This window comes from Schistocerca gregaria, chromosome 7 (assembly GCF_023897955.1).
Source record: "Schistocerca gregaria isolate iqSchGreg1 chromosome 7, iqSchGreg1.2, whole genome shotgun sequence".
In the NCBI taxonomy this organism is placed as follows: Eukaryota; Metazoa; Arthropoda; class Insecta; order Orthoptera; family Acrididae; genus Schistocerca; species Schistocerca gregaria.
Genome location: NC_064926.1, coordinates 503474410 through 503618588, shown reverse-complemented (window position 1 = coordinate 503618588; position 144179 = coordinate 503474410). Strand labels below are relative to the sequence as shown.

Sequence of the window (144179 nt, the reverse complement as noted above, 5' to 3'; positions counted from 1 at the left end):
GAAGTGAAACATGGACGGTAAATAGTTTGGACAAGAAAAGAATAGAACCTTTCGAAATGCTGAAGATTAGATGGGTAGATCACATAATTAATGAGGAGGTATTGAATAGAATTGGGGAGAAGAGGAGTTTGTGGCACAACTTGACAAGAAGAAGGGACCGGTTGGTAGGACATGTTCTTAGGCATCAAGGGATCACAAATTTAGCATTGGAGGGCAGCGTGGAGGGTAAAAATAGTAGAGGGAGACAGAGAGATATATACACTAAGCAGATTGAGAAGGATGTAGGTTGCAGTAAGTACTGGGAGATGAAGAATCTTCCACAGGATAGAGTAGCATGGTGAGCTGCATCAAAACAGTCTCAAGACTGAAGACAACAACAACAAAGTTCTAGGGGACTGATGACCTCAGATGTTAAGTCCCATAGTGCTCAGAGCCATTTGAACCATTTTTTGGAAAGTTTGTGCCAGTTACTTCTTGAGCCGAAAAAATTTAAACCTTGCTTCTGCGACGTGCACTTGACTATAATAATATTCGGTAGTAACTACTACTCTCAGGATGAGAAATGGATTACAATTTAAAACAGACAGTATACGTCGGCTCCGACCGTCGAAACAAAAAATTGTTTGCGCACCATATTAGTAAGGTTGTACGCAGCGAAGTGGGTCTCCGAAGCGGCTGATTTTGCGATCATTCCCCTTCAGTACTACTGAACGGGCGAATTTGAGTGCAGCAACTGGTAGCTGTGCAGCTTGTTATGAGAGGAATTCTGTCATTTGTTGAACACTGAGCAGTAGGCTTTCAGTCTGCTGAAATTGAACAACTTCAGTTAGAGACATACCCTATGGCGGCTTAGAAATGGTTAAACAGGAAAAATAGAATAAGAGATGAGGCAAACCCCAGGCGGCGAAGGCAAGGAAAGAGGTTCGTTCGAGCAGTTACCGGCGGGCTGACGCGCGTGCACAGATCTGGAGTGGCGTATGAGCAGCGCTTTGTCCCGCTTGTGGTATGAGCAGCGCTTTGTCCCGCTTGTGGTATGAGCAGCGCTTTGTCCCGCTTGTGGTATGAGCAGCGCCTTGTCCCGCTTGTGGTATGAGCAGCGCTTTGTCCCGCTTGTTGCTGCGAGCTGCCAGGCGCTACCGTCAACAGTTTTTCTGGCGCAGCCAAGCAGCCAAATTCGCCCGAATACAGAGCTGTGAGAGTTGGAGCCGGGGCAGACTTCACTTGCGTGTTCACTGTTCATTCTCTTGGAAGTTGTTGTGACAGTCAGTTTTCTCTCTTGCTGTTACGCTTCATCATTGTAACGTGTGAGGTAAGCATTTTTTTTAAATTCTCATATAAAGTCACCTTTACTAGGAGGAGTGCAAAGGTTCGATGAGATTTCGGGATTGCAACCGGATCACGTTGACTTCTTGCCACGATATTTCGGCTGGCAATCGTCCAGCCATCTTCAGGTGAGTGTTCATCATTGGAGACTGCAAGTTCCCGGAGTCAACTTTACAGCAAAAAATTGGTGCGAAAACGCATGCGCGTTGGCTTCCGTCACAGGAGTGTTCTGTATCTAAATCCGCGCCCTCTGGAGCTATTGTGCTACCTGTGGAGCGCAGGCGCATGCGTAAAGGTAAAAACTACATGTTCCCTCTCTGTCGGAATGCGCGCCCGCGTTGCCAAGAACAGACGTCCGATGTCGCCAGACATGTCATTATGAATAAATTGTCTTCTCTCAGAGGAAATTAGAGACATCACCGGGTCCCAAGCCATGTCCAGTTGAAAACCGCCATCACAATTTATAAAATTTTGCGCTAGGCATATCTCCACAGATTCTTTGATCACGGAATCCCAAAAAAATTACGCTGGGGCCAAGATTTTCGTGGCAGAAAAATCCATAGCGTGTCCTTTGGTGATAAACTGCTCATCTGTGGCCGACTTACTGGGCTGCGAAAGGCGAGTGTGACGTTCGTATTCAACGCACCTTTCATGTCCTGTGTGTGTCGTATGACCGATGTAGGGTTTGCCACACTGGCAAGGAATTTTATAGATCGCGGCCTTCCGCAGACCCAGATCGTCCTTTACTGAACCGAGAGGGGCACTAATCTTCGCCGGTGGCCGGAAGATTATTTTAACTTGATGTTTCCTTAGGATCCTGCCTATTTTAGATGAAAGGTCGCTGGCGTATGGAAGGAACGCCCTGGACTTGAATACCTCCTTATCTTATTGATGTTGTGGGTGGCGGTTTTCAACTGGACAAGGCTTGGGACCCAGTGATCTCTCTAATTTCCTCTGTCAGAAGACAGTTTATTCATAATGACACGTCTGGCGACATCTGACGTCTGTTTTCAGCAACGCGGGCGCGCATGTAGTTTTCACCTTCACGCATGCGCCTGCGCTCCACAGATCGAACAATAGCTCCAGACGACGCGGATTTCGATAGAGGACGCTCCTGTGACGGAGGCTAATGCGCAAGCGTTTTCGAGCCAATTTTTTGCTATAAAGTTGACTACGGTAACTTGCAGTCTCCACTGATGGACACTCACCTGAAGATGGTTGGACGATTGCCAGCCGAAATATCGTGGCAAGAAGTCAACGTGATCCGGCTGCAAGCCAGAAATCTCATCGAACATTCAGTACACCGGTAAAACTTCAAGAATCACAACAGGAGTGCAAAGGAATTGTTAGTGGCTGAAACGTGAAATTTATTAATACTCTTTATTCCACATGTCAGCGAATCGGAATCAGTTTTTCTGTGGAGCGACGAGGAGCTGGAAAATGTTCCAACCTCAAAAGAGACCGAAAACTACATGGAGGATGTGGTGCCACATTACAGTGACAGTGAATTTCGGGGACATTTTCGTGTGCGGCGTCACGTGCCAGATGATTTTATAGTACCTGGAATGGTTGACAGTTTTGGCTGGGAAGTTTTTGACCACCCACGCTAGAGTCCTGATCTTGCGCCGAGCGGTTACCATCTGTTCGTCCACCTCAAACAACACCTCAGAGGCAAACGTTACAATGATGACGATGACGTGAAAACGGCAGTGAGCTCTTTGTTATCGGAGCAGGCGGCAAGTTTTTAAGAAGAGGGTATCTTAAAATTGGTTGAGAGGTATGATACGCGTTTCAACAAACTTGACAACTATGTCGAAAAATAGAGTGAAGTACGTACTTCCTGAAAATAAATTTACGGTTTTGAAATAACCTTTCGTTGTGTACTTATGTTCAAACAGACCTTATTTAAAAAAAACACGCCTCGTATAATAGAATTTCCATAGTCTCAGCCACAAATAATATACACAGAACACTTTTTACATTTAATTAAATAAATCTTACTTTACATCACCTCTTTCCCACAATAGTCATTGCTGTTGCTGCTGCACATGGTCAGCCCTCAAGTGTCACAACTGAAGATCAGCTTTCTCACGCCTGACTCCAACCAGAAATGGGCTGAGAAGTGTGTGAGCAGCGAAAATAGCAAGCATGGAAGTTCTACGTCATCGTAGCCGCCCATGCCCAGTAGCGCCCATTTCTCGCGCTGGAAAACTACTGTCTGGCAACTGCCTGAAGTGTACACATTAACTCTTTGTAAGCAGCAAGGCAAGCCTATGACACTAAAATTTCCAGTTCCAATGGAATGGAAGGAACTGCTAAACAGAGCAGCCTTAGATTTCTCGACATTATTTTTCAGAACGAAATTCAGTGGCCAGTTGATCAAAATAGGCCTCATTGGCGGAATAAACATGTCTGATGAAGCATCATTCTTTTGTGAAGCGTGTGATTCCTGACAAGAAAATCGAAGCGAGAAAGTCAGAAATCGGCGGTTTTATACACAGCGATACATGCAGACCAATGCAGGTCCGATCACTCGAAGGCGCAACGTTCATAGAAAATGCATCCGGTCTTCGTCACGTCTGTTTCTTAAGAAAGGAATCTGATGTTTTTGATCGTCTGAAGGATCTCGAGAAGATGATGTCGAACAGGCTGTCCAAAACTGTGAAGAGTCTCAGGATCATCGAACGTGAGATAATACTCGAGAGAAAGGTACCATACACTCCTGAAAGGGAAGGCAGGTTGCAGAAACATGACCATCATCGAGTGTGCGAAGTTCATGCCAGTTGGGGTGAATAGTCAGAATATTCTGTGGGAGGGGCCAGTCAGCACCGCTGATTTTATACTGTATCGGACTTAAACAGGGAAGAAACGTGACACCATAGGAATTATGGTCGGACAGAAACCCCAAATATGAAACATAAGGGCTTTCGGAGCAAAGGCATTCGTCCATGTTCCAAATTGTTCTGCAAGAAGTTGGAGCCGAAGGCCAAGGAAATGATGATGATCAGATATCAAGGTAAATCTTTCAATTACAGACTTTTTGATTCAGAAAACAAGAAAAATCGTCTGATCCCAAGACGTGAATTTCAATGAGGGAATGCCGACTACTCAGAAACCCGTTTCGAGCAAGATTGCGTCGATTCACGTCATTTATTTCGTATGATGGACTCCAGCATCCAAGGAACTGAAGGCACAATATATACTGAGATTCGTTCCAGAAGCACAGACGTCAAGACATTACCTGTACATCGATTGGTGTCAGACTGTAGCAGCAATCGTAATATTTAATTGTAGTTACACTGTTAAATATGTCCCTGGCTTCCACTATCCTTGTGAGTCTGGTATGTATTTGATGATCTATAGACAAATTTACAGGTTTAACTGTCAATGCACTTTAGCGATCCTTGTAAAATAATTTTACCGCTGAAAGTCCCGTCTGCAGAAACAAAGAAACGGTGGATGGTGTTTCGATACCGACATCAACAGTAATTCGGTGGGTAAATTCCAAAAGAGCCAATCATAATGCTCGATTCATTCACATCCTTCGTGCTGGGATATAGGAGTTTGGATTGGATTGGTTGGGGGAAGAGACCAAACAGCGAGGTCATCGGTCTCATCGGACTAGTGAAGGAAGTCGGCCGTGCCCTTTCAAAGGAACCATCCCGGCATTTGCCTGGAGCGATTTAGAAAAATCACGGAAAACCTAAATTAGGATGGCCGGACGCGGGATTGAACCGTCGTCCTCCCGAATGCGAGTCCAGTGTGCTAACCACTGCGCCACCTTTTATTTTTTTTTTTTTTTTTTGTAATCTCATTTTGTTCGTTATTGTTCGTTTTAATTTTCGTGGCGGACGTCACCTGAGGCCCATTGAAGTTCGTTACTGATCCATTCACTCAGTTTTTTTTTTTTTTATTACAGAGGGCAGCTAACCCTCTGACCGAACACGCTGAGCTACCGTGCCGGCTTCCACCTCGCTCGGTGAGGAATATAGGAGTCTCCACATAGCGGTGAGAACATTTTCATATGTTGAGAGCACGAATGCTATGACGTTAGGAGCGCTGGGAAGACTGCATTCGACGTTATTCTGCGTTATTTTCGTAAACAGGTTCTGTTTAGGGCACGAATTTTCGTGCATACAAGCTGAGACCTCAAGAAAGCGAGCGATAACTATTTCTGGGACAGTATACAATTTCCCAGAGGTCGAGTCACTTCTTGTTTTTTACATAGTCACGTGACATGAGTGTAAGATTGGGAATATTGTTAGATGCGTTTGTGAAGGTTTGTAGCTAATTTGTCATCAACGGTAAAGACAAGTGCTGTCCGGAGATGTCTCGCATATGGGGGCTGCGCCTTGGAGTTCTGTGATTTAAGTATAACAGTGGCTGTATACCTGAAAATAGATGCAACTTTCACCTGCATCCGGCGGCGGCTCGCGACTGTGACAGTGTGTGCATACCTGGCTGGTCGCGCCAGCATCGGTGCATAGGTGAACACGTATTTGGAAAGGAATTTCTCTGGTGTCAAGTATGAACAGGATGTCGCTGCCTCATGCCTGAGGGCATCTGTGTGTAGTTTGACAGCTGACAGCCTTGTCACTTCGCGGGGGTTGCCACTAACTTCCTGTGCACTCTACTGGACAGGGGGTGGCGGACGGTGTCTGCACACGTTGATTGAGTGTCTGTTGCATTAGTTTGCGAGCAGATCTATAACCTGCGCTGTGCATTATTTGGACAGTTTACGATTACTGAGTGTGTCTACACATCACTGTGCTGCATTATTTAGGAGCAGTCTACATGTCTGTACTGAAATTATTTCGGTAAATTAGGAGTTGTTTGCGTGTCTGGAGTAGTTTACAGATTTGTGGGCAGTGTGATGTGACCCCAGGCATGTCAGAGCATGTGTTTTGTATCAGTGTGATAAATATACTCCATCCTTAAATAAAATGTTCGAAAATCAATAGAGTACACTCCTTCCTTACTCTCCCCAGCAGCCCAGCCCAGGCTGAGTCATTTTCGCGCCATTCTCCCCATCCAGACCACTATCTGGGATTAGGTCACAGGAGGGATGACAGCACCCTCTGGTGCCAGTAATGTGTACTAGGTCAGTTGGAATCTAGATCTCGTGGTGGAGACATTGCTTGCAAAATAAAAACTTATGTCCATCATAGGCGGAGTCGTTTTTCTGCCATTTCCCCACACCCATCTTGGATGACATCATGTGCTGTGCATGTTAGTACGCATTAGTACACATTAGAGCATGTTAGTACACGTTAGTGCACGTTAGTACACTTTAGTACACGTTAGTAGCCTGACAACATGGGTTGGTAAGGGGACGTGATGGTAGGTTGAGGATCGTGGAGGAGACTTTAACTATTTCCTTCCAATTCCAGGTGGGCATGACATTCGCGAAAATTCATTCCAAGTCCATGGTAGCGCTCTCTGGTGTGTCAATATGTACTAGCCCTCATGGTGAACACAATGTATGCCGCCATCTTGAATAACGGTAGTCATGTCATCAGATGACGTCATGGACGACAGTGCTCTCGGCTGGTGGTAGTGTGTACTAAGTCAGTTGGAGTCCAGACCTCCTGGAGAACACACTGGATGATGGTGCTGTCTCTAATTGTTTAAATAAAGATTGGTGCATGATTTCGAAAGAGTCTTTTAGGTGGATTATTATTTTGACAACTTACGAGGTGTTTGGCTCTCTAGATGTAAATGTATTGCATTATTTACGAGTGGTTTGCATGTCCGTAGGCTGTGCAGTGCGTTATTTTGACAGTTTACAATTAGCAGTCGTGTGTGTAGAGAATTATACATGAATTATTTAGGAGTAGTTTGCAGGTCTATATGCTGTGTGGCATGTCAGAGCATGTGTTCTGTATCGCTGCGATGAATATACTCCATTCCCTAAATAAATTGTTCCCAAATAAATGAAGTACACTCCTTCCTCTCTCGAGCAGCCCAGTGCAGACTGATTCCATTTCCCACGAATCCCTAGGAAGAGGTGGCGGTCGGGTGACTGAGGTTAGTCTAAGTGTCCTTTATTTTACTGCCAAAATTCAAACTTTGCGCCAGTTCCTCGGAAGAGGTGGCGGTCGGGTGACTTAGGTTAGTGGAGATAGGCCAGGTAACCTATCTTCCCACGATTTTCTTAGGTTGGTGCCGAAATCCCAAGTGACCTTTCTTTACTGCCAAAATTCAAACTTGTTGCCAGTTCCTAGGAAGAGGTGGCGGTTGGGTGACTTGGGTTAGTGGAGGTAGCCCAATTGTCCTATCTTCCTGCGGTTTTCTTAGGTAAGTATAGATAACTGTGGTGTGATGCATTATCCTGTTGGAATTTGAACTTCCCGCCTTTTTCTGGGGGAGGGTAGGAGGGTGTGGCACTTTCCTGTCAAAATTCACACTTCCCACCAAAAACAGTCATCTCGGACGACGTCATGGCCACATATAGGATGATGTCATGCACTGTTGCCAAGTCTATATGCCGCTATCTTGGATGAGGTCATCGCCGCCTTCTTTGATACACCTGGCAACAATGCAGAGTGGGCTCATGCCACCGCCCTTGTCCCAGTACTAATTATGTATAATTAAAATTATTTAGGATAATGTACAAAAAAGTACACAAAATTTTAACTGTGTAATTAAAATAATGTATTTCCGAAAGCAGTGGCTGAAATGCGATTATTGTAGTTAAGTAGACTCAGAACATACACTTTAATGTCCTGTAAACGTTTCCTGTTAATGGCTGCAATGGTTCCTAAAATACAGTGAAGCCAAGTCACTAAATGTAATATTGTTGGCATAGGGCGTTCCAACTCCCCTTAACTCAAAGCGCATCGAATGTATGGAACTTGCTCATCACGCCAAAAGAGACCCAAAGGACAATAGATTCAAAGTGGGTTTTCAAAATCCAAGCATCTAAAACCGAAAATAGTCCCTAACATAAAGCTCATCTTGCTGTTTGAGGCTTTATTCAACTCTATGGACTGTACCACAATGAAACTTTCTCGCCGCAAGTGATACGACTCACTATGCACTATGATCGCGATTTCGACGGAAGAAAATTTTGAAATGTTGCAATTCTATGTAAAAACCACGTTTGGAATCAAATGTATTGTAAATTCTTGAAGAAGTTCGATTTCAAAGAGAACATGCACATAAATATATTTCAGCTGGAAAAGTTGAAATTATCAGGTCTCATTGGCATTGTTTGTAGACAGTGGGATGTTGATGGGAAAAAGAAGAGAATCCCTTAAAGTCACTGTAGAAGAAGTGCTATAAACTTCTGTAATAACTGTTTACGATGTAAAAGTCTTATGAAGAATGCAAATTGAGTGAAGGAGAGAAGAAAAAATGCTGTTTGTGCACAAAACAGCGTATGCGACGCGAATGTTGAAACTATTTGACTTGGAAAATTCGAATACTGTGTCTGTACTGGCGGATCCCAATGTAAGATGGTACGGTACTCAGTGAATGAAAATGCATCAGTCATAGCGACATTTCTATTCAGGGAAGCAATTGGTTCTCTTTTATTTCTCGCGACTATTTGTTGACCAGATCTCCATTTCGCAATAAACTCAGCGAGCAAATACTTACAAAATTATGATGAGAATCACTGTTAAGTCATCATACGCATTTTCCAGTTTGTGCAAGGCATGAGAGTGTTTGCTGTATTGTACAGTTCAAGCAAAAAAGCTCTGTATGGATAATCAGAGAGCAATAAGACACATCAAAAATTCTGATTTCGTAAAAGATCGAAACACATTGATATAACTTTTCGTAAGAGAAAATTATTAAGAGAAAGCCATCATTATTGAGAGTGTTCCAAGCGAAAAACTCTATGTGGACATTTTTACCAAACCACTGAGCAAAGACAGGTTTGTGATGTTCACAAGTCTGAACACTGACAGAAATTGATTTTAAGATGTTCAGACAGTGTCTGTATTGAAACTGAAATGTTATTTCCGCTTTTAAGATCTATCCACCTAAGATATTAATGGCGCCACACTCACATTTTTTCATGTTCCTTGGGCCTAGCTTCTTTTTGTTTGTGTGTGCGCGCTATTCAGTACACCTTGCATTGTAATAAACGTTGTTTCTTTGTATTCCTGTGTCTGAATTTGATTTCCATAAACTTCAATAAGCATCTATTACAATAAGTTCTGCTCATCCAAAACTTATATGTATATTTTACTGGCTGAATGAGATAAAGCCCATTTTACATGTGTGACTTTCTGGACAAAATCGACTGCTCGAAGTACAGAGTGCGCCCTCCTTTCATGCATGTGGGTAAATCAGCAAGCAATCATGACACAAATGTGTCTATCATGTCAATGATCATAAGATTGTGCAGAGTGTAGACTTTTAAATTGCCGACTATGCTGCATGCTTCACATTCCCAGAAACAGGGTATAAGGTGGCGTCTGACATGAGAAGTTCGCCTTAGTAGGGGGACAACCTTCGAGCAGCCCCAAAGTACCATTATCCAAGATGGCGGCCCTGACGTCACCTGATGGCGTCATCCAAGATGGTGGCCGTGGCCGTGACGTCAACTGATGAGGCTAGTACATTACGTCACGTGACGACGGCTGATGATGCGAGTACCGTCACCCAAGACGGCGGGAAAGTGCCAGGCCCCTCTGGCGGGAAATTTGAATTTTGGAGTGAAAATAAGTCAATTAGTCTACATCCACAAACCTAAGAAAATGACGGGAAAGAAAGGGCAGTTGGGCTATCCCCACTAACCTAACACACCCTCCCCTCCCCTCCCTCAGAAAATGATGGGAAGTTCAAATTCCATCAGGACAATGCAACACACCCTGGCCACCTCTACTAACCTAAGAAAACGGCGGGAAGATAGGTCACTTGGGCTACCTCCACTAACCTAAGTCATCTGACCGCCACCTCTTCCTAGGAACTGGAGGGGAAAAAGGACTTGGCTTGGGCTGGACATAAGCCTTTATTTTGCATTCAGTCTTATTACCAAAATAATGCACTACACTTCACACAGTCATGCAAACTACAATGAAGTACACTGATGTGCAGACACGAAATCAACTTGTAAAGTGTCAAAATAATGCAGTACACAGCACACACACCTGGAAACTACTCGTAAATCACCGAAATACTGCGGTTCACTGTTGTGCAGATCTGCAAACTACTCATAAATCACTGAAATAATGCCTATATAACGCTCTGCCAACATGCTCACAGTGCTTAAACAGCTGGAAATAATGTAGTCCAGAAACACTCATTGGATGTAAAAACGCTTTCGAACTATCGTCAACGTATCAGATGCTCCAAAGGCGCATGCGCGTCGAAGGCTCCGCGAGCCACCAACAGACACAAGCCGCCGCCGACGGCATGTGAGTGTCATGTCTACAGTTAAAGTTCTTCGAGTGTTATTCTAACATCACATGTCTATCTAAATAAGCGCCAAGTCATAATCTGGGCGGCGTTCCTTCCTGACGCCCTACCTGTGGATACTGACATCACAGCTCGCACTATAGATACCTGTTCCAGAACAGCATAGACTGCTTTCTCCGTAGCGATCCTAACGGGACATGTGAGCTCCGTCTAGCAGTGCATGCATACTCAGTATCGTTGACGCATTACCACGAAAATGTCCGCGTGGTAACTCACCGTCTAGAAGGTTCTCAATGTTGTACTGACGTTACATGGCTATGTAAAATAAGAGCCAAGTCGACCTCTAGGAAATTGTATAGTGTCCCACAAACAGATAACGGTCGCTTTTGTAGGAGTTTTTGTGATGTCTCAGCTTGTCTGCATGGAAATTCTTGTCCTAACAGAACCTGTTTACGAAAATAGCGCAGAATAACAACCTTTGCATTCCTCCTGATGGTCCTAACGTGGCACCCCGCCCATCACTTGTTACCCTTTCTGCTTTCAACATATGCAAACGTTCTCACTGCTATGTAGAGGCTCCTATATCCCAGCACAAAGGATGTCTTCTGATTGAATTGAGCATTACAATTGGTTCATATTGAATTTACCCACCGAATTACTGATGCCACCGGTGTGGAAGCACCGTCCGCCTTTCGTTTTTTTATTTCTGCAGACGAGACTTTCAGCAGCAAAAAACCATTTTGCACAGATCACCATATTGCACCGACAATTAAACCTTGCAAAGTGGCCTACAGATCGTAAAATATGGAAAGACTCTTACTCAGTTAGACTGCTCAGCCATTGAGGACAGGAGATTGAATGTTAGAGCGTGAAACCGATCCCCACTCTCAGGTATGGCGTCAGCAAAGGTAAACACACACGCGCGCTGCCCAGAAGATGACTTCGTGCTTATTTAGACAGATATCAGATGTCAGTATAACACTCGAAGAACTTGAACTGTAGACATGACTTCCACGTGCCGTCGTCAGCGTCAGGATAATGTCGTTAACTGTTTCATGTTTGTTACAAATGTCGTTTCAAATGTTCAAATGTGTGTGAAATCTTATGGCACTTAACTGCTAAGGTCACCAGTCCCTAAGTTTACACACTACTTAACCTAAATTATACTATGAAGAAACATACTCGAACACCCATGCCCAAGGGAGGACTCGAACCTCCGCCGGGACCGCCGGCCGCGGTGGTCTCGCGGTTAAGGCGCTCAGTCCGGAACCGCGCGACTGCTACGGTCGCAGGTTCGAATCCTGCCTCGGGCATGGATGTGTGTGATGTCCTTAGGTTCGTTAGGTTCAAGTAGTTCTAAGTTCTAGGGGACTGATGACCACAGATGTTAAGTCCCATAGTGCTCAGAGCCATTTCCACCGGGACCAACCACATAGTCCATGACTGCAGCGCGTTAGACCGCTCAGCTAATCCCACGCGGCACAAATGTTGTTTGAGTGTCCTCCTAGGAACTGATAAATCTTGTTCTTTGGATCTGGATACATCAATAAAAAGTTAACCTTTTATTGAATATTCAGAAAAATTTTGTTTCCTTTTTCGATTCAAGCATCTCATGAATATTATTCAAAGTCCTTTCAAATTGTGTGTTAATAAACGTGTTAAGTAACAGTGCTTCCTGTTCTTAATTCTTGAGAGACTTTTCACTCGCGACGAGGTAGAAGACTGTGATACACAAATCTTGTTCCAGGCTGGCTGTGAGCACTATGAGACTTAACATCTATGGTCATCAGTCCCCTAGAACTTAGAACCACTTAAACCTAACTAACCTAAGGACAACACACAACACGCAGCCATCACGAGGCAGAGAAAATCCCTGACCCCACCGGGAATCGAACCCGGGAACCTGGGCGCGTGAAGCGAGAACGCTACCGCACGACCACGAGATGCGGGCTCTTGTTACAGGAAGCATTGGTTTGGTGCTCTGTTTTCCAGGGAAAATGCAACAGAAAAAGTGGACTTCACGCACCCAGTTCTTGTCCTGCTCCAGCAGATGCAGCAAACTGAGAGTTTGGTAGCACAGCTGGAGGCCTACACTCGGTCCACCCCTCTCATCTTGGGCCAACTCATGCAGATCACCTCATTGTTGTGCGATATCCAACAGCCACCCCAGCCCTTCCTGCCATCCCTCCAGAACGTGCAGCCTCGAGAATGTTACTTCGCACTGCTCGAATAATATCTCTTCGTCGAGGAGGCGACAGGAGACACAAAGCGCCACACCTTTCTATTAGCTAGTGCTGGCACATTGGTGTTTAATCTCATCGAGTGGCTTTATCCCGAAACACGAGTCCTGGGCTCTCTCTTACACCCCTTAGAAGCTAGCCTTTCTGAATACTTTTACTCCCAGATCCACTTAGCTAGCCTCAGAAACCTACTACAAATGGATTGGTTATCTTGAAACCCTCTCCCGAGCTTAAGTTTTCTTGTTCCAATGATCAGTGCCGTCAGCCATATGCCTCTTCAAGGGTAATGGAGACAGTGCTGGTCCAAGTGCCCAACAAGGCCCTCGCCAATGACCTTCTGAAACTCAAGGATTTTTTGCCGGATGCATGCCTCCCAGTCATCATGGCCTAAGAACAATCTCTCTGCTCCTCAGTGGCTATGCAGGACCCAGCTTTAGGTTTGCCTCACAGCGCCCACCAACTGGCCACCCACCCCAGTGTCAGTTTTACAAACATAATAAGAAGCCCTCCAACAGGCCATCATTAGCAACACCTTCCCTCCAGCACACGGAGCTTCATTCACCATTCCCACCAGCAGAGTTACTTCCATCAGATGAAGTGTGCAGTGTGCGGCAGAACTTGACATAAGGCTGAAGAATGTTGCCCTTCCTGTCGACTATGCCCATGTCGATCAGCTTGAACAGGACACGTGCTGGGCCACTCTCGGAGACGCATATGTTGCGTCCACCCGTCTTCGTCCACCCGTCTTCCACCAACTAGATGGGGCTGGACGTGCAGCTCAGTGTGGCTTTGGTCACCTTGCAGACTGACATAATTTTGGCAGTCCCCATTGTCGACTGGGACACATTCAAGCAAGAAGGGGTGCCTCACTCCATCATTTCTCCATACCTATCAAGAGTTTTTGCAGTAATGTGATTTCCATCACTGGGTTGTTCCACGAACACATATTGTATTGGGCTACCTCAATCATGGCTCACATACAAGTGGTTGCTGCCCTAGGCATATAGGATTTATTTCACACTATAGAACTTGGAATTCATTACACAACACTGGCGATGAGTCAGCTGCCTCATTCCAGCAGTCTCCTCAAGAAATTCCTCCCCCTCCTCCTCATCTTCTCAGCTGGCTTTATGGCGGGGAGTGGGGGTAAAACAGCACTGAAGACATCATTATGTTATTCCATGGCTCACATACAAGTGGTTGCTGCCATAGGCATATAGGATTTATTTCACACTATGGAACTTGGAATTCATTACACAACACTGGCGATGAGTCAGCTGCCTCATTCCAGCAGTCTCCTCAAGAAATTCCCCCCCCCCCTCCTCCTCATCTTCTCAGCTGGCTTTATGGCGGGGAGTGGGGGTAAAACAGCACTGAAGACATCATTATGTTGTCCCACGCGCAGGAAAGCCCGGATTGTGCCTTTTGCCGTCCAGGACAGGCTACATGAGGAACTCCAGCGCCTGCAAGAGGATGGTGTTCTTTCACCCGTTCCAAACAGTAGATGCGCAACACCTACTGTCCTGGTCGAAAAAACAAATGGAGTGCTCCATATATGTGGCAGTTTTAAGGTTACCATTAATTCCCAGGTGGTTGTGGACTCGTACCCCACACCCAAGATGAAAGGTATTATGGCACACCTCACAGGGGGCAAGGTGTTTGCAAAGGTCGTCCTCCAAGTCCCTGAGCGATGATGCATATATGGAACTTCAGCCTTTTCCGTTACAAATGCTTACCATTTAGCATTGCAACTGCACTGGTTATTTTTCAGCGTTATCTGGAACAACTCCTTCTGCTGATCCCTGGGATGCCTAATTACCTCAACAACATATTGGTCAGAGGAAAAACTGACACAGATTCGAGGGCCACTTCAGAGGCCTTGTTTTCCATATTCCAGAAGATAAAATTGCACAACAACATTGATAATTGTGAGGTTTGTCCATCAGAGTGAATACTTAATCTATGTCTTTAAGGCCTCAGGCATCCACCCCACATCCACCTATGTCAAAGCAGTCAAGAAGTTGCTAACTCCTATGGAAGTCAAACAACTGAAGTCTGTTTTGGGGCAGATCATTTACTATCTCCACTTTATCCACCATAAAAAGACAGTGGCAGAGGCCTTGCTCTGACTTCTCAGAAAGTTGTCAGATCAGTGCAACCTCAAAGCAGGCCATCCTGAAGCCAATGCTTACAATCCTTGGTCCTAACAGTGGACACATCCAATTGTGGGGTGGGGACAGTGCTGTCTCATCTCATTGATGGCATAGAATGTCCTATTGCCTTCATGTCAAGATGCTCAACCACACCCAGAAGAACTATAGCCAGATTGAGAAAGACTCCCTGGCGATAATTTTTGGCATCAAGAGGTTTCACGACTACATCTATCGCCTCCAGTTTACTCTACTTATCAATCACAAACTACTACTCGGTCTTTTTTGGGTTTCAGCACCGGTACCTACAATGACAGATCACTACCTAGAGTGATGAACCCTCTTCTTATCTAGCTATTCCGATGATATACAATTCACATAGTTGGGTCAACACGCTAATGCCGATTTGTTTTCCTTCTCTGTCCATGGATGCAGACCTTGCATTCAACACTGTCCCTGATGTCCGTTTTCACATGGATGCAGTGACAGAAGAGGCTGTCACTACTTTTCCATTGGAATCCATCCTCATAAAGTGGCAGATGTCTCACATTCCAGTTCTCTGCAAAGTCTTGAATTGTATTCTTTACACATGGCTGGCGAATCACAAGCAACTGCCGGCTTCTGACCTCCAAGCCTTCTGGAACAGACACTGAGGTATCCTGCTGCTCCAAGGGAAAAATGGTCACATCTGAATGGTCATACTCACCTCTCTCCAGCTGAGGGCACTTAATTTCCCACACCATGGCCATCAGGAAATCGTCCTTACCAAACAGATGGACTGACATCACACGTATTGGGGAGGGATGGATACAGCCATCTGTACCACGGCCTCAGCATGCATGACTTGCCAAACCCAGCGGGCTGCTTGGTGCACAGATATTATCCTGGACCTACTCTCCCCACCCTGTGGTCCAAGATAGACCTCTATTTTACCAGGCTCTTCATGGGGTCCTTCTGTAGGTAGAGATAGATGCCAGCTCTGGCTTTCCTTCCATTTCCCACATGTCATCTACCACCACCACCTCCACTACCGGAGCACTGGCGCGAATTTTTTCGTTGGAAGGACACCCCAAAACCACTGTGACTTACAACTACCCACAATTCATGTCTGTAGCATTTGGGAGTTTTGCATCGCTATTAGAAGCACCTTGATACACATGGCTTCTTTCCGGCTAGCATCTAATGGCCTCATTGAACATTTCATGCAGACTTTTAAAACCCAAATGACCAAATTCTGCCAATATCATTCCATTACATGCACTTTGTTCTTATTCTTATCTTCCCACCCGGGCAACCCCCTAAGGAGGTCTGCAGCTCATGGTCTTGTGGTTAGTGTTGCTATTCCTGGATCGAGGGGTCCTGGGTCCGATTCCTGGCTGGATCATGGATTTTCTCTGACCCAGGACCGGATATTTGCGTTGTCCTCATCATTTCATCGTCATTGAGGAAAATGACGAGACTGAAAAGCGAAAAGATTGGGAATTTGTACAGACGCTGATATCCACGCCATTGAGAGCCCCACAAACCAAAAATCATCACCATCTATAAGGAGTTCTCCCCAATGGACTGCCTACGTTGTCGCCCTGTTTGGTCCCAATTGTCAATTATACAATCACACTTCTGACAACTCACTGATCCCACCCTCAGCGCCACATTTATGCTACCCAGGATCCTATCTAGGTCACTGCATACACCAGGAGTAGGCCAAGTGGATCCAATCGACAATTCAGCACTTATGAGGCAGTGCCGTGGTGGAGATTGAGTATGCCAATGGATCCAGGCACCAGTGGCACATTAACCAGCTTCGTCAGAAAAGAGGTACTGCACCATCAAGTAATGATCTACTTCTAGTATGTGCTCTAGAGCAATGCATCCCAGAGCACCAACAAACAACGCCGATGGACATCAGTCCATAGCTGGGACATTCCCCCATTTGTTCGAAGGATAGGAATGTTGTTGACACCTCTGTTGGGGGGGGGGGGGGGGATGGAGAACAGTCATCCATTCTCCTGTTCCCCTGAACAGCAGCATTTACACATCTGCGACGTTGCAGTTATAGACCATAACAAGAACTCAGCTAGTGGACCGGCAGAGGGCTATACTAGTGGCCATGGCAAGCCAACAATTGATGTGTGCACCTGCCAGTGGTGCACATCCATCAAACTACTTTATGCATCCGCCAACAAGGGAACTAGCAAATAAGAAAAGTCTAGTCATCTGCGTGGCCAGGATTTAAGTCTGTGCTCTGGCTGCAGCTGTCAGTTGATCCACCAGCTGAAAACTGATGTTAATCTCCATAGACGCCGCCGCTGCTGTCACCCTGTGTGCCTGTCCCTGCCGCCATCGTCTGCCTCTGACGTTGCTCTTCTGGGGACAGGTCCTGTTCAGCATGACACTTTCGGATTTGAAGAGCTTTGCAGTGGTGACTGTTGAACTTAGACAAATTTTCCAATTCCGTGCTGCACACGGACTTTAACTCAGAACCAAGGCAGCACAATCTACGTTCCAGGGTAGTGATGTTACCTGTTTCGTTTTTGTTCCAAGTGTTATTTGAGTTTCCAGCTATGAACTGACAAATTTTGTCTTTTGGATCTGGAGACTTCAAGAAGAAGATAGCCTTTTATTGAAAATTCAGAAGAATTTTGTTTCCTTTTTCGGTTCAGCATCAGATGACTTTTGTTCCACATCCTTTCGAATTGTGTGTTTACAGTAGTTAAGTAACAGTTTTTTCTGTTCTCATTTTTAGGAGAGTTTTGAGAAAATGTCAGGGGCACTGCAATAGACTCGCTCCTATCGAGTAATCAGCTGAGGCAAGCAACTGTAAAAGGGTCTTAAGTCATAATGTACCTGAACTGTGAGTCAAACTTTCTGTATTTATCCACACAGCACACAGTTTATTCCGTTTCTCTCAAATTCAAACACAAATTTAACCATACGCTACATGCAATTTACATAAAAGCAGACGTTTCCTGAGACGTTTCTGTATCAATGTTACGTGTGCGTGACGACAAATGAGTTGCAGCTGCCTGCTGCCAGGGGCGCTACGTTTTGTATATGTTCTACGATTTCTTCATGTTGTATATTCCTTGATGTGTGGCTTTTGATATGCTTTTGTTTGTTCAGTGTTAAGTTGTCCTGTACTTACTATCATTCCTGGTTACAGTCCGTAACAAGTATCCTTCTTTATACGAAATATTCTTACACTCAGGAACGTAAGAATATTTCGTGTAAGTAGGATATGATCTGTTTTATGAGACAGAAAACAGACACAGTTATTCCATAGAATTTTTGTCCATCTCAATTTCTAGTCTCAGATAGAAAACGTTATTTCGAAGGTTGGTCAGCCCAAATAACACTGATCCCTGTATGTGGTGGACCTGTCGTGATCTGAGCTGAGGAATCTGACCTGAAGTAGGCTACAGTACTTCTGAATCTGCCACTTGGTGAGATGACCAGCGAACCAACAGTGTCCAGACTAGCGGTACATCTGCCTCCCATTACTACTCCACAGCAGGAAAACTCATATGAGATGCTTAAATCGGAATAATCCTGGAGAATTGGAGCAATACAAGATGACTGAATATGGCAGGCACTGACACAAGACGTCATCAGTAATAGCAAGCTGTCACTATATTTACGCTACTTGTAGAGCAAGATAGACATGGTAACTGTTCTGGACAAGCTGCTATGCACCATATGGAGCAGTCGACTTCCACCACAGGTCAAAACAATCCAGTATCATTGGATGATGCAGCAGAGGTCACAGTTCGCATCCAAGAGTCCATCACACCTGCTTAGGTTGGAAATGGGAACATGTTGCTGTAGTTCCGCCAACGTAGTGGAAACGACAGTATGAGCAGTAACGGCGGTGTTTTTTGTCGGGAAAATTGGGAAGACTTCACATCATACTGGAACTGAAAGAAAGACGAGGATTTTGCTAGTGCATTGCGGTACATTTGCAAACTCCATATTGGTACTGCAGTTCGAAGGAGATACGCATCTTTCAGGGTGCATTCATGACTGTCACCCAAACATTTCTCGCCTCATAATTTTATACCATCAATAGAGAAACTATGAAGTTTATGCAACAAAACTTCCAAGCTCCATACCATGCATTGTAATAGCACTTCGCGTATGTCTCCTGACAAAGAACTTGAAGAGATTTTACAGTGACTGTCTCTTCCAATATTTCGAAAACAAATACAGTCTGCATGTGGGCATCGAGCACATGTTGTGAATCCATCAAACATACACATTTTGCTTCTTTGGAGCAGATAGCAAATTACCGATAGCTCTTACAGACCTGTGTACTGGACGGAAACCATGTCCGACAGACTATCATTCGCAAAAATGGCTTTCTGGGCTGTTGTTGTTGTGGTCATCAGTCCTGAGACTGGTTTGATACAGCTCTCCATGCTACTCTATCCTGTGCAAGCCTCTTCATCTCCCAGTCCCTACTGCAACCTACATCCTTCTGAATCTGCGTAGGGTAGTCATCTCTTGGTCTCCCTCTACGATTTTTACCCTCCACTCTGCCCTCCAATACTAAATTGGTGATCCCTTGATGCCTCAGAACATTTCCTACCAACCGATCCCTTCTTCTGGTCAAGTTGTGCCACAAACTTCTCTTCTCCCCAATCCTATTCGATACTTCCTCATTAATTATGTGATCTACCCATCTAATCTTCAGCATTCTTCTGTAGCACCACATTTCGAAAGCTTCCATTCTCTTTTTATCCAAACTATTTATCGTCCATGTTTCACTTCCATACATGGCTACACTCCATACAAATACTTTCAGAAACGACTTCCTGGCACTTAAATCAATACTTGCTATTAACAAATTTCTCTTCTTCAGAAACGCTTTCCTTGCCATTGCCAGTCTACATTTTATATCCTCTCTACTTCGACCATCATCAGTTATTTTGTTCCCCAAATAGCAAAACTCCTTTACTACTTTAAGTGTCTCATTTCCTAATCTAATTCCCCTCAGCATCACCCGACTTAATTCGCCTACATTCCATTATCCTCGTTTTGCTTTTGTTAATGTTCATCTTATATCATCCTTTCAAGACACTGTCCATTCCGTTCAACTGCTCTTCCAAGTCCTTTGCTGTCTCTGACAGAATTACAATGTCATCGGCGAACCTCAAAGTTTTTATTTCTTCTCTATGGATTTTAATACCTACTCCGAACTTTTCTTTTGTTTCCTTCACTGCTTGCTCAATATACAGATTGAATAACATCGGGGAGAGGCTACAAACCTGTCTGACTACCTTCCCAACCCCTGCTTCCCTCTCATGTCCCTCGACTCTTATAACTGCCATCTGGTTTCTGTACAAATTGTAAATAGCCTTTCGCTCCCTGTATTTTACCCCTGCCACCTCCAGAATTTGAAAGAGAGTATTCCAGTCAACATTGTCAAAAGCTTTCTCTAAGTCTACAAATGCTAGAAACGTAGGTTTGCCCTTCCTTAATCTAGCTTCTAAGATAAGCCGTAGGGTCAGTATTGCCTCACGTGTTCGAACATTTCTACGGAATCCAAACTGATCTTCCCCGAGGTCGGATTCTACTAGTTTTTCCATTGGTCTGTAAAGAATTCGCGTTAGTATTTTGCAGCTGTGAGTTATTAAACTGATAGTTTGGTAATTTTCACATCTTGTAAGTAGGCTGTTTAGGTTTTCTTATTGGTAACGCCACATAGCGCTCCGTATAAAAATCACTGGCTGTGCCGTGTGCAGTCTGTGGCTGGTTTGCATTGTTGTCTGCCATTGTAGTGTCGGGCAGCGGCAGCTGGATGCTAACAGCGCGTAGCGTTGCGCAGTTGGAGGTGAGCCGCCAGCAGTGGTGGACGTGGGGAGAGAGATGGCGGAGTTTTGAAATTTGTAAGAATTGGTGTCATGAACTGCTATATATATTATGACTAGTCAGGTAAATACATTGTTTGTTCTCTATTAAAATCTTTCATTTGCTAACTATGCCTATCAGTAGTTAGTGCCTTCAGTAGTTTGAATCTTTTATTTAGCTGGCAGTAGTGGCGCTCGCTGTATTGCAGTAGCTTGAGTAACGAAGATTTTTGTGAGGTAAGTGATTTGTGAAACATATAGGTTAATGCTAGTCAGGGCCATTCTTTCGTAGGGATTTTTGGAAGTCAGATTGCGTTGCGCTAAAAAATATTGTGTTTCAGTTTAAGCACAGTCTTGTAATAATTTTTCTAAGGGGACGTTTCATATGTCGACCCTTAGCCGAGGATACCTCACTGGAATCTTCTGATTTTTTCTTGTAGTTTGTGTAATTAATGTAGATTTTTTTATTGCTAGCGCGTAATCATAGAGGGAATTTCCTTTGTAGTTGTAGTCTTTCATTGTTGTACAGTACAACAGTTGTGGCATGCATGTAGAGTTGCACCAAGTATTTCGCAGCTGCACTTGCAATTAACTAGATATTATTTTCAGTGCTATGTTAATGTGTTCTCTTATTTTTGCTCTTCAAATTGTGCTTTTCTGTGTTATCGTGTGAAATATTGTGACAATAATGGCGTGTGAAAAACGTAATACTAGGCTACAAAGTAAACTGAGAAATGACAGTGAAGACGAAAGCAATGTGTTAGCGCCACCATGTAATGAATTCACAAATGTTCAAAGTAGTAATTTGGTAATAGTGCATAGGGAAATGGAGCGGGTTGCAAATAATGGTGTAGGCAGTGAAACAATTGGTGAACAGGGAAGCCGGTGCAAATGCACTGCCGAAAAGCATAGATGATCAGATTCCAGACACTAATACATTATTATTGCAATTAATGCAACAAATGAAACAAAACCAGAGACAAACACAGCAACAGTTAGACACAATGGAACAAAATCAGAGACAAACACAACAAAAGCTTCGAAAGTTAGACACAATGGAACAAAATCAGAGACAAACACAGCAACAGTTGGACACAATGGAACATAATCTTCAAAAGTTAGACACAATGGAACAAAATCAGAGACAAACACAGCAACAGTTGGACACAATGGAACATAATCTTCGGAAGTTAGACACCACACTTGTACAAACACGTGAAGATTTAACTACTGAGCTACATAACATTGAATCAAAATGTCAAAAAATCTGTAATGACGTAAAAACACAAATTTGTGAGCATTTTCAACCTATTTTTTTGCGGCATGAAAACTCATTACAGAATCACGAAGCAGCCATAAAAGAACTGCAAACTATTGTTCGTGAAACTCACGACACCTTGCAAGCTAAAATGGACTCAGTTGCAACCACCGATTCGGTTACGCAACTTGCAAGAACTCAGGAAAACTTAAAGGACACAGTAGATTCGATTTCAACACAAATGGACACTCTGAAACTTGGTTCAGAAAAACACATTGAGGAAATGTGTTCACTATCGGAGAAAGTAGCCGAACTTTCGGATCAGTTCACTAATTTATCTACGAAGGTAGATGATAATTTGAATGACACAAAACCGGTAGTCTTTAATGACACAGAAGAGTGCGAACAAATTAGGAAATTCAAACAAAGTCTGAATCAAATTAGTATGCAACACCAAAGAGAAATCCGGGAAGTACAAGATCAGCTGACACAGGTAATACAACAATTACGTATTTCTGAGGACACTCGCGCTCCAATACGGGAAGAGGGACATAGAAATACGGAACAGCCACAAAATAATAACACAGGGCACTTCGGAAATTATGAAAGAAATTGGCAAGGTACACCGAATTCTGAGATGGAACCGCCGACACGACGTAACAATGACCCATATGCTACCCGCCGACACGATGATTTTGACTATAAGCTGTTCATTACTACACGTAAATTCAAAACATTTAAGAATTCTGGCAACGACATTCATCCACAAGCGTGGCTCCATCAATTCTCTCATTGTTTTCCTCCCAACTGGTCACTAGAGCACAGATTAGAATTTATGTGTGGCTACTTAGAGAATGAACCAGCTGTAAGAATGCGATCGGTCATTCACGATTGCCACAGTGAAGGAGAATTTTACCATGCCTTCCTCTCAGCATATTGGTCCCAAGCCACACAAGACCGAGTAAAACATGGCATCATGATGATGAAACATTTCGAACAATCTGAATTTTCCAGTCTTGTCAAATATTTTGAAGACATGTTACATAAGAATCAGTATCTTTCAAACCCATACAGCCCCTCAGAACTCATCCGCATTTGCTTAATAAAATTACCTGAACATTTACGACAGATTATTTTAGCAGGACGATGCAAAGACGACATTGAAGCTTTTCAGGGACTGTTACAAGAACTGGAAATTGACACTGACAATCGCGGAACGCGAAAACAGGAGCACAACAATTACAGGTCACGCCTGTGACAATTCCGCGATGACAGAAATAATACACGACAAGGCTATTCGTACAACGTAAATCGTGACCAAAACAGACACCACCCGTATGACAACCGTTGGTAGAGTAGTAATTATTACAGGGAAAGATCACCTCTCCGCGGTAATGACTATCTCAGAAACAATCAGAGAAACAGACAATATGGAAACCAAAATAATTATTATCAAGGGAGACGGAATAACTTAAGGCGCAACGGTCCAGCGCGCAGTTACGATTCAGGGAGAAATTCTCCACCACGTGACCGACAAGAAAGAAACTATGGAATCTACCGACATGACGACACACGATATGATCGTAACGACAGACCTGAATTGCAGCAGAACTGGCGGGATTCAAACAGAGCAGGGCCCTCTCGACAAGGTGAATTTGTAGAAGTTAGGTCTCCAAATCCCATTAACGACTCGCGCCAACAAAGACACAATAGGCAATGACTCACACCGCTGGCAGCCACAAAACGTACGCATGAAACTGACGACGCAGCTGCCGTAGCTAATAATTACGTAAAAATGGAAGACATTAGGGACATCTTACTCCAGGAACAGGACGTAAAACATACCAACATTGCATATCCTGTGATTCACATTACAGTAAATGACGTAAAATTTACGGCAGTACTTGACTCAGGCAGTCCCATTTCAGTAATTAGTGAAACAGCTTTTAGTAAATGCAGCAAATCGAAAGATTGTCCCACACTTCCGTTACGCAAGATTAAATTACAAGGTGCAGTCATTGGAAAAAGTGTAGATGTACGCCAACAAACCAACTTAGAATTCTTTTGTCAAAGCCACAGCTTCTCCATGAATTTTCTTATTGTTCCATTATTGTCGACGGAAATTATACTGGGAGTAGACTTTTTGAATGAATACAAAGCAATCTTAAACTTTCACGATGCTCAAATAAGTTTAGAGAAAGAAGGTAAGTCAACAGCTTTGAAATTTGAAGATTGGCTCTCAAACCATGACGAGGAAATTAATCGGCTTTACCTTCTGTTAGACAACAGTTCGGAATTTTCTACGGAACTAGACACTAACAGTCGCTCTGCAAGTACTGACAGGGATGATATCGACGGCACATTTGAAACTAATGAGTTAATTCAGAATAAAATTCAAACAATTGAGAATTGTAATGACACTGATAGGCAGGACCTTTTTGAGATTTTACAAGCACATTCCACAGTTTTTACTCACAAAACAGGAACAATCAAGGGATTTCAATACCAATTTCGTGTTCGTGAGCATACTAAATTTTGTGTTAGACCATACGTAATTCCAGCACATTATAGGGACCGTGTTAGAACAGAAATACAATCTATGCTTGACGACGGCATTATTGAGCCTGCAGTAAGCTCATACAACAATCCATTACATGTTGTTGAGAAGACAAATGGATCGATCAGGCTTGTCTTAGATTCGAGACAAATCAATACTATCATTATTCCTGAAACAGACAGGCCGCAAACTTTGGAAGAACTTCTTCAAAATTTTAATGGTGTAAAAGTGTTGTCTTCCATTGATCTCAGATCCAGCTTTTATCAGATTGAACTTCATCCAGAATGTAGAAAATATACAGCTTTCCTTTGTTTCGGCGTTTGTTATCAGTTTCGGAAACTTCCTTTTGGTTTGAACATTTCCTCGGCAGCATTCATTCGCGGGCTAAATTCCATATTACCTGAGCTCTTAAAACGTCACATCACCTTATATGTGGACGATATTCTGATAGCAGAAGCCTCGTGGAAACAACATAATCGCATCCTCAACAGCGTGTTACATATTTTTGCAGAATCTGGAATTACAGTTAACTTGGAAAAGTCTGAATTCGGTAGGACAAAAGTGAAGTTTTTGGGACATATTATTTCTTCTGAAGGCATCCAGCCGGATCATGAAAAGTTAGAAGCAATCAGAGCCATTCCAGTTCCATCCACAAAAAAACAAGTCCGCAGTTTTCTAGGTCTCATAAATTTTTACCGTCGTTTTCTGAATATGCAAATTCTAGTTACACCAAAACTTTGTTCTCTCACTGAAAAAAATACTATTTGGAACTGGGACGAACAAGCACAGTTGGAATTAAATTCTTTGAAAGAATCGTTATTTAACGCGCCAATACTAGCTCATCCAGATCTCTCACAAGGTTTTTGCCTCAGCACGGATTCTTCTAAAGTCGGTCTTGGTGCCCATTTGTTTCAAGAAGCCACAGAAAATGACATTACTGTTCAGAAAACCATTGCTTTTGCTAGCCGAGTGCTAACAAAATCTGAAAAAAACTTATTCCGTTACTGAATTAGAAGCTTTAGCTATCGTTTGGGCATTTAACAAATTCCGTTTCTTTCTTTATGGTAAGCACGTAAAAGTATACAGTGACCATCGTGCATTACAATTTCTTATGTCTTCAAAATTAAATCATGACAGGTTAAAACGTTGGGCATTGTTTCTGCAAGAATTCCACTTCACAATAGTCTACATTCCCGGCAAGGAGAACATTGTTGCGGACGCACTGTCACGCGCACCGGCTGGACTTGAGAAAAGTAACACAGAAAGCAACCTCGAGAGAAATTTCAGTATTCTTTACATCCAGAAAGTCGCCTTTGAAAACTTCATCACCACATCTTTAAAGGACATTGCTCATGAACAAGATAAAGATCCTATTTGGAAAGACATCAAAAGTAAATGGCATGAAAAGACACACACACAGATTCGGCATTGTTATCTGGTTAGAAACAACATACTGTTCAAACGATGCACTGTTGATGACAAGCTATGGGTACTTTGCATTCCAGACGATTTTGTTAATAAGCTCATTGGTACATTCATTTCAGCTATGCACATTTTGGTCCACGAAAATGTTATCATATTCTTCGAACGACTTGTTATTTTAACAATATGGAAAAGAGAATTCGAAGAGTCTTGTCTATTTGTAAACTTTGTCAAAAGGCGAAACCATCTACTGTCACTCATCGTGCTCCATTGTTTCCTATCATTCCTTCTAAATTAAAAGAATTTGCTGCTGTTGATCTCTTGGGACCGCTTGTCAGAACATCTAATGGATTTTCGTACGTTCTAGTCGCTGTTGAACTTACTTCAAAATTTGTTTCTTTCACTCCGTTACGTAAAGCCACTGGACGGTCTGTATCCAACGCCTTTGTTAGAAATTTCTTACGTGAAGTTGGACACGTTAGTAAAGTAATTTCAGATAACGGACCGCAATTCAGATCTGCTGTTTGGTCACGCATGCTTCGTAACCATAAAATCAAATCTGTTTTTATTTCATTGTACTCACCACATTGTAACCCGTCTGAACGGATTATGAAAGAAATCAATAAGCTTTGCAGACTTTATTGTCACAGAAAGCATCAGCATTGGGACAGATATTTACACTTATTTCAAAACGTGCTGAATGAAATGCCTCATGACTCCACTGCTTTACCACCTGTGCTTGTACTGAAGAATAAAGAACCACCAAACAGAATCAGAGAGCTTGTACCTTTTCCGAATACACGTAAACTTCGACACAAAGACATAATTGATTTGGCTATTAAAAATATAAATTCTGCTGCAGACAAAAGGAAAAAATTACACGGTAAAGCAAATGCAAAGAAATTATATATTGGTCAGAAAGTTCTCATTAAAGCTCATCCATTGTCACATAAGAAGAAACACTTGAGTCACAAATTCTTTCTAGTTTACAATGGACCTTACAGAATCCGACGTATACCACATGATAATTGCGTTGAAGTTAAAACTCTGCGTACTAGGAAGAATAAAGGTTTACACCACATTTCACATGTAAAACCGTTTATTGAAAGATAATCTGCTTTTTAACTTTGTCTTTGCCATAAAACATTTCACTTCACATTTCTAGTATGCTTTGTCACACTGAGAAACTGTTAACATGCAACAATGTTTGAAGTTTACTATCCAGTCTAGAACCTACGGAACATATTTAAACAGAAATTACGAATGCATTGTTATAGTGAACAGACGTCACAGTGTTATTGCGCATGTACATTCTTGCTTGTTAGTTGCACGATTATGTAACGACCATAAGGCTCACATACTTAGAACATTTACCAGTATTGCTAATGGGATTTTAATGCAACATTTTGGTTTACTTGAAAATACATTCTGGATTTAAAGTACTTTCTGTGAGATACCAGATGATACAGTGGTTAGTTTATGTGACAGCTACACGATTTTATCACGACACTACTAATGAGTGACAATTTACAATGTTGCTTTTGCAGTTTATCTGTTTTATATCTGCACAGTTTTTCTGAATTTTTCTGGAAAGTAAAACATGTTTTAGTAGTAACGTTTGTGGTATAGCTACAATGAGACAGCCTTTTCTGTAGCACAACAATACGTACAGTACAGTACTTACTTCATCACGGCAATAAGCGTAATAACTAAGATATCTATACGCAAAGCATTTCAATTTCGTTTATCATGAGGTAAGTACATTGACTTCTGCAGAACTTAGCTTTCGGAGGACAACAACTACGACACTTCCACAGAGATTGTCTTACAGCAAGACGCACATTTAGCGCTACAGGACACGCATTAAACTATTTATTTTTCAACATATTTGAATTACAAAGAAAGTTTTCCGTGATACATTTCATTCCATTGCTGTAATCTGTAACACCTGAGGATATAATTACATTATCCTCAGGGGGGTACACGCTTACTTTGTGTACCATGTGTTTGGCAAGCACAAGGAGCCCTAGCTAATATGGTATTTGCTTATACAATTTTACACATCGGTACCATATTTCTCTAACACACAGTTACACAGCTATCTGATTATTTGACAGAGAAACAAACATATTTTTACTACGTCAGTGACACATGTTTACGCAATTACGCAGGTGGATAACTTCACACTTATGAAATTGTATTTTGTCTGAACTTCGTGAACTGTTCATATTTTTTCGGAACCATTGTGATACTATGAGAGCTTTGAATGACATATTTGGTATGGGATCATGATTTTGAAAGTACGTTTGAGGCAGATGACACTTTTGACATAAGCAGAAAATTTTTTTTAGGTTTTGAAATTATTGAAGGAAGCTACGACGATTTTGAGAGTTGACTGAGGTGGTTTGATGTTATTATTACGATGACTATGTGTATTATGCTGTTGAGGTATGTATATAATCAATAAGCTGATGCTATATGAGGAATTTGATTATGCTATGTATTTATTATGACGAAATATTGAAGAAGTGTCTACGAATATGTATATGTGTAATAAAGCAAGGAATAATGAGTAGTGGTTAGGGGCTCTGATTTGTGAAAAAGGATGTTGGAAACCAAGAATCGTACTTTTAAGAGTTATGAAATGTATGTAAATGCGTGAATGTATTACAATGCCGATGAAAATTTTTTGGACGCTATTATATTTAAAGGATTTTGTTTCTACAGATTTGTAACGCAAATTCTTAACCTGTGAAAATATTTTTATATGTGACTGTCACTGTAGCGGAAACTGACGTCGTAAATTTTTCAGTAAGAAAGGTAAGTGACCACCTGCACGTAATGCGTCGTGGGCACCCAGCTGCGCGACAGGCGCCTGGAAAAAAAGGCCATTAGTGTGTGCCTGTCAGAGGCACAGGTGGAGAAAAAGAAAAGGGTCTCATTATCCTCGCTGTTGACATTTCTTTGTAGAAAGCGTCGCAAATACGACACGCCCAAACTTGAAAACATATGATTACACTGTGGAGCTTAATTTATGATATTTACTAAAATGCCTAATGAAACGATGAGAAACATTTTATATCTATTGTCTTTCTAGCTGAGAGATGGCTCATTTTGTTTAATATCCAGTTTCTATCTGCACTGCAGCATTGGTTAAAATAAAATTTTATAGATGTACTAATATAAATATTTTATGCCTACAGACCCACTAAAGAATAACTTCGTGATATACTTCCAAAAAAATGAGGGAGCACAAGAAGACATAGCCCTTCACAGGAACTGCATACATAATTTTCTTTTCAAGTACTTGGTAATTTATTTCATTGAATAAGTAGTGGTGCACCATTTTAATTACATAGACATTAAGATGTGAATATACATTTCCCATATCTGCGTTGTAGTCTTCAGTGTACTATTTTTTCTGCTTGTGGGTTTGTCATGTTTAGATATAAGTTATTACATTTATTGCTGCTTGCTTTGCTTACCTGCACCTTTTTTTCATTGCTGTTTGTATTAATTGTTTTGTGCTGCTGCATTGCCTCGTCCCTTAGTTAAGCATCTGAGCTCAGTAGATTTAAGTTAGCTTAAGAGGGGGTAGCCTATATAAGAGAATGAGTTGCGATGGATTTGAAGAAATGCACTGAGAGGTTATATGAGAAAAGTACAGAAAGCAGGTATAGATAGGACTTTTTGGAAATAATGAAGAACGAAGGGAGATCTCTGAGAAGTAAAGAAAGTTTTGTTTGCAAAATACTGCAGTAAAACAAACCCTGCCTATTCCTTGTGTTATCCCACTATGTGTTTATGTACCCTTGTGTATTTGTCTTTTTCCTGTCTTTATGTGTTTAGCTAATAAGATTTATGTTGTAGAATTTTTCAAATACTATGTTATTTTCTTTGTAAATATGTTCAGACATTATTTATTGTGTTTTGTTCTAATGCTCATGTGTGAAGTTGATGTTTCAAAAGTTATTCTGATCTTTTATGTATGTACTTATGTCGTAATTTTTGTAACACTGATGTATTTGCTATTTCGATTCTTTTGTAAAGCCTGTACTACTGCAAATGTTATCTGTATTGTTATGTTCTTTAAAGATGTATTTTGTACCTTTGTTATTGCATTATTATGTTATAAAATTGTAATTGACACCAGTTCATCAAATTAAGTAACTTGTAAGTTACATTTCACTGCACATGTTTCTGTTGGTCATAGTATATGGACAATATGTGAGAAGTGGGGACTGATAGTGTTTGCACGTGTGTTAATAACTCAGTAAGGGACTGGATAACAGCATTGCTGGTTCTAAGGACATTTCAAAAACAATTTTTGTGAGTGCACAAGTGGTGGTTATGGACTTGCTATATTATCCGCAAGACTCTTCAATGGTGATTGTGCGCCTGCACAGTCAAACAGATGGCTGCTGGCCATCTCTACAAGGACTACAGTGGGTCTACACCTTTGATGACCCACCAATACCATTATTTCTACAAGGACTGCAGTGGGTCTGCACCTCTGGTGGCCCACCAATAGTAATCTCTACCAGGACATCAGTGGGTCTGCTCTGTGATGACCTACTTACCGATAGTCTTCAACGTTGACTGACTCTGCTGTGGCCCATTACCTGTCTGCATGTCAAGAGTCAGCACTGTCTTTCTGTTGGAAGGACAACACTACTTCTTCAAGACTGCATGGAAATCCACTACTTCCGTGTGCATTTTCTTTTACTACTCGGACTTTGAGAAAAACACTGCAATTTTACTTTGATGAATGATCAGGACTGTCTTTATGGACTGTGAGAAAATTTTAGCTTTTGACCAACATTGTATCGATATGTGTGTGCATTTCATTTCTTTGTTATTGTAATTATCAAAAAATTTTTCAAATCATTATTGGCCACTGCCAAAAACAATTTGTAAAAATTTTTGGTGGGGAGCATGGGGGCTATGTAAGTAGGCTGTTTAGGTTTTCTTATTGGTAACGCCACATAGCGCTCCGTATAAAAATCACTGGCTGTGCCGTGTGCAGTCTGTGGCTGGTTTGCATTGTTGTCTGCCATTGTAGTGTCGGGCAGCGGCAGCTGGATGCTAACAGCGCGTAGCGTTGCGCAGTTGGAGGTGAGCCGCCAGCAGTGGTGGACGTGGGGAGAGAGATGGCGGAGTTTTGAAATTTGTAAGAATTGGTGTCATGAACTGCTATATATATTATGACTAGTCAGGTAAATACATTGTTTGTTCTCTATTAAAATCTTTCATTTGCTAACTATGCCTATCAGTAGTTAGTGCCTTCAGTAGTTTGAATCTTTTATTTAGCTGGCAGTAGTGGCGCTCGCTGTATTGCAGTAGCTTGAGTAACGAAGATTTTTGTGAGGTAAGTGATTTGTGAAACATATAGGTTAATGCTAGTCAGGGCCATTCTTTCGTAGGGATTTTTGGAAGTCAGATTGCGTTGCGCTAAAAAATATTGTGTTTCAGTTTAAGCACAGTCTTGTAATAATTTTTCTAAGGGGACGTTTCAATCTGTCAACACCTGCTTTCTTTGGGATTGGAATTATTATATTCATCTTGAAGTCTGAGGGTATTTCACCTGTCTCATACATCTTGCTCACCAGATGGTTGAGTTTTGTCAGGACTGGCTCTCCCAAGGCCGTCAGTAGTTCCAATGGAATGTTGTCTACTCCGGTGGCCTTGTTTCGACTCAGCTCTTTCATTGCTCTGTCAAACTCTTCACGCAGTATCGTATCTCCCATTTGATCTTCATCTACATCCTCTTCCATTTCCATAATATTGTCCTCAAGTACATCGCCCTTGTATAGACCCTCTATATACTCCTTTCACCTTTCTGCTTTCCCTTCTTTGCTTAGAACTGGGTTTCCATCTGAGCTCTTGATGTTTATACAAGTGGTTCTCTTATCTCCAAAGGTCTCTTTAATTTTCCTGTTGGCTGTATCTATCTTACCCCTAGTGAGATAAGCCTCTACATCCTTACATTTGTCCGCTAGCCATCCCTGCTTAGCCATTTTGCACTTCCTGTCGATCTCATTTTTGAGACATCTGTATTCCCTTTTACATGCTTCATTACCTGCGTTTTTATATTTTCTCCTTTCATCAATTAAATTCAATATTTCTTCTGTTACCCAAGGATTTCTACTAGCCCTCGTCTTTTTACCTATTTGATCCTCTGCTGCCTTCACTACTTCATCCCTCAAAGCTACCCATTCTTTTTCCCCCATTTCTGTCAATTGCTCCCTTATGCTCTCCCTGAAACTCTGTACAACCTCTGGTTCTTTCAGTTTATCCAGGTCCCATCTCCTTAAATTTCCACCTTTTTGCAGTTTCTTCAGTTTTAATCTACAGGTCATAACCAATAGATTGTGGTCAGAGTCCACATCTGCCCCTGGAAATGTCTTACAATTTAAAACCTGATTTCTAAATCTCTGTCTTACCATTATATAATCTATCTGAAACCTGTCAGTATCTCCAGAATCCTTCCATGTATACAGCCTTCTTTTATGATTCTTCAACCAAGTGTTACCTATGATTAAGTTGTGCTCTGTGCAAAATTCTACCAGGCGGCTTCCTCTTTCATTTCTTCGCCCCAGTCCATATTCAGCTACTATGTTTCCTTCTCTCCCTTTTCATACTACCGAATTCCAGTCACCCATGACTATTAAATTTTTGTCTCCCTTCACTATCTGAATAATTTCTTTTATTTCATCATACATTTATTCAATTTCTTCGTCATCTGCAGAGCTAGTTGGCATATAAACTTGTATTACTGTAGTAGGTGTGGGCTTTGTAACTATCTTGGCCACAATAGTGTGTTCACCATGCTGTTTGTAGTAGCTTACCCGTATTCCTATTTTCCTATTCATTATTAAACCTACTCCTGCATTACCCCTATTTGATTTTGTGTTTATAACCCTGTAGTCACCTGACCAGAAGTCTTGTTCCTCCTGCCACCGAACTTCACTAATTCCCACTATATCTAACTTTAACCTATCCATTTCCCTTTTTAAATTTTATTACCTACCTTCCCGATTAAGGGATTTGACATTTCATGCTCCGATCCGTAGAATGCCAGTTTTCTTTCTCCTGATAACGACATCCTCTTGAGTAGTCCCCGCCTGGAGATCCTTGTGAGGGACTATTTTACCTCCGGAATATTTTACCCTAGAGGACGCCATCATCATTTAATCATACAGTAAAGCTGCAAGCCCTCGGGAAAAATTACGGCCATAGTTTCCCCTTGCTTTCAGCCTTTCGCAGTACCAGCACAGCAAGGCCGTTTTGGTTATTGTTACGAGGCCAGATCAGTCAATCATCCAGACTGTTGCCCCTGCAACTACTGAAAAGGCTGCTGCTCCTCTTCAGGAACCACACGTTTGTCTGGCCTCTCAACAGATACCCCTCTGTTGTGGTTGAACCTACGGTACGGCTATCTGAATCGCAGAGGCACGGAAGCCTCCCCTCCAACGGCCAGGTCCATGGTTCATGGGGGGAGGGTTTCTGGGTTATAAGTCCATAAGCAGTTTTATAATCAGTTTTGTACATTATTTTTTTGCTGTAACACAGCAAAAAAGCGTGTTACAACAGCTGTGTACAGCATCATACATTTTGTTTTCTTTTCTGCTATGACTTCAAGGTCTCTGTCGGGTGCTAAACCGACATTAATACGTTTTGATCCTTTGGCTATCACAGAAAGATGGACACCGCACTGTGTAAGCTAAGCTGCTCCCACAACACAGACGGAGTCGTAGAAAAAAATATGAAGGCGAAGTTTCTTATTGACCAAATTGGAAGGCATTGCCACAAATGGAAACAAGAAGAGGTAATCAGTACATCCCAATACTGTGCTTTCGAAAGAGCATAAAACATGTTCCACACTGTCACAGCTGACTGATGTTAGTGAGAGGTACCAGCATTCTCATGTCAGTACTGTAACTACCATTCAGTGAAATTCAGTGAAGACAATTCCGCACCAGTCTTACTCATGGCATCCATCAAAATGCACATGGTCTCTCTAGATGTGTGCTTACTGAGAAGGTTAGCACTCCTTATCGCTCTATAACAAATATGAGCCTGAAATATTTGACAGTGTTGTGTTGATACAGCTGATGGTTAAGAAGAACAAGAAATGTGTAGTTTATGTGATTCAGACAAATGGAGTTTGGAACACTTTATGTAAATCACTTATCATATCAATTCTCAAGTATGGTTCTAGTGTGTGGAAAGAGAGAAATTACCTTAGAAAATAAATACACATTCCTAAGACTACAGGATTCTGCACTTAAATGCACTACAATGTTAAATCTGTGTGGTTTTCCGATATATTACTCGTGTGGGAATATATTGCCAACACCTCGTATACATCCACTCTTCAACATTTTTTACTCACTCACTATGGCAAGAAACATTAAGATAACAAAGCTACTAGCTTCTACACCAAAGAAATAACATAGATTCTTTGCTATACATGCACTATGTATCTTTCAGGAGATGTAGTGTGCCAGTAGTGGGATGAGGAGTTTCTGGTGCACTTTTGACATAAAACTGAGATGAAAATTAATTAAATTGTGACAGCTGATTGATTTATGTCCTTCACCCATTGTACTGTTCAGTGGTATATGACCCCCTGAGAGTAAATTTATAACACAGGGGAATAATTCATTCTTCTGAGAAGCACCCACCCTATCCCTCTCCTCCCCCTCGCCCCTCACCCCTTTCAGAAATCCCCAACCCCTTTCCTCTCCCCTTCGCCGATAAAAGCACAATCTTGATATTAAATTAATTGACTAAGTAATTAAATCGATAAAAAATTAACCCCTTCTGTTATGGGAAATATTCCATCCCTCATACCTCCTCACCTCCTCCATCTGGAAATCGGTGGGGAAAGGGCTCAGTCTGCGCTGGAAAAGAAGGATCTCATCGTATGAAATTTAAGTCAATGTTAAATACATAGAAAATGATATACTGTTTATTTATAAAATTCTATTTTCAGGAGTTGGACCTCACTTGGGAAAAGGTCACATGCAGAAACTACATGTCGTAAATATGTAATTACATTGCTGCAGTTTGGAGGTGTCGTCTTGTTCGAAAATATTCGTGTGTGTGCTCACATTGACATGCAGGGATCGACTGATTTAGTGCACAATGCCACCACCAGAGGACGTTCCATCCCCCACCCCTCATCCCTTCCCTCCCCTTCCCCCAAGAAAAAGTTGGCAGGAAAAAGAGTCTATCTGTGCTGGAGAAGAAGAAGTGTCAATAATATATTGATGCATATTCTTTATTTAATCAGTCTGCAGGAGACCTCCCCACTTTGGTAGAGCTCACGTCTGCACCCCACAACCCTGCTTCCCATGACGTAATAAGTGTAACCACTGAGGAATGGAATGAGGGGCGGTATACTGGCCGCTGCCTGGGTCTCCCACGTATATCTGTGTAGCTTGGGCGCCGTCATATAGGTCAAAAACCGACCAGTGTCCTAATTACACATCATGATGCTGAATACCTCCGACCACGGACCAGATGTTGGCCTCCTTAGATCTCACGGCCCCAAACAAAGCATCAAAAGGCGGCATCTTGTTTATCGGGAAATTCCAGACTAGCTTCCTGCCACTGTCCCTCTTCTCCATAATAAAAATATATTTTCAACGTTAGATAATCACACACGAAAATTTTTCAAATCAAGTAATTAAATTTCCGTCACAAATAGTGCCAAATACACATGAGGTCTTGTATGCACCATCGTTTGACAACACGAGCATCCTCCTTCACCACAACGCTCCCACTAAAGATTTGTGGTGAAAAAATCCAACTTATCACAAATACTGATGATTGTGAAGAGCGCGCTCTCCACTGCCGGGCCGCAACCGTAACAGCTTGCGGAGATACAGCTGTGCCGCGCGCGTTGACCACATCGACAGTTAAGCACCAGTCCCCAGTACTCGTACAGCTGCCATAACATATGCTCAGTGACCGGAGAGAGTATCTTGCCAGCAGATATAAAAAGCTTAACAACCAATGAAATTCAGTTTATGAGAAGCCTAAAGGATTTATTGGTGGTCAACTCCTTCTACTCCATTGATGAATTTCTCAGTAGAACTAACTGATTTGTGTGTGTGATATTATAACTTCTGCACAATTTCAGTGTAGTAATATGTTCATTGTAAATATGTGTGTGTGTGTGTGTGTGTGTGCGTGTGTAAGTACAATCTAACTTCTGCACCATTTCAGCGCAGTAATGTGTTCACTGTAAGTAAGTATTATAGTAGTTGTACTGCACGTTTATTACCTTATAAATAAATAAAAGAACTTTTTTATTTTAGATTCACTGCATTAGTATTTGTAAAATGACTCTTTCATATAGTGTTCATTAAAAAATGGCGATCATTCCACTTGGGACCTGTGGAATGGTACATTAGCTTATTGTTTTAGGTGTAAATATTTCCCATGTATTGTTTTTCTGAGATGTTCTACATCCTGGAGGACCTCCTCACTACGGATCAATTGGATCGGAAGTAAATCTAATCTAATCTATCGCCTTGGCCACCCAGCCATCAACCGATCAAATTACATGAGGGGAGGGAGGGGGATAACTGTCCAGCGCAAACACTCACCATATTGAATCTTCTCGTGCAACGTACACGTCCGCTTTTGTCGCCGCTCTACCAGCATATTGCTAATTCACTATTCAGCTTTTCAGAGGGCATTTCAATGATCTCAGTAAAATTACAAAAATTGATGGGAAATACGTATAAACTAAGGTTAAATAAGCCTAAATGAGGGGAAACTGAGGGAGAATGAGGAGTATTTACATGTACGTTTGTTGCAGGAAAATTCTTGTACATGCGAACGTGTATGTGACAGCGAGAGGAATGTGTGGAATAGTTGACATGGAAGCACTGGGAACCAGAGGAACAGTCATTTTTCGTGGGCAGCGATAAGGCGGCTGGAATAGATTGTTTAAAGTGTTTGACCACCAAATGTAAAGTAATGAATTTATATTTTGAGGATCACAAGCCCTGATGTGACCCCATGTTATCGGCAACCAACTAACAGATTTTTGTAAAGTGTTCGTTGCTAAAAAGTACTGTATTACTAGTTTGAGGCCTGCAATATACAACCACAGAAAGGATCGCACGTTTGGCCCTGTGGAAGACTGTTAACGTATTTTGGGGTAACAAACAGTATTTACAATTTGCTGCTATGCACTCTCTAACAATCACAATCAAGCGATGTCAACTAAGAAGTACCTTACAAAACAACAGTTGCATGGCTTTTAATATCGCTCTTTTGTATGTCTATTGTAGAGGACAAGGTCTAAACATTCATGGTGGTGTCTGTTTGTTCTATATCGTGTCTCCCTACCACTATCGCGCAACGACGCTCTGAGCGTGTTTCTTAGGGAATTAACTAGTTTGAACCTGGGACCTGTTGCTGGTAAGGTGACGCCAGACCACACATGACATGTAGAATTCAGAAGAGTTCAGTGAGACTAGCGATGATATAACCAAATACTAAATGATCGCAGCGTCAGCTCCACTGCACTCCCTGTAAAATAATCTTAATACTAACTAAATTTAGAGGAAAGGGTTCAAGGCTTTCCTATTTTTAGTTAGCTGGTAAAATAACGTCGAAAAAGCTGTTAAGTTTACCATTGGAAATTTTATTCTACTCACAAAACATCATTTATACATTGCACTACTGATAAAAGGAAATGTTTTAATACAGGATGGTAAAAACCAACTGCGTTCAACAAAAATGTGAACGAATATTCCCTGAATGGGTTTCCAAGTTCTACAATCGATCGAAGGATGACCTATGCCATATCACACCTATGATCTAGGTTTAATTTAAGTTTCACAAAAGAGAAAACTATCAAAATGGTCTGCAGTGACCCTCAATTATCTTTAATTACATATTTAACTTGTCGTAAATTACAGTGGCTGATGTGGCTTCTCAATAACTATACAAAAGAAAACTCATCGCGTTTCAGATCTTTTCTTCAAGTGGCAAATGTGAACACCATGAGTTTTAATTAACGATCGACACTAGTATTACGCAAAAAGGGGGTGTAACAGATGAGACTTCTGCAGTTCTGAGTGAAACCTTATGCGCTCAAAAATGCGGCATCGCGTGCGTTCATTACCTTGTCGGTGTTTAAACAGCGTCAGGGCGGCAGCGGCCGGCGCAGCAGCCATCCAGCTCGTCGTCTCGGAACCAACTCTCCTCTAACTTCTCCTTACTACAATTTACCGAAGTTGGTTTAAAAAAACTATCTGGCTATGTTTTCATCTGACCAATCAGGGTCTCAATGTCAACCTTAAGCTCCGCCTACAAAAATTCTGTCTATCCAATGAGAAACTTTATACTTTTCGTGGTGGGGCAATGTTTTTAAGGTTTGCAACGTAACAGAGACGCTAAAAAATCTCACGCTAAAACCTGCAGCTGGTGTGGTCCTTTTAGCGTTATCGTGAGATCTATACTGTTCTTCTGGAGGGCTCTATCTTTTAACATGGGCTGGAGGATTGTCCTAATGTAACAGACACGCGAAAAAGTCTCACGCTAAAACTTGCGGGTGGTAGTGGCCCTTTTTGTGTTATCGTAAGAACTATACTGCTTTTCTGGAGGGCTCTAGCTTTTAACATGGGCTGGAGGTTGTCCTTGACGTACCTGAGACGCGAAAAAGTCTCACGCTAAAACTTGCGGGTGGTAGTGGTACAGGTAGGCTGGCCCATCCGTCCCTTATTGTAGGGCCTTCTAGCTTAACACGGTTCTGCTCTCGGCTTCTGTCCTCGTTTCTCCCCTCGGAAATGCGTCTGCCTCACGGTGGGAAGGTACGACATGAATTTAGGCATTCTTGTGTTAGTCTGTGACATTCCATTTGTTCACTCGTTACTCGTATTACTTTGGTTAATTTAATGTCGCGATTTATTCGGAGCTATGTGACATACTACTGGATTTGCTTATTATGTCAGGGTTTTCATGTAAGGTGTTGGATTTGCCTGACACCTTACAAAGGGTTATTTTTAGGAAATACGGTGCGAAATTGTGATTTAATGTGTTTCAGTGCGTGATGCACCAGCCTCACAGCAAACGGCGGACGAAGGCCAGCCAGGAGCATTATATAGATGAGACAGTTTTGCAACGAGCGTCGGTATGAGTGTACGTGCGCGGCAGCCATCAGAACGCAGCATCAGCAGAATTACTCAGGCGCGGTTGCGTTAGCCAACTCATCGTGAACCTTCTAATAAACACGGTGCCGTGTAACCGGCGGATTCAGTAGCCGCCTAAACTATTTAAGGGCATCAGAGATGGGCGTCAGCATTCGGTTCGACCGACTGGGCGTTCGGTCGCTGTCACGTCGTCGTCATCAGTGACGCTGTCTCCGAGGACCGATCTGCGGGGGGCGTTGCCCGCTGCTGCATCGGCGACTCCCGACGTCGTCACGAGCCGCTGCGTCTGCGAGCTGGGCCGCACCTCATGCTGCTAACCTCCTACCACCTGCGCAGCCGCTGACCGAGCGCAGCGTCGCTTTCCCCGAACTCTGTGCATCAGCTCGTCTCCATCACGACACGAGCGGTGGGGCTGAGCTACCGGAAAATGTATTGGGAGAACCAACAATAAAGAAGAAGACTGCTTAAAACAGCCACCTTCTTCTACCCAGCCACACATTACAACCCTCACCACGTCACCTGCTCCGGTCATCCTATTACAAGTGGTGTCAGTCGGGCAACCTGCACATCACACACTCCTGTTACAATTGGTGACAGTAGTGGTCTTCTCCCTGGATTTGGAGGAAATTGTGGCTGGTAATCGACGAGGATATGTGGCTCCTGAGAAGGGCAACAATGGATCAGCAACTCCGGCAACATGACAAGTTAGTGCCAATTTTTCGTTTGGTGGTTTGTCTGAACCTGTAGCATAGTCCGTCTCCCCTTCCTGTTCTTCTTTCTGGGCTCGCTGTAGTCTTGATTCGATAGCTGGTAGTGATGTAGCAATCTGTGTCAGCCGAGGTGGCTATTCAGCAGCTACTTGAGCGAGTGTCGGAATAAGAGATAGAGCTTGCTCGGTCTAAAGAAGCAAGCAAAGAATGGCTTCCTGTTAATGCAGTAATTCTTGACACTAATGCTGCGTCTTTGGTCACCCCTTTCTCGGGAAAAGCTGGAGAGGATGTTATGATTTTTCTTTAGAACCTTAGCACGGCCGCTAAATTGGGAAACTGGGGTGCACAAACACTTTTGCATGTGGCTAAGTTGAAAGTGACTGGGGATGCCAGAGCGTACATTACATGCCATGAAGAATTAAGGGATGCTCGGACAGTTGAAGTACCCACAAAAGGGTTGCTGGAAAGATATCGAAGGAAAAATACGTCTAGATATTATCGGGAACAATTGAATAGAATGTATCAAAGAAATGGGGAATCAATAGAAGCTTTTGCAGATCTAATTAGAAAAATTAATGTTCATACCTATGAGCTAACGGATTCCGATAGGGTTAATGAAGCCATTCTGCAGGAAGCTGAGCAGAGGGCACTAGACGCATTTTTGCGGGGAATACAACCCGAAACCTCCCGCAATATTAGGATGGAATTCCCTAAGACTCTCAATGAGGCTGTTGGAATCGCTGTGGCGTTAGAGGAAGTTGAAGTAGTAACAAAGACGCGGGACAGAAAAGCAGTGTTTAATGCAGAAATAAACTGTTTCTGATGTGGTCGGGTGGGACACATTAGACGCAATTGCAAGGAAGTGCAGTGCAGGAAATGCAGATGCTGGGGTCATCGGGAGTGTAATTGCAATGGGTCCTGGCAGAACCCAACATGATAGGAAATGGCAAGGTGGGCCTCACCCCCCTCAGTTAAACGGGGCAGGGGGTGGTGTGTCCACTGTGCAACACCCCCAGTAAGGATTAATGCTAGTGCAGAATCAGTGGCAGACTTTTTTCTGACCAGCTTGGTGAGGGGCAGACCGTGCAAATTTTTATTGGATACCCGGTCTCAGATATCAGTGGCGACTAGAAATGTACTCGGTACAGTAGAATTGAAACCAACATGCGGGGCGTTAAGTGGCTTGGGTGTGGGACAGGTGACGTCACTAGGATCAGCGGTGTTACACTTCCGAGTGGAAATGAGGAACTTCCAGGTGAAGGTGGAAGTTCTTCCAGTTGTTTGCAGCAGCTATGATGTCATACTCGGATTGGACTTTCTGGTTGCGCATCACGCAAAAGTTAACCTGGAACGACATACAGTAGAACTGGACGGAATACAATTTCGCCTAGGTTCTGCAGCCGAAAAACCATTACTGTCGCAAGGAACCGCCCAGACGTCGGGTGGGCCACCTAAACTGCGTACTAGGTCCCTTAGTGTTAACTTCCGGGATACTATACCGTAGGGTACAGGGAAAATAATCTGGGCAGATGTTGGAGCTAGCGTCCCGGTAAATTCGTTGTGTGTCGTTGAACCTTTGTCTGAGAATGAGCCGCTGGATAAAATGAAGTGTTTTAGGCGCCGTAGCGCGTCCTACGTGCGGGTGATAGAAGAAAAAAAGGTTGTGTCTGTCAGTGTCGATAATTTTGGTCTTGAAGAGGTGTAGTTAGCACGGGGTACCGTAATAGCGAATCTGAAGATAATAAGGGAAGATGAACTGGATCAGCATTTCGCAGCAGATTACACAATACCAGGAGTGTCTGTCAGCTGGTCCGCGGTGAGCGGTAATGTAGCACACTTAGAAGGGCAAGACAGAGAAGTCATGGAGAACCTTTTGACGGAATATGAAGAGTTATTTAATTCTCATGGTCCACTGTCCACCACACCATTTGTTCAGCATTACATCCCCAATGGGAATGAAGCACCGATGTATAAACGTCCATATCGTGTTCCAAAAAGTTTACAGCCAGTCATGGAAGAATTTATTAATCTACAGCTTAGGAGTGGGATAATAGCAACCAGTAGTAGTCCCTGGTCCGCTCCTGTCGTAATAGTGGGTAAAAAATCACCTGATAGGGGCAAGGCATTTCGTTTCTGTTGTGATTATCGTTTCCTGAATAAAAAAACTGTATCGGATGCATACCCAATGCCTCATATCACAGAAACTCTGGATGATTTGGGTCAGTGTCGGTACTTCACGACCTTGGATCTTCGAAGCTGGTACCACCAGTTGGAGGTCGCCCTGGAAGACCGACCGAAGACAGCTTTTTCAACACCTACGGGTCATTTTCAGTATCGGCGAATGCCTTTCAGACTCAAATATGCTCCGGGAACCTTCCAACGGTTATTAGATTGCGTGTTACGAGGGCTGAAACCTAATCAGTGTATGGTATATTTGGACGACATAATTGTTTTTTCAACGGACGTGCAAAAACATGTGCGAAGTTTTCGATCGTCTGAAGAAAGCGCAGTTAACTCTTCATATGGAAAAATGTCATTTTTTGTTTGAAGAAGTCCGTTATTTAGGTCACATTATCGGACAGGTAGTTGTCCGCACGGATCCAAAACTTGTAGAGGCGGTAATGAATTTTCCGACACCTACAAAAGTAAAATAGTTGCAGTCTTATTTAGGTCTCATCAATTTTTAGAGGAGGTATATTCCAAAATTTGCGTAAATTGCAAGGCCCCTCACGCAGTTGTTGAAGAAGGGAGCAAAATTTCACTGGTCAGCAGAATGCGAAGAGGCTTTTCAAAAGTTAAAAAATTTGTTAACATGTAGTCCGGTTTTGGCTTTTCCAGATTTTAGTAAACAGTTCATATTATCTTGTGACTCTACCAATTTTGCTTTTGGTATTGTATTATCTCAGGAAATAGATGGGCAGGAACACCTGATAGTATATGCTTCCAGACAGCTAAACAATGCAGAAAAAAATTACTCAACAACCAAGAAGGAGTTATTGGCGTTAATTCTCGGAATAACCTATTTCTGGTGTTATTTGTATGGACGAAGTTTCAAGATGATTACTGACCATGCAGCACTTACGTGGTTGTTAGAGCCTAAAGACCCAACTAGTAGATAACCCAAGTGGGATTTGCGTCTTATTGAGTACGATTTTGAAGTGATTCATCGACTTGGTAAATTGCACGGAAACGCGGCTGGTCTGAGTCGTAAAGTATGCGCCATGGAATGCACAGGAATAAATGACAACGAATGGGCGGAGGCACAAACCGCCGACACAGATTGTCAACAACATACCTCGCAGTGACAGTCCGTCGTGAAAGACGGGATGTTGTACCATAAAACTAGGAACGGCCCACGCTTAGTCGTGCCAGAAAAATTGCGAAGCGAAATTTTAAGGCAAGTATATGATTCAATGTTTTCTGGTCGTTCGGGTAGAAGAGCAACGGAAAGGAGGGTAGCACAGAGTTATTGGTGGTCAACGTGTAGCCAAGATGTCGACCAGTACGTAAAGAATTGCTTTCCGTGTGCTCAAAGGGCGGAATTGAGTCATCAGAAAATTGTGTTGCAACGACTACCGGAAGCGGATAGACCTGTCCAATTACTTGGCGCAGATGTCTTAGGACCGTTTGTGCAAACACCAGCGGGTAATCGCTATGTTTTAACAATAATAGACCATTTTTCGCACTATGTGTCTATGATAGCTACTCCGGACCAGCCAGCCGAAAAAGTGGCTCACGCCATGGTACATCAATGGATATTGAAATTCAGAACAACTGAAACTATAATTACAGATCAAGGGTCAAACTTCATGTCCGATTTGATGAAACAGTTAGGCAAGTTGTTGCATGTAAAGAAATTGAGAACGAGCGCGTCACACCTGCAGGCTAATGGTCGGGCCGCGAGAGTAAGAAAGTAGTAGATAAATAAGAGAACCAAGTTAATTGTGGAAGCGACCAGACATGCTATTATGCTCGTAGGAAGAGCTAATGTGAGCTGTTTCTCTGGAGGCGTGACGTTCTGGTAAGACCAGCAGTACCAACGTCATGGGATGCGCTGAAGAGGGAAGAGGGAAGGTGTGCACTATCTCTCTGCATAGTTATTCTGTTTTGCTGTTGCAACTTAGATGAAGACTTGAAGGTACATCCTATATCGAGTGGTGTTTTGTTCTCGCGACAAGGGGACGTAATTATGTCCGGACATCAATGGACCTTAAGGGTGGACTGTAATGTTTGGACGGTTGATGATGAAATCCGTAAATTAGAGGATACATTTAATGAACTTCATTCCATGGTGGCTAATCAGTCAAGGTTTAATGACACACAGGGGGAATATTAGCTACTACAATCAGCTTTTGCATGCTTACAAGCTCAGTAGCGGCAAACTGCAGGGTTAATCCCGCACGTCCGTAGCAAAGGAGGATGGTTAGACGCAGGTGGCCGTATCCTAAAAACTGTTTTTGGGACCGTTGACGCGGAAGATATTAAAAGTATTAATGAAACGCTACAGCTGGTACAAGATAACGTGAATAGCAACCAAGGAATGCTAGATCTTCACACAACCCCATTAGAGAGTTTGGAGAAAGATGTAGTTAATAATACGCGCCGATTGCGAGCTTTGGCCGCGACCTTGATGTCCCACATTAAGGCCACAGCCAACACAACCAATCACAGCTTGGGTATAATCAAGTACCAGTTGGATAACATCGATTCACAGCTAATAATCGCAAAGCTGTTCCGTTTTCTTACTGATAGTATTACGGAAGAACGCATAGAAGCCGCGGAACTACAGCAGGCTTTGTAGCACGCAATGCGCGGGCACCTAACCTCGGTACTGTTACCTCCGGAACGACTTCGGGAAGGATTACGGAAAGTTCAATCCGAATTGCCCGCATCCCTGGAGCTACTGACGACATTAACAGACGAACACTTCTCTCTGTACTACAAAGTGGCCACTGTTACCAGTACGTGGACAGGTACCCTGCTGAGAATTCATTTCACAATAGCATTTGCATGTAAGGGTTGTAAATTTGAATGTTACGCCTTGCATACATATCCAGTGAAGTGGGAAATTTTGCAGAAATTCGTACAGTTAACCGTACGGGAAATACTTTTAGTGGCACGTAACAGACAAGCTCATGCGTTCCTCACTGCACAAGACTTGCTGTGTTGTCGAACACGTCCAGTTACCATCTGCCCCGCGAAATTGTTACACACTGTTCCCAAATCTTGTGAGTATTCTCAATTCCGCTCTCTAGAACCATTCGTGGAGTGCCCGAAGGAAATTATAGAAGGCACGGTGCAGTTCTTTCAGCAAGTGGGTCCACATTGGGTATTTTCAGTAATGGAAAAACAGTCGTTATTTGCGTTTGTTACGAGCAGGGTAAGCAAGGGAGTACGCAAAGAATAGAATTGCAGGGGCAGGGACTATTAATTAACGGCACACAGTGTGACATTTCAGAGCCAACTTTTCGTTTACCAGCCGTGATTACTGGAACTACAATCATGAACATAACACGCACATTGATCTATGTACCCGACCAACCGGTGCAATTCGTCACGAAAGAAAATCTCTCTCTTTTGAATAGCACATTAGACCCGACTTTGCTCGCTTCTTTGGACCGGCTGCTAGCAGTTCAGGATGAACGTATAACTATGGAACATCTTTTCAACGAGTGCAGGAGTACTGTAATGAGCATAAGCAACGCTTACTAGTTATTGGATCACCAACAACCGCCACCTGTATTTTTATCTTTGTCGTAGGACTAGTGTACTATCGGCTCAAGAGGAAGGTAGCCCAAATCCCGCCCCTTCGAACCTTTAACCTAAGGGTCCAGACAAAATCACTGAACAGTTGTGAGGCACTGCAGTAGAACACTGAGCAATGTTTATGGACAAAGATTAGACTGAGGAAATAAGTGAATGAACACAGTATAAATAGTGAATCAATCGGATTTTGTGGTATTTGTGAAGTGAACTGTAGTTGTTTTGACTTTTTGGTTGATTTCGGGGACGAATTCTTTTCGTATGAGGGAGGAACTGTAGAGGACAAGGGGTTATTTTTAGGAAATACGGTGCGAAATTGTGATTTAGTGTGTTTCAGTGCGCGATGCGCCAGCCTCATGGCAAACAGTGGACGAGGGCCAGCCTGCACGTTACGCAGGTGACACAGTTTTGCAACGAGCGTCGGTATGTGTGTACGTGCGCAGCAGCCATCAGAACGCAGCATCAGCAGAATTACGCAGGCGCGGGCCGCGTGTGGCGCAGTTGCGTTAGCAAACTCATCGAGAACCGTCTAATAAACGCGCCGTCTCGTAACTGGCGGATTCAGCAGTGGCCTGCACTATTTAAGTGCATCAGAGGTGGGCGTCAGCATTCGGTTCGACCGACTGTGTCACGTCGTCGTCATCAGTGACGCTGTCTCCGAGGACCGGTCGGCGGGGGGCGTTGCCCGCTGCTGCATCGGCGACTCCCGACGTCGTCACGAGCCGCTGCGTCTGCGAGCTGGGCCGCACCTCATGCTGCTAACCTCCTACCACCTGCGCAGCCGCTGACCGAGCGCAGCGTCGCTTTCCCCGAGCTGTGTGCATCAGCTCGTCTCCACCACGACACGAGTAGTGAGGCTGAGCTACCGGAAAATGTATTGGGAGAACCAACAATAAAGAAGAAGACTGCTTAAAACAGCCACCTTCTTCTACCCAGCCACACATTACAACCCCGACCACGTCACTTGCTCCGGTCATCCCATTACACTATTGAGATAATAGGTATACACACGTGTTATAACTGCTGTCTTTGATGCTCTCCTGTAAAAGAGAACCATCTGCCTCTAAATTGATGTGGACGATCGAAAGAAGATGAAGTAATCGGTTGAGAGGGGTTGTAACGATGTATGATTTAATGGTAGACTGATGATGCATTCTAGAGAGAGGGAGATGTCGCAGAAAGTCATTTATCACACATTCCACCATTTTTCTGTTGTTCTCTCGGAGTGTACAGTTGTGTGGTATAACCTAGGTTCGACTTGTATACAGCTGCATGTCCTGTGTGTGACTTAGAGCCGATCTACCTGCATTCGTTAACAGCAAACCTCTCCATACCACAGTCAGCAGAGGACTTCTAATGCATGTGTGATGAATCATGTCTACCAAACCGATGATTTTGCCACCCTCCTCTAGACAAACGATGTATGCAAAGTAACCCATCCCCTTGCTATATCTTGGATATAAGTATGAGTCTACAGTTTCATAACTGTGTTGATTCTAAGTTAGTAACAGGGATTTGTGTGGTACTGCAATTCCTGTGTATACATTTGCTTGACAGATGTTATGTGTCGAAGAGACTGTGTTCAGTTCACGGAGCAGCGTGGCAAGTAATTTCACATGCCAAACACCACTGCTGTGCACTTGTCTATTTCCTCCTAAGCTGTCATTGTTTCATGCATTTTCCGTTGCTGACGATCATTTTATAGTACTCATGTGAGCATAGCACCATTTCTGAACCATAATCAGATGTGAACGATGGGCGCTATATAATTCCGAAAAGCTATGTAGTGCATGGATCAGAAAGGATCCACGTTTTCTTTTTCCGTTGGTGTAGAGGGTAGTAATTTTATCATCTTTAAGTTTCTCACAGTTGTGAGTGGGATAGAAAACTCGCAGGATGACTGGTGTTTAACAGTCGATGCGTTCGACGGGTGTAGCACAGCTGTTTCTCTGCAATGTGGTGTCGTTGCGAGCCCAGCAGCAGATGGCACACTCTACGCAATCACGAGTGTGTGTGATCGTTTGAATTTTTTTCACCAAATATGTTTAGTGTACAGCGTGAGCATGGCCTTAGCTACTCGTAAGTGTGTGTGTTCAATGATGAGATGCATATCCAATCAGTTTCGAGGTGAAAGTGTAAGGGTGTAGAATGATTAAGTACTCACGTCAATCAGTCGTCAGTAGTCGAAGACTGATGGTGCAGATAGTCAATATCGTAGGCTTTAAAATTTTAAGTGGATGCTGTCAGTATTCTGCGAAAACAGATCTCTTTTTCTCTTTCTGCTGATGACAAGAACAGCTGAAATAAAACTCCCATACTACATAGCTTCTCTGTAGAAATACTGTGAGGTTCGTGTATTTGATAGTTGTGTATAACTTAATCACGATCCATAGATGTTTTTACTGTTGAGCATAGTATACTCTAAGATCACAGTTAGCATATAGTCCAATAATTCTGTTTGTTTTATCACACATTCAACCATTTTTCTGTTTGTTTTGGGATGCTTCAGCAGATATGCACCAGGATGCGGAATGCTGACAATAACGTCAGGACCGTCGAACAGCAGACGCCACTTTGCATTGCACCGCTGAAGGGTATACGACTTATGGTGAGTCCGCAAAAGCACTAACGTACCAGCTTTAAATTCCTGCTTCCCATTAATAGTGCACGCATAAGTTTTGTTCCTAATTTTGGCTTCCGCAGTCAGCGTCGCACAGGGTTCCCTTAACTTTCCGTCGTGTATTGTTTGTTGAAAAGAAACTTTTGGTAACGCCGTTGTCCATTCGTTGTCTTCTTTGCGATCCAACATGAGCTCATTGGGAGTGTATGTAGTTTCATTGACATTGAGGCTGTTGTGTACCTCTTCAAATAGAGACAAATATGTTACCCAATTGGTATGTTTGATAGAAATGTAGGTTCTCATAAATCTATTGAGCTCACGGAACACACGTCAGTAGGATTACACTGGGGACTATATCTTAAGATAAAAATACTCTTGATAGTATTGACTTCGAGAAATTTACGCCACTTGTACCTAGTATAGTATGCAGCATTGTCGGATAACATTGTTTTTGGTTTTACCACGTGAGGAATGTAGTCACATGAGAAACGACGAATGATGGCAGTGGCAATAGCAGATCCTATAGCATACAGTTTAAAATGCTTGGAGAATAAATCGTAAAATGCAAGAATATATTTCACACCGCCACTGCTTGTGAAATGTGGACCACTTATGTCAGAACTTACAATTTCTAGAGGTTTACTGGGTAGAATACAATGCAAATCAGTCTTCTTAGACAAGTTCAACAGTTTAGATTTTTGACAGATCTCACATATTTTGAGTATACTGTGCATTTTACGTCTCATATTCCTAAAGTAACAGTAGGTACTAAGCTTCGCTAGGCATTTCTTAGTACCATAATTACCTAAAACAAAATGTGTGTGCCAAATTAGATTGCGTTCAGAATCCTTAGGAATGCATACATACCAAGTAGTGGCTTCAGGATGACGGCGATAAAATAATACATTACATCATTATGTATCAAAAATCGGTTGGACAGAGGATGGTCAGGTTGATTTGTGAGTAAAAATCTTACCTTATTCCAGTGAGGATCAGATTTCTGCAACATTGACATATTTCTATATAAGTCAATATAATACCGGTGATATAGCTTATCCAGCATAAGAAGTATTCGGTGATCATTCACATTCTCTAGGTCAGAGTTACATCCATTCAAGCCTTGAGGCAGATGAGACAAAGCTTCAGCAATGATGTTGCCTTTACCTTTATATATACAATTTCAAAGGAATAGTTTTGTAAAGATAAAGCCCAACGTGGTGATCTCGGATGTACAAGCTTACAAGTTAACAGAAATGTGAGAGCTTGGTGGTCAGTATAAATTTTAGTGTGCTTAACATACAAATACTAACTGAATTTCTTAAAGGTCCACACTATAGAGAGTATTTGAAGTTTTGTGGTAGAGTATGTGCGTTCACATTCACTAAGTGTGCCGCTCGCAAAACTAATAATTTTCAAAAGTTCTTAATATCCATTCTTTACAGCTTGAAACAAACAACAGCCTAATCCATAGGATGAGGCATCACATGTCGTACAAAAATCTTAATTAAAATCAGGGTGATTCAAAATGTTTGTGTTAATCAAAGAATGCTTAACACTATCAAAGTCTTTCTGACACTAGCCAGACCAATCCATATCTGATTATTTTTGAGTAGATTCTATGTATGTTTGCTGTTTAAAATTTGGAGTGGTAAAAAACATCGAAAGAAAGAACAAAGTCTAAGGAATGATTTCAACTGCTTTCTAGTCCGTGCACTAGGAAAATTCCTGAATGCGTCTAACTTACTTGGGTCAGCATTAATACTATGTCCAAGATACTTAATTTTATTGCAACAAAATTTCAACTTTTTGAGATTGGCTGTCACTCCTGCTTGTGCCAATTTATGTAGAATCTTTTGCAAAGTATCAATGTGTTCAGACCAAATCTTACTAGCTATGAGCAGGTCATCAATGTAGTGAGTAACTGATTCAACCAATTCATCACCAAGCACAGTGTACAATGCGATGATTAACACGGCTGAACTGACGTTCAGACCGAAGGGAAGGACACAAAACTGATAGGACCGCCCCCCGAATATAAATGCAGCATACTTTCTAGAATTTTGATTGGGACTTGTCAGAACGAACTGGTCAGATCTATCGTAGAACAATACTTAGAATCTACAAATTTCTGGAGTTGCTCCTCTACATTCTCAAGTTCCGTGTGAACAGGTTAAATAATCTCATTAATTGCACAAGCATCCGAAACAACTCTCATATTACCGTCGGGTTTCTTTACAACTAGTAAAGGGCTGCAGTAAGGTGATGTGGAAGGTTCGATAATTTTCCACTCTAACATTTGTTCCAACTCGTGCCACACAGCAGGTCGCTGAGATAGTGGCACATTATAGGTTTTGTGGAAGAAAATGTGGTGAGGCTTAACTTCTATTTTATACACATACTTGAACGTTTGCTAAATACTTGTATATACTTGGACAAAACATCATAAAGTTCAGTGCATTCACCATGTGTGACAGCTGTGGTTTCTGACAACTTATTACTAATTAAAGTTTTCACATCCTCAGTCTCAGCATCAGGTGCGTGTGTCTGTGTATCAACATCATTAGTGTCCTGTATTAACTGAATCTTGTACAATATTTATCGTGCTTCAGAGCCCTGGTATCCAGGTCAATTGAAATTTCGTTGCCCTTATCTCTAAGTATACATTTACTGTGGGAGAATTCAATAGTGCTGTCCTCCATGCACAATATATCTAAACCTAAAACACAATTAGTGGCCAGGTTTTGGTCGACGAGGAATGGCCATTGTACGATTCCATTACCTACCCTGACTGTCACAGAAATCTGTTTCTTAACTCTACATGGGAGTTAAAACTTTAACAGTTTTGGGCGGGATACTCTGGTACTGGTTGAAACTCACACATTTTCTCTGAAAACATCGTAGAACAAGACACTAACAGCCGCTCCTGCGTACAGAATAATAGTAGTGGAAATACCACCCACAACCCCAGTAGTTGAGGCCAAAACAATTCCATTGGTCGATGACCGACATTGTGTGTTCTCTTGTAACAGTTCATCAGACAAGTATTCGTCATGATTATAACTTATGAGTAATAGTGGTTGCTGTACACAACTGTCAGGTACATGACCATTGTGCCGTTGCAAAGTGGGTGTGTCAAATAACAAATTGAAATTGAAGTCGCCCCCCAATTCTTCCACAGCCACGACCTGGGCCACAGTAGTAACTGTTTTTCGTTTGACGTCATCACATTTGTAGTGGGTGCAGGCAGAGGCGGAGGTGGAGTATCGTTAGTTACTTCGATGATATTTAAGCCTAATTTACACGACGACACTAGGTTGTAGGCAACTGCGCTACCGGTCACTGCGATGCGCGCAGTACGTTTGCGCAACTCGTCGGTGTAACTAAAAACTGTCGGCGTGTTCCAACTTCGGCGACACCTGTTACATGAGTTTAGAGGTTATGTGTGTTCGTAGAGTGTAGACAAACTGAAATATGGCGCGGGGAACGGAAAATAATGTTCGCCTTTTGGATATCTATGCTTTGCCTAGGTGTTTGTGGGATTTCAGTGTTGCTGATTATAAAAATCAGTGCGATCAGAACATAGATAATTTGACAATATCTGAGCTGCAGGGCAAAATTTATTGAACTAGGAGCACATATGCTGCTGAATTAAGAAAAATACAAGCAAATGTCATTCAAGCTGTGAAAATGCTCTCGTTTACAAGACTAAAATCCCATCGTAAGAGTCTCTCTCTCTCTCTCTCTCTCTCTCTCTCTCTCTCTCTCTCTTTTTAGGAGTATTGTTGACAAAAGGGAAGGCTACACAAATCACGAAGCTTAATTCTTTATTCAGTATTCATCTATTTAAAACGTCGCAACAGTGGTCCCCATTCACATTGAATTTTGAAAAATTGCCACTGTACAGATCTATGTCCAAGAGAGTAGTTTGCAAACCATCTCTTCTTAATGCACCCTGCTTTGAATAATTACTGCTGTTGATGTTAATAATCATTACTATTAATGTCAACGATTATTGGTGTTAATGAAAAAGCGTCATCACCAACTAAAACCGCCTCTTATAGCGTGCCGAGTGTTTTCGATTGTAATGCACGAAATGTGATGTGTAATTTCAGTTCTGGTAATAGTGCTTCATGCGTTACGTATCTTTATTCCTTATCGCATAATGAACTCTGTTTAGAAGAAGCGTGAACAGTTCTAGTGATATTCTAAGATAATTAAAAGAACTTTTTGGGTCTTCCAGTATAAATAACTTCAGCAAGAATGCCGAGCAACCGAACTGACGTCTTTTCTTCGTCCAGTCAAGAATCGAAACATGTTCCTTACGCAGCGATTCCACGCAACAAGCTTTAACTGCATCACAACTCGTGCGACGTGCAGCTGACAAAACTTTCATGTCAGACATGACTCAGGAACCCACAAAACTACGAAACTGAAATGTATACTGCTTTCGCCGTGTATACAGTCAAATGTGAAACCATCTGCATGGAACTCATTCCATGCAAAGAGTGGCCTAACCCAATGTCGTCGTGTACACTAGGCTTTACACTTGGGTATTGTTTGTTCCAGTCTTCGAACTGTGGCGGTCGTTGCGTTTTCATGTTTTGACTCAGCTGCGGGTTCGTAGATGCATTCCAGTTCCGAGTTTGCATTTGCGGCGGCGGCAATTTCCACTGGCCTGTATGATTGTTTTGCTGCGGTGGTGTCGCAGTGTTTTGACACTGGGCAGCGCCGTAGTTGTTACCCCCGGTGCGTTGCTGGTTGGGTGGGGATTGATAGTTATTTTCGTTTCTCTTAAAATTTTTGTTACCATTCTGATAATTATTATTACTGCTGTAGTTGCTGTTGCGCTGTCTCTTATTTGGATTGCCGCCAGTAGAATAAGAAGTCTTATAATTGCTGTTTGTGCTGTGTTGAGAATGTTGGTTCTGTTGTGTGTATACATTAGCGATCTAAAGCTGTTGATTCTGTTGGCTTGCGTGACCGACAGCAGCCTGAGCGCCGGAATTGGGTTGGCTATCCTGCATGGCGCTGGTGTAAACATTGTAGCAATTGTTTCGCCGTACGGAACGCTGGTCCTCGTAAAGTACAGTATATCAACAAAATCGAGCACTGTGAGAAAATACTCTGCGTCGTTGTCTGGGATGTGCAGAAGTTTTTCTTTGATATTAAACAGTAGGCTTGCCTTCAATCCGCGGAGGACGTCGCGCGTTGCAACTTGTTCGTCAAGAAAATGTCCCATATTTACATATTTCTCAAAATACCGTCGGAAATTGCCGTGTTTAGGACTGAATGGTTCAGATCCACAATCTGCCTACTAAGTCATTCCCGCACAGATTGTGACCAAAATTTAGATAAAAAGGCGCTCTCAAATTGTTCGTACGTGACGCATCTGTCGGCTTCATTATACGCCCATAGAGCTGCGTCGTCTTGGATACAACCGACAACGCAAGTTACCCTCTTTCGGTCACCCCACGCACGAGGAAATGCATTTCTGAAGGCTTTAAGAAAGATGGCAGGATGTTCGGTCTTTTTTCATGTACCGGGTGATCAAAAAGTCAGTATAAATTTGAAAACTGAATAAATCACGGAATTGTGTAGATAGAGAGGTACAAATTGACACACATGCTTGAAATGACATGGGGTTTTATTAGAACCAAAAAATACGAAAGTTCAAAAAAATGTCCGACAGATGGTGCTTCATCTGATCAGAATAGCAATAATTAGCATAACAAAATAAGACAAAGCAAAGATGATGTTCTTTACAGGAAATGCTCAATATGTCCACCATCATTCCTCAACAATAGCTGTAGTCGACGAATAATGTTGTGAACAGCACTGTAAACCATGTCCGGAGTTATGATGACGCATTGGCGTCGGATGTTGTCTTTCAGCATCCCTAGAGATGTCGGTCGATCACGATACACTTGCGACTTCAGGTAACCCCAACGCCAATAATCGCACGGACTGAGGTCTGGGGACCTGGGAGGCCAAGAATGACGAAAGTGGGGGCTGAGTCCACGATCATCACCAAATGACGCGCGCAAGAGATCTTTCACGCTTCTAGCAACATGGGGTGGAGCGCCATCCTGTATAAACATCACACGTTCCAGCAGGTGTTTATCAGCCAGGCTGGAGATGAGTGCGATTCTGTAACATATCGGCGTACCTCTCACCCGTCACGGTAGCAGTTACAAAACCAGAATCACGCATTTCCTCGAAGAAAAAAGGCCCCATAACGGTAGATGTGGTAAATCCAACCCATACCGTGACTTTCTCGTCGTGCAATGGAGTTTCCACGACAGTTCTAGGATTTTCGGTAGCCCAAATTCTGCAGTTGTGGGCGTTGGCAGACCTCGGAGTGTGAAATGAGCTTCGTCGGTCCACAACACGTTATTCAACCAATTGTCATCTTCCACCATCTTTTGAAACGCCCACACCGCAAATGCCCTCCGCTTCACTAAATCGCCAGGTAACAGTCCATCATGCAGATGGATTTTGTACGGGTAGCATCGGAGGGCACGCCCAAGTGCCAACCGAACAGTAGTGTATGGAACGCCAGTGCGACGTGCGACTGCACGAGCGCTCACTTCCCCATGCATAGACGAACCTGCTACAGTCTCCATTTCTTCCTGACCTGTCTCAGCAGCATTGCGCCTTGTGCTCGATCCGCCACTACGGGGTCTATCGTCTAAACAACCCGTGGTCTCGAACTTCGAAATCATTCTCACCACAGCTGCATTTTTCAACGGACCTTTACCCATTCGAATCCCCTTCCTATGGCGATAGGATCGTAACGCTGAACTAGCACATTCCCCATTCTGATAATACAGCTTCACTAAAAGTGCCTTTTCAGGTAACGTCAACATGCTGCGACTGCTGGCGCATCTGATTCTCTCTCTCATTACAGCTTCATTTGTACACGATTGTCATGTGCAGTCACTGACGTTTTGCTGTCCAGCGCCATCTGTCGGACATTTTGTGAACTTTGTTTTTTTCCCTTTGTTCTAATAAAACCCATGTCATTCCAAGCATGTGTGTCAATTTTTACTTTTCTATCTACATTATTCTGTGGTTTATTAAGTTTTCAAATTTATGCTGAACTTTTTGAACATTCGGTATAAATGGCTGAAGTTTTCTGTGTTTTATGGGGCTCTCCTCTTCCTTGGTATTATAGTAATGTTTAGTTTCAGAATGATTACTGTAAGGTTCAACTAGCGAATCGCAAGGAAAATGTTGATAATTATGACGACTTCAGTGCAGTGTGTCATGTAGAGTTGCGTACTGTTGTTGTGAGTACGTAGTGTGCGGTGTGTATGCGTCATAAATGTACTTGTATTCATTGCCAAACTGTGTGTTTTGGTTGCTGTTGCACACTGGTTGTACGTGATATCGAACTGTTTCGAGTGCGCAGCGGCAGACTGTGCTGCTTCACTGAATACATGTTTGTTGTTATTTATAAATTCCGCGACAGTGTCGTAGATAACAGCAGGTAATTTTTCTTTGAAGCACTCGTCAAAATATTTGTCTTTCTGCTCTATCCCACTGTGAAATTCTCTGTTGATGCACAAGAAATGATTGTCAGTGCGTAGTCTTACTTTATCATAAAGCTGTTAGTCAATTGTGTCAACCTGTTTTCGACATCGGCAGTATGTGTTTTTATATCATCATCATTTAATCTGAATAACTACAGAATCGCATGTTTTACTGAGATTGTTTACTTGTGCTTGGATATCTGTCACATCTTTATTTGTGTTTTCTTGTTAAAAGCTCTGAAAATTTAGCCTAGAGGTCGGACACTTGTCCAGTCAGTCTGTTATTTATCTCCTCAACACGGCAACACAAAGTGTCGTTTGACGTTTTAAGTGCAGCTAATCATCATCATCATTTAAGACTGATTATGCCTTTCAGCGTTCAGTCTGGAGCATAGCCCCCTTATAAAGTTCCTCCATGATCCCCTATTCAGTGCTAACATTCGTGCCTCTTCTGATGTTAAACCTATTACTTCAAAATCATTCTTAACCGAATCCAGGTACCTTCTCCTTGGTCTGCCCCGACTCCTCCTACCCTCTACTGCTGAACCCATGAGTCTCTTGGGTAACCTTGATTCTCCCATGCGTGTAACATGACCCCACCACCTAAGCCTGTTCCCCCTGACTGCTACATCTATAGAGTTCATTCCCAGTTTTTCTTTGATTTCATCATTGTGGACACCCTCCCATCATTGTTCCCATCTACTAGTACCTGCAATCATCCTAGCTACTTTCATATCCGTAACCTCAACCTTGTTGATAAGGTAACCTGAATCCACCCTGCTTTCGCTCCCATACAACAAAGTTCGTCGAAAGATTGAACGGTGCACAGATAACTTAGTCTTGGTACTCACTTCCTTCTTGCAGAAGAGAGTAGATCGTAGCTGAGCGCTCACTTCATTAGCTTTGCTACACCTCGCTTCCAGTTCTTTCACTATGTTGCCATCCTGTGAGAATATGCATCCTAAGTACTTGAAACCGTCCACCTGTTCTAACTTTGTTCCTCCTATTTGGCACTCAATCCGTTTATATTTCTTTCCCACTGACATTACTTTCGTTTTGGAGATGCTAATCTTCATTCCATAGTCCTTACATTTCTGATCTAGCTCTGAAATATTACTTTGCAAACGTTCAATCGAATCTGCCATCACAACTAAGTCATCCGCAAATGCAAGACTGCTTACTTTGTGTTCACATATCTAAATCTCACCCAGACAGTCTATTGTTTTCAACATATGATCCATAAATAATATGAGCAACAGTGTAGAGAGATTGCAGCCTTGTCTTACCCCCGAAACTACTCTGAACCATGAACTCAATTTACCGTCAACTCTAACTGCTGCTGACTATCCATGTAAAGAGCTTTAATTGCTTGCAAAAGTTTGCTTCCGATTCCATAATCTCGTAGAACAGACAATAACTTCCTCCTAGGAACCCGGTCATATGCCTTTTCTAGATCTATAAAGCATAGATACAATTCCCTGTTCCACTCATAACACTTCTCCATTATTTGCCGTAAGCTAAAGATCTGGTCCTGAAACCTCTAAGAGGCCTAACCCCACACTGATTTTCATCCAATTGGTCCTCAACTAATACTCGCACTTTCCTTTCAACAATACCTGAGAAGATTTTACCCACAACGCTGATTAAAGAGATACCTCTGTAGTTGTTACAGTCTTTTCTATTTCCATGTTTAAAGATTGGTGTGATTACTGCTTTTGTCCAGTCTGATGGAACCGACTCCGAGGCCATTTCAATTATCCTGTGTAGCCATTTAAGACCTGACATTCCACTGTATTTGATGAGTTCCGACTTAATTTCATCCACCCCAGCTGCTTTATTGCACTGTAATATATTGACCATTTTCTCCACTTCCTCAAATGTGATCCTATTTCCATCAGCATTCCTATCCCATTCTACCTCGAAATCTGAAACATTACTGATCGTATTTTCATCTACATTGAGCAACTCTTCAAAATATTCCCTCCATCTGCCCAAGGCATCCACAGGATCCACCACCAGTTTTCCTGACCTGTCCAAAATACTTGTCATTTCCTTCTTACCTCCCTTTCGAAGACTGCTAATTACACTCCAGAATGGTTTTCCAGCAGCTTGACCCATAGTCTCCAACCTGTTTCCAAAAATCTTCCCAAAAGATCGTCTTGGATGCTGCAATTATTTCTTCAACATAACTTTCTCTGTCTACCTGAGTTCTAGTATGTAGCCATTTTTGATACGTCTTCTTTTTCCTTTTACAGGCTGCCTTTACTGTGTAATTCCACCAAGCTGTTTGCTTCATCCTACTTTTACACACTACTGTTCCAAGAAATTCTTTAGCCACTTCTAGTACTGTGTCCCTGTACCTTGTCCATTCCTTTTCCAATGACTGTAATTGACTACATTCAACTAACTGGTACCTTTCTGAGATCGCTGTTATGTACTTTTGCCTGATTTCCTTATCCTGAAGTTTCTCCACTCTTATCCTCCTACATATAGACCTGACCTCCTGCACTTTAGGCCTCACAATCCCAATTTCACTGCAGATTAGATAATGATCAGTGTCATCAAAGAATCCCCTGAATACACATGTGTCCCTCACAGCCTTCCTGAATTCCTGATCTGTTATTATATAGTCAAAAATGGTTCAAATGGCTCTGAGCATTATGGGACTTAATATCTTAGGTCATCAGTCCCCTAGAACTTAGAACTACTTAAACCTAACTAACCTAAGGACATCACACACATCCATGCCCGAAGCAGGATTCGAACCTGCGACCATAGCAGCGGCACGGTTCCTGACTGAGCTTATTATATATTCAATGACAGATCTGGTTCCCCTGCCTTCCCAAGTATACCGGTGAATGTTCTTATGTTTAAAAAAGGAGTTTGTAATTACTAAGCCCATACTGGCACAGAAGTCCAAGAGTTGTTTCCCGTTCCTGTTGGCCTCCATATCCTCTCCAAATTTACCCATATCCTTTTCATACCCTTCTGTTCGATTTCCAATCCTGGCGTTAAAATCACCCATGAGCAGAACACTGTCCTTGTCCTTTACTCTAACAACTACATCAGTGAGTGCCTCATAAAAACTATCCATCTTATCTTGATCTGTCCCTTCACAATGTGAATATACTGAACAATCCTCATTTTCTTGCTAGACACTGTCAAATCTATCCACATCAGTCGTTCGTTTACATACCTTATTGCAACTACGCTGAGTTCCATTTCTTTCCTGATGTAAAGCCCTACACCCCATTGTGCTATTCCTGCTTTGACTCCTGACAGGTAGACCTTGTATTCTCCCACTTCATCCTCTTTCTCACCCCTTACCTGAATGTCACTAACAGCTAAAACGTCCAACCCCATCTTACTTCCAGCCTCTGCCAGCTCTACCTTCTTCCCAGAGTAGCCCCCATTGATATTAATAGCTCCCCATCTCATTACCATTTGTTTGCCAAGTTGTATCTTAGGAGTCCCTGGTTTGTCAGTTAGAGGTGGGACTCCATCACCTCCAAAGGTCCGAGGCATTTTGCTCTGATTGTTGCCAGCATCATATTCAAAGTATCAGGGAAGCAGGTTGCTAGCCTTACTTGCCCAGAGTCCCATTGGGTTTTACCCCTAACGGTTGAGGGACTAACCGGTGGATTTGGTAGTCTTTGCCGTATGAGCACAAAGGTGACCACGACTCAGAATATGTCCGAGATGCCCAGCCTTATTCCAAAGTAACTGGTATCCCTACCCTCGGGACCACTAAATCTGATTTAATTTCATCACGTCGTGTTTTTATCTCATCATGAGCTGCTTTCAAAGTGACGCGTATAGACGTCATCTGTTGGTCAACACATGCGTCAATGTCCTGCTTATGTTGTATCATTTGATTCGTAATAGCATCGAACATTCTGGCCATACTAGTGATTTTTATTTATTTACCCATCAAGTTCCGTAGGACCAAATTGAGGAGCAAGTCTCCAAGGTCATGGAACGTGACAGTACATGAAAATACAACAAAAAGTAATAACAGATGTACTTATGTTCCGCCCCCACCAAGTCGTTAGACATGACGTCAAACACCAAAACGGGTTCAGAAGTAGATTTAGGTATATTACTGGTAGACAGTTTATTTTCTATATTTGCGTCACCAGAATAGTCAATAATATGTCGATCGTTAGTATTCGAGTCAACCGAACGTCACATTCATTATTTAGTGGGATTTCAGAGTCGGATTGCGTCTGTGTTTGCAGTTTCTGCTTCTCCATCTTTGCTAATTGATTTCTGGGCAGTACCACAACACACGTAATGTATGACGCAATAAAAATTTAAACTCGTTTGAGTAATCAGAATAAATGTAAAAATTAATCTCGCTGTGCGACAATGTTTGAACAAGAAAGTTAATTGTCGAAAGTAACGGTGGAATTCTGAATACAAATGACTCCATTCCATATTACGTCGTACGGAACTAAAGTTGGCCATATTGTGAAATGATAAAACTGTATTTTTTGCACTGTATGAATAATGAAAATAATTTTGGAAATCACAATGTAGCTTAAAATCACTGCTACAGAAACGGAAAATTGTGATAGATGGTAAAGTAAGCTACGATAATACAAAACGCTTGGACAAGACTGCTGATGTAAAGATGCGTTGCCTTACCTCGTACCTCCTATCCGCGACTGCAGCGTAATTTCAGGTGTCGACATACAACCCAGTAATTTGTCTTAGACCTAGTTCAATGTATTCTGGTCTCGTATACCATTTGTAGTTTCCAATAAACATGTAACAAAAGGAAGACAATATAGTACATATAACAATGCGTCCCGACAGGAAGTCGCCAATTCAATTATTTTTTTTTTTTTTTGTTGGCTCATTCGTTCCTGGATCGAGGCCATACAATGAACTATAGTAATGAATATTAAATAGAGTTCAATCAAGTTTACGGATTGGTAAGATATATTTCATACGAACTCTTAGCGCTTGAGCATGGCTTTCTCTGTGTTTTCACTAAAATCGGAGTTCGTAATAAGACAGCACCAGAAGACGATGGTGAATCGAGCTGGACGACTTCTTGCTTAAAGTGTGGAACCTTCTGCCATACTAAGTCACCCAACAATCTTACAATGACTAAAGATACAAAATAAACATACATAGGTTAGTAATAACAATATATTCTTAAATAAAAACGCAATTTAAATTATAACATGATATGCAATTATGAGTGCCGTTTGTTTGCAACTCGTGAATAAAATAATCAAATAATGCAGTATTAATGGCGGTGTGCCACATAAATCCAATCTGGACAAGACCTAGAAAACAAAAGGTGACTCTTCCTCTTTCGCCAATAACATGACGATCAAAAATCTTCAAGTGTTTCCAGCGGCTGCATACAATATTTACACAGCGTGGATTATACCTATGGCTCAAATTTTTCTTTATTTCTTTACTTATAATAACGTTTTTTGCTAATAACAGCTCAGCATGCGAATGTGCCTTTAAAGGTTGAAAATGTATTTTTATCAAGAAGAAGTATCCTCATAACCTGATGAATGTTGTAAGTGATGTATTTGACTCCTGTAAATTGTTAAATAATTAATTTGATAGGGTAGTTCAAATGGACTATTTCCATCTATTTTTGATATCGAAATTGCTCCAGCTCTCCCTTTACCTCTAGCATTAGACAACTGGAATGCAATATTATGAGGAGAGATGAAAACTTCTGTTTGCATGTTTCGAGACGTTGGTTCAGGCACACAAACAGGAATTAGCCTCTTGAGAGAGACAGTGACAGGAAACGAGTCTGGAATTTCCTGATAAACATAATGCTGCCACTTGATGTTTTGTTTGGGGCCGCAACATCAAAGGACGCCAACATCTGATCTGTGGTCGGTGGTATTTAGCATCATGATCTCTAATTAGTACACTGGTCGGTTTTTGACCTCCGTGGCGGCGCCCTGACTACAAAGACACGTGTAGGAGACTCAAACGGTGGGTAGTATACCACTCTTCATTCCATTCCCCATTGGTAATTACGTCATAGGAAGCAGGGTTGGGGGGGGGGGTGCATACGTGAGTTCTACCAAAGTGGGGAGGTCCTGTCCCTTGCAGATCGATTAAATGAAGAATATGCATCAATACATTTTTAACACTGATTTGAATTTCGTCCTCCTTCTCCAGCACAGACTGAGTCTTTTTCCTGCAAATTTTTTCTTGGGGGTGGGGAGGGAGGGTGCAAGGGGGGTGATCGAACGTCCTCTGGTAGTGGCATTGGGCACTAGCTCAGTCGATCGCTGAATAACAAGGTGAGCCCACAAATAAAAATTTTCCCACAAGACAACACCTCCAATCTGCAGCAGTGCAGTTACATAATTAGGACATGTAGATGCCGGATGTGAGCTTTTCAAGTCAAATAAAGAGATAAATCCCTGAAAATAGAGTTTTATAGATAAACAGTAACTCCTTTAAGGTTTATAATTTATAAAAAAAAACAGTTAACAGCCACATGTATGGTTTAAAAAGGTTTATTTTCTTCAGACCATGACCGGTTTCGGATTTTTCTTTACAAATCCATCTTCAGATGGCAGTTACAAGCATTCTTAGTTGGACCTAGTTTTGTTTTTGTTATTCGTTTGCTGCAGTGCTGTGTAGTTCTGCCTGACGTTTACAAAATGTGGCCCAGCTCCTACAATTGTAACAACTAATTAGTAAACACACAGTAATTCTGTACTACATATAATGTTTGTAATCTTATTTGTATGTAATTTTATTTTATTCCGTTTTAGATTAATTTCATACACTAGCAAAGAGATATGTACCCATATCGACTATACAGCATCTGTAAGTTAACACCGTTATGACTGTAAGCTCTTTGTAAATATTGTTCTCGTTTGTAATATGAAGCTGGGCCACGTTTTGTAAACGTTATTCGTGTGTGCTGCGTGTGTAATTAAGATGATGAGGTTGAAAGTGACGTCCATTGACTGGAATAGCACTCACATAGTGCATATTGAAAAGTGTATTAAGCTTGCGTTCGACAAAAGCGCACGAATATTTCGTCAAGCAGAACTACACAGCACTGCAGCAAACGAATAACAAAAACAAAACTAGGTCCAACTAAGAATGTTTGTAACTGCCATCTGAAGATGGATTTGTAAAGAAAAATCCGAAACCGGTCATGGTTTGAAGAAAATAAACCTTTTTAAACCATACATGTAGCTGGTAGCTGTTTTTTTTATATATAAATTATAAACCCTATAGTACAACAGCCACGTTTCTCAACATGTCGACTTTCGACGAAATAGCGTAGTAACTCCTTTGTTTTGTAATTAACATTTAGCCTACTTCAATTTCGTATCACGAGATCTTTCCTCTCCAGCACAGACTGAGTCCTTTCCCACCAATATCCAGATGGAGGAGGTGATAGAGAGTGGGGAATGGGGAATTTCCCAGAGAGAAATGGTTTAATTAATTTATCAATTTAATTGATTAGTCAATTGATTCAATACCAAAAGTGTGCTTTTATCAGTGAGGGGGAGGAGGGAGGCGTTGGGGATTTCCCAGAGGGGTGGGAGGGAGGAGGAGCAGACGGATGGAGGCTTTCTCAGAAGTTTGGATTATCCACCCAGGGGGTCATAAACAACCCTCAGGGGGTCATGAGATGAACCACATAGTAGAAGAGTAGGTTAAGGTCATAGATCAATCGACTGTTATTTAATTTTCGTATCAATTTGGTATCAAAAGTGCACCAGAAACCCTTCATCCCTCTACTAGCGCCTACTCTTCACACCAAATCAGGGTTTGGAAATTATGCTATACTCCCATCAGTCCTTTAAAATGACTGTCATCAACGGAAAATGCACGAAACAGCTACATTTTTATGAGGAAACAGACAAATGCATAGCAGCTGTGCTTGACATGCGAAATTACGCACCACTCTACACTAACTCCATGAACAGAACACAGTCTTTTCCAAGTTCACAGGGGACAATGATTGTTCACATGCATGGCACTCCATAAGTCACACATGTACTCTGGCTGGTGCTAATGCACAGTCACTTCAAGGCAAATATCTAAAGCCAAGAAGCAGAGGCAGCCAGATAATCTCAAAGATCTCCTGGCTAAAAAGAATCTGTCACAGAACACACACGGTTCTACTCACGACCCCCCAGCTATAAACCTTGGACCGGTCATCAGGATATGTCAAATCAACACTGAAGGCATAAGTAAATCCAAATTCCAAGTCTTTCAGAAGATTTTATCAAAATATAAAATCGATGTTGTTGTTGTTGTTGTTCAGAACAATCATACTGAAAATGAAAAGTAAATGAATGAGAGAGGAAAAAATCCTGGCTTTGAATTACTAGGAGCTACATACCATCATGCTTGTGGAGTGGCAATGTACATGACGATCTTCAGTCAAAAATGCACATCTTTGCTCTGTATCTGATCTCAATGACATCCATGAAGTTACTGTAAAAATAGAAGAACTAACACTAACTTATGTATACAAACTCCCAGCTAAATCTTAGCCTCGAAAGGTCATTCAAGTACCACAACACCCCGCCATATATCTCAGAGATTTTAACAGCCATCCTACTCAGTGGAAGTATAAAGAAAGTGATAGAAATGGTGAAGCCACTGTAAATTGGGCAGAAGACAATGGCTTACATTTGGTGTTTGATGCAAAGGCTAAAGGAACGTTCGTTTCAGCAGCTTGGAGACAGCAATACAATACTGACCAATGCTTTGTAATAACTAATGAAAATAAATTATCTCTCCAAAGTTCGCAGTTTGTATTACAAGCCTTTCCACACAGTCAACACTGACCAATCTTAATTGAAATAGGGACAAATATCCCGTCCGTTTCATCCTTTCCACGACCTAGATGGAACTTTAGGAAAGCAAAGTGGTATGTATTTGCTAAAAATCTAGACAAATGTCTTGGCTGGATTCCCCTAAAAGCAAAAACCTATGAGAGGTTTACTGGAGCTATGATAAGAGCACCAAAGAATGCAGTCCCCACGGGCCACAGATTGAAAAGAGAGAATTTACACAGCCCACAAGCTGCTAATCTATGCTGTCAGGTAGAGTAGCAAGAAATGCTCTCCTAGGCAATACAATCACTGGACTTTATAAATTGGAAATTTGTGGTAAGTTCCTATGGGACCAAACTACTGAGGTCATCGGTCCCTAGGCCTACACACTACTTAATCTAACTTAACCTATCTTACGCTAAGGACGACACACACACCCATGCCCGAGGGAGGACTCGGACCTCCGACGGGAGGAGCCGCACGGGTCGTGGCTACATGCCTTGGACCACACGGCTACACCACGTGGCTAGAGTTTATAAACCAATTTACTGTGGACATTAAACACATTTCTGGCATCGACAATGTAGTAGCCAATTGTCTCTCGCTCATTAACAGTGTGACAAGAACTGAAGACTTTTCAGAACTGTGCAAGGCTGAGTGGGATGACCGGCAGCTCCAGACCTTTATCAGAAACGCCACATCAGGTTTGCAGTTACAACTTTTCAATGTTTCCAGTGAAGATGACCAAAAATACTGTGATGGTTTGCAAGGAAGATGGCGCCCATACCTACGGACCGTGATTCTACAGCAAGTTTTCGACAGTTTCCACAATCTGTGCCATTGTGAAACCCATCCAACCTTCTCTCTAGTGTCGCAACGTTTCGTATGGCCTAGGATGGAAAAAGACTGCCGGGAATGAACACAGATGTGTCACTAATTTCAGTATTATAATGTGACCTGCCACGTTCACGCACTACAGTCCGCATCATGTTAAAAGGCGGCCCAAATTTCAGCCGTTCTGCGCATCCCCCTCCACTAGCCGTGGCAGCCGATAACATTCACTCTCATTCCGTGCAGTTAGCACCGAGTTACAGCCAGACAGCGAGAATCTCGCGCCTATGTGCTGCACTGTTGCTGTACTTTGTGACAACTGAATTATTCATTCAACTGACAGTTCTTTTTTGTATTTTTTCTTCTTGTAGCAGTATAGGTGTGTAGGTGTATCTGTGGATGTTTAAGTGGAATTTAAAAACGCCAGGTGATGGCAATAAATGTGAAGTACTCACAAGCAGGCGAGGGGGATTATTTACCGCATTTATGCCTTTTTCAAGCGTGAATTTGAAAGCCTCTAGAACCAAGAGAACTGTAAAAGAAAGATTCAGAGCTCTAGGAACCATAGAAAACGTTGGTTTCCTGTCATGTGGAAAGCTTTGAAATCGCAAGGAACCTGGAACACAAATGGATGGTTTTAACAACAATGTTTTAAAATGCTCCATCTGACTGATAGATGCACGACATCACAAAAACGTGTTACAGTTATATAGGAGAAAATTACTTCAACGCAAAGAATTTTAAAAAACGTGTGATCCTGATATGTTAAGACGAGACTTTTAGTTCAAAGAAGTGACACAGGTGCAGCGCGAACTACATCCCATATAAAGATTCATGATACAAGAGAAAGAGATAGTTCAACAGAATATTACCTTGAACAAACATGGTCAATTAGAATCATTCCAGGAAGAGCTGCTGGAAAATGAAATGCTATTGGCAGTTTTAAAGTTTTCATAGGAATAGATTCTTCGATAATTATTCTGCATGCTCATTCTTCTTCTGGTTTTGTTTCTGAGAGTATACTTGTATTTACTTGTAAGAAAAACAGCAGTGACTACCATTCGAAAATGAAAGCTGTCAGTTCCACGACATGATTCATAATTCTTGTCATACCTTGCTTCGAAGTAGGTCAAGGCCAGTTATAATTCTACTGCTACAGAGAACACATCAAGTATAAACACCAGAAAAGCGGATATTTTTCCCTACCTTAAAAATAAAAATATTGAATACAGTATAAGCCAGACTCGTGCCTATCCCTTGCAGCTCGTTAATTTATACAAGTCACGTGCAGAATGTACAAACTTGACTTCCTTGCATGTAATGAGGCCACATTGTTTTGCGTTTAGCCATGTGTCACTGTCAGTTTAGCCCTGTTGGATTAATTGGGGCAAAGGATAAGGTTGTATTGGAGGAAAAAACCATTCAAGAAAACATTCGCTGAATCGCTTGTGCATGAGGCAATAAGCAACATCCCACCTGTAGCATGGGCACAGTCTGTGTGGCATGCTGAAACGCTTCAGAAAGTATAATTTGACAGGGAAGTGATGATGGATATAAGCCTTGAACCTATCATCCTAAATTTACAGTCAGATTGTTCGGAAATAAAGTAATAATATATCTTAGTATTAAAGACTTATGGTTTAACAAATGTGTTTGTGAATATATCTGTTGCGTACATAAAAATGAGAACTTCCTAGCCTTTTAGATTGGGACTTTGTATCCTTTGAATTATGCAGATTATAATGTTCAACATATTGTCCAAGGAGACGTTTCCCACTATGTTGTATGCTCTATTAATGTGCGAGAATGCAGCTGGATAAATTTGTCAAAAGTCCGATATTTCCACATGTAAACCCCTGTCATTTTCAAGGCACAAACTGGATAAGGCCCTAACATGACAGTAACTGTTTATTGGTGGTTTTTGATGTCATCAGTCATCATTCCCCCAGAGTTATTCGCAGATGATGGATAATTTTTTTCTTGTTCAATAGATTATAACTTTGGTCTCTCACTGTAATGTCGGACCAGATAGTTTACCCTCATTATGCCTGCTGATAGCAAAAATATGACAATTTACTGACCATTTTTATGGCAGACTTTTCATTGGTCTTTTCTACCACTAATTATTTTTTATGTGCAGTGATTACACTAAACTACAGCCAACACATCAACACACACACCTTATACACATTTTTAAAAATTCTATTGAGTAGAAGCAGTTGTCAAGCAAATATAATGACTTCAGTTTGTAGTTGGAGTTAATTTTTTTGTGCATAAAATTTTTACTTATAATATTGTAATTGCAGTTAATTTTGAGGTGCATTACATTTTTATTTATAATAAAGTTCAAATCGCAATAAATGATAATTATCTTGTCGTTAGACAATTGTCATTTTGAGAAAAAATGTACTTCATGTCTTCACAAAGCTGTGTCAGCTGTTCACGCCTCCCGAGTTCAGGCACACCAAACCTCTGGAGCAGTGGATGCAACATTGTCATGATGCCAATTAATATTTCTCTGATGACTACTGTTCGAAATTGGTTTTAATATTTACTGTTCCCCTCATAGATTTGATCATATAATACGATGTACCATAGGCAAATGAGCCTGCCTGTTGTTCACAGCAATGCAGTTTGGGAACGTGGACTTTGTTCGCCCACTATCTTTAGCCACACATGCGCAGTTCTCGCCCCTTCACTGCTCCGCCTCTATACATGGAAGTGTCATCTTACGTGATGCATGCTATAGTCAACGATTTTCTGGAGGGAACTGTATGTTTTGCATATGAACACCTTGACATTGTAGGTTTGCTTCCTCTGTCAGATAGTTAGTTGTTTTTGATGACCATGACTGATCACTTTATGGGCTGGCCGGAGGCAGTGATGGTGGACAGGATCTCTGTGGTAACCTTAGCCTTCGAGTTTGCATCAGCATTGCTAGTAAGAGTCAGCTGCCCACTGCTCTTAACTACTGACTGCAGCTAACACTTTGGGTCTGATGTGTTCACGCAGCTGGTAAAGTTCTGTGGGTATATACTTCACCAGACAAACACCTACATCCTGCCAGTAATACTATTACTGTTAGCAGCGTTCCCTGAAGGCGGTGCTCATGTGCCATGAAACCACCTGGACGTCTGCCCATCTGACAGATCTCCTTGGCCTACAAACCACATGTAAGCCGGACATTGACTCCTTGGCTGTGGAACTGGTCTATGGCGAAACGCTGCGCTTTCCTGGGAAATTTTTCGATGCTAACTCTCTACAGACGTCAACGCAAGACCAAAAGAATTCTCTATTCTGGCTAAGAGACCACATTGCTGAGATCCAACCTCCCAAGGCCTCCAGACATGCTACGCCAACCACTTACATGCATCGCGATTTAGACAACTGCTCACACTTAACGCTCCAGACTGTCAGTGTCACGCCACCTCTACAATCCCCCTCTCACTGGCCCATATCATGGCTTAAGAAAAAGATGCGCAGACGCTAGACATCGCCATAAAGACAAATCCACAACTGTGTCAATCAACCAAGTGAAGTGCCACCAACAGCAGCATCAAGACTGCATCATCTCCCTGCAGTAGCGTCATAGCCTCCACCAGAGTTGCAACAAGTGGCAGCTGGCTGACACAGAACAACGACAAGTTCGCACAGCCCAGTCCTGGTGACATGTGCGTTTTCCTGATCATTTCCAAGACAGTGCACTGCATACACGAAAGAAGGTGATGTAGCGTCTGCTACGTGGGTCGCAGAGTCAGACAAGATTCACGCCAACCAGTGACGCTACATGTATTCGGTGGTGTAGTGTCACATGTGCACAAGGTCGATTGCCGAAATATTGTGTCCTTTGTACACTCACACCAGGCTGTTCACTCGAGATATATTTCGTCATGAAATACGCCTGGAGAAATTCAAGAATCACAAGTGGAATCGTATATATCAGGCAGTTCCGCGCCTGCAGCCAGGAGCACTGTGTTTTGTATATGCCTTTATGATTTCTGCATGTTGTTAATTCCTTGATGTGTGAAGTTTGATATGCTTTTGTTTGTTCCATGTGTAGTTGCTCTGTACTTATTATCTACCATTCCTTGTTACAGTAGCAACAACTCTCCTGCTTTTCATAGAATATTCTTAAGCTCAGGAACGTTATTGGTATCACTGAATCGTTTGTGATCTACTGCTGACGTCCTGTTGCGATTGTTTTTCGAGCTAGTAAATACATTCAGTTATTCATCAACATAGAATTTTAATCCAGGTCAGTTACTACTCTCAGATTGATTATGTCATTTCAAATGTCAGTCAGCCCAAATTACATTGACCCTGACAAGGTTTTCATATATCTCCAGCTGATTTGGGAATGTTTTGTATTGAATGTCCTCTTATTCTGAATGCACTGCAGTAGATCATCTGGGAATAGAGTATTTGTATGTATATCTTACAACCACTGCTGAAAGACTATATGTATTACGTGTTTATCCATCATAACCAGAGCTAGTTTCACTTTGGCTGTAACTGTTGAACATTAACAGCTGTATTTTATTTTGTAGTTGCTTTGCACATTATCTGCCACCACCTTATACCACAGCCATTTCTTTGACGACGTAAAACATGTCAGAAAGTTGTCTGGTTTGCTTATCTACTGCCTCAGTGTTGTCTGTCTGTGGTATTCTATTTCTTTGGGTATATCAGTTGTGAATTAATCTTGGGTCAGTTGTTGCAGCATATACCTTGGCTCCTCTTGGGGACAGGGGTAACATCATACTGTAAAATCTGCAGCAGAGTCGTTTAGCTAAGATCTTAAACTACAGTATGGCATAAAGGTATTGTAGTACATGTATCACTTCTTGTACAAAAAATGCAGCATAGACAAAATAATTTTCGTAATGAAAACTTGTGGGACATGTGTCTTTTTGGACAAGTCATCACTACATCAAAATATTTTACCACCTTATTAGCATATGGGAGGTATTGATAGAATATAAGAATACTTTTAAAGACAAATTAAAATATCTTTGTTTGACAACAGTTTCCTCTCCATTCAAGAAGTTTAATTTTTCAGTAGATAGTCGCTCTTATTCTTAATTTATCTCTCACTCTTTTTTACGCCCCTAATATTTTTATAAGGAAACCCTGCAATCAAAGCAATTGTGTGCAGAGCATGGAAACATTTTATGGTCACAAATCAAGTGAAAACAAATTGCTCCTATAAAAGTAGACAATAGACCCACAGATCACAGTGCATTGCAGTTCAGTGAAATGTGTGTTTGTGTGGACAGTGAACAATGTTGTGATACAAATGAATAATGCTTGAGGATTTTTATAGGACAATATTCTTGTATGCATAAACTAGATTTTTTAAAATTGTTTCCATTTTTAATTAAGATAACATGTTTGACATCATTTTGTAAATCATCTATGGATGGATTAACAACTAACTAACTACAAGAAAGCCAAAACAGACTTTCAGTGTGGTTTTCGATGCTGTGTTAATGTATTTATGGAGAATCTCTGATAGTTCTACAAGTATGATTTAACATATGTTATTTTTGAGTTTTTTTTATCAAGCACTGGACACAAATGTGGCTAAAGCATAAAGTTGCAGAAAGCTATTGAATCTTAAAGTAGAGACCTCATCACTGAATAAAGCTAGCTGTTGGGATGTAGACATAGTGCCAGACTTATCCGTACACAGCTACATGATGGTACAGCAATACCAAAGACTTAATTCATTGAAAAATGTATACTTCAGTGCTGATACTACTGTCGGTGTGATTATTTTAATGCTCTATTTGGAGAAGGCACATGATCATAAATTGTACAAAATTCAGCCACATTAAAAATTATGTAAGAAAAGTAAAACTGTAGGGATTCTTCCAGTGATATTGGATGGTGTATCTGTGCTAAGCTCAAAGAGATAGAGTCTATAGAGAGGCTGTGGCATGTTATTTAGCACCCCCTGCGGTGTGACATGGTACTAGTTGTAGTCATTTTTCAGGAAGCCATTCTGCGGATGTTTTAAATGTTAGAGAGTTCGTTTGTTGGTTTCATAAGCTACACAGTTGCTGAGTTTCTTTTCAGAATCACGTGTGCAGTGCTCACAGAGTATACATGGAAGCATATATATATATATATATATATATATATATATATATATATATATATATATATATATATATATATATATACTCCTGGAAATGGAAAAAAGAACACATTGACACCGGTGTGTCAGACCCACCATACTTGCTCTGGACACTGCGAGAGGGCTGTACAAGCAATGATCACACGCACGGCACAGCGGACACACCAGGAACCGCGGTGTTGGCCGTCGAATGGCGCTAGCTGCGCAGCATTTGTGCACCGCCGCCGTCAGTGTCAGCCAGTTTGCCGTGGTATACGGAGCTGGTAGCATGTCGCGACAGCGTGGACGTGAACCGTATGTGCAGTTGACGGACTTTGAACGAGGGCGTACAGTGGGCATGCGGGAAGCCGGGTGGACGTACCGCCGAATTGCTCAACACGTGGGGCGTGAGATCTCCACAGTACATCGATGTTGTCGCCATTGGTCGGTGGAAGGTGCACGTGCCCGTCGACCTGGGACCGGACCGCAGCGATGCACGGATGCACGCCAAGACCGTAGGATCCTACGCAGTGCCGTAGGGGACCGCACCGCCACTTCCCAGCAAATTAGGGACACTGTTGCTCCTGGGGTATCGGCGAGGACCATTCGCAACCGTCTCCATGAAGCTGGGCTACGATCCCGCACACCGTTAGGCCGTTTTCCGCTCACGCCCCAACATCGTGCAGCCCGCCTCCAGTGGTGTCGCGACAGGCGTGAATGGAGGGACGAATGGAGACGTGTCGTCTTCAGCGATGAGAGTCGCTTCTGCCTTGGTGCCAATGATGGTCGTATGCGTGTTTGGCGCCGTGCAGGTGAGCGCCACAATCAGGACTGCATATGACCGAGGCACACAGGGCCAACACCCGGCATCATGGTGTGGGGAGCGATCTCCTACACTGGCCGTACACCTCTGGTGATCGTCAAGGGGACACTGAATAGTGCACGGTACATCCAAACCGTCATCGAACCCATCGATCTACCATTCCTAGACCGGCAAGGGAACTAGCTGTTCCAACAGGGCAATGCACGTCCGCATGTATCCCGTGCCACCCAACGTGCTCTAGAAGGTGTAAGTCAACTACCCTGGCCAGCAAGATCTCTGGATCCGTCCCCCATTGAGCATGTTTGGGACTGGATGAAGCGTCGTCTCACGCGGTCTGTACGTCCAGCACGAACGCTGGTCCAACTGAGGCGCCAGGTGGAAATGGCATGGCAAGCCGTTCCACAGGACTACATCCAGCATCTCTACGATCGTCTCCATGGGAGAATAGCAGCCTGCATTGCTGCGAAAGGTGGATATACACTGTACTAGTGCCGACATTGTGCATGCTCTGTTGCCTGTGTCTATGTGCCTGTGGTTCTGTCAGTGTGATCATGTGATGTATCTGACCCCAGGAATGTGTCAATAAAGTTTCCCCTTCCTGGGACAATGAATTCACGGTGTTCTTATTTCAATTTCCAGGAGTGTAATATAGAAAAAAGATTGAAAATTCGAGTAATCATTCTTACGATTGTGCTCTGTAACTTCTGATTTCGTGTACAGTGATGTATTTGTTTACTTGTGTAATAAAGCTCGTTTCATCTAAGTTCTTCAAAGCATATGATATTAGGAAAATTTTGTGACGATGGAGAATCTAACAAAGGCCTTAGTAACATTGCTGATACGTCAGGACCATGAAATTGTACTGGTAAGCATTTTTTTTTGTGACTACTAACTTAGTTGCTGGTTGGAAAGTGTGGTCAATTACGTCCATTTTACATGACTTAGTTTCTTAACAGTTGCAATGGGCATTACTGCTTTAACTGTTTTTGTTGCTTTCTGAAAACTGAAAAATGCTTTCAAATTAGAAATTATAGATTACAGGAGGCAAGCTATTTAATTCCCTGTGAACAAACAGTTATTTGTTTTAAATGATAGCTTCAGCTTATAAAAGAAGCCCTTCATATGCAATTATAAAGTACAAATTACTCCATTAGTAAACATTGGTATGACTTGATACAGTGATAGTTGTTCTCCAAAACTTCGATCTATAACAGGTAGCTAGATATTTTAATTTATAGCTTGCAATCATTATCTAGATAAGGTACAATGTCCAATGTGTAAATTAATCTGGTACTGAATCTTAGAAATCGGTATGTGGAAGGGTAGTCATGGGACTAAAGTACGATAATCGTCCCTCACCCTCCCACCACCTCCCTCCCTTATAGTGAGACTGACCTGTAGCAAAGCTTGATTTTACATTCACCCCTCATTTAACCACACTTTATCATATTTAACGCATTTTCCTCATAACAACTAAAACTGCAGTGCAAATACAGAAAATGTATATTAGATAATGGGCAAGTTTCCAAGTGTTTTTCTGCAATTATAAAAATATATCAAAAATAAACTACGAAAAATATAAGGGGTGTCTTCTAGACAACTTCGCAAAATTTGGTTCTTTATGTAACTTCATGTAAGCAGAGTAAACTGATTCATGGGAAAGAGAAAGGCCTATTTTGGCTATTATTTTAGTAAATATACATTCAACTATAAACTTCTTTGCGTATTCGACTGCCTGTTTGGCATAAATCGCAGTATATCTACAGTGTGGGGAGGTGTCTCCATGCTCAGTGCAACACAGTTTTTACTGTGAAAGTGAAATGAACGACACATACGACCGAAATTAACGTAATATTTCTGTAGAACCTTCTTCTCTGAAATGACTGTTATTCTTCGAAAGTTCTCTGTAGAAAAGGGTTCACGGAAGCACATGAAGATGGATACTAAACTAAATTTTACAGACCGCATCTCTTACTTGTAAATGCTCTGCTAGTAACCATCTGGGTTTACAGTACTTAAATGCAAGTAGAGACACTGATAACAGATGATGTGTATAAACTGTAATTGCGCTATACATAAAGAAAAAACTGTTAATAAACGCAAATAGATGCAATGTCGTAATTTCCTTACGCGGTGTCATGTACCATGCCCTTTCATTTGTCTTCCGGAAACATGGCGGAGCCTTCATCAGTTTCTTCATTCTGGTCGTGGCATTGCCTCTTTACGGTATTCTATCTCCATGGTTAAGCTTTACTAGAAAAATCTTGTTTCAAAGACTGGAAATTCAGACCATACGAATCTTCTCTGAGTCACAGGTTGGTTTTCATACCGGGTACTAATTCTCGGCTGTCTTCATACGGAATGCCGTGAACATGATTTATCACTTTGGCAAGATGGCGGCGAGTGTAAAAGTAATTCGTGTATTCCCGCGAAAAAAAGTAAATTTCGGTAGTAAAAAGAATACGAGTGTAAATTGTGAGGACGAGATCTCGAAGCTAAACGAACAAATATCCAGTTTACAAATTATAGTCGGTGCTTTAAAGTTGGACATAAAGAAACTTCAATGTGTATAAACAGTGAAACTTTAAAGCATAAAAACTGTCAAACTAGAACGTATAACGACCTTGTGGGAGTATTCACTACTGAAGATGCAATGAACACGCCAGCCGAAGTCGAAAAGTTACGAAATGAACCACAAAAAGTAAACAAACCGTTGCTCGATGAAGTTTCGACTGCTAACATTGTAAAATACGGAAAAATATGTGTGTTATGCGATAGCCACAGCCATGGAATTGCTAACGGAAAAATACAATTACAAGGCAAACGGTTTCGTGAAGCCTGGGGCTCCATTAAGTGAACTGAAAAACCTTACAAAATTACGTGAAGTAACTAGTCTGTGTAAGGATGGCTTTGATGTATTACTGGGAGGATCAAATGACGTATATAGAAATGAGTCGTTCAAGGCTAGCACAGAATTGAGAAAATGCCTCAATAATTTATCTCACACGAATGTACTCATTGTAAATATCCCGCATCATCACGATTTACTGAGTTGGTCGTGTGTAAACAGTGAAATTTATGCTGCAAGCAAGAGTTTCAGTGAAATATGTACTCACTTCGTAAATGCAGACGTTATTGACATAAACAGTTTGGAGTGAAAGCTCCATACAGTTCACGGTCTTTATTTAAATGCATTAGGAAAGGAGGTACTTACGGAAAACATTTTTACTCGTATTTCGCGGTGCAATGAAGTGCCCATGACAAGTGGAAATCGATCACAAGTAACACTGCGTTTTTTTCATGCAGCGAACAATATAGCCATTAATCAGTGTCAAATCACAAAATGGTTTAAAACCAATAGGCCAGAAAGTAACATTCAAGCTGGGAAACAAACTCAAAATATGGAACGGTTCAAGCCAAAAAGAAATGAAGCACAAATTTTGCAAGCTCCAAAAATACTGAGAGACAAACAAGCTGCTGTATGTGTGTCTTCCAGAACAAGGAAAGCTCCAGAGAGGAACAGTGATTTTTTTATGGCTGGCACCAAGGGATCACTTCAGCACCATCCAGATCCAGTACCATCAAGAATGTAACTGTGGATGTAAGTACACAATATCAAAGTGACAAAGAAATGTACAAGCCAAGTGAGCAAGCTGATGGGCTGCTACAGAAGAATCCAGACCTACACTTTTGTGAGGCTGGCTCATTATTAAATATTAGGTCTTAGTAGTAACTATATAATGTATTGTAACATAAATGGTTTAAGTGCTGAATACCCATGAAACAGAAGCTCTAAGTTAGATGAGCTACAAGTTTTATATATGAATTTCTAACTGTTAAAGTAATTTGTTTAAATGATCACTGGCTTAGTAGTGATACCATAAAAAACTTAAATAAAATTGAAAACTTCAAGGTAGCTTCCAGCGTTTACAGGATAAATAAGTCACGAGAAGGTTTATGCATACTCATTCATTCTGATTTAGATTACCATGTAAGATGTGGCTTCAGTTGTTTTAATGAAGAGTGCATTTTTGACAGTTGCTGTGTTGCGTTAAAGGACTTAAATGTTGTTATAATATCAGTTTATAGAATCCCAGGGAAGAGTGACAACTGAGCATTTCCTACATAAATTTCAGAGTTTGTTAGAATACCTCAGTAAAGAAAAGAGGAAAAATATATAGTTGCTGCTGATTTCAACATCAATGTGTTGAATGAAACATGTGAGGTGTCAAAATTAATAAAAAATATGGCTTCAAATTAAATTTTTCTGAATCTACAAGAGAAAATGCTCAGTCAGTTACATGCATTGACAATATTTTAACGAATTACGTATTTGAAGATGGATATAAATTTTGTCTAGATCTAGGAATTTCTGATCATTCAGCATTATTCATTGAGCTACCAAGAGCAGGTAGAGAAGTCCCATGTAAAAAAGCTTATGTAAAAAGGATCTTCAACCAAGTAACTTTGATTCTATTCCATTATAAGCTGAAGGAGACAGAATGGTACTTTGAAAAAAATTTATCATGCACAGCAAATTTTGAAGCATTTCTAAGGGATTTTCTAAGTGTTTTCAATGAAATGTTTCCACAAAAAACTTATTTTAATAAACTGAGAAAATTAAAATGGATCACTAAAGGTATAAAAATCTCCAGTGCTAAGAAAAGACAGCTACATAAAGAACTAAGTCAATGAATTTATTAAAAATGTTAAACAATACAAAAGTACATTTAAGAAAGTTGTCAAAGCAGCAAAGCAAATGACAAATAATAAATTAATCTTAAAACATAAGAATAAATCAAAGGCATTGTGGTCAGATGTAAAACATGACTTAGGTATCAAAGCCTCTAGACAAGGAATTAGTATAATTAAGCTTGAAGATGAGATCATTGTAAATCTGGCTAAAATTTCAGAATGCTTCAATGAGGTCTTCATTAATGTAGTGAAACCAGAGGTTAATGTTGCAGATTATGAGAACAGTGTATGTCCATTTGAACTAAATCATAATTCTGAATGCCTCACAAAATTCAAAACAGTTTCAGCAATAGATGTAGAAAAAATTATATTAAATCTATAAAACAAAAATTCTGCTAGTTGGGATGGAATACCAGCAAAAGTCCTTACATTTGTGTGTAAAATAGTAGGATACCCACTATCTAAAATAATAAACCAATCCTTTGAACAAGGAAGCTTCCCAGAGGTGCTGAAGTATGCAGAAGTAAAACCATTGCACAAAAAAGGGTCAATAGAGGATATGGGGAATTACCGTCCCATCTCCCTCCTTCCAGTCCTATCAAAAATCTTTGAAAATGCTGCTGCTATGCAGATTCGAAATTTTATGGAAAAATATGATATTATTACGCAAAACCAATTTGGTTTCCAGTGTGCCAAACGTACTATTGATGCAATTAACAAGTTTATCGACAAGATCAACACATCGTTATACAACCATAATAAAGTTGAAGGAATCTTTTGTGATCTCAAAAAAGCCTTTGACTCTGTAAATCATGCACTGCTCATCGATAAGCTTGACAAGTATGGTGGCAAGGGTAGTGTTGGCTTACTTCATACTTATCAAATAGGAAATAAAGAGTGATTGTCTCATCAAATGCAGCAAATTACTATTCAAAATGGAAAACAGTAGCCCAAGGCGTCTTTCAAGGCTCGATTCTAGGGCCTATTTTGTTTTTGTTCTATGTTAATGATTTCCCGAACAATAAAAATGCTCCATCGATTTTATTTGGAGATGACACATTTGTATTAATTGAAAACCAGGAGCCAGAAAACATCCCTCTCTACATAATAAACGCAATGAACGAACTAGAAACATGGTTCCAACTGAATGGATTAAGACTCAATATCCCCAAAATCCACATGGTCCAATTCAGAACAAAACAGTCAAAGACCCAAGAAATTAAAATAACTCATAAAAATCAGGATATAGAAGAAGTGGACTCTGTGAAGCTTTTAGGGTTAAACCCAGATAAAAATTTAATTTGGAATAAACATGTTGACTACCTGTTAAACAAATTATGTAGCTTTGCATTTGTATGCAAATATTAGCTGGTGCAACAGACATGAATACAAGGAAAATTTCATACTGCAGCTACTTTCAATCAGTTGTAACGTATGGTATTATTTTTGGGGAATTTCAAGCAATATATTGCGCATATTAAAGTTACAGAAAATAATAATAAGGGACATGTTTACTGCCCATCCAAGGACATCATGTCGCCCACTTTATGAAAAACAACAGTTATTAACAGTTTCCTCCATATACATCTATGATATTATCATCTTTCTACACAGCAATTTTGAGTTATTCGAGAAAAACTGTTTCAATCACATGTTTAACACAAGACACAAAGACAATGTTATGCTTCCCACTCATCGCTTAAACCTTTATGCGCAGTCTCCTCAGTATATGGCAATGAAAATTCATACCGAGCAAAAAGGAAAGAATGTTCTGAGTATGAACCTAGAGACACTGAAAACAAAGCTATATGATATACTTGTCAAACGCTGCTACTATGTGTTGAGGTGTTTATGAAGGATGAACTGAACATTGAGCAGGATAAATTTACATATAGTCTTGCGTGTAAATGTAGCTGTCCTTCACAAAAGTGAGGAAAGAAAAATAAAAGTTTATATTAATGTTAAAATTCTTTGTACCAATTAGGCCTAAGTTGTGTTATCCATTTTTTTATGTGTCTCCTGTACAGTAATCATATGATTAGAAATTTATGTTATTGGACAAATAAAACACTTCTCACTATTGTTTATGACATTCGTCTCTTTCATTGCAGTTTTTGATAGTGTTATCAGGCAAAGCCTTTACAGTTTTTTCCATTAAATATTATTCCTCATTGTTACATAAGTCCTCTTGTCATGAGAGTTCTTTGAAATACCCAGTACAGTGTCATCGCAACAGTTCTGAAACAGAGAAGACGCTGATGGTCCGTTAACACTCATCAAATAGATACAGTCTGCCTTATGGAGCTGAGGTCTGACAAAGTGAACCCACAAAAAGACGCATAGGCAATCTGTGCCTGCAAAAAGACTCATAGGATGCAATGTCCTCAGACTCAAGTTGGAGACACAGAGTTTGACCGAACACAAGTAAATGGAAGAAGTAAATCGCGCGACTGCTGGGATAGCAGAGCTGGATGATATTTGGCTGCACAGTTTGAAGGGTACCCTTAAACCTCACTATTCACGTGCGGAAACATTATAGAAAATATCGTATTGCCATGAGATTGACCAGGCTTAGACATTAATGTGGCAACTCCAGTAGCGTAAAGAAGCTGTGTTCAGGAAATGAATATTGCGATGACTGTCGTTAACAAAAAACTTATATTTAATTCTAATTACAAACATAAACTTGTTAAAAGTGTAATTTTGCGTTCCAAATCTATAGTGTAGCCTCAAATTTATCTTGTAAAATAGTCAGTCTGAGGACGCTGGTCGCAGTACTAGTGAAATACCGAGAGTAATATGCCGGCAACGACTGATAGTGACTGCGTCAGCGATTGCAGAGACGCACAGAACGGTACAACAGTCAGACCCTACTACTGTCACTGCCGAAAACCAGTTATTGTTGATAGAAACAAATCAACATTTCCAATTAACATTTAGCAGTGCATGATACACTCCATGTGCTAATTTGTTCGAATTTGAAACATTACAGTAGGCTATTACAATGCAGTTGAAAATACTGTTAAGACAACGAAGTAAAGGTACAACTCACTGGAGAGACAGTAGAAATGCAGAGAAACTGCAAAGCACATTATGGAAAATCGGATTAACTGGTGGACTTTGTGCTGAGTAACATCGAGTGCCTTCCGTTAATCCTTTCTATGACAGGTACGTTTTTACTAATATCAGTCGAAATTTGTATGACCTGCGATATCGCTGCATCTTTGTTATTGTATAATGTCTGTGGCTGTCAGCCATCGATTTGGGAAGGGAAGTGGTTGTTATTTATAGTTTTGTTTTAGTGTCACTTGCAATAAAAATTAGTAGTTTTTTAAATTAGTGTAGCGAAAGAGATTGTCATGGAAGTAAACAATACATATGGCACAGTGAGTAAATGTTACCTCAAATCCTTATTTCGGAAGCGAAGGTTCCTTTATTGAGCTTTCGTGGCTATCAAATATTTACCATATCTTGTCCTCATAACTATATACGAAACATTGTCAACCTATTGTCCGCCCATATAAATGGTTTTCTACTTGACGTAACTTGCTTGAGCGATGCTTTGTCTTCGAACAATTTATTGTATTGGACACAAATTCTTTCTAAATACCAACAGGCTTCGGCTCCTAGCGACGCTCAGCATCCGACAGTACCCATTAATTTGAGTACTTCATTACCTACCAGTAATATATTGCATGATGACACCACGCTGAATGCAGCATCAGCACCGCTATACAACGATGATATGGTAAGGTGTCAGCCTCTTTTCTTCATTTGGTTATTTTAGCAGCGCATGAATCAAGACGTACCTAGTAGACATCTATATAATGGAAAAATATTATATGAATGTATCAGCTAAACATAGCAAGTTTTCGAAGCACATTGTGTGTAGGAACAGTTCATACGTTCTCTCATCGTGTTCTGTAAATCCTATCCTGAACAGTTTTTAAGGGATGTGGCACAAATTAAGTTATATAGTGAAAGCCAGGCAACTATAGCTTGCTATGTCTGTAAAGTATGCTCACAACAGATGATGTGACTAGCACTTATGTATCCACTAATCATGGTAGTTAGGTAGGCCTACATACACTTGTTCGTCTTCGCGCATGCCGCCATCAGCTGTCTGTATACTAATAAAGTCAGGATATTGCTAACCAAATATTAGACTTGTAATTTATATTCATGAGCATATTCATCAGTATTCTGATAAATTTTAGGCGTGCTTAATGATCTATTCTCTTACTTTTTTTAAATATTTAGGGATATGGAATTTTCTTTCTGATTTTTCACTAGCAACCTGTTATATATTTTTGGGTCTGACTGAGATGTTGAATACTGCTTCATCAGCCGACTGTCAAACTGTGACGTTCCAACCTAATCGAGACCAAGGCTATTCTATAGAGCAGTCTGTCATTAGAACCTGTGTTTCAAAAAGTAATATAGACAGACACAAAATAAGTTAGGCAATGTTCAGTTGTCTTTATGTTTGCACACATGTGGCGTCACATGCCACATCATCGTCTTGCTGTGAGACAATGCCATCTTCAGGTATTGGCAGGTTCAGACAACCTAATTTTTGCATCGGGATACAAAACACCATTTTGAGAAAGAGACACAAAGTCTGTATGGAAGTTATTCCTACTTCTGGTATTGAGGTTGTGAGTTACTGAGTTCATCCTAAATTCACTCTTGTTATTAAACACAAATAGTATTAGGGACTTTAAGTATTGGCATACAAGTGTACAAATCCCTAGGTCCCTTAAGAGGCTTGTGCAGGATATTCAGTTATCAGCTGTGCACAATATTCTTATTGCATTCTTCTCTCACATAAAAACACTCTTCACATTAGCTGCAGTGCTCCAGAAGATTGTTGTAAGACAGAACTCAGAGCAAATATGCAAATACATCAACAACACTGCAGATCAACAAAGTGAGAAAGATTTCTGAGTGCAAAGAACTTTTTGGTTAACTGTTGCTGTTGCCATGTATGTTTATAACTGTAAGCCCATGAAGTATGTATATGGAGCTTCAACCAATGTGTGCACACTGATTTCTACTTGTGTTACGTTTTTAAATCTTTTTCATTTGTTTCATAAAACATAGGATTAAGCTGTTTGCTGTGAATCATTTTTAAATCGGTTTCATTATTCTCATGGCAGTATCAATTATGAATGAGTTAAAGTCCTTTTTGAATATAGCATACCTATCAACAAGTTTTTGAAGAGCCGTCCAGTAACCTGGGTAAATCATTTAAGATGATCAAGAACAGGAATGGGCCAAGCATCAAACCTTTTGGCACACCATATGTAGGCCTAATGTTTCCTCACTCTGAATTGAATCTTATTCCTGTTGTGTCATTTGCTAAAGTGACCCTGTTTTTTCAGTTGCTAAGAGGTGACTTGATCCATGCAAGAGCCGACATCTGATGCTAAAGGCCTACCATATTAGTTTCTTTATTCGAATTCCATGACCTACCAAAGATTTTACAAGATCAGAGAAAATTATTATTTTTTATTGATTTGTAAGGTTATACATTGCCTTCTTTCTTTACAGAAGTGAAATTAAGCTGTTGTTAAGAGGTAATTCTCAGAAAGAAGGTTCAGGTCAATCTAAAGTTTTCTGCTTTGACCCGTGATGTAACTGTGTTATGTTGTGTCATGCCATAATGACATGGTGTTTTTCAGACAGATTGTATTTGTAGATGGCGTGTTGTAGTATTTATGGTGCTCTCTTGTCTTGGATGTTTGTTTCAAATCTTTTTGTTAGGTATGTTGGCGAGTCATTTGGTGTTGAGAGTGGAGTGTGTCAGGTCATTATCAGAAGAGTTAGTGCTGTTTTGCATGTGAGTTGCTTTGATTTTGCATATTATGGCTGATGGATTCATGTTTGAGTTTGGAATGATCAGTGTCGTGTTTGCAATTAATTGTTTTTTTTGGGAGGGGCGGGGGAGTTCTAGTGGAAATAGATGAGTCACAATTTGGGGAAAGCAAATTTGGGAGAGATGGTCCTTGGATGGATTGTGGTGGGGTGGGGAGCTATGTCAGGGAGCAGTTTGTCAGATGTTTTACAGATCTAGAGATAAATTTAGTGGGTTTGATTGAGGATTATATTTAGAGGGGTAGAACTAGGTTTATTATTATTAAGGGAAAAGAGGGTCTCAAGAGTTAGGAGTTAATCACAATATTCAGTTGAAGGATTGCAGTACTGGGGCTTGTACAAATATGTATTGTGGGTCTGTTAAACCCATTGTAGAGAAAGGGAAGAGGCACTGTTCCACTTTGCAGTCTCATCTAGTTAAATACTTTTGGCAGAAGAATGTTACGGATGATTTTTGTCCATTTCATTGAATACTAAGGGCTATAGGGTAAATGTTTAGGCCAAGGGTCATTAGTCGAATAGCCTTTTTTTGTAGGGGGAAGGGGGCGCACAATGTGGTTAATGTGGGAAGAGGGTGAATTAGGAGTGATTTAGCTCTTCTTTTGTTTGGAGGGGGTTTATTCGGAGAGCATTGGGTTTGGAAGCATGGGTGTAACTATGGATTTCGTTTTGCTTTTTATATTGGAGTGGGGAGGGGGTTGACCAGCCTAGATTTATGAGATGTTGTCTTTGGTTGGTAAGTATTTTTGTGATTTTTATTTTTTATTGTGGAATGTCTAGTGGGTGTGTTTTTACTTGTAGTTCTATGTATACATAGAAATGTGATTATGCAAGTTATCATGAATTTCAGGGTTTTGTTGTTAGTGTTTAGTAATTGTGTTGGATTGTGGTTGGTAGGTGTTGTGTACATTGGTTATGATCATTGTTTACGTTACTGTTTGTCATTATGTGAACGACTTTTGGTTTATTGTACTGTAGACTTCGTTTTAGATGGGTAGGTGAAGGTTTCAGTAATGGATTTGATAAGTTAAGTGTGTTGGTTTGTGGTACTGAGGCCTTCGTTTTAACTGTCATGGAAGTGAAGTGAAAATTGCAGTATTGCGCTTTGTGCAGATTCGCAGTATCAAGAGCTTCATTTGACCTATACAGACCAAGTGGAATTAGCAGCACTGGGTTTTTCTGCTGTGTGTGGGTTACTGATATTGTAAAACCCACATATAAAGGTCATACGAATTTCAGAATACTTATTTTTTTGTGTTGAATATCAAGAACTTTGTGCACTTTAATTTTGGATTGTATTTGTTTTGCAATTGTCGCTATTCTTATTGTCATATATTTAGTTTCTCCCTGCCCAAAACCCCCTACTGCCCGCATAGTTGTCCTGTTAGTTTCATCCTATTGCTGCGGTTAAATATTTAGCATGTTATTTATGTTTGTTCATGGGTGTAATGAGTGACATCAAGTTCATCATATTATATATGCTTCACACTATTGATGATGTCACAAGTTGAAGATAATGGGTGGTACTACAATTTTCTGGTTTCCTGAACATTCAGTATTCTCGTGTAAATTTGTGAACACAGAGAGCTCACCACCTGGATAGAAAGGTAACACAAGGGTGTTACTACAAAGTGAGCATAAAATTTTAATACTTCGGCTGAGATATCATCATAACCCGATACTACTCTAGAGTATTTTTGTGATATCTTTCAACAGGTGATGTGGCAAATCTTATGTTTGCTGATAAAAATTTCTGTTGGGAAGAATCCACTGACTTTATCAGCTAGTGATTTGAATTTCATATCACCTTAGGATTGACCATTTCCTCCAATTCCACCCATTGGCGTTGACCTATGTCATAACTCTTTCGTGTTGTGTGATGCCAAGGAGGTGCGGTGTTTTTGAAATAGTTCGTGCTTGTAGAGATCGTTTTGTAGTAAGCAGTGGTGCATCCTAGTGTGGAATGTTTATGTTTCTAAATTGTTTGTGAGTGGTATTAGGGTGTCATTGGACCTAATGCTGTTGTTACTTGGTGTTTTGGTTGTTGGTTTTTATTGTCAATGAGTTATTTTAATGCCATTAGTTATTGGCCACTAATTTTTTTCCATTTTGAAATTATTAGTTCATCGTGTTGTTCGCTGTTGGCAATTTTTTACTAAGTATGCATCTTACAATAAAGTTTGCTAGTTGTTCATTTGTTGCTGCTGATGGTACTGATATGGTATCTAAAATAAAATATCTCCAATTATATTGCCTCTGGTTGGAATGAGTGACATATCATCAGACCGTGGAATTTGTGAAACTGAGCATAGTCTTTGCATCTCAAACCAGGGATGAGTATATATCACGGTGTTCTCATTGAGTTTCAGTAATTATATTTTTGGGTTTTGTGTGTGTGTCTGTGGGGGGGGGGGGGGGGGGCATGGTGCATGCATATATGTGTGCCCCAATTAGATTAATTTATTAGGTGATTTTGGGCATAAGTATGTTTTTATGCACTTTTGGTCTTTATTGTAAAAAGTGTATTGTGTTTCTTTAAGTTCATAATTTTCTTTGAGATGAGATGTGGGTATCAAAATTGGTGTTGGAGTACTTTTTTTGATTTTGTGGTTTGCAGCTGAAGTTCATATTTAATAGTTTACTGTGGTGCATATTGTGGAGTGTGTTGTTATTATTTTGTCTTGTTAGTTTTTTTATAATAGCTTTGCTACTTACGGGTTGTTGGTGCATGGTCTTCATTTGAACAGAGCTACATTAGTGAAGCAAGGTTTACAGTACCAGGTTTTCAAGCTGTGTAGGAGATCCTGGTATCACTTTCACCATTCGAGCTGTATAAGTCAAGTGAAATTTCAAATTGTGTTTCTTGTGCACTCTTTTTGTTTGGTTTATTCTTGAGGATTCCTTTTTTGGGTTTGTTTTGGAGTGATGTTATTCTTATTGATATATTTTTAGTTTGTCGTCACACCAAAGTCCCTTTACAGTTCTCCCTGTAGTTTCGTTTTATTGGTAAATTGAAATACTCCAGGTGTTACTTGTATTTGTTTGCGAGCATTACGATCTATCTTGTGGTTGCCATCTCAAATGTGCGTGAAACCTGCGTGGCCACCGTGTTGATGGCATGATGGGACAAAGCATGCAGGTAGATTTGATTTGTATTGCAGCTACTGTCAAGTTGGGCTTATGTTTATTTCTGTTCCACTGTTTCATGCCCAATAATGCTCCAAAATACTTGAATTTTTGGTGCATAGTACGTGGTTTTTTCTCTTTCTGATGACATGCTGAATGTTGTAAATGAGAATCTGTGCCTCTGCAAATATATATATTCTTTGCAGTTAATTTCCATGCATGTTCTTTTTTCTTGTATATGTGCATGTGTTCTGAATATTACACGCTTGCATTAGTACAATAAACTTACCACTATTGAAAAGTACCTTTCCCAGCGTCCTTCAAACTCCAAATCCACTACCTCATTCCTCATATACCTCAATGACTTTATCCTAATTCACAACTACTTCTGCTTTGAAGGGAAGATACACAAACAAATCTGCGGCACAGCCATGGACGCCCAGTGAGACCCTACTATGCCAACCTGTTTATGAGCTATCTAGAGGAGATCTCCCTAGCCTCCCAAAACGCCAATCAAATAGTCTGGTTCAGGTTCATTAATTATATCTTCATGATCTCGATTCGGGGCCATAATGTCCTAGCCTCACAACCTTCACAATCTCAACACTTTTTCTCCGATCTGCTTTATCTGGTCCTCCTCAACCCAGCTGCTACATTCTGTGCCAAGGACCTCTTCCTCTCTGATGGCTCCATTCACACCTCTGCCCACATTAAACTAACCAACCACCAACAATACCTGCATTTTGACAACTGTCATCCCTTACACACCAAAAAATTCCTCCCACGCAGCCTGACCTGAATGTCTGCAGTGAAGAACTCCATTGCCCCGTATGCTGAGTGTCGCATCAGGGCCTGCACAGTCCGCAAACAGATCTTCTGTGCTATTGCCTCACACACCCCCAATCCTTCCATGAACCAGCTACAGAGGAGTGCTCCCTTAATCACCAGATACAACCGTGCTCTGGAACAAAAGAACCACACCCTTCACCAGGCCTTTGATTACCTATCACCACCTCCCCTCCTAAAATTATGTTTTGTCACCTAACTAACCTCCACAACATTCTAGTCCCTATGCCATTCCCAATCCCAACCCCTGGCCACAGGGATGACATCCCTGTGGAAGACCCACAAACAAGACCTGCCCAATTGACCCACCCAGCACTTACCATTCCAGATGTGACAGGCTTATCCTATCCCATCAGAGGTCAGGCCACTTGTGAAAGCATCTATGTCTCACACCAGCTCTGCTGCAATCATTGCACAACTTTTTATATTGGTATGACTACCAACCAGCTGTCCACCGCCCAACTGTGGCCACGATCAAAGTGGAACACACTATGACCTAGCATGCAGCTGAACATGACGTGCTTCATTTCAATTGCTGCTTCACTACCTGAGCCATATGGATCCCCCTTTCCCCCACCAGTTTTTCTGAATTGCACAGTTGGGAGTTATCATTACAAAATATTCTCTGCTCCCGAAATTATCCCTGCCTCAACCTATGGTAACCTACTGTCCCAGCACCATTCACCTAACAGTTTCCACCCCGTCCGTCCTATCACCTCCTCTCTATTTTCGTGCTCCCATACTTTTTGTGTGCCACCATCATCCAACGCACCCTTCCCCAATCCCTTCCTTTTGCCCTTTGTGTCCCCCCTCCTCCCCCACTCCAACTCCCACAGCCTCATGACACTGCAACTGTCGGCAATCTAATCACTACATGCTTGGACAAACAGTGCTCTTCTCTTTCCCTACCCTTCTATCGCTACCTCACCCCCTCCAGATTGCTGCTTCCATTCTACATCACAGTTGCATTCTGGTCTGAGCTGCCAGTCATCTTTATGGTGAGTAGCAATCTGTCATTCCTCATATCATTGATATTCCAACCTGGAGTTTCTTTTGTTAGATGCAGAATTAGTAAGATAGTGGAAAAGTGACATTTCATCACCACTGAAATGAAACTGTTGATTAATGATAAAGAAAAGAAACTATTTGCAACAGCAATGCTTGGTAGTGGCATGTACAAATTGGATAAACCAGATAATTGTTTAGTGAAAGTCACATGCACATCACTAATAAACAACACAAACTTGTGGTATAAAAGATTGACATTTAATCCCTGACAGGATTGAAACTTTGCAGAAAGGTGTAGCTAAGGGCATTAATTACAGAGTAGCTATTGCTTTTCCATGTGTTATGTGCTTGGAAGGTAAATAGACAAGATTACCTTTCGAGCATTCTGCATTCAGAGCAAAAGGTATCCATGAATTAAAACATTGTGATTTGTGTGGACTGGAGGAAACAATATCAGTTGGAGTTACTAGATATTTCCTGTACCTAATAGATGATTATTCAAAGAAGATATTTTTATATGTACTAAATGACAAAAATTGCGTACCAGAAAGTATTAGTAATTTCAAGGAGCCAGGGGAAAAATAGACTGGTTGTAAAATTTACACATTGTGCTCAAACAACAGGAATGAATAGGTGAACCAAGAACTAGCAGACTTCTTAAAGAATGAAGGAATAATTCATCAAACTACAATATCCTAAACACCGCAATAAACAGACTAGCAGGAAGGTGTAACAGAACATTAGTAGAAAAAGATAGGCACTTGTTATTTGCTGCAAGCGTACCATTAAAGCATAATTGAGAGGCAGTCACTATAACTGTTTATTTCATTAATAGATCACTTAGAAAATTTTTAAAAGGCACAGCATCAGAAGAAACTATAGTCAGAAGTAAACCAAACCTTCGGCATTTAAGAATATTTGGCAGCAAGTCCCTAATCAGTCTACTTAAAGCAAGTACGCGTAAATGGGATAAGGACAACATTGAATGTGTATTTTACTGGTAGGACACTCGGAACAGAGCAAGGCGTGTTGGCTATTTCAACCCAGCTAACAAAAATTAATAAAGACTTACGAGGTGGGACATAAGACAAATACTGTACAGAAGAATGATATAACAGTGCTAGTTCTTAGGAACAGTTATTTCTGAAATTAAGCAGAGTGAACTAGAAGTAATTGAATCTGAACCCATTACTGATGAGAATGATGATGATTCAAGATGTACTTTATCCAATCAAAGCAACTCAGAAAATTTAAATTCATGAGAAACAAATAAAAATTCTGTTTCTTTGCAACAAAGTCAAATGCTTAGAAGATTATCAAGAATTCCAAAACCAATAAGAGTGAATGATTACATGATCCGCTATCCTACAGACACAATTGGGTTCAAGCAATTAAAGAAGAATTGCAGTCACCTGCTGAAAATCAGTCATGGAAATGGAATTTTTACCCTCATATATAAAGCTAATCAACACCACGTGGTTTTTTGAAAGTAAAGACTCTCCAAGGATACATTTTTAGGTATGAAGCACAGCTGGTAGTTCAAGAATGCATATAAACAAAGGTTTTAAGCTGTGGAGAAATGTGCTCCAGTGCTCCACAATAATTCAGTAAGCTATCTGTTTGTTTTAGGTACTAAACATGACCAAAATATAGATCACTTAGGCACAAAGAGGAAGTTTATATCAAAATCCAAAGAAATTGATATTAACACTACAACTGTTCATGATAGATGTATCATGGGACTTATGAGACAAGAAAACAGATTGTGGATGACGACAAGGTAGTCGTAAACTGGAATTTTAAGCTAAATGAAGCAATCTTAAATTTTAACTTTACAAGTAGTACATAATGGAGCAGTATTACTTCAAATTGTTCACAGCGTATTATAATAATATTATTTGATTGATTTATGAATATTTGATAATGCTAATGTGTAGAGAGAGGTCATCAACACCTTGTGAAACTATAAGATGATTTGATAACATATGTTTATCTATTGTTCTAGCTGTAAGCATATACACAAACATGATATGTATAGCAGCCATTAGGCTGGAAGACAGCCAAGCCATTCCCCTTCTTGTTGTGTTCTGGAGCACTTTCTCTACAAAGAGATTTATGTAGTAGGTTGGCACAGCAAACAGTGCTGCGAAAGGGTAATTTATAGACCTTCCCACTGTCAGTTTTGTGAATACTATTTAGGCAGTATGTGGGATAGTGCAACCTTGAGCTGTGGGGAGTAGCCTGCTAACAGTGATAATGGCAGGTCATGTGACATGTTGTGAAAGACATTTGTGCTATCCTTGGTACAGTTGATGGCAACACTGGTAGTAACCAACAGTTCTGCAAATGCAGGTTGTCTCTATAATATCGTTATTTTGAGTGCAAGAGTTTTCCCGGCAACATAAGATGTGTCTAACGTAGCACCATATTGCTTAAAGTATGCTAATCAAGTATAGCTATTATGGTTCTTTGATTACCCAGTTTATTATAGATGAGAAGAACATGCAGGAATATCTTAGCACCATGTCCTCATCTGCACTACATCAGCAAAGGAAAGGTGCAGACAGTTTATGCTATATTACTATGCAGGAGAGCCAGACTCATGCTGATTAAAACTGTGTTAAAAGTGATTTTGATTTAAATACATAGATTGTTACCTGTAATGAGTGTTACCATTTCATTTCAAGCACCTATTTCATTTCATTTAAATCCTGTGTTAAAGTTACTAATTTCTGGTTGGAAAGTTGCACCATTTGAAGTAACAGTGTTGGTGTGCATTAATGCGAGAAAATGAGTCTCACAAATTTGATGGATCACATTATTTCATCCTTTACAAGACTGTTATTGGCTTAAATTCATTCACTCAAAGTTCCATATGAAAGTAAATGATGCCTAAGGACCAGCAGTAACTTCAGTTTTGCTTTCAAGTTTTTAAAAGTAATTTTGTATGTGAAGTAATTTAGTCTGTAGATTTCATTTTGGTACCACAAACATCACTTTCATGAAACAATAAATTCAGTATCGGTTCTAAGTTGAATAAATAAGTTGACTCTACCCAATTCATACCTTCAGGACTTGGCAACACTTTATAGCAAGTGCTCAATTGTTTTTCAGAAGGACCATTCGCAAGGTGAGTCAGTATTGATCCTAACCAAATAGTGTGTGATGCACTGTACTTTAGTGGAAAACATCATTTGTCGAAACAATTGGTTTCACAATGACTCGTAGTTTGTCCAATAAACAATTCATATGCAGCAAGGTTCCCTAGTTAATTTTCAAAGAGGTACAAATGCAGTTAATTACAGTATGAGTTTGCATGTTATATAAAAGTAGTGTTCAAAATGTATGTATTGTTGGTTTAGTTGCAAGGCGAAAGTTATGAGTTAGGAAAGGTAACCAAAGTGGTGACACAGTCACACTGCTTTGCAGGAACAGCCAAAAACTCATCACATAAGACGGTTTTAGAATACTATCTTTTACACTTAGGAGGAGGTTGGTAGGGTTGTGACAAAATCAGCAGAGCCACGTGTTTATCTGAGGAATAATGGAATAACATATTAATTAAATATTTTTGGAAGGTGACAATCAACAGCCATCAAGTAATGTATAAATTGCATGTTTGACCGTCAGCTGCTTTTATTTTAAACCCAAATATCAACCAATTTCAGTCATGAGCCATCTTCACAGATAAGTGTTAAAATGGTTTAAGCCACAACATTACATTTGTCAGTATTTAAATAATGTGTAGTGCATGTCATGAGTATCAATGTATCACACAGGACTTTCAGAAGCAAACATACAAACAGTAGTGTACACAGAGCAGACTGCTCTGTGTACATCTGCTGATTGGTTTGAAGAACATTCTGGACAATTCAAGCAAATAATTTGGCCACCCGGATTGCCCAACATGAATCCCATCGAGCATTTGTGGGACATAATTGAGAGATCAGCTCATACACAAAATCCTGTGCTGGCAGCACTTCCTTAACTATGGAAGGCTATAGAGGCAGCATGGCTGAATATTTTTCCAGGGGACTTCCGGCGGTTAGTTGAGTCCATATGACATTGGGTACTGCACTTTGCTGGGGAAAAAAGAGATTCAATACGATATTGGGAGGTGTCCCATGACTTCTGTCACCAGACCAACTTTTGGTAAGAACGCTAAATGAAAACGCAGTTGCAAAAGCACAGGGCTTTTCATGAGCCATGGTGGACTCTTACTGCATGCAAGAACAGTGCTCACCATTTATTCCTATGTCAGCTGTGGGAGAATTAAAGACAGTGTATGGGGCCAGGTCCACCAACCAAGGCAGCAAGAAGCAAGACCTAATTGAACTCCAAAGTATGACCTGATGCTACAGAGGCAGATGGAAACTGTGACACTCTAGTATACATAGGCATGCTCTAAAAAGTTGACATCCACCATCTAAATTCGGTGAGTGGACCTACATGGCTAGCAAACTCGGACTACTATCCAGACACACACTTTCACTGATGATCAACCCACAATTGACCTCTGCCGCCACCTACTATGACACCACAGAAGCCAATGAGAATGCATACATGGCTCATTTCTCCCCCCACTGCCCCCCCCCTCACCCCCCACCCCTCACTCCACTCTCTCTTAAACGAAAATGGTGGTGGGAGGGGGTGATAGTGGCAAGACCCAAAAATTTGAAGGTCTACATGTGTTTCAGCATCTCAATCACTGGGACTACCTTTGAGCTAACTTAAATGTGCCATGAACTGTCTCTGACCTGAACAAGAAATCTGATTGAGCGGATCACCTATGATGGTGTATGCTTCCACAGAGTGAGGGTGCATCTTAGTCTTAGTAGTAACTGTACTTTGTAGGAGCCTTCCCCCCCCCCCCCCCCCCCCCCCCCCCTCCCCACCTACTGACTGGTTTGATGCGGCCCGCCACGAATTCCTTTCCTGTGCTAACCTCTTCATCTCAGAGTAGCACTTGCAACCTACGTCCTCAATTATTTGCTTGACGTATTCCAGTCTCTGTCTTCCTCTACAGTTTTTGCCCTCTACAGCTCCCTCTAGTACCATGGAAGTCATTCCCTCATGTCTTAGCAGATGTCCTATCATCCTGTCCCTTCTCCCTATCAGTGTTTTCCACATATTCCTTTCCTCTGATTCTGCATAGAACCTCCTCATTCCTTACCTTATCAGTCCACCTAATTTTCAACATTTGTCCATAGCACCACATCTCAAATGCTTAGATTCTCTTCTGTTCCGGTTTTCCCACAGTCCATGTTTCACTTCCATACAATGCTGTATTCCAGACGTACATCCTCGAAATTTCTTCCTCAAATTAAGGTCGGTATTTGATATTAGTAGACTTCTCTTGGCCAGAAATGCCTTTTTTGCCATAGCGAGTCTGCTTTTGATGTCCTCCTTGCTCCGTCCATCTGGTTATTTTACTGCCTAGGTAGCAGAATTCCTTAACTTCATTGACTTCGTGACCATCAATCCTGATGTTAAGTTTCTCGCTGTTCTCATTTCTACTACTTCTCATTACCTTCGTCTTTCTCCGATTTACTCTCACCCCATACTGTGTACTCATTAGACTGTTCATTCCGCTCAGCAGATCATTTAATTCTTCTTCACATTTACTTAGGATAGCAATGTCATCAGTGAATCATATCATTGATATCCTTTCACCTTGTATTTTAATTCCACTCTTGAACCTTTCTTTTATTTCCATCATTGCTTCCTCGATGTACAGATTGAAGAGTAGGGGTGAAAGGCTACAGCCTTGTCTTACTCCCTTCTTATACGAGCACTTCGTTCTTGATTGTCCACTCTTATTATTCCCTCTTGGTTGTTGTACATATTGTATATGACCCGTCTCTCCCTATAGCTTACCCCTACTTTTTTCAGAATCTTGAACAGCTTGCACCATTTTATATTGTCGAACGCTTTCTCCAGGTCGACAAATCCTATGAACGTGTCTTGATTTTTCTTTAGCCTTGCTTCCATTATTAGCCGTAACGTCAGAATTGCCACTCTCGTGCCTTTACTTTTCCTAAAGCCAAACTGTTCGTCACCTAGCGCATTCTCAATTTTCTTTTCCATTCTTCTGTATATTATTCTTGTAAGCAGCTTCGATGCATGAGCTATTAAGCTGATTGTGCGATAATTCTCGCGCTTGTCAGCTCTTGCCGCCTGCAGAATTGTGTGGATGATGCTTTTCCGAAACTCAGATGGTATGTCGCCAGACTAATATATTCTACACACCAACGTGAATAGTCATTTTGTTGCCACTTCCCCTAATGATTTTAGAAATTCTGATGGAATGTTATCTATCCCTTCTGCCTTATTTGACCGTAAGTCCTCCAAAGCTCTTTTAAATTCCGATTCTAGTACTGGATCCCCTATCTCTTCTAAATCGTCTCCTGTTTCTTCTTCTATCACATCAGACAAATCTTCACCCTCATAGAGGCTTTCAATGTATTCTTTCCACCTATCTGCTCTCTCCTGTGCATTTAACAGTGGAATTCCCGTTGCACTCTTAATGTTACCACCTTTGCTTTTAATGTCACCCAAGGTTGTTTTGATTTTCCTGTATGCTGAGTCTGTCCTTCCGACAATCATGTCTTTTTCGATGTCTTCACATTTTTCCTGCAGCCATTTCGTCTTAGCTTCCCTGCACTTCCTATTTATTTCATTCCTCAGCGACTTGTATTTCTATATTCCTGATTTTCCCGGAACATGTTTGCACTTCCTCCGTTCATCAATCAACTGAAGTTTCTTCGCAGCTACCTTCTTTGTACCTATGTTTTCCTTCCCATCTTCTGTGATGGCCCTTTTTAGAGACATCCATTCCTCTTCAAGGAGCCTACAAATTCTTTAAGAAAATAACACCACCCTTTAATGAGGAAGGCTGCCTGCCCATCATACCCGATAGTCTCCCTCTGGTTTGCAAAACAAATGTTGTTCCTTGCAGCATTCCAGTTTTCTCTAATGACATTGGGATTAATGTCCTCAGAAAGGTGGTCAATAATTGACCACAGGTTTGATATAGGTGAGTTAACTGGAAACAAAAACATTAATTCGGCAGGTGCTGTTTTGTTGGACTCATGCATCTCTGTATTAAATGTGAATTTAAAGCTAGTTGATTGACAGCTCCCACTTCACCTGAGACTGTGCATGGAAAATAATCGGGGGGGATTTCGAGATATAATAACTTGTTACACAAATTATGCATGTGGGTAATAGGCGGTGATCATGATGTGAGAAATCACACTATTAAAAGAAAAACCATCTTAATTCCCAGGACAAAAAGATTGGCACAGCTGTAGATTTTACGTTGTGTCTGTTCTTTTGGACATATCTGAAAGAACAGACGCCACACATCCATGTAAATCGTCAGCAGCTTATCTCTTACTGAACTGAAAATATTTTGGCCAGGTGCTGAATAGTAACTGCAGATTTCACAGATTGAGTCGAAAACAACCGAACAAAACGAGTAAATGCATCAACCACAACAAATATGTATCAGTTACAGTTTTTAATATGGGGAGAGGCCCCAGATAGTTGATAAACACTTTATCCATAGGGTTTAGGGTTTTCTAGCTGACTGGAAGCCAGACTGCACCAGCAGGTACTACAATTGGGTTTATCCATTCTGCATTCTTGATGTTGGGTGATTCACTTCCTTATGTCAATATTTAAATTCGGCCAAGTGCCCTGTAATGCTTATGACAATTTTTTGGTACCTAGATATCCCCACATACAGAATAGTGAAAGCACCTAAAAACTGATGGAACCAATTTCTTTGGAAGACAAATCTTCACTTGGCCATCATAGTGGGTATGGTAACACAAGAAGCTTTTAGTGATGTAATATTTTGACACCTGTTGACTGTCAAGTTGTTGCTTTGTATTATTTAATTGAGCATCTTCATCTTGTTTCTCTGTTAAGTCGTCAAGTAATCTAGGTTTCCCACCTAGGACTGCAGAAACACAAACGTGTTAGTGGTTGATTTGTGGGGCTCAACAATTTACGGGTCTACTGGAACATGCAACTAAGAGTGTCAGCAACTTCATTGTCTGCATCTCTGACATGCTTTACTTAAAAATGGAAGATCGAATTCCTGACTACTCGGTGGACAATACTGCTTGTTTTACAAGGCCTAGCCAGTACCCAGGTCAGAGCCTGGTTATCCGTTTCCAGCAGGAATAGTTTGTGCTCGAGGTAGCACTTAAATTTCTCAAGTCCAAACAAGACAGTCAAGGCCTCCAGCTCATATAAAGAGTACTTAACTTTGCAGATAAGGACTTTGAACCATAGGTGACCGACTTCAGCTGTACAGCACACTCTTGGAGTAACACAGCAGCAGTCTGCAAGAAAAACCCGTGACTGAAATCAGGAACAACCAAGTCAGGAGTGCTAGCCGAGACCATTTTTAGGGCATCAAAGAAAGATTGGTGGATGTTGGTCTAATGAAATTTTTTGCCTTTTCTGGGCAAGTGATACAAAGGTGTGGCAAATTGGGCAAATTTAGTGATAAATTTGTAAAAAGAATCTCACCTTTCCTATAATCCTAGTCAAACTCTTCTTTTGTCTTGGTGGAGTGAACTTGACAGCCTTAGTGCAATCCTGATTAACCCCGATTCAATTCGACCCAATGTCTCCCAAAAAGGAAATCTACTGAAATTCCAAATTTGCCGTGGAGGTTCTGCAGTCGGGCCGGCTTTGGGTTAATGGCATAAGACCTGGGGTAAATAACAAAGACGTTCAAAGAATTTCAAACTGTATATTACATTATCATCTACATAATTGTAAACACATTTAAAATTAATTCACTTAGCTTAGGATCCAGCAAACACACAACAAACAAACAAGCCATGGTGGCCAACCCAAAAGGGACATTATTATATTCAAACAGTTTGCATTCAGCACAAAACGCAGTGAGAGGCTTTGACTGTTCGGCCAGTGCCACCTGATGATAGGTCTGATTAAGGTCAAGAATGGTAAAATAATAAGCTCCCGAAAACTGGATAAAATAGTTATGGAGGGCAGATACCACCTTTCAAGTAATGGAACGCTAATCAACCACTGATCAATAACCATTGCCACTGAGCCCAGGAAGTAGAAAAATAGACAAGGCATATGGTGACACTGATGCCTAGTCACACCACCCTCCAAAAGTTTATCAATAATCTTACGTAGCTTCTTCATTTTAAGAGGAGAGAATCGATGGAGCTGTGGTCACTAAACTTTTTTTCACAGCAGGCCAGATAACCGACAAAATTATGAGCGTGTGTCACATCACCACCACGTGCAAAATACTTGCAAGCCTAAAAGAAAGCTCTGGGAAAAAGAAGAAAAACTGAAGTTCAGCATTCCATGTTAATCATGGGTGAAGTAATGCACAAAAAAACTAACATATTTATTTACTAAAATAGTTGTCAAATAAGGTAAAATAAGCAAAAGGATAGTTACATCAGACCTAGTATATGCATATTCGAATCTCTCAAACTATCCAGCAAAAAACGTTACTGAGATTTGTGAACCTATGTTTAGCTTTTTAGATGTCATCAATGGTTGATTTGGTATTGCTGCTTCCAATCAAGAAAATTGCTCTCAAATCTTCATCAGTCAATTTCATTCAATGTGCCGACTTCACATACTTCAGTTTTGAAAATGTTTGCTCAGCGTTTCCAAACGCTGATACCATACAGCAGCAAATTTCTTCAATTTCGGAAACTCAGCATCTGGTAAGCAGCGATAAAATTCAACAAGTTTTCTTTGTCTGTGCTTATCTTTTAAATAAGTTGTTTGCTTGAAAATCAATCAGCTCTACCTGTAGGTAAACTGGCACATCAAACTAATTGTGGAACAGAAGAATGTTATGCTCAATTCTGTTAAGGTCTAAAAATGTCTCCAAATGCTTCTTCAAGTCATATGTTTTTTAAATTCAAGATTGACATATTTGAGGAATATAGCTACAAAGTCTTTGAAACAGTGAAAATAGAAAGTTTTCTCCTTCAAGTTGTTTTTCAAACAATGACAACTATGTCCTAAATCCTTTGATAATTCTGCAGGGATCAAAGATGCCATTACCCTTTTATAAACGAACCCACCAATATCCCATTTCAGCTACCTGTTAAATTCTTACAAAACTGATCTTGTGGAGCCGAACACATAATGTCTTTGTAATTGGTGTCAAACTTTTTAATTATGAAATAACAAGTATGAGTTGATTGGAATTATTTGCTTTTGCTTGCAGAAATGTTTAAATATTGCACAGGATCACACTGTTAATGTCTGGAAACCACAGTCTTATCTTGCTTGCTGTGGCTTGCAAATCAGTTGGGAAAACATGTGGTTCACCTGCATGTGTGTTGTAACAAAAACCACTGTTTGTGACATACACTGTCCCTCGTTTCAGGGCTTGATGATAGGTCATCAGAACCCTGATGAAGAGATTTGATTATCTATCATGGTGTCCTGAAATGAGGGACATCCTACGCAAGATTCTCCCCACCCCTCCTGAAGCGATGTACTGTTGCCCACCTAACCTCTGAAACATCCTAGTTCATCCTTGTGCCAGTCCCAATCCCATCCTCTTGCCGCAGGGATCATATACCTGTGGAAGACCCATGTGTCAGACTTGCCCAATCCAACCAGCCAGTACTTTCTATTCCAGCCCCGATATAGGCTTATCCTGCCCCATCAGAGGCCATCCGCCTGTGAAACCAGCCATGTCATATACCAGATCTACGACAATCATTGCAGAGCTTTTTATGTTGGTATGACTTCCAACAAGCTGATATGCTCAATATCAAAAGCTGTTTCACAATCTGGATCCTCTCTTCCTCCACCAGGTTTCTGAACTGTACAGATGGGAATCATCCTGGCCTCATACAATTACCTACTGTTTCCACACCAGTTACTGTTCCCACACCTTTCACCCAACAGTTTTCACCCCCGTTTCCTATCACCTCCTCCCAATTCACGTCCCCTCGCCCTCATTGTGGGCATCTCTCTGCCAGTGCACCCAGTGGTCTTTTCCTCTCCTTTCCAGCTCCCTTTCCCTGACCCACAGCTTTCTGACACTGCGCCTGGCAGCCTTGTCTTGCCACCTTCTACTTCCTATACAGTCTGATGGGAGCGCTCGCTTTTCTATCCCCACCTGTATCTTGCTGTCTCTCCCCCTTTCCCTCCCCACTCCAGACTGCTGCTCCCATTCAACACAGTTGCATTCTGGATGGAGTGGCTGGAGGTAGTGGGCATTTGTGCGTGAGAGGTGTTTGCATGTCTGAATATATGTGGATGCTTTCTGAAGAAGGCTTTGGCCAAAAACTCAATGTGTAACAGTCTTTTCATCATTCCATGGAGGAAATTCAAGTAAATCTTCCACTAGCCTTTTTGATTTTTCTTTTCTCAGTACCTTTTCTGGAGTAAAACCTGTACTCTCATTGTTTAAAATATACTAATAATAAACATATAAAATTGTCGTGTCTGTCTTTGAGCATGCTAATCTCCAAAAGTACTTGATGAATTTTAATGGCATTTTCGCAAGTAACTTGAGTGTAACTTGTGCACCATTTACCAAAATCGGATCAGGGAAAGAAAGCTATTCATACGTACTATAAAAATGTATACATGTTCCACATCTACCCAAAACCTCTTGTCTTATTTCAGTCATATGTGATACACACATCACTTACTGTCTGGAAAGAATCACTGTGGTGGTGAGGACTACCTACCTATCAAAGGGGTGAGGGTGTGGGTGAAAAAGAAGTATAGGCCACAGCACGTGAATACTCAGGTTTCCTGCATCCAGTATTTCAGAATGAGAACACTTGGTAACTTGTAACAAACACTACAAATATTTTTGAACCTTTACAAAACTTTTTTTCATGGGTTCCACCACATAATGATGAAAGGAAACAATTTTATCAGGTACTACATTGTTCGCATCTGGCATGGCATTCTAATTTATCACTTATTTACTATTAAGTGTGTTCATGATGCAGTATGCAGACAGTGTTCGCATATACCACTGAGTGTACCTTCAAGATTATATTGTTATATCAGAATAACACAATAACATCCAAAATACTTAAATGAGTTATTCACAATGATACCGGTTCACAATAGCACTTCACAATTTGTAGCAATTACACAAGTCCAGGGCACTCCAGTTCACACCTAAGATAGTTGACACAGTATCCTAAGTTCCACAGGCTTCGTAGTACGTGGGTTCACTAGTCACAAGACGTAGGACTGCCTGTACGGTGCTGCTGCCTATATATCGTCCTGGTAGTCCAGGAATACGATATGTGGTGGCACCAGGGGCTGAGTGGAGACTAGCTTCCATCTCTGCACGCTGGCCTTGTAGTGCTCATCTCGAAATGGACTACACGGCCAGTCGGGGAATCTTTATGCCTGGCCCACGTGTATTATTTTTGCAGCTGCACGGCTGGCCTCGCGTTGGCACCTGCCGCTGTCGGCCGTTGGCTGAGTGATGGTGGATACCATATATATCATTGTAAGACACACAGTTCAGGAAGCACTAGGTCATAAACAGTGAGATGCATGAAGAACTGCTGCATCATGCATTATCTTTAAATGTATTATTACTAACTTGCTCAACCAATTTTGATGATATTTAGTGAGGAGATAGCATGAACCGTTAGAAACTTTAGAAAGTTTGTGCCACAAGGTATTCATTGAGTTAAAGAATATTACATGAACTAGAAAAAAATGCTTCCTCTTTGAAAAATATTTACTCTTTGAATTTTGAACTTCATTATATTTGTGAAAATGCTTTTCTTGGTTGATGTGTGCTGTGTGATATTATTCAAAATAATAAATACAATGGTGACACAGTCTTCACTGTATTTAATCCATGCTTTTACAGGAAGAGCTCCACACTTATTTGTTGCATAATGTAAAAGTTGCACAATGTATAGCTACTACACAGGCTACCTAGTATTTGAACGAGAGGCTACTTAGTGACTTGCAATAAACTTTACACACAATCTGAAATCTGTAGGAAAATTTTTCCCCCTTACAACTCACAGAAAATGATTAAAGAAAAAATTGTATCACATATTACATTTTCGCTCTTCATGCAGTAAAACTGTTGTATCAGGCATGACATTTTAATTTATTACTTCTTTACTAATTACTGCATTCACGACACATTTTGCAGACAGTTTTTGTATATAGCACGGAATATATATGCAAAATATCATTGTACGGTGCATAGGTGAAGGTACATGATGTAATAAACATGAACAGTTTGAAAAACTATCGCATCGTGCATGACATTTGAATTTGTGACCTCATGGCTATGAACTGTATTCACTACACATGTAGCACACTGTATCCACATATGCCACTGAATGTACCTACAAAGGGGGGGGGGGGGGGGGGGGGGGGGGGGAGACAGAGAAAGGGCAGAGGAGGAGATAAACTAATAGAATTGAAAGAAATAAATACATACCTGGGCAACACAGGGTACTCAGCTAGTGTGTTCATAATTATCACGGCAGTCTTCTTGTCTTCCGCATGTATCTCTCTGCTGTATTACTTCAAGGACAGTAAACGGATATATGAACAACCTGTACATGGTTATCAGCCTTTCCATCTTTTAGAGCAAACTTGAGTGCCGTTAACAGATAACACACTCTGAATTCATGAGGTAATCCATGGCTATTTTACTACATACTGCTCTATCAATTGCTTTTGTCAATGACTACAGTTTTATAAATTTGGAAGAGCTCCAGAGCTACTAAAGTACATGAAAAGTTAGCCAATGCCTTTGTTAATGGACTGAAATTATCCAAGGTGACCACACACACTATCATCATCTAGTGTAAATTCTTTGCATTGGCCATCTGTTGGTAGCATTTGACAGTTTGGCCTTTTTGACAAGTGTTGCATGATCTAATTCTTTGCACATTCTCATCAAATTGTTAAATGTTATGTACTCTAGAACTTTTTCAGGACATTTTTAGTCACCACAGTGCCTGTACGCCAAATGAAAATGATCCACAATTTCATTAACAAACAGTGAAGGTCATCAAAGCCCCTATGTACCAGAATCAATTGCACTCTTTAAATACAACCCCCCCCCCCCCCCCCCCCCCCCCTCCATCCCCCGTATAAGGTACTCTAATATTGACGTCATCAGCATTGTCAAGTTTGACCTTTAACGGTTTCAGGTACTTTTCTGCATTCTGGTATCATCTCACATTATGACAAAAATCCATGATGACATCCAGCCATTCTATAACTTTAAATTAGCTAAGCTGGAAAGTTCTGTCATTTTCCTCAATCTTATATATTCCAATAAACTTTATAATGCATAAGGTACATAATTGTCAATACTATTGTTATATCTCATTTCCACATCAAACTGTTGAAGAAACAGCACCCATCTAGTGAGTCTGTAGCACAACAGTCAACAATTCTTTAAAAAAGTCAGAGCCCTGTAGTTGGTATGTATGATGGTCTTATGCCCCATGAATTATTTATTAATTTGTTGAATCCCCACAGTATAGCTAAAGCTTCTTCCTCAGATCCTGCATAAATCTTTTTAAAATTTACTAAGGATATCTCTGACAAAAGCAATCGGTTTATGTTTTGCCTTTCCATCTGTTTCCTGAAATACTGAAATTACCAACCCATAATCTGAATTGTTTGTAGCCAAGTGAAATGTATCCTTAAATCTGGATGGAATAATGAAATACCATTAGCCAAACTATCTTTCAACTTTTTGAAAGCTACAGTGCACTACTGAGTCCATACAAATGCACTGATCTTTCTGAGAAAATAACTAAAATTTGGATCGTGAAATACTTGGTGGTCTACATACTTGTGATAAAATGAACACATGCCTGAAAAGTTTTACAGTTGGTTTCGAGATTTTAGTCTCTGACAGTTTTATATGGCTTTCATCTTTTCAGGACATTTTTCAGTACCTTTGATGGTAACAATGTATCCCAGGAACTTTATCTCTTTCCTTACAAAATCACACTCCTTTAATCCATATGTCATTCCCCCTTCTATTAGTGCTTTAAACATCTTACTCAATAAAGCTACATGTTATTTCCATGAGTTTATTGCAGTTCTCAATCACCAATATACATGGAAATTTGAGCGTTTATTTCAGTATCTAAAATTTGACTCTATGCTTTAATACACACAAATAGGGATTTTTACCTTCAGCTGGTAGTGCCTTTTCTAATATGCCTACAAGCCACTTGGCACTTGTAGATCATCCAACCAGTCAGATGTAAAATCCGAAATGGTCCCCTGCCTTCCATATGTTTCATCAAAAAAGAATATTAATACATAATTATAGACCCATGAACCACAGATCTAGCCGTTGGTGGGTTTTAGTAGTTGCAAGGGCAACAGTCTGGATGATTGACTGATTTGGTCTTGTAACAAAAATCAAAATGGCCTTGCTGTGCTGGTACTGTGAATGGCTGAAAGCGAGGGGAAACTACTGGCGTAATTTCTCTTGAGGGCATGCAGCTCTACTGTATGGTTAAATGATGATGACGTCCTCTTGAGTAAAACTTTCCAGAGGTAAAATAGTCCCCCAATTGGATCTCTGAGTGGGGACTACTCAGGAGGATGTCATTATCAGGAGAAATGAAACTGGTGTTTTACGGAACGCCCTGTGAAATGTCAGATCCCTTAATTGGGCAAGTAGATTAAACAATTTAAAAAGGGAAATGGGTGGGTCAAAGTTAGATATAGAAGGAATTAGTGAAGTTCGGTGGTGGGAGGAACAGGCCTTCTGGCCAGGTGAATAACAGGGCTATAAATACAAAATCCAATAGGGGTAATACAGTAGTACGTTTAATAAAGATTTAAAAAAAATAGAAATGCGGATAAGCTACTATGAACAGCATGATGAAGGCATTATTGTAGCCAAGATAGACACAAAGCCAACACTCACCACTGTAGCACAAGTTTATATGTTAACTAGCTCCACAGATGAGGAGGAAATTGAGTAAATGTATGATGAGATCAAAGAAATTATTCAGATTGTTAAGGGAGACAGCAATTTAATAGTCATGGGGAACTGGGATTCAATAGTAGGAAAAGGAAGAGACGGAAAAGTAACAGATGAATATGGACTGGGGAAAGGAATGAAAGAGGAAGCCGCCTGGTAGAATTTTGCACAGAGCGTAATTTAGTCATAGCTAATACTTTGTTTTGTTTGTTGTTGTGGTCTTCAGTCCTGAGACTGGTTTGATGCAGCTCTCCATGCTACTCTATCCTGTGCAAGCTTCTTCATCTCCCAGTACTTGCTGCAACCTACATCCTTCTGAATCTGCTTAGTGTATTCATCTCTTGGTCTCCCTCTACGATTTTTACCCTCCACGCTGCCCTCCAATGCTAAATTTGTGATCCCTTGATGCCTCGGAACATGTCCTACCAACCGATCCCTTCTTCTAGTCAAGTTGTGCCACAAACTCCTCTTCTCCACAATTCTGTTCAGTACTTCCTCATTAGTTATGTGATCTATCCATCTAATCTTCAGCATTCTTCTGTAGCACCACATTTCGGAAGCTTCTATTCTCTTCTTGTCCAAACTAGTTATTGTCCATGTTTCACTTTCATACATGGCTACACTCCATACAAATACTTTCAAAAACGACTTCCTGATCATTAAATCTATACTCGATGTTAAAAAATTTCTCTTCTTCAGAAACGCTTTCCTTGCCATTGCCAGTCTACATTTTATATCCTCTCTACTTCGACCATCATCAGTTATTTTACTCCCTAAATAGTAAAACTCCTTTACTACTTTAAGTGTCTCATTTCCTAATCTAATTCCCTCAGCATCACCCGATTTAATTTGACTACATTCCATTATCCTCGTTTTGCTTTTGTTGATGTTCATCTTATATCCTCCTTTTAAGACACTGTCCATTCCATTCAAGTGCTCTTCCGAGTCCTTTGCTGTCTCTGACAGAATTACAATTTCTTCCACAAACCTCAAAGCTTTTATTTCTTCTCCGTGAATTTTAATACCTACTCCAAATTTTTCTTTTGTTTCCCTTACTGCTTGCTCAATATACAGATTGAATAACATCGGGGAGAGGCTACAACCCTGTCTCACTCCTTTCCCAACCACTGCTTCCCTTTCATGTCCCTCGACCAGATGGCACTTATAAGAGTCGAGGGACAATACTTTGTTTAGGAATCATGAAAGAAAGTTGTATATGTGGAAGAGACCTGTAGACACTAGAAGGTTTCAGATTGATTATATAATGGTAAGACAGATTTGGGAACCAGATTTTAAATTGTTAGAAATTTCCAAGGGCAGAAATGGACTCAACCACAATTTATTGGTTATGAAGTGCACAGTAAAACTGAAGGAATTTAAGGTGATGGGACCTGGATAAACTGAAAGAACCAGAGGTTGTCGAGTGTTTCAGAGGGAGTTAGGGAACGATTGACAAGAAAAGGGGAAAGGAATACAGTAGAAGTAGAATGAGTAACTTTGAGAGATGAGATAGTGCAGGCTGCAGGGGACCAAGTAGATTAAAAGATGGGGGCTAGTAGAAATCCTTGGGCAACACAAGAGATATTGAATTTAATCAATGAAAGGAGCAAATATAAAAATGTAGTAAATGAAGCAGACAAAAGGGAATATAAATGTCTGAAAAATGAGATCAGCAGGAAGTGCAAAATGGCTTAGCAGGAATGGCTGGAAGACAGATGTAAGGATGTAGAAGCATATATCACTAGGGCTAAGCCAAATGCTGCCCACAGGAAAATTAGAGAGATCTTTGGAGAAAAGAGAACCACCTGTATGAATATCAAGAGCTTAGATGGAAAACCAGTCCTAAGCAAAGAAGGGAAAGCAGAAAGATGGAATTATATAGGGGCCTTTACAATGTATATGTACTTGAGGGCAACATTATGGAAATGGAAGAGGACACAGATAAAGATGAGAAGGGCGATATGAGGGTTGTAGCAAAAGTAAGGTTCCCAATAAGCTACAGCGTCAAGGGGAGGTGCTAGGCTAAATCCGACAACAGTCCCATGTGCAGTGGTTCCCTACTCGAGCTTGCCCATCCACAATTTGCTATGTTGCTCAGTGTTGGATTGGCAGCCATCAGAGATGGAAGTTGATTGCTGCTTCCTCAAGTGTGAGGTTCGAGCAGTAATCCGGTTTCTCGAGGCAAGGAAGTTACGTCCCATGGAGATTCATCGGCAACCAACTGTGGTTTATGGTGAAGAGTGCAGGTCCATTCAACATGTCCGCAAATGGTGCAGGGCTTTTGCTGAGGGTCGCACAGAAGTTCAGGATGAAGAATGGAATAGAAGACAGCCGGTTTCAGATCCGATTGTCCAGAAGATCAACAGTGAGCTGCTCAAAGATCGGAGGGTCACTGCCTGTGAACTTGTTGAACGCAATGCTAAAGCTTCCCATGACACAATTGAAAGAACTTTAACAGAAATGTTGGGTTATTGCAAGGTGTTTTCTCGCTGGGTCCCCCAGATGCTGACTGACGGACACAAGGAGCAATGCCTTGATTGTGCTCGTAAGTTTCTTCAACAGTGTCGGAGGGGGGGGGGGGGGGGGGAGGAGGCAACAAGAAAAAGTTGTTAGACTATATTGTCATGGGAGATGAAACGTGGGTGTTTCACTACACCCCCAAACAAAATAACAATTTCGTCAGTGGTGTCATTCTGGTTCAATGCCACCAAAGAAATTCAAACAAATGCAGTTGGCAGGAAAGGTCATGGCGACTGTGTTTTAGGATCGGAAGAGGGTACTCCTCATCGATTTCATGCAACCTGGGATGACAATGAACTCAGATATTGTGAAACATTGACCAAACTCCGGCGAGCAGTTCAGTCACCAGAGAGGATGACTGAAGGAGGAATTAGTGCTTCTTCACGACAACACTTGACACCACGTCGCTCGTCGAACACAGGAGCTTTTGAAGAAATTTGGGTGGACTGTTATCCCCCGTACAGCCCGGACGATTATCACCTCTTCCCCAAGCTAAAGGAACACTTACGTGGCTAACACTTCAAAAGTGACCCTGAAGTCCGTGCAGCGGTCACGTGCTTCCTCAACGGGGGTGAGCAAGATGTATAAGTTCAGGGTGTATACGACCCAGGAATTTTTTCATCCGGGAGAAAACAGGGAAAAGCCCGGGAATTTTTTAGAATTCCGGGAATTTTTCGTTGTTTTAGTTTTCAGTTAAATTTGTGTAATTCTGACCTGTAACTACTGTATCCCGCTACTGCAGAATAATACTGCAGTAATAAAACACGAACGAGAAAAAAAGAAAATAAAACATAAATTGAAAAGGACATGTCATCCATATACAACAAAAAAACACAGTGCTCATACAAGTGTCTGCCAACAGTAAAATGTGTCAAAGTTTTTAGGAAGACTATGCAATGCTTCATAACAACAATTTTCGCCGTATGAGTAGTACCCTCTCCCGCATCTGGCTACTGGAATGTGGCTGTTGACTGTGTCAGCAGTTGCAGCAAGCAGCTGGATATAAACGGGAAAATTTTACTGGCGCACCCAAGCTACCAGATTCACACATGCGCAGCAGGCCCGTATCTATGAGGGAGGGAGGGATGATGCGGGGGGAGGTGTCAAATTCTTATTCTTGAGGAGAAAAAACCGTATTTCACAAAGCGCGTAGCATCCAGCGCACGTTGGTATTTCGATTGGTCGTATGATTTTTAAACGCGTCCCTGTTGGTTTTTGAACACACTCGGTAAGTTGATTTTTGAATGCGTGCTTAGTATACGTGATGTCCCTATGAGGGGAATCCTCGTCGCATCTAGAAATAAACTTTCCTGCAGGCAAAAGGCGGCCGGCTATACGAGCTGAGCGGAGTAAAGCCGAACGAGTGAACGCCAATCGCTGTCTGGTTATGTGGTTGAATGGACTTGCGAATGATCAGCGTTGTTATAATTATTAGTGAAATCCGTAGATTCCGACTACCAGAGTGGAAATAAACGATTAACAGGAGTAACAGGTAAGAAAGATTACGTATTATCTTTTCGGTGTATCCAAGAGAATGAAATTTTTTCAGAATTTTTTTGGGCTGCTGCTATCTAGTATTATCTCGGTTCAGAAATATCGTACATTCGGGGCTGATGCGCAGAGCAGTGAGAGTTATAGTGGGGAAATGTGTAGTCTCCACGTGACCCCTGTTTACATTTAGTGATTTTGCTGTTTCCTCTTCGTTTACTGCCCTCACGTCAAATGAAAACAAAACGGATTTCTGTGACCGGGAGCTATCAAGTGACTTAAAATATAGTCACATAATTAAGGAAGTCTAATATATGTTATTAGTTTCAGATTTTATTTTATTTCCACGTTTCTGACAGTGATGGATTAATTGCCTTGTAGAACAATGAACTTATTTTTGTCGGTTTGCTATAAAAATGTGGTTTTTATTCATCTTTAACGCTGAGGCAGTAAATGTATTTGAAACTAAGTGTTTAGTTCCACACTCTTGGCTAATTTCAACTGCTCGCTGCATTCCAAGTGCACTTTGTCATTTTATAGCAAGTATGGCATAATAATCAAATATGAGTTAATACAATAGCGGTATTCCAAGAAAATTTACATCTCGAAACCCACACTGAAAAGCATAATATCAGATCCATGCCTACTTCATAGGGAATCTGGAAATACGAATGTGCTTTTTTAGTATGCACTTTAAATGTGCCATTTTAGTATGGTTCACGAAATTCCGATACTCTTGGATGATGTCTTTTTTCTTTTATGACGTAGTATCTTTTAATGCTTTACACGAGGAACATACGGGCTTCCTGCGTCATAGTAGCTGTTAAAGCGCGGTGGCGCCTGTTGTCTGGCGCTCTCTTAGAACTACTGAAACGAACCTATGTCTAACAGGTCGCGGGAAAATTTTGCGAATGGTGGTTTGAAAAGCGTTACTTTCAAAGTAAATTTCTTTTTACGCAAATTGAACTATGGCGAGAATGTACGATGAATTTCTTAAATCACAGAGCGTTTGATGACGAGCCATTTAGGAGTATTTAGAGCCCAGAAAATTAGACATTCATGTCGTTATTATGAGCAAATTGATGTAGTGCTACGGGAAGCTCGCACTCTTCTGCGGTAGCTAATTTATTTGTGGAAAACTTTGAGGACAGGTCCCTGGACTCGGCCAAAGATTTTACTGCCACATTTGTGTGACATACCTTGGAGTGTGACGCAGACTGTTGTGACCGAGCGGTTCTAGGCGCTACAGTCTGGAACCGCGCGACCGCTACGGTCGCAGGTTCGAATCCTGCCTCAGGCATGGATGTGTGTGATGTCCTTAGGTTGGTTAGGTTTAAGTACTTCTAGGTTCTAGGGGACTGATGACCTCAGCAATTAAGTCCCATAGTGCTCAGAGCCATTTGAACCATTTTTTGAAGTTTAACACGTGCAAAGAAGATCATCATATGTGAAAGCTTAGCTTATTAACCTTAGAGACCAGTATTATATCTGGAAGCTTTGCTTTTCTTGTAGAAAAACTGTGTATATGAATTTAAAACATTAACTTTTCCCGTTTGTGTGTCCGCGCTACTTAACAGTGATGTTGCTATTAGCTGACCACATCACCTGTCCTGTGGTCTGAATATCCTCTGTCATCGTCTGGCGGGATCATGTGACATGAGCTACGACTGGCTTACAAAAGCGGATCGCAATCTCGATTTCAATGGTTCGGAAAGTAACATGTGGTGTTTGGTGGAATTCGAATTTATACTTTCGTAATACGAAAATATGCAGCGTACATGTTGCTGCATATCTAAAATCTTTCCAAAAGGGGTTTTCTTCCTTGAGTTTCGTATTCTAAAGTGCCAGGAAATTCAACGCCGGTGTATAAAAACATAACCATTCAAAGGATTGATAAGTTTTATAGTTCCGAGGGAAAATTATCTGTCACTTAATAACACGGAAAAAGTGTTTTCACCTGGGAAAAAGTGTATTTTTAACCGGGAAATCCAGGAATATTTTTTCCTTGTCTGCGTATGCACCCTGATAAGACACGTAAAATACCCTCAGACTTAAAGAATAATATAATAATTTCAATTCCAAAGAAAACAGGTGCTGACAAATGTGAAAATTACCGTACTATCAGTTGCAAAATACTAGCACGAATCCTTAACGAATGGATGGAATAAACTGGTGGATACTGACCTTGGGGAGGATCAGTTGGATTCCGGAGAAATGTAGGAACACGTGAGGCGATACTGACCCTACGGCTTCTTATAAATGATAGGTTAAGGAAAGGCAAACCTACTTTATAGACCTAGAGAAAGCTTTTGCCAATGTTGACTGTAATACTTGCTTTTAAATTCTAAAGGTGGCAGGGGTGAAATAAAAGGAGTGAAAGGCTATTTACAATTTGTACAGAAACCAGATGGCAGTTATAAGAGTCAAGGGGCACAATAGGGAAGCAGTGATTGAGAAGGGAATGAGACAGGGTTGTACACTATCCCCCACATTATTCAATCGGTATATTGAGCAAGCAGTAAAGGAACAACGAAAAATCTGGCTGGAGTGAGACTTAAAATCCATGAAGGAGAAATAAAAACTTTGAGGTTTGCCGATGACATTATAATTCTGTCATAGACAGCAAGGGTCTTTGAAGAGCAGTTGAATGGAATGAACAGTGTCTTGAAAAGATATGACAAACATCAACAAAAGCAAAATTGGCATAATTGAATGTAGTTGAATTAAATCAGGTGATGCCAAGAGAATTTGATTAGGAAATGTGACAGATAAAGTAGTAGATAAGTTTTGCTATTTGGGAATCAAAATAACTGATGATTGAAATAGGGAGGACATTGTGTATGGATGTGTCAGAAAGTCCTTTCTGAAAGTAACTGTATGGAATATAGCCATGTATGGAAGTGAAACATGGATGATAAACAGTTTGAACATAGGTTGGAACTTAAATAGTGGCAACACTGCTGTGGAGACACTATGCAGTAGAATCTATTATTGCCACTGATAGCACACGGCGTTGACATACCAACCTCACCTCTGAGCAAGTGGACTCGCCCGTCCCATGTCCCCGGCATTCGCACAATTGAGGGAAACACAGTTACTTATGAGCGAGCTGTTTTAACGTAATGGTGTCACTATGTTTTTGAAACAGTAACGACGGAGTTGGCTCATGATTGAATATGCCACAACAGACCGTGAATTCACAGTATTACTGTTCATTTTTGGAGCAGCACCTGCGACCAGCTTTATGAAAGAAACGGTGACACTTTCTGCGCAACCCACCCATCACTTTGCACGACATTGTGTGGGTGCATACAGCACAAGCTGTGGCTGCTCTGTTTGGTCGATGGGACTGGGAAGTACTGTACTATCCACCATACTCCCCGGACTTAAGTCCTTGTGACTTTGATTTGATTCTGAAGATGAAGAAACCACTTTCTGGCATTCGCTTCAGAATTGTTCCAGAGATTTGACAGGCAGTAGACCACTCCATTCGCACCATCAACAGAGCAGGCTCTGCTAACAGTATACTATGCCTCCCATGCTGCTGGCAACAGGTTCTACATAACACTGGTGACTACTTTGATGGACAGCAAGAGGTGCAAACAGGTAATTCTTTTGTATTAGTTGTGAATAAATAGCTGCCACTATTTAAGTTGCAACCCTCTTATAAGAGGAGAATATAAGCTTTTAAAATGTGGTGCTACAAAAGAATTCTGAGTATTAAATGGATAGATCACATAACTAATGAGGAGGTACTGAATAGAATGAGGAGAAGAGAAATTTGTGGTACAACCTGACCAGAAGAAGGGATCGGTTGATGGGGCACATTCTGAGGCAGCAAGGGGTCACCAGTTTAGTATTGAAGGGAAAATTGCAGAGGTAGACCAAGAGATGAATACAGTAAGCGGATTCAGAAGGATATAGGTTGCAGTAGTTAACTCAGAGATGAAGAGGCTTGTGGAGGATAGAGTAGCATGGAAAGCTGCATCAAACCAGTCTTTGGATTGAAGTCCACAACAACACGAATACAACAACAACAAAAACAATGTTAGTGATACATACTAAATTGAACATTTGTGAAATAATAGTTATTACCAAATAGTTGTTTATGCACCTTCATTTATGTTGTATTATAGACCTTAAACTGGTCTGTAAAGTCGATATTTCTTTGTCAACTTTCGTGTTTACAGATTCATTCAAATAGATTTTAGGCTCAATTTAATCTGTTGCCTTGCGCTTTCCCTGAAGTTTCAAGCATAGTTCATTCGTGTGGAAGCTGGTATCTAACAGGTGTGCACCAGCTTTATCTTTTTCAGTGAGAAAAACACGTATTTCGTTTCGGACCATATAAAAATGGAACAGGACTTTGTGGCAGCTGAGCCTCCTCACTGCATCATGATAAGGCAAGTCACAGAGTTCAAATCAGTTTCTTCAAGAAGATTGAGTGCCTATTTATGATTGTAGTTCACCACTGAAACAACTGGTTTCACTATGCAAGAAATATCTCAGGCCTTCTCACAGAGTGCTTGCTGGTGTATGATGCAGTGTATGAACAGACAACCTAGAATTTACAAACCTTCCAACTGAGGCCTGATCTACCCCACCAGATCCTTCCTCACGACAACCGTTTTTTTTGTTCATCAACTGTAACACCTCAAAGCTGATACCTTTGAACTTTATAGTTTTGCATTTTTTTCATTTTCTTCCTTAAAAATGTGTCTTTCCAGTTGTCATCCCATACATGCTGCAAACAGATGCCAATTCTTATATTATCTGAAATTTAAATTGACACCATGAACACGACAGGTTGGGACATACATGAGAGGTCAGTAGACTTAAACAGTGTCGGAGAATATCCAAATAGTTCCTAACTTCCTCGCATATCTGTAGCATAATGTTCTCTCCAATTTTCTGTATTCTCCAAACAAGTGAACTTGCCGGAAGCTGTCACTTTCAAACAAACAGGCTTTCTTAGGACACACATCATGTTCTGCTTCCATCACACACTCTTTTGATGAAGTTGCCATCAGTAAATGGTTTTCCTCATTCTGCCATCTTGTGCACTATTTTGTAACTTGCTCAAGCAACAGATTCATTTCCAGCAAACTTTTTCATCAAGAGAATTTTTTCTTTTTTAGTTTCGTTTCATAGAAGACATACATTCCGCAAGGCATAACTTTTGAAAATACTTTTAATATGTTGATAGATTTTTTTTGGTAATGGTGCCAAAGATTCTTCAAAGCGGCAACAGTTTTGCTGCATACCTCGTAAATAGTTCTCTGGTCCTTTGTTTCCTCAAAAAATTACTCCACTCATCATTCTTCATTGAAAAAGCAACACTTGGTGCCCACTTTTCCTTTCTTAGGAGCAATAGTGAAGGATGAAGTAAATGCAGTCTGAACATGCAAAAGACATTGCATTATAAATGTAATTAAAGCCTTGGGAAGGAGCAAACAAGTCAGTGAACAAGAAAATGTAGATATAGTAATTAAAAATGTAACACTGTAAATTTAGGCATATAGCAGCTATGAGGTTCTGCTTGTATGAAGCTCTCCTAGTATTTTAAATGTTATGTTTCAATTTCAATTGTACCACAGTATCTCATGTTCCATGCATTTTATTAAGCAGATTAAAGTACCATTTCAGGTTGTACTTTGGTGACCCCCTTTCACTAGGGGAGAATGGTGACAGGTAATTGATCAGTGAGCTGAATTTTCACTGAGTTTTATCCTTGGCCCTTAATTTATCAGTAAGGACATCAGTAAATTTTCCAAGTACTTGAAGACATTGATGGGCCTCAGTTTTGCTTAGATGAGCTACATTAAAAGTAACAACTCCGTCTTTTAACATTACACGCCATTCAACAGAAAATATCTTTCATTGGCTGAAACTTAAAAAGAAACTCTGTACTTGGATAATCCAAAATGCATTCTGTCTTCTTTCAAAAATCATAACCAAACAGTACATTTGTTGACAGATCCTTGACAACAGTTAAACATAGTGGCTATGACGGCATGTGAATCCCTGATAAACATGGATCTCGCCTAACACAGAAAACGGCTCACCAATGACCATGCAACATTTCTCAGTTACTTTCTGTAAAGAAGGAAGTTTACAAATGTGAAGATGCTTGCTATACCAATTCTAATCTAGCAAAGAGATAAAAGTGGACATGAGTGTGTGGTATTGTTGGCCTGGAGGCCCCATCCAGTGAAGTTCGGCTGCCGAGTGCAAGTCTTGTTTCCGTCGATGCCATATTGATTGACTTGTGTGCCGGTGATGAGGATGAAATGATGTTGAGGACAACACACCACCCAATCCACGAGTAGAGAAAATCTCCAACACGGCTGAGAATCGAACCCAGGCCCGCTGCATGGGAGGCAAGCATGTAACCAACCAGGTGGACTAGCGAAGAGATGTTTCTACCAGAGTCAAGTAAAGTACATGTTGGATCATGATTTACAGTGGTACAACCAAATGGTAAAGTTGGGCTAGAAATGGCATTTACCTTATTGCAGCTCTTGAGCTGCCCACAGCACTTCTTACCGAGAACCACCATCCAAGAGTGTCAGCTTCATTTGACCATGCTTATGGTATTAGACAGTCCCGCACTAGGTGAACTGGTTGATTGCACCAAAAACTAGTTGTACTGTCAGATGCCACATGTTTTGATTTATTATCAGGGTGCATGTTTTTGCCATAAAGGTCTCCAACCTAGGTTCGCGAGTGCTGCACTTTCATCATGAACTGGGTGTTTTCTATACTCGCCACTGCTTTATCTAACCCAGCAAAGGTCTCCAGTTTATTAGTGAAGGTGCTACATGGCTAGACTTCTGAACACATACCTTTAGAATATTATTTGCTGCCACCAATACTGAAACCCTAAAGCAAAGAGCTGACATGACTACCCAAACATCCTGAATATATTGCCCAAACATCCTGAATATATTGGACAAGTAGCTCGATATGATTCTGAACACAGTAGATATGCTGATTGGCCAACTCATTTTTAATTCTAGTTGAAAATTTTCCTCTAGCAACTTTTTTACAGAAGCCAACAAATGGCTCACCCATATCAAGGGTCTCAGCTACTATTCTTCTCCATTTACCACAAGCTAACAAGAAAATAATTTGAAATATGACAGAATAGGTAATTTGCAGGACTTCTGCCTGATTTTACAAACAAATGGTTAACCACAAAATATCTACAATCTCTCTGTTCATGTTTATTAATAACTTATCAGTGCTCTGTACTATTGGCTGAAGTGCATTATTTAATTTGTTAAAGATTTTCCACTTACCCAAACAATTCTTACCTGATGTTCCTAACCTCTCACCGAGTGTCAGGAAGCGAAACATCTTTGTTCCGCATAGAAGTATCTTGCCAACTCTGCAAACTGGCATCAAGTTGTAACTGAATGATTTTACTATGCAGCTATTCAATAAGAGGGACTTGGTTAGAATCTGTATTTATCATACTGAAAGTCTGAATGCAGTTACACAAATGGTTCCTATAGCCCTGAATTCTAAAGACATGTGAACAAGAAGGTACAGTTCCCGACAGCAACTCAATATTTGCCTGCACACCAGACAGCAAACTACCACATGAAGTTCAGGCATCACCCATCTCACCAGTCTTGAGGTAGTAGTCCAGTGGACTGTGCAAACATCGACTTAACTTGGCCACGTTGCCTTGTACAGGTAGGCAACATGTCGCGAGCTTGTATTGGATTTTGCCCTTGATCAGGTAAGGTATCCCCAGTACAGTTCTCATGTCCACAGCCAGTACCACCTTAGTCATTTGAAATCAACCAAACAAGAAGTACACTTTGCCAACACTGAATGAAATTATTCCCCACCAAAAATTGATAATTTATTTATAATACCAGCACACTATCAGCACTACATTCTGCTATCATTGAAATGGCATGGTGCTTGGATCTGAAAGTGATAAGGTGCTGAGAATTAAGAAAGTGATTATTTTCAGTGTTTTTATTTGTCATAGAGGCTGAATTTAACACGAACAACGACAAGCTTGCCACGGAGGCCAAATGTAACATAAAAATGGTGAACAGTCAAGCTCAAGGAAACACCACAAAAATTTAGCAAAACCTTAAATTACTGTCCTTTGTATATTCCAGAGAATTCCCTTTTTTATTTTATAACAAATCAGATCATCTCAATTTGAAAAGCATTATAAAATCAGGCGCTCAGTGGATTTAACAATTATTTTGCCTGCTTGAAAATCAACATTACAATAACTACAATATGTATGACACTTCAGACATTTAATAAAAAAATTAATGAAAGCAGAACATGTAACTTTTATGTTCTTGACCAACAAAGCATAAATTCAAAGCAAATAAAGGAGCTAAAATGCACGGATTAGGCAATGCACGATAGGCAGCTTTCGCACCCAGGCCCCAAATGGTTGGTCAGTTCAGTACAGATTTAAAACACACACATAGAATATATTAGATTTGCATAACAAATAAATGGAAAATAGCAAATGGGCCTCCAACCATGACACAGAAAATTACGGGTGACCACTGAGCATGCTTGACCTTTAGATACTTTTAACAGAGTTAAATTTATACAACAAAATAAATTACAATATTCACATGTGACTTTTAATACCGATGGAGGAACTCTGAAATAAGTAACTAAGCCTCTTTTTCCTACAAGTTTTTAAAGTTAACTGATGAAACATATTAAAGATGCCTAAACATAGAAAATACATGCATCAGTAATGCAGATAAAAGCAAATCTTCCTGGATCAGGTACTCACAAACCAGAACTAGGTAAAATGCAAGCCCTGTTACAATCAAATCCATGTTTAACTCAGGTATGTTCTTAATGCTGAGATGCTGATCCACATTAAGAGCATTGGCCACAATAGTAGCTGGTAGTATACTAATATTTATGGAGCTTCTTTCATGTAGTACTTCATTATAGATAAGTACATTCTCTGTGAGCTGTTTGATTTTACTATTAAGTAATAGGTGAATATGGACTGGGGGCAAGGAATGAAAGTGTGTGGTAGAATTTTGCACAGAGCATAACCTAATCATAGCTAACACTTGGTTTAAGAATCATGAAAGAATGTTGTATATGTGGAAGAGCCCTGGACACACGGGAAGGTTTCAGATAGATTATATAATGGTTAGGCAGAGATTTACGACCTAGGTTTTAAATTGTAAGACATTTCCAGGGGCAGATGTGGACTCAGACCACAATTTATTGGTTATGAACTGTAGATTAAAACTGAAGAAACTGGGAAAAAGTAGTAATGTAGAGAGTTTCAGAGAGAGCAATAGGGAATGATTTACAAGAACAGGGAAGGAAATACAGTAGAAGAAGAATGGGTAGCTCTGAGAGATAAATTAGTGAAGGCATCAGAGGATCAAGTAGGTAAAAAGGCGAGGGCTTGTAGAATCCTTGGGTAACAGGAGAGAGATTGAATTTAATAGATGAAAGGAGAAAATATAAAAAATGCAGTAAATGAAGCAGACAAAAGAAATACAAACGTCTCAAAAAGTGATCGACATGAAGTGCAAAATGTCTAAGCAGGAATGGCTAAAGGACAAATCCAAGGATGTAGAGGCTTATATCGGTAGGGGTAGAAAAATTAGAGAGACCTGTATGAGTATAAAGTGCTCAGATGGCATACCAGTCATAAGCAAAGGTGGAAAAGTGGAAAGGTGGAAGGAGTATATAGAGGGTTTACACAAGGGTGGTGCACTTGAGGACATTATTGTGGAAATTGAAGAGGATGTGGATGAAGATGAAATGGGAGAGTTTATACTGCATGAAGAATTTAACAAAGCATTGAAATGCTCAAGTCGAAACAAGACCCTGGGAGTAGACAACATTCCATTAGAACTAATGATAGCCTTGGGAGAGCCAGTCATGACAAAACTCTACCACCTGGTGAGCAAAGTGGGTAAGACAGGTGGAATACCCTCATACTACAAGAAGAATGCAATAATTCCAACCCCCATTCCCTCCCCCCCCCCCCCCCCCCCCAAAAAAAAAAGCAAAAATTGTCAGGTGAGGCTTATCTTAGGAAATTCATTAAGAAAAGGCAAACCTATATTTCTAGTATTTGTAGACTTGGAAAAAGCTTTTGACAGTGTTGACTGGAATACTCTCTTTCAAATTCTGAAGGTGGCAGCAGGGGCGAATTAAGGGAGCAAAAGGCTATTTACTACAATTTGTTCAGAAACCAGATGGCTGTTATAAGAGTCGAGGGGCACAAACGAGAAGCAGTGGTTGAGAAGGAAGTGAGACAGGGTTTGTAACCTATCTCTGATGTTATTCAATGTGTATATTGAGCAAGCAGTAAAGGAAACAAAAGGAAAATTTGGAGTAGGACTTAAAATCCATGGAAAAGAAATAAAAGCTTTGAGGTTTGTGGAAGACATTGTAATTCTGTCAGAGACGGCAAAGGACTCGAAAGAGCACTTGAATGGAATGGACAGTGTCTTAAAAGGAGGATATAAGATGAACATCAACAAAAGCAAAACGAGGATAATGGAATGTAGTCAAATTAAATCGGGTGATGCTGAGGGAATTAGATTAGGAAATGAGACACTTAAAGTAGTAAAGGAGTTTTGCTATTTGGGGAGCAAAATAACTGATGATGGTCGAAGTACAGAAGATATAAAATGTAGACTGGCAATGGCAAGGAAAGCGTTTCTGAAGAAGAGAAATTTGTTAACATCGAGTATAGATTTAATGGTCAGGAAGTTGTTTTTGAAAGTATTTGTATGGAGTGTAGCCATGTATGGAAATGACACATGGACAATAACTAGTTTGGACAAGAAGAGAATAGAAGCTTTCGAAATGTGGTGCTACAGAAGAATGCTGAAGATTAGATAGTAGATCATGTAACTAATGAGGTGGTACTGAATAGAATTGGGGAGAAAAGGAATTTGTGGCCCAACATGACTAGAAGAAGAAGGGATTGGTTGGTAGGCCAAGTTCTGATTCATAAAAGGAACACCAGTTTAGTGCCAGAGGGTAAAAATCATAGAGGGAGACCAGAGATGAATACAGTAAGCAGATTCAGAAGGATGTAGCTCGCTGTAGTTACAGAGACGAAAAAGCTTGCAGAGGATAGAGTAGCATGGAGAGCTGCATCAAACCAGTCTCTAGACTGAACCGCACAACAAACAGTGTCTGCAAGGTCATTAATATATGCAACGTGAACTGCATGGGTCCCTACACACTTCCCCGGGGCACACTCAAAGTTAATTCTACATCTGTTGATGGCTCTCCTTCCAAGATAACATGTTGTGTCCTCCGTACCAAAAAAGGCCTCAATCCAGTCACAAATTTCACTTGATTATGCTAGTACTTCTGATAATAAGTGTAATTGTGGTTCTGAGTCAAATGCTTTTCTGAAATCAAGAAATACAGCATCTACCTAATTGCCTTGATCCAAAGCTTTCAGTATGTCATGTAAGAAGAGTGCTAGTTGGATTTCACATGATCAATGTTTTCAAAATTCATGCTGGCCGGCGTTGACGAGGTCATTCTGTTCAAGATATGTTTGAGCTCAGAATATGTTCTAAGATTATATAACAAGTTTATATCGTGGATATTGGACAGTAGTTTTATGGATCACTTCTAGTTCCCTTTTTGTAGATGGATGTGACCTGTGTTATTTTCCAGAAACTGGGTATGGTTTTTTGTTTAAGGGATCTACGATAGAATAGTTAGAAGAGAGACTAGCTCAGCCGCAAATTCAGTATAGAATCTGACAGGGATTCCATCAGTGCTTGGAGATTTGTTCAGCTTTAATGATTTCAGCTGCTTCTCAACACCACTGATACTAATACTTATTTTTTTCATCTTTCCAGTAGTGTGTGGATTAAATTGGGGCAATTCTCCTGCATTTTTCATTGTAAAACAACATTTGAAAATTGAGTTAAGCATTTCAGCTTTGCTCTGATACCTTCAATTTCAGTTTCTGTCTCATTTGCTTGGGACTGAATACTAACTTTGGTTCCATTAACAGCCTTTACATATGACCAGAATTCATTTGGATTCTGTGAATGATCACTTGACAGTATTCTGCTACAGTAGTCACTGAATGCATCACACATTGCTCTCTTGATAGCCAAACACATTTCATTCAGCATCCCTCCCTCTATAGCCCTAGGCTTTGTTTTACACCTATTATGCTGTAATCTCAGTTTCTTAATCCCTGTTTGTTTAGAAATTTCTTTACTGTGGTGTATACTATGGAGGTTTGCGACCACTATGAACTGTTCTATGGGTACGTATCTATCCACTGCATCACCAACTATTTTAAACTTATGCCTGAGTTCCTCTAAATGCTCCTGCCCTGTGCTGAAATATTGAATTTCCTACCATATTTTTATCTAGTTTACTGAATATATACATCTTTCTTCTTGTTTTAGTTGTACTTTGGTAATCATTGTTGCCACATCCGCATCATAGTCACCGATACCAGTTTTGATGTGGACATTCTGAAAGAGGAGAGGTCTATTTCTTGCCATTAGATCAGAAATATTTCCATCGTGAGTGGGGTTCCTAACTATCTTTTCTATGTAGTTTTCAGAGAAGGCATTTAGTAAAGTTTCACAGGATGTCTTATCACACCCACCACTAACAAAACTGTTAATTTTCCCAGTTCATTGTTGGATAATTAGTCTCCACTGGTAATTACAGTGTGGTTGGGGAACTTTCGTACAAGTGAAGTGAAGTTTTCTCTTTAAGTTTTCGGTTACATCAGGAGATGAGTCTGGGGGGTGATAGGAGGGTCCAGTTATCATACCCAGTCCTGATACTGAGTCTTGCCCAAACAATCTCATATGCAGCTTCAATTTCTACCTCGGTGGATTTGGCAGTTTGTTGTCAACTGTGACAAAAACACTATCTCCATTTCCCATTTGTCTATCCTTTCGATGTACACTTAAATTTTCCCAAAAAATCTCACTGCTATCAATTTCGGGTTTCAGCCAGCTTTCTGTACCTAATATTATGTGAGCTTCACTGCTTTTCATGAGAGCTTCAAACTCTGGCATTTAATTGTGAATTCTTCAGTAGTTCATTTCGATTTTAATAGTCTCGCTTATGGGAGGTATTTCTTTCAGTCTTACACTGATACTTCTGGGTTTCCTACAGCTATTGTTATCTGGATTGGATGGTGAGTTGCCTGATCTAAGAAACCCTTGTGTGCACCCCACACACAGTCAGCTACCTGAGTAGCAGCCTCTGATGTGCAGTGTGCATTTGACCTATTTTGAGGGGACTGTACAATTCTCAACACTATGACGCAAGTCCAAGAAGTCACAGCCTAGCTTTTCACAGAACCTTCAGTCTCTCTGGTTCAGTCCTTCCACTCAACTCAGAACCAAAGGGCCACAACTAGTTCTGGCAACAATGCTGTTGATTATGAGCTTCATTGAAACTCGATACACAAGGCTGCGCTTTTCAACCTTCTTTGCCAGTCGCTGGAATGATCCAAGAATGACCTCAGAACCCAGATGACAGGCATCATTTGTTCCAACGTGTGCCACAGTCTGCAGTTGCTTGAATTTCCATCAATGGCTGCTGTTCAGCATGTTGAATCAGGGCCTCAGGCATGCAGACGGAGTGCAACTTGTGTCCTTTCCTGTCCCTCGCTGCCATTAATCTGGTATTTTTATTTCTTGTCCTTCTCATGCTATAGAATTAAAGATTACTCAAAACAGTGTTGCGATTTTTGCTTTGGGCCACAAAAAGTTTCTAGTTTGTGGTACTTTGTCATTTAAATATTTCATTATGTGGCTGTGAAATTGATAATTGAAACTTGAAGTGGAAAGATCTTTCAGGACCACTTTCTTGGTCTCAAATACAGTGGTGTGATGGGCTGGACTTTATCATATTATTTGGGATGTTTGCTATAGTGACAAACTGAACTATAGTGTGGCACAAGTCTGGATTATGTTGAAAGGAGGTAGTTTGGGTGGGAGTCAGCAAAGCTACAAATCTTTTGATGGGATAATAACTATATTATTTTTATGGCATCCATTTTATGCACAGTGAATTTCAGTGAGTTGTTCAGGTCACTGTAATGTCAGTTAGAGCAGATGAGTGGTGTTGGCAGATTCTACATTCACTTAGCTTAATATATGAGAATGAGCATGTACTTCGTAGACCTAAAAGAGAGTTAAGAGTCAGGGTGAAATAAACTTTATTGCATTAGCAGTGTTACTTTATTTCAAAATATTTTACTTCTGTTCCAGATTTTTATGTGATAGATTGCTTTTCACACACTAGTATTGTGATAGTTACGTGTAGCTAATTGTTTAAGTGTCAGAATACAAATCCAAGGTATGAGATTCGGTCATCAGTTGGCCCTGTTCTTGCACTACTCCCTCCTGTTTCTACATATTGCTTTTTTCCCCTCTGGCAATGACTTTCATATGTGAAAATGCTGAGTTTTATTTTGTTTAAAGTCCACATTAAACTGTAGGTCTCTCTTTAACTGGCTGAGTGAGTCAGTTTTAAGGTAGAAATATGGCTACATCATACCACATAGCCTACAGTAGGACCATGCCTGGTGAAGCACTGGGGTTTTCAGGCTAGCTTTTGCCTGGAAGACAGCCTTCCCTTACTAGTGTTAATGACTGTTTCAAAGTTGTTGGTTCCCAGTATACCAATGTGAAGAACAGGCAGTAAAGGGTGGTGCAAGAAGAACACATGGATTTCAAATTAGTATAATTGGCTGTATTTCGCTCACATACAGTATGTTTTCACATCTCTACAGTTGTAATGTACCCAATGTACAAATTGTCACTTTTTCACATTTCAAAGATAATGCCAAGCTGATAGAGACCTTCTTCCTGAATACATGTTAATAGTCTTTCTTCAAAGTTCACCATCACTTTCATCAATAAATCATGTGAAACAGCAGTAATTTTTTGATGTATTGCAACTTTCAGGTCATTGCATGTTTGAGGTTTGTTGCAGTACACTTTACTTTTTAGGTAACCACATAAGAAGAAGCCACAAACCGGCAAATCTGGTATGTGTGCTGGCCAGTGGACATTGCCTAAACATGAGATCATGTGTTGGGGAAACATTTCTCGAACAGCTGCCATCGAATAATTAACCATGTGAGCTGTGGCGCCGTCTTTTGGGAACCACATGTCTACTATGTTTATCTCTATATAGTGTCCAGTTGTGGCCACACAAAAATGTGTAGCATTGCAACATAAGGTGCAGCACTATCACACTAACACTCCCTCCTTCAAAAACATAACACTCAACAATTCCCACTTTGGACACTCCACACCAGACTGTCACTTTTGCAGTGTGCAGCATTTTTCACTGCACTTGTTGTGGGTTGTCTGCTGCCCAATAGTGACAGTTTTGTTTGTTTACATAACCACATACGTGAAGGTGCGTCACCATTGCTCATCATCAGCAGTAAGAACAAGCATTCTCTCACAAAACTGTCTCTGTTCATCATAATCACAGTCATGAATCTTCTGTATGATCATAATTTTGTAAGGATGAAAATGTAACTCATCCTTCAGGATGTGCTGCACTGAGCGACGAGGCGAGCCCAGAGTTGGAGCTCACTGCATAGTGGACCAGCAAGGACTTTACTCTATCAACATTTTCTTGCATTCAAACCATGTGAGGATGTCTGCTTCATTACTGATCCAGCTGTGTGAAAAGAGGCAAGCCAATGCAGTATTGTGTTGCAATCAAGTATTGAATCATTTCACGGAACATGTAAAGTGCGTAAGGAAAAGCCATTGAACTGTGATTGTAGACTCATTACTTTTGAAGACATGTTCAACAGCAAAGAGGTGGTGGTGAACTCTTCATTACGCCACTGTTACTGAAACTGGGCACTGTAACCTACAAAATAAGACGTCGCCCACCCTGCCATTCCACTCCCACCACTGGTACTACGCGATACAAATTCGTGCATTCTTTTTGTGCGACTGTGTATTTATTTGTAGTATGAGATATGCTGGAGAGGACATAGACTTACTAATTTTAAGTTCTCTTTTGTATAGTAATATTAATTTTTTTATGGAATCATTTTTGCCAGAACATTCACTCTTAAGAAGAGTTACTGCACATAGGCTAAGGGAAGTAGCTGTACCATTGCCTTGGTCAATGCTGACAACGTTTTTGGTGCAGCCAATGTAGTAACACATATTTAACAGATATGATAGTGTTTCCAGTATGTCTGTGTACTCTTAAATGAAAGCGAACGTAATACGAAAAAATAACAGAAGTGTTGCATGTAATTGAGTTTGAAATAGTTTAAATTTATTAATATGTATAATAAAGTCACTATTTACCCACAATATTGAAAACTAATGTTGGTAGGGAACAGAAGCAAATGAATATTGATATGAAATAAAGTCTTTCGACTTTTATCACAGCATCTACTACCATCAGCCACCACATAATAATAAGAGGAATGTTTACTATTAGTTGGCAGTTTTTATCAGTGACACAGGAAACATACAACAAATGTCGTAAAGAACATGGTTATATAATATGATATCAGTGGTGATTTTTTCAAACAGGGTAAACTGCAGATCAGTCTGTCACCGTAACTAGTGAATTGGTTTTCACATTTATTGGCTTTGCCAACTAACAACCTAACTGTAAAGGTATTCACCAAGAGATGACTTTGCCACATTCGTTTACATTACGTCACAGGTCAAAGCCAGTGCCTCTTATTAGATAATCCTCTTGACCCTTGTGGCTATTCTTAGTAAACAGTTAATAATTTCTTCTCATTGCAGTCTGAGCTCAGCCTACATTAATTGAGCTTTTCTCAGGGGTCTGAAGGTTAGGTTGACCCAGATCTCGATTCCTCACATTTCTCAGCTAACCTCTTCACAATATAACAGCAGTATCCCACATCCTTGACAATTTGCTGTGTGTACTCATATCACAGCCTGCTCCTAATATTATATCAACCATTCCTTCAACTACTATTCTGTCTATCCATCCGATCTTTAGGTATCCTGTAAAACTATATATCAAAGGCTTATAATTATTTCATTTATGAATTTCTCACTGTTCATGTTTTAAACCCATTCAGAACTATGTCCCTAACATAATGTTTCAAACCATTTGTTGATGATGTTTCTGAATGGTATGAAGATATACAAGGGAGACATGATGAAAATGAATGACGGTAAGTGATCACTGAAGAAATAAAGTCCTTGGAACTTAATGAGGTGAAGGAGTTGACTGAGTGCAGAGAAGAAACCAGTTGATAACAAATGGGTCTTCAAAGTTAAACATAATCAAGATGGAGATATCAGGTAGGCTTGTAATCAGAGGCTGTCCTGAGAGAGAGGGTTATGATTATGATGAAATGTGTGTGCCTATTTCACATTTGGCTGCATTAGAACACTGGTGTTAATCATTGTTGAAGAGGATCTATATATACACCAAATGGATGTCAAAAATGCTGTTCTGTATGTGGAACTAAATAAAGATCCACAAGGCGTCACAGATAAAAAAAAATTTAAAAAAATAAGTCTTCACACATTCAAAAAGGCCATATATGGTTGAAACAGGTTCTTCATGCATGGAATGCAACATTTGGTAATTTTGTCAAGAGGATTGAACTGTTTGTATATATACAGCTTGGAAGATGTATGAGTGCAGCTTCTATTATATGTATGTGCCATTATAATTGATTAGATCAGATTCAGTTTTCATTCCATAGACCCAAAAAAATGAGATTATTCTCATGGGATGTGGAACATTGCGGTGGCCCAGTGTAATGTTAAGCGTTTTCGTGGACTTACTTGTTGAAGAATGATGGTTCTACTTTTTCTTGCAGCGCCGATGTCTTCTGCTAGGGCACGGATGCTTCTCCGAAGATTTCACTGCTAGGAAGGGGAAATTTTCACTCTCTTGCTCTCTCTCTTGTTCTTTAAAAAATGCGCTACTCTTGGAATATTCTTCAATGCACCAGAACATATTTATTTCCACTTTGTGCAAAAAACAACTAAACTTTATAATGTAAGCCCACACATCACTGGGCACCCTGAATCAGTTAATTACCCATTTTTGAACACAATTAATGCATAAGCTTTTATCGTGGCTGACAACCCACGTCCAGTCCATGTACTCTCAACAGCAGTTCAATGTCTAATGAACAGTCACCATCTCGAGTCACTCCATTTGTTTTTCAATGATACAAAGCTAGATTACTATTTGCAGCCAGCCATGAAGCTTCCGGGCCGTATTGAATTAGTCTTGGCAGGTCGCGCGGAACACTTAGCCAGCCCCGATGAATTATCTCCCTTCCAGTTTCGCCTGCACAAACAATAAATGGGTGTAGTATCTCATGCTCATCCTTACGCCCTGCTTTAAAATAACGTGTGTTTGAAACAGCTGGAATACAAGTGTCTCCAGGCTTTTGTAAAATTCTGGGGGCACTACAACATGTCAGAAAGTATAACATAAAAACATAAAACTTTTGAATATAATACTTACTATCCTGATCGTTTGTCAGGAGATTGTCAAAATAGGTGAATACTATGTGGTATACTGGAACAGCTAATATTTACAGAGTAAATATGCTGTCAGAACAAAACATTGTTATGCATTATTAATAAATCTATCATACACAAAATACCTGTTGTGATGAAGTGCTGTCGTAACTGAAATTTTTAGTTAAGCTGGCTTAACAGTCTCTGTTAAGGTATTCATCTATAGAGTAGGGGGAGTTGCCTATCAAAATATCTTTCAGACTCTGTTTAAACCATGCTTTATCTGAAACCAAGTTTTTAATGGTTGCCGGCAATTTATTAAAAATGTGTGTTCCTGAATATTGGGCTCCTTTTTGGACCAGGGCAAGTGATTTTAGGTCTTTATGTACATTGTTCTTATTCTTAGTATTAACACTATGTATTGAGGTATTGGTTGGAAATAGAGATATATTACTTTGCAACAAATTTCATTATGGAATAAATATACTGAGACACAGTGGTTAGATACAGAGTTCCTTGAACAGGTCTCTGTATGATGATCTTGAATTTACACCACAAATTATTTTTATCACATGCTTTTGCACTATAAAAACTTTTGCTTGGTTTGATGAGTTACCCCAGAATATGATCCTGTACAACATAATAGAATGAAAGTAAGCAAAGTATTCAAGGTTTTTTTTTATATATTTATGTCTCCTACATGTGACATCATTCTCACTACAAATACGGACTTGTTTAGGTGCTTAAGCAATTATGTAATATGCCCTTCCCCAACTGAATTTATTATCGTGTTGTAATCCTAGAAATTTAACATTTTGAGCCTCTTTGATCTGCACATCTTATGTTATACACATGCTGGAAGGAAATCTCTTACAGATTGTGAACTGCATATAATGGGTCTTTTCAAAGTGTAATGACAGTGAATTATCTTCAAACCATCTAATAATGTCAGTGAAAATTTGATTAGCAGCTGTTCCTTATTTCAATGTTAGTATCATCTGCAAGTAACTCTGATGAGAGAAACAAGATTAAAAATGATCTGGAAAATCAGTTTTCTATGTGAGATAAGAGGTAACTTAAATCATTTATGTAGTTTATTGTTGGTTGTGAAGTGTTAAAAGTTTCTTGAGCTCATTCAGAAATCAATAAATTTTATCAGAAGTTCATCATATAAATCATTATTACTAAAAGTAAAAAGGTAATTGTGTGCTGGAGAGCTGCCTGCAGCTTTCTAAATTTATCAGTGTCTGTATTGAGTAGTGTAAAATTTCTTATTTGTTACATAAGGAAAATACATGCCTGCAATTTTTATATTTTCACATTTTTTGGGAGCACTTTCTAAATTTGTGATCACGTTAGAGGAAATATCAGTTGAACAGCAACTTTTGGTTCACTTCTCCTAATTAGATCAGATCAGATTAGATTAGATTAATACTTGTTCCATAGATCATGAATACGACACTTCGTAATGATGTGGAACGTGTCAGGTTAAAGAAATATGTCTGTACAAGATATTACATTACACAAAATATTGCATGACACTAATGCTTAAGTTAGTTTTTTTTCCCTCCCTTAATTTATATCTAAAAATTCAGCCAATGAGTAGGAGTTGTCATCTAGAAATTCTTTTAATTTATTTTTAAATGTTGGTTGACTATCTGTCAGGCTTTTGATGCTGTTTGGTAGGTGACCAAAGACTTTTGTGGCAGCATAATTTACCCCCTTCTGTGCCAAAGTCAGATTTAACCCTGCATAGTGAAGATCATCCTTTCTCCTGGTGTTATAGCTATGCACACTGCTATTACTCTTGAACTGGGCTGGATTATTAACAACAAATTTCATAAGTGAATATATATACTGTGAGGTTACTGTGAGGATCCCTAGATCCTTAAATAGATGTCTGCAGGATGACCGTGGGTGGACTCCAGCAATTATTCTGATAATCATCAATAGGTAACTGTTTTGCCCAGCCATCTTTTTGAGAAGCTTCTACCACTGTGTTCTACAGGGGACTTTCACTGCAAACAAACCTAGAGCAGTACTATTGTTAGCAAGTTCATAAATTTGCTTGTGTTACATTATCAAACAGGTGTGATTATAAATATACAAAAGTGAAGAGAGAAATTAGAAAAATAAGCTTTGAGATTTTGCACTCTCTTGTCAGGAAGCAGTATGAACAATATTCATCTGTTTGTACCTTATATTTGCAGTGCAATTATTATTCTTTTCAGACTGATGACATCCCTCCACCAAAGGCTGATTTCTCTGCGCCTCCTCCATATGATGCAGGAGCAAAGCTACCTACATATGAAGAAGTTCAGCGAGAGAAAAGTTTACAGGGGGAATCCAGCAGAGTACCTTTGGCATTTCTTGCTATTGACACTGAAGCAGCTGACAACGAAAATGGGTCAGGTCTTCTTGGAACAGACTTCATGTTTTTCACATCTTTCTTAGGTGAGCTGTACTTTTCATTGATATCTTAGACATAGTGCTTGCATTTTGATTAGTAGTTGGAGACAGCTGTGAAAAGGCTAAATATGTTGACTGCTAACATCATCGGAAGTTACCGTCCTCTTGCTGTGCTCACTTGTGTTATAGTAGTGGATACCATGCTTTTGTCTCTTCATCTGGTTTTGTTCATAAATGATACCACAAATTGCTGAAAGAATTTTCATTAAATAACCTTTTTACCAATAAGGATTCAGCACTGTTAAAGGAGAGTATTTCGATACTGCAGTTCATAATATTATTTGATACTTAGAAGTAAACTATGAATAAGGTAAAATGGATCTTTATATTGCCTTCCAAATATTGTTTGCAGTTTTTGTGTATCTATATTTTCTCAAGCAAATAACGTCAATATTTGGACAATATTCTCCCTGTTTGTCTTCTCGCCCAGAAAATCCATTTTTAAGTTTTCTTTGGTCATTAAGAAACTGTTCTTATTTGTTTCATTATATTCAGGTTTTTGGTGCCGTGGATGGTATCTCATGATGTCACTTTCATCATTTGCTACTGAGCTAAACAAGGTGGCATCTTGTTGACATTTCATCTTGTATGAGCACACCTCCCTTTGATGACGATGTTGCCTTCCATACTGTTCTAGAAAGCAAACATTACCAGTTCCACTCTCAGCTAGTCAGTCTTCAGAGTAGCTTCAAGTGCATACTTACCATTGCAAAAACAGTGATGACATCCATATCTCTAGTATGAAAATAGTTTTATTTCACACTTTTATTCTAAAAATAAAATAAAACACTGAGCATTCTACTACATTCTACTATAATTTTGGCAGTTGTTTTTCAAAATTTGACTTCCTATATCTTAATCACATTTCCTTATAATTTTAATATTAATGATCAATGATCAATAAAAAGCGTGATAACTCTACTGATATAGATTTGTTTTGACAAAACCTGTTTTATTCATTAACTCAACATGAGATAGCCTAGTTATGTCAATACCATGTCATGTATAACATTAGAGGCAAAATCTGGAAAAGACGGTCACACAAACATTCTACCAACCTACTGTCAGAAGTATAGCAGGCTCACAGAGTCGGGTGTATACAACATGCCGTGTCACACGCACCTACCGCTCGCCATGCTTTTCCAGGCAGTCGGCGGAATATTATAGGTGATTGTCACATAGATTTTGTCTCTGATGTTACACAAAAAGGCTAGACCTCTTAAAACATGGTTTTGACACAACTTGGCAACATGATGACGGTGGTGGTGGTGGTGGTGGTGGTGGTGGTGGTGGTGGTGGTGGTGGTGTAACCAATCAAAGCAGTTGTGACAATAAATGTGTGTTAATGGGGCTATGGTGTTTCTCATTAATCATTAATATTAGTATCTGTCAGCTGTGGAGCTCAAAATGATCAAGATTATTACTCGTTTTATTGTATAACCAAACACAATTCAAAAAATGGCAAGAAATGCTCCTGCTTGCAGAGATATGTTAACTTAGGTAATGGAGAATCTGGTTAATGTGAGGATACTGATCTTATAAATATCTGTGTTTCTTACTATAAGACCAACATTCCTAGCATCATTCTAAAGATTTTCTCTTCTGGAAGCTAGGTAATAAGCAGTGCATGGTGCTATAGAAAACAGTTTTCAGGAAAATGAAAGGGAGAATAAATGCTTGAAAGTAATTGGCATTTATGCAAATTATAGGCACACATTCTGTGCACAGCTCCAGGACATAAAAAATTGAATTGATTGTTTCCCTCGAGTCCTCATAACAAGAAACTGTGTGAAAGAAACTCTCAGCTGCTGCACAAAACTGAATCTGACCATGATTTTCATTCTTCCACACTCTTGTCTTTGAATACAATTCACAATTTTGACAGAGCTTTGCATTTTGATAGAGACATGTCACCAAACTTTTGAGGGATTCTAAATCCTGGGTATCATGATGGTCCAAGATAGAACAGCCAATGTGGTTTCTGCTCAGGTCACTGGTGACATCTTTTATTTGTGTGACAGAATTCAGGTACTGAGATAGACCATTCTGCAAGCCATTGGACATTGTTGGGATCCAGGATGAAAGATTCACTTCGCCGTGGAATGTGTGCTGATATGAAACTTACTGGCAGATTAAAACTGTGTGTTGGGCCGTGACTCATAACTGGGACCTTTTCCTTTCACAAGAGAGTGCTGTACTGACTGAGTTATTCAAGCATGATTCATAACTTGTCCTTACAGCTTTACTTCCACTAGTACCTTGTCTCCTATCTTCCCAACTTCACAGAAGTTCTCCTGCAAAACTTGCAGGACTAGCACTCCTGGAAGAAAGGATATTGTGGAGACATGGCTTAGCCTTAGCCTGGGGGATGTTTCCAGAAATGAAGTGTTCTTACAGGCTGTGACCAATGTAGTAGAGTTGTTAGGGGCAGGTTCATAATCTCTTACATGGGTGCAGAATGAAACATCCCACACGCTGTGGCTAAGCCATGTCTCCACAATATCCTTTCTTCCTGTAGTGTTAGTCTTGCAAGTTTTGCATGAAAAATGGTAATGAGCATGTGGTATCATCGGCCAGGAGGCGCTATTCAGGAAAGGTCAGCTGCCAAGTGCAAGTCTTACTTCAGTCGGTGCCACATAGGGCGACTTGCGCGCCAGGATGAAATGATGATGAGGACAACACAACACCCAGTCCCCAAGTGGAGAAAATCTCCAACCCACCCAGGAATCGAACGCGGGCCCACTTGCATGGGAGGCGACCACTTTACCACTCAGCTAAGCAGGCGGACTGTTTTGCAAGAGAATTCTGCGAAGTTTGGAAAGTAGGCAGAAGTAAAACTGTGGTGACAGGTTGTGCGTGGGTAGCTCAATTTGTAGAGTACTTTACCACAAATGGCGATGGTCCCCAAGTTTGAATCTCAGTCTGGCAGACAGTTTTAATCTGCTTAGTAGTTTCATCCCCGGGGTGATGTAAAAGACATCTGTACAATATCAGTGACTCTTAATTGGAGGGGAGTACACCCAGCATCATTATCTCATACTCTGCATCAACTTTCTCTCTCTCTCTCTCTCTCTCTCTCTCTCTCTCTCTCTCTCTCTCTCTCTGTGTGTGTGTGTGTGTGTGTGTGTGTGTGTGTGTGTGTGTGTGTGTGTTTTCTAGTAGTGGTTACACACACACACACACACACACACATACACATACACCGAAGGATTCTGTGACTCCTGCACAGATCTGGTGTCAGGTAGTGTGCTGCGTTCTTAGTCCTTGTCCTTACAAGTATCTGTTCATCTATTCCATGGGCACATTTCCTTGTTTGCTTTTGTTTGGTTATATGTACTATTGTATGTGGTCAATTTTCATTTTAGTTACTCTTTTCTGTAAGTTATGATTGGATAATATTGATGATAGTCTTACTGTTTTACATGTGGAGAAAATTTGAGAAGAAGAGTTCATATAAATTGTGGCCAATGTAGTAAAGTTGTTAGGAGCAGGTTCATAATCTCTAACAAGTGTGCATATTTATTACATAACAGTACAAGCATTTCAGTTTCAGAAACCATTAGATGCTTTTTCATTAGCACACTGAACTCTCATTTGGGAGAATGAAGGGTCAAACCTCCTCCATCCGGCCACCCAGATTTGTGTTTTCCGTGATTGTCCTAAATTGCTCCAGGCAAATGCCAGGATGGTTCCTTTGAAAGCCATTCATGTCACGATTCGAGCTTATGCTCTGTTTCTAATGACCTCGATGCCATTGGAACATTAAGTTCCATCTTCCTTTCATTTTTCTTTCCTCACAACTGTTATTTCTTTCTTTCCCATATATCTCATTCTCCTCTTTCCTTTCAATTTCTTATATGCACTTTTACACAGTATCAAATTTTTCTTGATTAAATGTTTATGCAGTTAATGGATGTTTATTGCAACAGAATACTTGTCTTTTTCAGTTGCTTTTTTATTCAACTGGATTGGATTTTTGTTGCTGATGTGCTTCTGTCACACAATTGCTGCAAGATATGGAGCTCTTTCCGGTTTTGGTCTTTCACTTGCCAAGTGGACCTTGATTGTGAAACACTCAACAGACTTGGCTTCACGTGAGAATAGTTGGTTGTGGTGGATAATCATGACTTTTGGTAAGCTACTTTTCGTGTAGAGTTTGAATCTTTCTGTACTGTTAAATAGAATATTGTAGAAAAACTGTAAAATTCTTTGATTTCATTTAATAGAGAGGGGTGGAGTAATTTGTAGCTTGTATTACCCAGGATTTGCAGTGCTTCAGATACAGTAACTGACAAAAAAAGTGGAGCACCCAAAAGATGTGGCTGGATGTTAACATAACGTCATAAAAGTACACACTGTTGTCTGATATGTAAATGATTAGAATTCAACTCTCTGTGACAGGCAGAACATCCACTGGAGTGGATTATTATTTTTAATGTTTAGTGTAGTTACCAGATCTGGTAGGGTATATGAAAGGCAAGAACAGTGTCAGATGTTGTGTGGTCATATTGAATGACATGGGGATGCCACATATTTGTGTAGGATATAGATAGTGATGCCATTGGCATCATTGGACAAGGTGTGGAGGTGCATGTTTAGCACACCACTTTCCCAGTCACTGTCAGGTTTCTTGATTTCGAAACTGCTACTGATCAGTCGAGTAGCTCCTTGTTGGCCTCATGAGGCTGAGTGCACCCCTTCCTACCAAGGAAAAAAAGCCCTTGTGGTATGGGGAATCAAACCAGGGTCCCCCATATGGACATGTTTGTTTATGACTGCGTTATCAGCACATGAGAGAGTTTGAAGGGGCCCTCAAACTGTGTCTCCAAATGGTCAGAAATGGTCATTTGGTTGAATCACGAAATATGCCGATCTGTGGGGCATTCAGGTGTGACAGTGGCATGGGAATGTGAGGACAGGCACACTCATCATCAAGGTTCTTGTTGACCTAGTCTGATCACCACGAGAGAATCGCCATATTGTGCAGCAAGCACATTGTAGGCCATTCACATCATTGCTTGCCATGAAAGAACAAGTAATAGACTCCGTCCAGTATTCTGTGTCATCCCACACCATTAGTCAGTGATTGTCTGTAACCAGACTAGAGACTTACTGCCCCACATGTAAATTGCCATTGACAACCCAACATGAATGGGTGCAGTCGGAGTGGTCCTGTGACCAAGAAGCAAAGACTGTTTATGTATGGCGTGTGTTGAGTTCAGTAACAAATCACAGTTCCACACTACCCTAGATAACCATTTTCAGCGAATATGGCAGCGATCTGGGGAGAAATCCTATTCTTCTAATGTTTTGGATAGGTGCAGCGGTATTACTTGTGGTATAGGGAAACATAGCATATGACTTCAGCTCATGACGGGTAATGACTGATAGTGCTCTGATGGCACAATAGTACATCACGGACATCCTGCGTCCTCAAGTGTTTTCAACAGACAATGCTCATCCACACATGATAGTTGTCTCTACGAGCTATCTGTGATGTTGAGGTATTCTCATGACCAGCAAGGTCGCTAGATCCGTTCCCGATAGAGCGTGTGTGAGACCAGATTGGACGTCATCTCAATGCCAGTGCCAGTATCCAGGATATCGAGGACCAGTCACAATAGTTGTGGGGCCAACTTGCCTCAGAAGATGATACAACAGCTTTATGGTACCCTTCACAACCAAATCGGTGTGTGCATCCAGTCTAGAGACATGCAACGTCATACTGATAAGTTGGCTAATACTGCCAAGTTCTTTGTAAATTTAACTCAGTTTTGTAACCACTGAATAACATCACATATCCTCTCACAGATGAAGTTTCATTTTGTGTCCTTTTTACCCTTCTGGGTGCTTCTGTTTTTTTGGTCAGGCAATGTATTTTGCACCCACTATTTGAAGTTTATGTGGATGTATCGTTAAGTTCTCTGTATTCATTAATTTTTTTCAGGTTTGTTGATATGCGTACGTGCCATAATACAATATCTGAAGATTAAAAGAGGTTGGCGACTTTTGTCTGGCAGTGCACAGGAACGGCTGCTCTTCTTCTATTAATTTTTAATTTCTTTTTAGCTCTAGGTAAAATCCTTCACTGCAGCATCTTTGCCTCAGTAATGATTATAATTGTTCCCAGTTTTCGTGCGAGTGTCGTACAGTTCTAGTTTCTGCAATGAGCCATACTTTTTTTTTAATTTTATGTTTAAAGGAAAGTGGCAACTGCTTTTAATAAATTAAGTGACCCAAGTCTCAGATCAACAATATGTTGTGCTGCAGTAATTATTCTTGACACACTATGGCTTTTATTTTGCTATGAAATATTGGAGCATAATTAAAGTCTGTGTCACAGTATCACACAAGGGTCACACAGAAAGCATACAAAAACTGTGTGCCATGAGTAAGAATTTTTTAGAGGTGCTTTTTAAGTAGAAAAATTATCCTCCACAAAAAAGGGAAACAGCTTGCCTATAAATGTAAAATGTGGTTTCAGGCATCATAGAATATTGGCTTTAGTGACTGTAGGCACAACACATGAAATAAAAATTTGTGGTGATTTTTAGATGCTGGGACACTTTTGTAAAATGAATTTAAAAAATGCAACTTTAGTCCTATAATAAGGTTGATTTCTAGGCTGTAAGCAATTTATATCTAAGGGTATGACCAAAAGCAGTGACAACATTTTGCACAGTTGTGTGTTTTTTTTTTTTTGTGCACCATGCTCTTATTGTGATTATTTTTCAATGGTACTTAACAAGTATATAGGACTTTTTGACTTTTTTGTTAGTATTTGCACACAGTGTTAAAAATGCTGTGTGTTTGACGCTTATTGTCAAGCATCTCCCGGTATTTATACTTAAAATACATTCCTCTAAGTAACCATGAATGTATAAAGTAGATGATGTGAGGGTTGCAACAACTCTCACAATATTTGGGGCTAGGCCTAAAATTAAAATTTAACTTATGAAGTTTGAAAATGTGATTTGTATCTCCAGTCATATAATTTTAAGGAGCACTTTTTGTAAGTAATAAAACAGGTTTTTTTCTGTTTTGTTAGTTGTCACAGCAGTCATAAAGTTGTACTTAACACGTCTTATTTTTTAAAAAATTTGTAGAGAAGTGTAATAGGCTTTTCCTGAAAGGAAAAATAAAAAAAAACTTTGTTTATCATTAGTCATGGAAAAATATACAATTGAGACATCAGAGTCTCTTCTAATAATGATGTGAATATATTTTATTGTTCTCATTAAACTCTTTCCTCAACATTTTGTCTAAGAGTAATGACTTTTTACTTATCACATCTCCATACCTTTTCCCCTCAACCGTGTATAAATGATTAGTAATTTGGCTTGTGTGCAGTTGATCCATGAAGTTGAAGTTGCAAGTGTAATAGTTTCATGGTGCAATGCACGGTCATCTCCAATAGCTGATATTGATTTCAATATGTGTATATAACAGACTCTTCCAATAGATATATAAGAAATGCTGAATAAAGATAACACCTGTCCAAACTTTGGGCTTTCCAGGCTTCATTAAAAAGATGGTAGAGGAGATAAGATGCTGTACATTTTGTCGTCACGAGTTATAACAATGGCTATAAAAACTGAGATTAGTGTTCTACAGTTTGAAAAATACAAAATTGATTATTTGGAATATATTCATGCATATGTGCATGCTGAATAGACTGTAAATTAAGCCATGAAATAAAAATACTCCATACGTATGTTACATAAAGGGGCGAGAATTACTCACATTTGAGAGTCTAGAGAAAAATATCCACATACTTCGGGATCTCATAAAACACCTCAAAAATGTATGAACTATGCTGCCCTTTTTTTTATTTATGTCTATACAGATATTTTGCAATTCAATAACTTCGTGTGGTTGGGGTTCACAGTCAAGCAGAATTTTTTAAAGGACCTCATATTCACTGCTGACTATAGAAATTATTTATTTCACAATTGCAGTTTCAGCCTTTGAGACACTTTTGAGTTGTACTACAAAAGATAAAAGAATACAAAAATGAGGCACAGAGTGTATATAGAGACCTGCAGAAACATGTCATGTAGGCAGTAGTACATTACAAAAATAGTGAATATAATCCATCACTAACATTTTGCTTTGGCACATAAAACTTGAAAATCCTCCAACATGTATGCATGTCACTGTCAAAACTAAGTTTTTTAACTGTAGGATTACAGTAACATCAAATGAGGACAAAGCCCCTTATGTTGTCAAATGACGAAAATTATGTGAACTGTTACCAATGTTAACAACATTCATATAGTGTGTGTGTGTGTGTGTTTGTTTGTTTGTTTGTTTGTTTGTTTGTTTGTTTGTTTGTTTGTTTGTTTTGTCTCCTGCCGTCACTTGGTGAGGAAAAGTACATATGTTAAAAGGTCTCTCCCTGGCTTAGGTACTCACACAGAACAGAGCAACAGTAATCTTACAAATTACTTTGTTTGCATATGTATTGCAACTGATGAAAAGCCAGAAGGCACAAAAAACTTGCCACTGATACGGCCAACAGTGCAGCATAACAAATTGAGACAATACTTCACAAGATGCTACCTCATAAATAAAAGATCTGTCTTTTTACAAAGTCATGATCAGGGAAACAGTTATGTAGAAAAATATGTATATGTACTAATAAATTCAAAGTACTTAAAATGCTATTGAAAGAAGTGTGAAAGGTAATTATACAATATTATGATGCAATGATAGATGAGACAAACACTGTAAAGATAAAATGAAATGTATAGGATAAAATTAATTTACAAAAATAAAATGTTTGGTGATAACTTGACTCTCTCTGTTATCATGTATAAAAATTGCAATCAATATAAAACATAGGCAGCACTTACAAAACATGTTACATAACATTCATGAAGAATGGTAAAATACCTCACACTAGAGATTCTAAAAATGAATAAAATAAAAATGAAAATAAAAGTGATAGTGCATATGATTCTTCCATGTTGCCAAATAAAAACCGCATAATCCCATACATATTATGAAACCAAGGTACATACATTTCTGTAGAAAATGTTAGAGCAATAAACCCATATCAGATGCAAAATAATGTGTCCTTATGACATGTTCTTTTCTATCATTTTCATGTAGAATAGCCTGGAAATCTTCCATTTATTAAATCAGTCTGTCATTAAGCAAGTAATTAGGATCATTTTAATGTTGTTGTAAATTTCTGTTTCTTTTAGAATGTACATAATTCTACTTTTAGGCACTGAATGTCATACTATAATGACTGAATTGCCAAAATAGCAGTTGCGGAATATATGATTTCTACAGTCAATGATGAATATGGTGTCCTTAGAAAAATAAAAAAAAATATAATTGGACAACAGAAAATCGCGAATGGGCTAGTGACAATATTACAAAAATGATAGATTGTTATTCACTAAGTAATTGAGATGTTGAGTTGCAGACAGGCACAACAAAAAGACTGCTAAACAAGTAAGCTTTCGTCCAAAAGGCCTTCTGAATACACACACACATTCACACAAATGCTTCTCCTGCATGACCACTACTGACTCGGGCTGATGAGGCCAAACTGTGAGTATCAAGGTGTGATGGAGAAACAGTCTGGGTGGTGGGGTTAAGGGGGAGGAGGAGGCATAGCAGGGTAGGAGTGGAGGACAGTATAGTTCTGCTTGTGGGAGGATATAGGGACTAGATGGGAGATTATAGGGCAGCTAGGTGCAGTTGAGAAGGGAGGGTGGAAAAGGAGGGAAGTGAAAAGACGGTGGGTGCATTGGTGGAAAAGAAGGCTGTGTAGTGCCAAAGCGGAACCAAGGAAGAGGTATATTGCAGGGATAGTTTCCATCTCCACAGTTCAGAAAAAATGAAGTTGGTCGGAAGGTTCCTGATGTCACAGGCTGTGAAGCAGTCATTTAAATGACAAACATCGTATTGGGTAGCGTGCTCAGCATCTATGAGGTCCAGCTGCTTTTTGTCAGTAGCCATTTGTGCGGACAGACATCTTATTGGTTGTCATGCCCATGTAAATGCAGCACAGAGGTTGCAGCATAGCTTGTAGATCACATGACTGATTTGACAGATAGCCCGCCCTTTGATTGGATAGGTCATGCTTGTGACTGGACTGGAGTAGGTGGTGGTAGAATGTATGAGACAAGATCTAGCATCTAGGTCTGTAACAGGGATATGAGCCGTGAGGCAAGACGTTGAGAGCAGAGGTTGACTGGGTATGAATGAGGATAATATGGAGGGGGAATACCACTGTGGGTGGGGGGGAAGTAAGTGAGTATGACATTTCTCGTTTCAGGGCACGACGAGGAGTAGTCGAAAGCCTGGTCTAGAATGCAATTCAGTTGCTCCAGTCCTGGATAGTTCTGAGTCATGAAGGAAATGCTGCTCTGTGGCTGGACTGTGGGACTTAAGGAGGTGATAGGTGACTGGAGAGATAGAGCACGAGAGATCTGTTTCCTTACAAGAGTCGGAGTGTGATTATGGTCTGTGAAGGCCTCAGTGACACCCTTGCTATATTTTGAGGACTGCTTGTCACTACAGATGTGACAGCCATGGGTGGCTAGGCTGCATGGAACGGACTTCATGGTGCGGAATGGGTGACAGCCATCAATGTGGAGGTATTGTTGGTTATTGATATGTTTTACATGGATGGAAGTACTGATGTAGCCATCTTTGAGGTGAAAGTCAACATCGAGGAAGGTAGATTTTGGTTTGGGGAGGACCAAGTGAAGCGAGTGGGGCAGGTGTTGGGGTCCTGGAGAAATGTGGATAAGGTGTCCTCACCCTTGATACAGATCACGAAGATGCCATCAGTGAATCTGAAGCAGGTGAGGAGTTTGGGGTTCAGAGTGGTTAGAAAGGATTCGTCTAGGCAGTCGATGAATAGGTTGGCATAGAACGGTGCCATGTAAGTGCCCATTGCATATTTTTGTGTGTTTTTATTCTGCACCATGGAGCCTTGCTCCTGTCATCTGCACCAAAAATTACACGAAGCGAAATGTAGTGTGAGGAGGGCTATGTGTGAAGCGTTCAGTGAATTCGAAAGTAAAGTTCTATGTACTGACTTGTCAGAAAGTCCTAAGAAATTTTGGTCTTAGGTGGATCAAAATAAAATGTGCAGACACTCTGTGACCAAAATGGTACTGAAACAGAGGATGACACACTAAAGGCCACAGAGGAAGACTGCACTGTACTTCCTTCTCTAGATTGTTGCATTGCACAGATGACAAAATGGTAGGTATTGAAATAGATGACAGAGGGATAGAAAAACAATTAAAATCACTCAAAAGAGGAAAGGCCGCTGGACCTGATGGGATACCAGTTTGATTTTACACAGAGTATGTGAAGGAACTTGCCCCCCCCCCCCCCCCCCCCCTTTTTGCAGCGATGTACCGTAGGTCTCTAGAAGAGTGTAGCATTGTAGCATTCCAAAAGATTGGAAAAGGGCACAGGTCATCCCAGTTTTCAAGAAGGGATGTCGAGCAGATTTGCAGAACTGTAGACCTATATCTCTAACGTCGATCAGTTGTAGAATTTTGGAACACGTATTATGTTCAAGTATAATGACTTTTCTGGAGACTAGAAATCTACTCTGTAGGAATCAGCATGGGTAGATGCTGTGTTTCTTGACTTCCACAAGGCATTTGATACAGTTCCCCACTGTCGTTTAATGAACAAAGTAAGAGCATATGGACTATTAGACCAATTGTGTGATTGGATTGAAGAGTTACTAGATAACAGAACACAGCATGTCATTCTCAATGGAGAGAAGTCTTCCAAAGTAAGAGTGATTTCAGGTGTGCTGCAGGGTGTGTCTTAGGACCGTTGCTATTCACAATATACATAAGTGACCTTGTGGATAACATCGGAAGTTTACTGAGGCTTTTTGCAGATGATGCTGTGGTATATCGAGAGGTTGTAACAACGGAAAATTGTACTGAAATGCAGGAGGATCTGCAATGAATTGACGCTTGGTGCAGGGAATGGCAACTAAATCTCAATGTAGACAAGTGTAATGTGCTGTGAATACATACAAAGAAAGGTCCCTTATCATTTAGCTACCATATAGCAGGTCAGCAACTGGAAGGTGTTAATTTCATAAATTATCTGGGAGTAAGCATTAGGAGTGACTTGAAATCGAATGACCATATAATATTAATTGTCTCTAAAGCAGTTGCCAGATTGAGATTCATTGGAAGAATCCTAAGGAAATGCAATACGAATACAAAGGAAGTAGGTTACAGTACGCTTGTTCTCCCACTGCTTGAATACTGCTTGGCAGTGTGGGATCCGTACCAGATAGGGTTGATAGAAAAGATAGAGAAGATCCAACGGAGAGCAGCACGCTTCACTACAGGATCATTTAGTAATCATGAAAGCGTTACAAAGATGATAGATAAACTCCAGTGGAAGACTCTGCAAGAGAGATGCTCAGTAGCTCGGTACGTGCTTTTGTTAAAGTTTTGAGAACATACCTTCACCGAAGAGTCAAGCAATATATTGCTCCCGCCTACATATGTGTTGCGAAGAGACCATGAGGATAAAATCAGAGAGATTAGAGCCCACACAGAGGCATACCAACAATCTTTCTTTCCACGAACAATACAAGACTGGAATAGAAGAGAGAACCAATAGAGGTACTCAAAGTACCCTCCGCCAAACAATGCTTGGTGGCTTGCGGAGTATGGATGTAGATGTAGACTACAGAAAAGTTTTCATATCCCTAGCCAGAACCCAGCCCCAATTACGTTCCCAAGTTGTTGCTAAGAATCCCCCCAAATGGCCTTACCATCAAATTACCCATCTCCGACTGAAACCCCTCCTTCCACAATGACCTCCATCTGTTCTGATTCCACCAGTGCTTAACCCTTACCAACATAGTCTTGGAAAACCATGTAAATCAGGCTCAAATTTCCTTGAAATGCCTCTTCTCCATCCATAAAATTCCCCTGCTTTACAATACCAAATTCCTGAATGTCATTTCACACATTGAAACTCTTGCCCTTCAGGAACTAGAGCAGCATGCACAATGCCATCTCAAGAAAACTCTCCAACCTGTCCACATACTTTCACCGCCTTAGACCACCACTAGCCACCACCTTTACAACAACCTCCAAACCTCCCCCACACCCTCTCATAGTTGAGAAACTGTGTCTCACAAACCTGTTACATTTATCTCACCCTTAAAAGCTCACTCCCACCGCCATACAGAATCCAGAATGTAAACAGACCCAAAACACAGTCCTTTCCAAACACCTTACCTTTTGTCCCACTGACAAATTCAATTATACTGGATTTGCTAAATACCTTCTCTCCTTGTCCAGATTACTACAGTGGAAACACTGTTTTGCTACCAGCACTACCAATCAGACTCAGTCTAAGATTGCGCTTTACCCCCTGTTAACTTTCCAGAATTTCTTAATTGTGAATCTTACCTCACCATCATTCCCTGAAGCCCTCAACATGCAAGCTAACCTTACATCCACAGAAAGAACCGCAATCTACCACCTAAAAGCTGATCCCAGCCTTATAATTCTACCTGCTGACAAAGGCTCCAGCACTGTGATTTTGAACTGCAAGGATCACCTGGCAGAAGGACTCCACCAGCTCTCAGATTCATCCTCCTTCAAACCCTGTTGAAGGGACTCCATTCCAGAAATGCAGCAAGATCTCCTGTCTTTTCTCAAATTCTAAGCCCTATCCCAGGACCTCATCCCAGAGTCTGTTTGTCTCCTCACCCCCTACCACTTCCAGCACTCCTACATTCTACATGATTCCTAAAGTCAACAAACCCAACCACCAAGGATGCCCCATTGCGACCGGTTACTGTGCCCCAACTGAAAGAATTTGTGCTGTTGTAGACCAACACCTTCAGCCTGTTACTCGCAACCTACCCTCTTGTATAAATGATACCAACCATTTCCTTCTCTGACTCTCCACAATTCCTGTTCCATTACTTACCACAGAGTGTCCTGCCCATCACTATTGATGCCACCTCCCTTTACACTAACACCCCTAATGCCCATGGCCTTGCTGCTGCTGAACACTACCTTTCCCAACACCTAATGGATTACAAAGCTACAACCTCCTCCTTGGTCACCGTGGCCAACTATGTCTTCACCCACAGTTACTTCTCCTTTGAAGGCATCACCTACAAACAAATCTGGGGTACAGCAGTGGGCAGCTGCATGGCACCATCCTATGCCAACCTATTCATGGACCATCTAGAGGAATCCTTTCTAACCACCCAGAATCCCAAACCCCTCACGTGGGTCTGATTCACTGACGACATTGTCATGATCTGGATCGAGGATGAGGACACCCCATCCACATTCCTCCAGAACCTTAGCATCCCCCCCCCCCCCCCTCCCCATTTGCTTCACCTTGTCCTCCTCACCCAACAAGGCACCTTCCTTAATATTGGCCTCCACCTCAAAGATGGCTACATCACTATCCTATCCATATGAAACCTACAAACCACCAGCAATACATCTGCTTCAACAACTGCTACCCATTCCACACAAAGTAGTTCCTCCCATTAGCCTTGCCACCTGTAGCCGTCACATATATAGTGATGAGCAGTACCTCTTAAAATACACCAAGGGTCTCACTGATGCTGACGCTTACACAGACCATAATTACTGTTCCAAACTTGTACAGAAGCATATCTCCTGTGCCTTATCTCTCCTGTCACCCACCACCTCCTCCCACAGTTCCACCATCCACCCACAGAGGACATTGCCTCTTTAACTGAGTACAACCCAGGACTGGAGCAACTAAATCACATTCTCCACCCGTTTTGACTACCTCTCGTCATTCCCTGAAATGGGGAATGTCCTACCCCCTATCCTACCCACTCCTACCACAGTGGTATTCCACCACCCATCAAACCTATACAATATCCTTGTCCATACCTAGTCAACCCCTGTTCCAAACCCCTAGCCTTATGGTTCATAGTCCTGTAATAGACCTAGGTGCAAGACCTGTCCAATACATCCTCCTACCACTATCTTCTTGTGCCCATTCACGAGCATCACGTATTCTATCAAAGGCAGGGCTACCTGTTATTTGGCCTACAAGCTAAGTTGCAACAACTGTGCTTCACTCTGCG

General features: G+C 40.6%; 1 protein-coding gene across 1 annotated transcript; it reads left to right on the top strand.

Moving 5' to 3' along the window:
* Positions 1 to 80423: 80423 nt before the first annotated feature.
* Positions 80424 to 136326, top strand: LOC126282144 (NEDD4 family-interacting protein 1-like). The gene is made up of 5 exons (XM_049981646.1): positions 80424 to 80622; positions 80853 to 80984; positions 128833 to 129055; positions 133018 to 133203; positions 135018 to 136326. The coding sequence occupies exons 1-5, from the start codon at positions 80596 to 80598 to the stop codon at positions 135119 to 135121; spliced, it is 672 nt and encodes a 223-aa protein (XP_049837603.1). The 5' UTR covers positions 80424 to 80595; the 3' UTR covers positions 135122 to 136326.
* Positions 136327 to 144179: the final 7853 nt, after the last annotated feature.

Bases quoted from the DNA above. Each gene is read 5' to 3' on its own strand.
- LOC126282144 (XM_049981646.1), top strand. From the start codon at position 80,596: ATGGAAGTAAACAATACATATGGCACA. The intron at 80,623-80,852 runs GTGAGTAAATGT...AAATACCAACAG, and splicing joins TAAACAATACATATGGCACA to GCTTCGGCTCCTAGCGACGC. The intron at 80,985-128,832 runs GTAAGGTGTCAG...TATTCTTTTCAG, and splicing joins CGCTATACAACGATGATATG to ACTGATGACATCCCTCCACC.